The following is a 125,742-nucleotide window of genomic DNA, read 5'->3' on the forward strand; positions in this document are numbered from 1 at the left end:
GTGGCCATTTTTCAGTGACTTGTATTCATGGCATGGAACAATCATGTTTTCAATTCTAGTCTCTGGTGGAAGCGCTCTGTGCTTGACATATCAGAAGTCTTTGTCATGTTCATCAAATGCACGGAAGTTACTTAGAGAAGAAGATGAGCCATATGTTTGTTCATTTTCACTTGTGGAATTGGGTCCCCTTTCACTTGTTTCACTGGTCCTCTCAACTTTGTGTTCTGACTCTTGTGTGGATGCAGCACTGGATTCAACATGTCTGGTATCTCTCTGTGTGCTACTGCCTGCTTTTAGTTTCTGTGGTCTTGGCTTTAATAGATCATTACGATTAGATAGCAGAAGTTCAATTTGGCCACCTTTCATTTCAATTGTGTCACGTAGATATTCTCTTTGCAGCTTCATTCGTGCAGGTCCTGTTACCTCCTCTTTGTACAGTTTCCCAATGTACTTCTCTTTTACTCTAATGGATTTTAACCAGGAGCTCACATGGGATTCTGTCCATTTGCCACATGGCAATTTGTTCCACTCTGTAAAAAAAAGAATACTCCCCATGTAAGACTTCATGGCATATCAATATTTGCACCAAGGTTATAGTGAGTCATATTTAACATTTTGTCATTTAGGGAAGTGAATTGAAATTCAATAAATTAATTGAAAAATATTCAGAAGATAATGAATTTAATTTCAATTCACTGCCTAATGTCTGAATTGAAAATGTACCCCAACCCTGAGCATAAACTAATAACCACTTTCGATTGAGATTTCCCATCAGGCATTCATTTTATCCAAGGAACGTTGTACATATTGTACATGGGTCAATCTAAAAATGTGGTGGCTTTGGACATGGAATTTTGGAAAAAATGAGAAACTTTTCTATAAATGTCTAAACACCTCCCTCTGCAACTGGATCCTGGACTTCCTGACGGGCCGCCCCCAGGTGGTGAGGGTAGGTAGCAACCCATCTGCCACGCTGATCCTCAACACTGGAGCTCCCCAGGGGTGCGTGCACAGTCCCCTCCTGTACTCCCTGTTCACCCACGACTGCATGGCGAGGCACGACTCCAACACCAGCATTAAGTTTGCAGACAACACAACAGTGGTAGGCCTGATCACCGACAACGACGAGACAGCTTATAGGGAGGAAGTCAGAGACCTGGCCAGGAGGTACCAGAATAACAACCTATCCCTCAATGTAACCAACCCCTCTTTTACGCTACTGCTTCTCTCTGTTCATCATATATGCATAGTCACTTTAACCATATCTACATGTACATACTACCTCAATCAGCCTGACTAACCGGTGTCTGTATGTAGCCTCGCTACTTTTATAGCCTCGCTACTGTATGTAGCCTGTCTTTTTACTGTTGTTTTATTTCTTTACCTACCTATTGTTCACCTAATACCTTTTTTGCACTATTGGTTAGAGCCTGTAAGTAAGCATTTCACCTGTTGTATTCGGCGCACATGACAAATAAACTTTGATTTGATTTGATTTAAATGTGATTGGGCACATCTTCCCATTCTAAATCAACTAATATGGCAGCTTGATGACTTTAAATATGTGTTTTACCATTATGATAACATTGTACCACCAGTAGGAGTAGTAATACCAATGAAGGTAACACCAATGGCACATTTTAGGGTAATTGAGGATTTTCTTAAATGGAGGCCAGAGATGCTCAAATCTAAGGTCATTAACTTAATAATTTACTAAAGTGATATGATTAACATGAAACACCAATGACACGTTTTATTCAGACACTAAGTCATTCTCAAATGCATGACATGTTAAAAGGGTGTTATTAGCTAATAATTTTCCTAGGACATTGGATCGTTGGAAATTTGTAATTTGGTCTGGAGTCTAAATTGCAGATTTTTGGTTCCAACTGTCGTGGAATATTGCTTCAAAAATATAACACTCTTACAAGAACTTTTGAATTCAATATAGGCTTTAATACAAAGTAGCAAAGCCGAGATGTTCTGCGGACCACCGGCTTTGCTACTTTGTATTAAAGCCTATGTTGAATTCAAAAGATCTTGTAAGAGTGTTATATTTTTGAAGCAATATTCCACGACATTTTCACTTTTGTAATTGTAGGCATGCATTATATTCAGTATAGCCAATGCTCATAAAATGCAGTATTCCACAGTGCTGCGTATATCCATCATTTACATAGACAAAGAAACCATTGATGGGATCCCAAATGCAATACCTGGAAGGACAAATATTGAATCTTAAATCAATGGCATGGAGGGTATTCCAGGTGTTAGGTTCTAATTTTTCAGAGTAAATAACTCACGGACACTAGAGAAGCTTAATCAAGTTGAATTCTTCACAAAGGGTCGTTACAGCTGTTAGACACTCCTTCTCTCCAATCCTTACATTTTATGGTTTGACAGGAAGAGGGTAATAGGGTAATAAACCCTTATTACTCCCGTCAGGGGATCTGACCTAACCTCCTGACCTCAACCCCTCCTTCGCCTAATCCACAGATGTCCACCCGCTTCCCCTATAGCAGTCCTGGAATCTCCTCCTGTCCACCCAACACATTTCAAAGCCATCTGTCTTTCTACAGAGACCCATTACCTTCTGACATAAAACCCAGTCTCTTTCACTCCTTATACACTATGCGTCTGATCTATCATGTATTTAATATCTCAATGTTCAAAGTTTACCCCGAATCCAACACAGGGAAAGACATAGAGAAGAGAAGAGTGCTTAAACAGAAAACACAAGGTATGATGGTTTTTAATAATTGTGACACGATCATTATCATCCGCAAGCAGGTGTGATTACAGCAGCTGGAATGCTTGCATACAGTTGTGAGGGACTATTAACTAACCATTAACATGAACCACAATTATTCATTCTTCTACCTTATGCAACACATTTTCTGTCAACGATCATTATCTTTTTCTTGACCAGTCTAAGTGGTTGATTGTGCCTTTTAGTTAGTTGTTTGTTAGTTGACAGAGAGTCAGCAGATGAAGCTGAACAACCAGGATAACTCTGGTGAGTATGAGGAGAACAAGGAGCCCGGATCGTCCTTCCTGACGCCAGCTGCCCAGCCCCAGGCTGCAGGCTACATTCCCCCCATGACCCAGCCAGGGATGCCCCCTTTCCCCACAGCACTGGGGATGCTTCCAGGGGAGCTGACACTGGGGTTATTACTAGGACTTATCTAGATGCATCACGTAATTATTTATAAAGCTTATAAAGAGACAATGACTGATAATTGCTGATTGTTGACTGTCCTACCAAATCGTTGTTTTCTAGAATTTATTTTTCCCTTACAGTTTCTCAACTACTTTTGTTCGCTCAATACACCACCTGGTAAGTTTATTTGGACGTTCTTTAGGTCTAATAAACAGTCATGTAATAGTCATTTTACCAGAAACTCTTGTGATTTATGTGTTTTCTCTCTCCATTCGGTCTTTAGTATGACGCCCATAGGTGGGATGATGCCTCTAGGACCAGGGATGCCCCTGATGATGCCTCCAGGACCAGGGACGCCCCTGATGATGCCATGAATGCCACCAGGTAAGGGCTGTCAGGTTAAGACACACCTGTACAAGACTGCAGAAATCCACTCTAGATTCACACACCATAGCTCTGCAATGAAACTTTGAAACCCTCTGGTCCTGTACCACAGATACACAACAAGAGTTGTGTAGCATGTTTAACCATTTATGTCTCACATCGCCACAACATTGACATTACGTCCTTAGTACTTTTCTTCTTCTGGTCACTTTGATCATCACAATCACTCAAAAATGTTATGCTTATATAATCTTAAATGTGAATTATAACCACCTTCAGTCCTTTGCTGGGGAACATTGGTTTGGTTTCATCATGTTACAGATGGGGGCTCCTGCCGGAGTGCACACTCTTGCCTGAACATTTCTCTCCTCATTTTACACTAGGAGATATTGTTTTTCAACTAAAGTTTATAACAGGGTTTTCAAGACAAATGCGATGATTGTGCACTACAGGAAAAAGAGGACCGAGCACGCCCCCATTCTCATTGACAGGGCTGAAAGGGGAGCAGGTTGAGAACTTCAAGTTCCTTGGTGTTGTCACGTTTGTTGTATGAAGGAGCGAACCAAAGCGCAGCGTGTGTATCGTTCCACATTTTATTTAAACTGTGAAACTATGCAAGACATACAAATAAACTACTAAACAAAATAACAAACCGTGTCGAAGAGGTGAAAACATACACTACCTCAAAATAATCTTCCACAAAACCTAGTGGGAAAAACAACAACTTAAATATGATCCTCAATTAGAGACAACGAGGACCAGCTCCCTCTAATTGGAGATCATCCCAAAAAACAACAACATAGAAATACAGAAACTAGAACCCCACATAGAAATACAGAAACTAGACAAAACCCCCAACATAGAAAAAATAAACTAGAACCAACATAGAAATAAATAAACTAGACAAAATCCCCTGTCACGCCCTGACCTACTCTACCATAGAAAATAAAAGCTTTCTATGGTCAGGACGTGACAGGTGTTCACATCAACAACAAACTATCATTGTCCAAATACACCAACACAGTCATGAAGAGGGCACGACAAAGCCTACTCCCCATCAGGAGACTGAAAAGATTTGGCATGGGTCCTCAGATCCTCAAAAAGTTCTACAGCTGCACCATCGATAGCATCCTGATTGGTTGCATCACTGCCTGGTATGAAAGCTGCTCAGACTCCAACCACAAGGCACTAAAGAGGGTTAGCCGGTGGCCAAGCTGGGGCCACTGGGGCCAAGATTCCTGCCATCCAGGACCTCTATATCAGGCGGTGTCAGTGGACGGCCCTAAAAATTGTCAAAGACTCCATCTATCCTAGTCATAGACTGTTCTCTCCGCTACCGCAGGGCAAGCGGTACCCCCTGTATATACAGTTGAAATCGGAAGTTTACATACACCTTAGCCAAATACATTTAAACTCAGTTTTTCACAAATCCTGACATTTAAACCTAGTAAAAATCCCCTGTCTTAGCTCAGTTAGGATCACCACTTTATTTTAAGAATGTGAAATGTCAGAATAATTGTAGAGAGAATGATTTATTTCAGCTTTTATTTCTTTCATCACATTCCCAGTGGGTCAGAAGTTTACATACACTCAATTAGTATTTGGTAGCATTGCCTTTAAATTGTTTAACTTGGGTTAAACCTTTCGGGTAGCCTTCCACAAGCTTCCCACAATAAGTTGGGTGGATTTTGTCCCATTCCTCCTGACAGAGTTGGTGTAACTGAGTTAGGTTTGTAGGCCTCCTTGCTCACATGTGCCTTTTCAGTTCTGCCCACAAATTTTCTATAGGATTGAGGTCAGGGCTTTGTGATGGCCACTCCAATACCTTGACTTTGTTGTCCTTAAGCCATTTTGCCATAACTTTGGAAGTATGCTTGGGGTCATTGTCCATTTGGAAGACCCATTTGCGACCAAGCTTTAACTTCCTGACCAATGTCTTGAGATGTTGCTTCAATATATCCACATAATTTTCCTCCCTCATTATGCCATCTATTTTGTGAAGTGCACCAGTCCCTCCTGCAGCAAAGCACCCCCACAACATGATGCTGCCACCCCATGCTTCACGGTTGGGATGGTGTTCTTCAGCTTGCAAGCATCCTCTTTTTTCCTCCAAATATAACGATGGTCATTATGGCCAACAGTTCTATTTTTGTATCATCAGACCAGAGGACATTTCTCCAAGAAGTACGATCTTTGTCCCCATGTGCAGTTGCAAACCGTAGTCTGGCTTTTTTATGGCGGTTTGGGAGCAGTGGCTTCTTCCTTGCTGAGCGGCCTTTCAGGTTATGTCGATATAGGACTCGTTTTACTGTGGATATAGATACTTTTGTACCTGTTTCCTCCAGCATCTTCACAAGGTCCTTTGCTGTTGTTCTGGGATGATTTGCACTTTCGCACCAAAGTACGTTCATCTCTAGGAGACAGAACGCGTCTCCTTCCTGAGCGGTATGACAGCTGCGTGGTCCCATGGTGTTTATACTTGTGTACTATTGTTTGTACAGATGAACGTGGTACCTTCAGGCATTTGGAATTGCTCCCAAGGATAAACCAGACTTGTGGAGGTCTTGGCTGATTTCTTTTGATTTTCCCATGATGTCAAGCAAAGAGGCACTGAGTTTGAAGGTAGACCTTGAAGTACATCCACAGGTACACCTCCAATTGACTCAAATTATGTCAATTAGCCTATCAGAATCTTCTAAAGCCATGACATCATTTTCTGGAATTTTTCAAGCTGTTTAAAGGCACAGTCAACCTAGTGCATGTAAACTTCTGACCCACTGGAATTGTGATACAGTGAATTATAAGTGAAATAATCTGTCTGTAAACAATTGTTGGAAAAATTATTTGTGTCATGCACAAAGTAGATGTCCTAACCGACTTGCCAAAACTATAGTTTGTTAACAAGACATTTGTGTAGTGGTTGAAAAATGAGTTTTAATGGCTCCAACTGAAGTATATGTAAACCTCTCACTTCAACTGTAGCCTCAGAATTATTTTACTGCTGCTCTTTAGTTATTTGTTACTTTTATTTAAAAAAAATTTACTTATTTTTTATTTAACACTTCTCTTAAAACTGCATTGTTGTTTAAGGGCTTGTAAGTAAGCATTTAACTGTAAGATCTATACCTGTTGTATTTGGCACATGTGACAAATAACATTTGATTTGATTATCTTCATGACGAAGCTGTTGTCAAGAGACCACCAAAGGAGCCACTACGCCCTCAGCAGTACCCTTGAACAGCATTACCGGGAGTGAAAGACTTCAGTGTCTGTTCACATTCAATGGGTAAGCACAGGCTTAATACAATGAATTCAAAAGGACTGGTAAACACATCCATGATAAGCATGAGCTGAAGTCTGGTCAGTGTGGTGCTATTGAAATAACCTGTGCATGGCTTGACAATTCTCATTATTTATTTCAAGCTAAAGCTGACGAAACTTTACTTTTCAGTCCAGTACACTCTTGCTTACAAATATTACTCTATTTATGTTTTAATCTTTATTATATCAATCTAAGACCTTGGTGATTTTGATCTGGTTGTGCAGTAGAACCAGTTGCTTCTGGTAAGAAGAAGCCAATTGTTACACGTATAACAATTTCTACATTTTGCTTAGCGTAAAACTTTATTTAAAATTGGGCATCGGAACACAAAGCTTGTTTGAAATAAACACTGGGTCTAAATAAATTGTTTAAGAGGTTACCATGTACACAGCTCTGATACTCCCACGGTCATGTGAATAGTATTATAATTGTTTCTTTATTCTGTCATTGTTGCTAGCCATAGCGACACTAAAAAGAAACAGGACATCAAATTCACAGTGCAAAATTCAGGCTAGGCAACAGCCAGGTAAAACACAAGCAAGAGCTATTTGAGAGAAAATGAAGTTGATCAGTTCTGTTTGGTCAAGGTCATTCCTTTTGGGGTTCTCTTGATACATGTGTAACGGCTGTCTTCATAAATGGACCAAGGCGCAGCAGGTATGTGAATACTCATCTTTAATTACCCAACAAAAGGAGTAAAGCATCCACAGGAAACAATAACCACAACAGCAATAGTTTGCAGGCTTAAAAACGCAGAGCAAAACAACCACCCACAACCCCAAAGAAAAACACACACACCTATATAGGACTTCCAATCAAAGGCAACTCCACACACCTGCCTTCAATTGGAAGTCCCAATCACCAACCTAACATTTACCAAACACAAACCACCTGCCACATCCTGACCAAGACTAACACAATTACGCCCTCTGCTGGTCAGGACGTGACAGTACCCCCCCTCAAAAAAAGAAAACAAGAAAATCCCCAATACCCCAACAAAGCCAACAAACAATAACCCCTAAACAATAAGGGAGGGAAGGGAGGGTGGCTGCCGTCACCGACGGCACTGTGCTACACCCTCCCTCCCCAACCCACCTATCCTGGAGGTGGCTCAGGTGCAGGACGTGGACCTCGCTCCACCTTCGGCTGCGCCGGGCAGACGGGCCACTCGGGCTGACCCTGGCAGACGGACCACTCAGGCTGGGTCGGAAGGCAGGAGGGCCACTCGGGGCTGGGTCGGAAGGCAGGAGGGCCACTCGGGCTGGGCCGGAGGGCAGTCTGGCCCGGGCCGGAGGGCAGTCTGGCGACTTACGACTGGCGGGCAGCTCTGGCGACTTACGACTGGCGGGCAGCTCTGGCGACTTACGACTGGCGGGCAGCTCTGGCGACTTATGACTGGCGGGCAGCTCTGGCGACTTACGACTGGCGGGCAGCTCTGGCGACTTACGACTGGCGAGGCTGGGCTGACACACTAGACTCCTGATGCGTGGGGCTGGTATTGGACGTGCCAGCCTGGAGACACGCACCTCCATGCTAGTGCGTCTAGCGGGAAACACAGGACCGAAAGGGCGCACTGGCGGTCTTGAGTGCAGGGTTGGCATCACCCCTTCCGGCTCGATGCTCACCTTGCCCTGGCACCTGCGGGGTGCTGGTACTGGGCGAACTGGGCTGTGCGTCCGTATAGGCGAGATGGTGCATACCTCAGCGTAACATGGCGCCCTCCACCTCATACGCACCTCCCTGTAGTCACGGGTAGCTGGCTTACGGCTCTTCCCTGGCCTGGCCAAGCTACCCGTGTGCCCCCCCCCAAAAAAATTATTGGGGGTGCCTCTCGGGTTTCCTACCCAACCGTGTTCCAGCATAACGTTCCCGTTGGTTCCTCTGTCCAGCTGCCTCCACCTGTTCCCATGGGAGGCGATCCCTTCCGGCCAGGATCTCTTCCCAGGTGTAGGCTCCCTTGCCGTCCAGGATGTCCTCCCATGTCAATTCCTCCCCTTTCTTCTCCTGTGGCCTCCTCCTCTTCTGCTGCTTGGTCCTGGTTTGGTGGGTGGTTCTGTAACAGCTGTCTTCAAACACAAACCACCTGCCACATCCTGACCAAGACTAACACAATTATGCCCTCTGCTGGTCAGGACGTGACAACATGGCAATGATCTCCTCTAACTTTTTGCCACATCTCTCATTCTTCTGATCAGAGAGTAGGGAGAGGATGGTTGTGACATTACCACCACCCAGCTGGTAAATGTTCATTTGTCTTTTGAGTGGAGAGACCATTCCAGTATCACTGCAGTCAGACATTGGACTGTCTAAATGTGAAACAACATTACAGAAAAATCCAGCATAACCAGCACTTTTCCTTGTAAGCCATTTTCTTGGATTGCTCACTTGCTCAGGTTCTCTTGTGTCAAGCTCCTCCTCTTCCTCACTTATATCTGTACGATAGTAACTGAGCTCTTCAGAAATACACTCAGGAGCATTGTAAATACTCTTCTGCATTCCTTTTAACTGACCATGGAACTTCATCCAGGGTTCTTTGACAGCGTCTGGTATGTAGTCACTCAGTAAATACCTCATTAGTTCAGACTTTCCTTCTTTTGTTGAGAAAATATTCACTGATGATATGAGTTGAAGCAGCTGACATCCAATGTCTACTTCCCCAAAGGAGGAGTTGTTGAGACTGACTGCCTCCGATTTCTGAGCTTTTTCAGAGGCACGGAAGGCAGCAATTCCTTTCAGAGCTGTACCAATGGCTTCAGAGACCTCTTTGGGCCTTAGTTCAGCTTTCTCCAGAGCATCATGCTGTTCATAAAACCACTTCTTGTACACCTGCCCCTCCATATCAAGGATGAAAGTGTCATGTGGAAGCTGTGCTTTTGCTTCCTCCGCCCAGTGCTGGGCTTCAATGAATCTTCTATTTGTGTAAAGCAGTTGTGTAGCTGCTGGGCTACAAATGCATTATTTCCAAAGTAAGTGTAGGCTACTTCTAAAAGTTTCATTGCTTTTTGAAGGCCATCCTTCTCTGTACAGACATGCTCAATTAGAGGAGAGAACAAACTGTCGTCGGGATCTCCTCTGTTTATTTTGTTTCATCTGATGAGCAGATCTCGGATGAAATTCCAAAATTCATTCCTACCAAACCAATGATCCAGCAGCACCTTATCTAAGAGAATATTCTTTGCGATAGAGCTTTGAGGCTGAATGAGACAGCTGTTCCAGAATTTCCTTTGCTACGAGAGGATGGATTCTAATTGATGAGATTTGTGTTGTACTTTCTCTTAGGTGTATGATAACAAGTTTAGCTTGTTCACTAAGATAATTCACAAATGTATGGTAATGGAACTGATCCATTTGGAGATGTTGGTCAATATCTTCAACAAATGATCAGGTCTATATAATTATCAAACATACATTAGTAATGGAAAGGAAACACAGAGTCTTTGTTCAATTATGAAAATACTCCTTTAGTAATTCAATTGTAGGCAGAAGTTGGTACAGAGTACAGTATATAATAGCTCTCCCCAGGTTCTGCAAAATGTCTAAGACATCCTATAACTCATATAGCCTCTCCCAGTCCTCCTTGCGTGAGTTTCCCTGGCAACAACATTTTAATAAATCTAACCTCCCCCTGACAGCAGTAACCATCTTATTAGCAATTAAAAGCTCAGAAGTGGGTTTGACCGAAACTTGACCTTTCATCACAAGTATAGAGTCATAACAAGGTGAACGAGTCCAAGCATATTCTGACAGGTGGCTGTTTTCATCAGGCCTGCGGTAGCTTGGTGTTCTCAGAAAACCAGTCATATTCTCAGAACTTCAGATAGCCAGGTGGGGCCCAGTCAGGAGGAGTATGAACGTACTGTAAACTGTTTCCGTGTTCTGATAGTGTCTGAAGGGCACAATACTCAAACAGGTTTTAACACACACACAGAGGTCTCCTGAAGAGGAGACCTTACAGTTCATCATAACACAATGTATTAACCCTTTAAAAGGTATGAGACCTTGGTTTCACCCTCTTCAGATACCTAAGCCCAGGGAGACCTCACAGTGTGAGACAGAAATGTAGGAATTCGGAACATAACAGTTCAGCAAGGCCACAAATCGGATAAGGCGAGCGGTGAGAGATGAGGGGTCAATATCCTCCAGTAGGTTCTTCACAAAGTCCTCAATGTAACTCTTTTGGTATTCCTCACTCATGAGTACAAAAGCTAGAATGGACTCTGGTTCAAACATCAGTTCCTGACGTTTCTTTTTGAACAGAATCTTCTCCTGGCTGTGTGTCACTGGTACTGTCTGGGAAGGCATTGTTCTGCTCATCTTTTCTGGGTTGTGGCACCTTTTGCAGACAATAAGGATGAAACATAATACAGAAGGAATGATCTTCATGGTTGCAATTCTGTTACGTAATTCACGTTGGAACTCATCTATTTACTCTGCATTACAGTCATCCAGTAGCAAGAGCACTGGGAGATAGCTATTTTTGTCTTTCTCTTCATATTCTCGCAGGCGTACTAAATGCTGACAAACACACCGGAGTTTGGTTCTACAGTTCCAGAGGATCTGATGTGCGACTGTGCTTCCACCACTGCCAGGTTGGTGATATATGTTGACACTCTGAATGGACCTTTTTGTTTTATCACCCTGTAAAACACCCTCTAAAACCTTGGTTGTTTCTTTGTATGCATCTCTCTGAATGACCTCTTCATACTTCACTTTTTCTGCAAGCCACAGGTGCATCCAGCTGATCTTCCCTCCTTGATAGAAATACTCCTCAATGTTGCTAACTTGGTCATTGCCCATTACATCCAAATGTGTTTCTTCACACTGGTCAGCACTAACTATGTCCAGAGAAAGCATTGTGTCTTCATCTATAGTCTTCAGGAAGCACAGACCTTTGTTGAACACAGGTAAGTGTCGAGTCAGTTGTTTATTGAAAAGCAGAATTGTAGCATCTACATGACTCATTGGCATGCCCACAATACTGATTTGTTCCAATGATTCCAAATCACAAGATGCATGAGCGAGACTTGACCACTTTCTGCAGTTCTCTTTGGACTGAAATGATAGCCAAATCCTCATGACCATTCATTTCTGCATAGAATTCATGAAATGTATTAACAAGTGGCTGTTCGACCTGAGACATGAGCAAGAAAAGCACCACAAATGGGAAGGATTTCATTGCAGATGACAGAGACAGTCCTTTTCAGTTGTTTTTTCTTTATTCTGGTCCAGGTTTTTTCATCACAAGGATCTTCTCCTCCAAGGTAATCATTCCGCTCATTGCAGAATATCCAGCTTGTCCTATCAAATAGCTGTAAGCTCTTCTGAACTCAGTGGTGCTTAGACCAGGATTAATAGCAAAGTGCTCACAATATTGTCCACAAAATCCAGATGTTTTGGAGTCCGGATCAAAGTCAAAAACACAGAAGATTTTCATGTGCACGAAAAGTTGATAGTCTTCAGATGTTCTTCTTGAAACTTATTTGTCCCAATGATGAATGACAAGGTGTCATCCATGTCCTTTTTTCCACAGGTCAAGAGAATTGACCATTTTCTCCCAAGATCCTCTCTAGTGTCTGCAGCTGTTTGATTGGTAGAAGACTGCCTCTTCCCTCTGTAGATATTTCTCTTTCAGTCCTTGAATGAAATGAACTAAGTCTTCATCAGGTATGCGGGGTGTATTGGCCCCTACTCATAGATTACTCTGTTGGTTTTCTCGCTGAACTTTGGAATAGTAACACTGTAAAGTTGGTCTTTCACCGCTCTTGCCTTTGGGACAACATCAAATTCAATGATCCAGTTTCCTCCACTGCTCCCCTTGTCAATTACCTCAATAAACTTTGGATTCCTTATGCATTTCCTGGCATAAGCATGGTGGTTTAAATCCTTGAAGCAGTTTTCAATGTAGTCCAATGCATCCACAAAGTCACCTTGGTTTTCAACTGGTATTCCGATGATTTCACCATGCTTGTAGATGCCTTTAATCTTATCCATGACCCCAAGTGTATTGTGCCATTGGTCTGCATTTTCATGCACCCACAAGCGAATCTGATTACCTCACTTGCGACTCTGACTCTAAGCTTCAGTGGTTCTAATTCGCTGGCAATTTCCAGTGACTTGTATTCATGGCATGGAACAATCATGTTTTCAATTCCAGTCTCTGGTGGAAGTGCTCTGTGCTTGACATATCAGAAGTCTTTGGCATGTTCATCAAATGCATGGAAGTTACTTAGAGAAGAAGATGAGCCATCTGTTTGTTCCTTTTCACTTGTGGAAATGGGTCCCCTTTCACTTGTTTCACTGGTTCCCTCAACTTTGTGTTCTGACTCTTGTGTGGATGCAGCACTGGATTCAACATGTCTGGTATCTCTCTGTGTGCTACTGCCTGCTTTTAGTTTCTGTGGTCTTGGCTTCAATACTTCCTTCCGATTAGATAGCAGAAGTTCAATTTGGCCACCTTTCATTTAAATTGTGTCACGTAGATATTCTCTTTGCAGCCTCATTAGTGCAGGTCCGGTTACCTCCTCTTCGTACAGTTTCACAGTGTACTTATCTTTTATTCCAATGGATTTTAACCAGGAGCTCACATGAAGGAAAAGCAGTGAAGGAAGAGTGAAGTAAAAGCAGCCAACAAGTGTTCAGCATATGTGGGAACTCCTTCAAGACTGTTGGAAAAGCATTCCTCATGAAGCTGGTTGAGAGAATGCCAAGAGTTTACAAATCTGTCATCAAGGCAAAGGGTGGCTACTTTGCAGAATATCAAATATCAAATATATTTTGATTTGTTTAACACTTTTTTGGTTACTACATGATTCCATATGTGTTCTTTCGTAGTTTTGATGTCTTCACTATTATTTTACAATATAGAAAATAGTAAAGATAAAGAAAACCCTTCAATGAGTAGGTGTGTCCAAACTTTAGACTGGTAATGTATATCAAAAATACCCAAAACATGTCACTACAACTCTACTCATCACTGCTAGTTCAATCCAATTTGCTTGCCCTATTGTACTTTAAACAATGCATAAAAATACAATTTTGCAGCTTAAAGGACTTGCATTATATTTTATCACTGATGAACTGTTCAATATAAACAAAAACATGTATGATGTGTATCTATTTGTAATTTTTACATTTTTCATGGTGGCACCTCAATTCACGAATGACCCACATAGCCAGTGTACATATTTGTATTTAAACATTCATCAGATGATGGATAATAGCCATTACTCTCTGATTACATTTCATGACTAGGCTTTAGAATTGTGACACTTTACGTTTTTCTTTTCTTATTTCAGGTCATTATAAAACTTTGGCCAATTATTTAAAATGGATGAAATTTGGAGCTATACATATTTATGCAATCTCTACTTAATGTATAGAATTGATTAGAAACAGAATCCACATTTCTGTCACGGCTGTTCGAATGATCGGACCAAAATGCAGCGTTGGTTTCGTTCCACATATTTATTGGACTGTGAAACTTAATGCGATACATAATAAACTGAAGGAACAAAACAACAAACCGTGACGCAGGAGGAACAAACACACTCACAAAATATAATCACCCACAAAACCCAAGTGGGACAAACAGCAACTTAAATATGACCTCCAATTAGAGACAATGACAACCGGCTGCGTCTAATTGGAGGTCATGCCAAATAAAAACCAACCTAGAAATACAAAACTAGAAACTAAACATAGAAATACAAAAACGGACAAACACCCCCTGTCACGCCCTGACCTCCTCTATAATAGAAAATAACAACTTACTATGGTCAGGACGTGACAATTTCACTGATAGATTTTCATTCATTGTTCTGTAAAACTACACAGTATAAAAGTATCTGATTTACCTCATTTTTCTATGTTTTTGTATTTCTTTGTTTTGGGCCGTGTGTGGCTACCAATCAGGCACAGCTGTAGTTCGTTATTGCTGATTGGGAGTCACACATAAGGAGCCTGTTTTTCCTTTGGGTTTTGTGGTAGATTGTTTCTGTTTAGTATCTTGCACCTGACAGTGCTGTTTGGCTGTTGGTTTTCTTGTTTTGTTGTATCGTGTTCGTTCGTAAATTAAAACTCAAGATGAACACTAACTCCGCTGCACCTTGGTCTACTTCCACAGACAGCCGTTACACTACCCTCATACATGAACTTGATATTCAGCGCAGCATTGTTCAAAGGCAGGTTTGTCAGCTTTTGACAATCACTTCAACCAGGAACCTCAGAACTTCCTCATTAAAATAACATTTTCTATGTGTAACTTTCATTAGTTCGAAGTATATGAACTTAATTTAATAGTTTTAAACAGATGTAATTGCATGTGTTTTCTCACCCTATAATTCCTGCAGGAGTTCAATGACTTCTCTACACACCTTTAATCATTCTCATAACAAATCACTTATGGAACGTGACTACCTGACAGTTAACATTTCTGAGTCCAGATTCCAAAACATAAACAATTCAATTCCAATACCCTTAATTCTGTGCAATCGTAACAAAATATTGTTCACTAAAAGTTCATACAGATGTAATTCTTAATAGCTGAATAAAGTTAAACAGTGAGTCATTAAAAATGTATTCGTTTTATACAGAGATTCTAGAGATGAAACAGCAATGTTTAATGGTAACGTCGTAGATTGTGCCTTTCCTGTGATAATCTTATGCCCTTAGTAATTATACAATTTTGAATCCACAACTAAACATACACACATTGCACTTTTAAAAGCCTTTATGATTATTATGTCATTCAATTAGCTTCTTACAAAATACAAATGTTCCACAATGTTTAAGTACATTTCATACTGCTCACCTTGAAACTGACGACTGAAAAGGTACTCACCATGTGAAGTGACTACCTGACAGACTGGCTGCTTTTTTCCAGGCATAATAACAGGGTGTGTCTTCTGCAAGGACAGTCCACACAGACATGCACTTTGTCCTAATGCCCCCCATGCATTTGAATAATGTCCATTATATTTCACTTTTCAAACACATTTATTCAACAATATTCATAAGGGGTAATCAAAATAGGTCTCTTTTCATTAAAGTACAAAAGGTTATAGACAAATGTGGTAGCAGTGAGCCAGACGGTTGCAGGTGTTACTAATGGGTGGGTTTAAGCCCGGGTCTTCTGCGCAATATAAGACTGTGTTAGCCTTATGAGATAAAGGATACATATTCATTTGTGGAGATAAATTCAAGTATTCAGGTCTCCCTGTAGCTCAGTTGGTAGAGCATGGTGTTTGCAACGCATGGTGTTTGCAACGCCAGGGTTGTGGGTTTGATTCCCACGGGGGGCCAGCACAGCAAAAAAAATAAAAATAAAAAATAAAAAATGTATGAAATGAAATGTATGCATTCACTAGTGTAAGTCGCTCTGGATAAGAGCGTCTGCTAAATGACTAAAATGTAAATGTCTCAGCTAAGATTGCTTACTACCACATTACAATGGCAAAGCATTACTCAGATGCCATCCAGACCTGAGTTCATATAGTACTTGAAATCTTTCAAATACTTTTGAGTGTTTGCTTGAGCCTGCCTGGAGTGCCAGATGGGCAGGTGGGGTTAGGGACTATTTGGCGAGTTTGAGACTATTCCATAGTTTCCATTGTGCCAGGCAAGACCAATCAAGCACAGCAAGCGTATGTATTCGAAAGATACTACACCCAGGGCTGGTGCCATCCCCTACTGCCATTGTGAACTTGAGAAAGACATTTCACCACTAAACTGCTACAAGGTTAATGCTGTAAGGCTGACCCTGTGCTGCCCCCAGCCTGTTTCATGAATAGTGTGAAAGGAGTTGGGGAACTGTGACAGTAAAGATACACATTTCAGTTTTTACAATGGATGAATACTCTATTCGAGAGTTTAATTTTGAAAACTCCCTATGAATGATGTTGAATAAATGTTTTAGGATTAGGAAGGTTGTTATGAATGATATTGCTATGACTGGTTTCATAAAGGTGTTATGACTGGTATCATAAAGGTGTTATGATAGGTATCATAAAGGTGTTGTGACTGGTATCATAAAGGGGTTTATGACTGGTATCATAAAGGTGTTATGACTGGTATCATAAAGGTGTTATGTATACCTCCTTCATGGAAAGTGTTACCCAAATATCAGGCTGGAATTCAATTTACAGATAAGTTATTCCACACTGCACTTTCAGAAGTGCATTTGATCTTGCTGTTTTCAGTTTCCTGCATGTGCTCACAGCCGTTCAACAAATATGGTCCTGTTTCCTCTCAAATGTATTCATCTAGATTGTTGACAGTTGGGGCTTTCAAGTCTTCTTCCTGTGCTGAGCTCATAGGTGGGAGGACTATACATGTACACAATGCATAACTGCAGAGCTTCACAGTTTAGTAGCCTATAGAAACAGTCCTCCTCACATGCTTCAACATTAGAATGATATGCTAGAGCAGGTAATGTGGATCAATACATAAGTAAAACCATGAAGACCAGCTGGTATTTGATTTGGATATTCATTCTCACACTGATGATCAGCACTGGTAAGTGGTGAATTTCTGCTGCAGCACTTCCATTGAGGGGTTTCCTCCAGGGTCTGAGGTTAAAAATGTTTTGTAGGATAAAAGTTGTGCTTGGATTTGTTGGAAAATATATTCATGTTCATTTATCCATTCAATCATATTATATGCAAATACCAAAAAGTTATCATTAATAACACAATGGAGGTTATGAGTAACTTGCATCAGTTTTAATCCATTACCCTCACTAACCCACAACTATCTCTCCAGCCCGTCAGGAGGTGATGTACATAAAGAGGTCAGAGGGGCAGTCAGTGGATCTCTCCTGTACACCTGAGCAGACAGGTGGAGCCCCTGTCAGTCTCTACCTGACCCACAGGTGTGTCCGGCCTGAGAGGGAGGTGCTGTTCATAGCCAAGGACCGGAGTTCCGGGACGGTGAGGGTTAACCGGCTGTACAAAGATCGTCTGAAGGTCACAGGCGGATTGAACTCTGACCTGCTCAACGTGACCATAGCCCACCTACAGCGCACAGACACAGGCCTGTACATCTGTGAGTTTGTCTACACAGCTGACCCCTCTGACCGAACATTCTCCGGCAGTCTGGAATTCTTCCTGTTTGTTGAAGGGACAGGTACGTGATCATGATTTGGTTATAGCACTGAAAAGGAACTATCAGTGGTCACCAACCATGGACCTGGAGAGTTACTGAGGGTGCAGGCTTTAAGCCCTGTTCATCCTGTGTCCACATTCTCATTGGGGGGAATTCCGACCCGAGTTAAACGCAAGTAAATGGAATGTAATTCCCTTTTTATGCACTGTTATCTCCACGTATTCTGACCTTAGATTTAAGCATGAGAAAAGAATGCTATTCACCCCGCTTTTCGTTGGGGTGGAGATCAATGAAATGAAGGTGTGGCGGAGATGTGTCTACAGATACTCCGTATTCTGACCTTGATTTAGGGCTTTATTCAATTTGTAAAGCTGAAGTGTTACAGATTCCGCGATATAAATGTAAAGGTAATTTCCGATTGAGCCGACATATGCAGCGTTTACCGTGAATGCAGTCTCGAATCCCATTAACTACTTTGCAACTACTTAGCATGTTAGCTAACCCTTCCCCTCACCTTAACCCCTAAACCATAGCCTAGATTACATTAGCCACCTAGCTAACGTTAACCACAACAAGTTGTAATTCGTAACATATCATATGAAATGGATAACGGACATCCACAAATGAATACATACCCTACAAAACATATCATACTGATTGGAGTGTCCCAGATTTACGATTACTATGTATTTGGATAAAAGTGTGTGTGTGTTGATTGTGCAGAGAGTGTGTGTCAGTGCTCCAGCTACCCCCCACTGATCTACACCATCTCTGCAGCAGCTGGCCTGCTTCTCCTCATCCTCATCTGGCTGTGTGCAGCGGAGTGTGTAAGTAGCCTAATCCACCTGAACCTTACCACCATACCACAACCAAGCATGTTAATGTCGAAATCTAAAGGAAGGGGCAGTCCTCACTGTCACTCTCGGAATTACTTCAGTTTATTTCCAGACACATGATGAACATTGTTTTCACATCTAGTTTTAGTCAGGTATAAAGTAATGACTACATTTGTCAGTATAAAAGTATGCCTCATATCCGTTTCAGGCTAAGCTGAGAAAACGTCATAAAACACAAGCCCCCAACCCCATCTATGAGGAAATGAACAGTGGGTGTCGAGGAGCTGGAAGTGCCCAAAATAACCATCCTGTGCCTACACACCTGGAGGAAACAGAGTCCCCTGTGTACGCCAACCCCCAGGCCAGACAAGCACAGGAGAACCACTACGCCAGCCCCCGACAGATCACTCTGAAGCCCTGAGCGAACCACGCTGAGGGTGCGTGACATGTCCCCCTAATGTTTTTTAAAAGGGGAGTGGACACTGATGGCAAAAATAAGAGTACAGGAGCTTCAGATGGAAATATAAATGTTCTAACCCACTCTGACAGGTGGTGGGAAAGAGTTTCTAACTCTACCGGATCTGATGTCATTGCTTTTTCAAGTGTGTGCAAGATCGTAAGCAACGGTCAACTATTGGTCCCACCTCACCTTTCTTTTCTACAGTGTCAAGGAGTCACCCAACTATGGTTGCTCAACAAACCCACCTACAGGATGAGAATGGAAGACTTACAGAGCTAGTACATAGGTCACTGTGCCTGTATAGGTGTACTAGTGGTGATGCCCTTAATGCACAGCTGCCCTCAGAACAGGATCTAATAGGGAAAACTCCAATCTGTAAACTAATTGACAAACACCAACATCAAGAACTGACCACAACACCCTTCAACAGCCAAGAAAAAACTGCAATTTTATTAATAGTTTGAAAGAAGCTCCATAGTTCATGAAAACATTGTTTTCGGTGCATGTCATTTAACAATCACATTCTATGAGGAGAAAGAGATACATTGAGAAAATCAATCATTACAAGCCACTGACTTATTCTTTAAATCTCAGTACAGACATTTTTCCTTAATATTTCAAAAACAAAAAAGGCAAAAAGCAGCCCTAACCCCAAATCCCCGTCCCACCCATCATCCCAACAAAAACTAAATAACTGAACGAAATGACAGAATATACAGATAGCCTTGGGGGTGACGGGCACAGTGCTAAAGAGTAAGACGCTCATTGGTTTAGGAATACACAGTATAGCCATGTAGCACAAGGTCAATCTGAATACACAGTATAGCCATGTAGCACAAGGTCAATCTGAATACACAGCATAGCCATGTAGCACAAGGTCAATCTGAATACACAGCATAGCCATGTAGCACAAGGTCAATCTGAATACACAGCATAGCCATGTAGCACAAGGTCAATCTCAATACACAGCGTAGCCATGTAGCGCGAGGTCAATCTGAATACACAGCGTAGCCATGTAGCGGTAGATCAATCTGAATACACAGCATAGCCATGTAGCGGTAGGTCAATCTGAATACACAGCGTAGCCATGTAGCGCGAGGTCAATCTGAATACACAGCGTAGCCATGTAGCGCGAGGTCAATCTGAATACACAGCGTAGCCATGTAGCGCGAGGTCAATCTGAATACACAGCGTAGCCATGTAGCGCGAGGTCAATCTGAATACACAGCATAGCCATGTAGCGGTAGGTCAATCTGAATACACAGCGTAGCCATGTAGCGCGAGGTCAATCTGAATTAAGGAAGCCGGATGTTGGGGTCTTGGGGGGGGGGGGGGGGGGGTAGGTATGATCTGCTCATATGAGCACCTACCCCCAACCAAATAAAAAGAGTGGATCCCGAAACCCCTGCATAAAATGTGCCTTGTACCCATCAAAGTCCCCCCCCCCCCCCCCCCCAAACTTGTGCATAGATCATGATCATCTACAACCAGCTAGTTTTAAAAACATCCTCCAAATAAATGTGATGTCAGTTTTTTCCCTGTTCTTTAATAAGAGAGAATGACAGAGGAAAGACAGAGTAATTAATGCACAATGGTCCTTATTCAGTCAGGACAGGACTTCTAAGAAAATACAATAAAGATTCAAAACATATAGAATTTGCATGTTCTTTCACGGTCATTGTTTTGTAACAATCAAAATGAAATGATAATTTTGTTTTTAAATGTAAAGCAATTTTAATAAAATGTATATAAAGCACTCCATTTCTTTTTTTAAAGTTCATTTAAAGTCCATTATTTGGTTAGTATGTACGGTGCCTTCATAAAGTATTCACACCCCTTGACTTTTTACATATTTTGTTGTTACTTAGTGGGATTAAAATTGATTTAATTGTAATTTGTTTGGCAACGATCTACACAAAGTTCTCCGATCTCAAAGTGTAAGAAAAATGATAATATTTGTACAAAATTCATGAAAAATAAAACAAATATATCTTGATAAGTATTCAACCCCCTGAGTCAATACATGTTAGAATCACATTTGAGTCTGAGTAAGTCTCTTTCCACACCTGGATTGTGCAACATTTGTCCATTATTCTTTTCAGAATCCTTCAAGCTCTGTCGAATTGTTTGTTGATCAATGTTAGACAACCATTTTTAGGTCTTGCCATTCAAGCAGATTTGTCAAAACTAACTCGGCCACTCTGGAACATTCACAGCCTTCTTTGTACGCAACTCCAGCTTAGATTTGGCCTTGTGTTTTAGGTTATTGCCCTGCTGAAAGGTGAATTCCTCTCCCAGTGTCTAGTCTAGTGGAAAGCAGACTGAACAAGGTTTTCCTATAGGATTTTAACAATTACAAGCATACCCATAACAAGACGCAGCCACCACTATGCTTGAAAATATGGAGGGTGGTACTCTCAAACATAACACTTTGTATTCAGGACAAAAGGTTAATTGCTTTGCCACCATTTTTGAATTATTACTTTAGTGCGTTGTTGCAAGCAGGATACATGTTTCAGAATATTTTTATTCTGTACAGGCTTCCTTCTTTTCACCCTGTCAATTAGGTTAGTATTGTGAAGTAACTACAATGATAGTGAACCATCCTCAGTTTTCTCCTGTCATAGCCATTATACGCTGTAACTGTTTTAATGTCTCCATTGGCCTCATGGTGAAATCCCTGAGCAGTTTCCTTCCTCTCCGGCAACGGAGTTAGGAAGGACGCCTGTCCTGTAGTGACTGGGTGCATTGATACACCATCCAAAGTGTAATTAATAACCACCATGCTCAAAGGGATATTCAATGCCTGTTTTTTTTTTACCCATCTACCAATAGGTGGCCTTCTTCGCGAGGAATTGGAAAACCTCCCTGGTCTTTATGGTTGAATCTGTTTGAAATACACTGCTCGACAGAGAGCCCTTACAGATAATTGTATGTGTGGGGTACAAAGATGAGGTAGTCATTCAAAAATCATGTTAAACACTATTACTGCACACAGAGTCCATGCAACTTATGTGACTTGAGCACATTTTTACTCCTGAACATATTAGGCTTGTCATAACAAAAGGGGTTGAATACTTGACTCAAGACATTTCAGCTTTTCATTTTTTGTCAAATTTAGAAAATCATAATTCCACTTTGACATTATGGGGTATTGTGTAGGCCAGTGACCAAAACAATCTAAATTTAATACATTTTAAATTCAGGCTATAACAACAATATTTGGTAAAAGTCAAGGGGTGTGAATACTTTCTGAAGGCACTAAACTGCTACGGATTTAGAAACAAAGGATATTTTCTCTCTTTCTGAAATCCATAAGTTTCAGTGCTTCATTTTTTTAAACATTTTTTTCTTTTCTTCGTACATTAAAATGGAGTGGAGTTGGAACTCTGGCCTTCCTGAGACAAGATCCACTTTATGTGTGCAAGATCGTGAGCAATTATGTTTTTTTTTTGTTTTTTTTACAAAGGAAAAATGTAATCAATAAAAACGCACAGGGTTTAGATAGTCCATGAAATCAACATAGAACAAAGATGTCAAAGGTCAAATATAACATGACAACACTGTTGGATCCCAGAGTTCTGAAAGTAGCACAATATTAAAATCTTCATTCTGTAAAGTGTTTTTGTTATTCTTTTTAAAATGGAAGTATTTGTCCTTTTCTTTTTCATACAGTTAATTCCTTTTCCTCGAACTTCAGAAAAACAAAAATGGTTGTAAACCGTCAGTGGCCTTGCAGAAAACAAGAAAACATAACATGAGATTTTAACAAAAATGAAACTGAACGAAAGCTAACAAACCAAAAAGGTAGGCACCTCTGAAGTGAGCCTTGTAACCAACCCTCCTTCTGATGTCTTGTCCTTCGGTTTCTCCCTGAATAGACAGGGAGAGCTACAAGTCTCTCTACCCAAACTCTATGGCCACAGGTCTTCAAAAATACATTTTTTGTAACTTTTTTTCAATATTTGATTTTTTTGTTACTTTTCTATACTTTTTATGTTTATAATCTGAAAAAATGGTGCAATACTTATAATTAATAATCCATATTTTTTCTTGGATTATTCCACAATGAAAGCCACTACAAGGTAGATAAACACATTACAGATTAAAAACACTTATTTTCTTAAGTCCTTGAGTAAACATTTACACGTGAAGTCGCCGTCTGCCCCCAGTACTTTATCTGGCGTTGTTCGATTAGCTTGAGGGGAGGGCTGACACTCAGTGCAAAGCTAGAGTCTAATAACAATAAACATCAGAATATACTTTTGATAAGCCAAAAAACATAAAACTAATATACTGAATAGAAATAAAATGAAAAAGCGGAGACAATTCCCGCTGTAAATCACAGGCTCACAATCGTTTGAAACCTCATACATACTGTCTGTCAAACAGACACACATCCATCCATCCATGAACCATACAGTACAGGCAACCTTGTGCAAACACTCGGATACAGACGTCATTTAACCTTTTTTTTTTATACCAATCTTTTTTTTAACAATCCTCATTTTTCTAATTTAGTTCACTCGCAACAGATGTCCTCAAATATCTAGGAAGTGTATGAATGAGACAAAATTATTACAAAGTGTTCACATTACAATATTGGCGCTTCTTTTGATTCAAGTATTTGTATTCTTTATTTTTGTATTACTCTGATATGTTAATATTATATTTTTCTTCTGGGAAATATACAGAGAAGGAGAATACATAGGGGTAAGGTTGGACCTGGGGCAGAGAGAGCGGGCTTAGGGTAAAGTGGAAAGAGAAACCTAGCTGTATACATACATACACACTTGGATGTATACATGTATATAAACTAGCATGTGCATATTCAACCCAGGCCCTTGAGAAAGATTTGTTTTTTTTGTTTTCCTCTTGAAATGGGGTCCCTACCCCAGAACCTACTCTGGTCCATGATTGAGAAGCAAACGTTGCTTAAACTCCAGTTGCCTTTGAGTGATTGAAAAAGGGAGATTCTCTTGACTTCCTACACCAGTCATCCATGGTGTATATTGGTGGGTCAATAAGGTGGGGTAGGGGTGGGGGGGGGGGTAGAGTGACAGGTGGTCTCTCAGTGCTGGTGCTGCACAGAGAATCCTGAGACGCCTCTGAGGCTTGACCCCCCCAATCCCTTTTTTGTGACCCCATTCCAGTCTGTAGCCTTGGGAGCCCAGCGTGGAGCAAAACAATTCAGGTTTTTCAGAAACAGGCAATTAGTGATTGTTGCTAATGTCACACGACAACGATGAGTACGAAAAACAACTCTTGGAAGAGGGCCTTTCCCCTTTTAAGACTTGGTACCGAACAACAAATATGTGAGGTGTGTCCTGGCCCTGCTGATGCGGTGGGCCCCACCTGGACCCTAACCCAAAAACCCAGATCTGTGGCAATGTTCTGTTCTGTGGGTGGTACACTCGAGGCTGGAGGTCAGAAATGAACACCAGCGATTCAGCGTTCCAGAAGGTAGCCCCAGTAAGAGTGCCACGGTTGGGGGAAAAAGGCTTACAGACACAGAACGAGGCCTCTCAGCCAAGGAGTGCACAGCAAAAAACATACTTTAGGACTTTTTTTAAACACTTTTTTTGTACTTTAGTTTCTACTTTTTGTCAACCTCCCCCCAAAAAAGATAACATGTTTTTGGTTTTATAAAGTGTACCCGATGTGACCCATCAACAGTACACACAGACTGCCTGTTTTCTTTTGATAGCTGGGACAAGGTACTGCCTCATATGTCCTGGCCCAAATATTACCCCCTCCTCCCAGCCAACATTCCTCCATGACCATGTGCCTTTAAGTCTAGGATTCAGGAGGAAATGTAGGCTCAAAACTACTGAATCATGGAAATTGAAGGCTCATTTGACAGCAGAGACAACTCAATGGTAAATGGCAGGGCTGAAGTATATATTTTAGTCCAGTTGGCACAAGACGCATGAGGAAGGACTCCCAGAAACCCCACCACTCAGCAGGTTATTATTAGTGTTATCTAAAAGCTCTTGAAATCATCACAATGAACAACTGTACTTTACAGATGTACTTTACACAAAGCTACAGCGCCAACAGGGGAAAGCAGAGTCTACTCAGTGGTCCTCCTCCTGAGCTGTGTATGTATGAGGGATATCAGTGAGAGTGAATTACAAAGACACCACAGTGATGGGGCAGTGGGGAGGGTAGTTTGGAGTCTGCCTAGTGCTGGCTGGTATGAAAAAATGCCAGGGGGGTGGAAAGGAGGGGGTTAGACAATTGGCAGATGGTTGGTGGACTGATGGTTGATGGTTCTGAGCGCGAACCTCTGTCTTTGCATAGAAATCGAGTGCTGCGTCAGTTTATATGGTATTCAGGTTGACGGAGAGGGATAGTGGTATAGGGGTCTGTCTTTTCATTCTGCCAGAAAGCTCCTCGACAGCCTATGGAAAATAAAGCACCAGTGTGTGAGGCCTGACTGGAGTGGAGGATGTGTGTGTGGAGAGGACAACATGGGGATGGGAAGGGAGAGAGGGTGGGCTGGGCAGCAGAGGCTGTGAGAGAGGGGGAGCAGGGCTGGCCGGGTAGATAGATACCCTCTGAATCTCACACCTGATCTGACTATACATTAGAACCATCAGGTCCGCTCCTGAACCAAAACACTGACTGTCCAACAACCACACCAAATGAACCACCCCCACTGAGATCTGCAATGTCCGTATCCATAACATTCCTGTGGTGGGCTGCGTTTGCTGAGGTGCGCGTCGAACCAGAAGTATTTTAGTTTCTGCTTACGAGCAGGGGACAGGAGAGCAGCTGAACACTGCATGGAGCCGTCGAAAAAACATCCGTAAAAATCATTGTAATCATCATAAAACAAACAACATCAACAACAGCAAGTTTGACAAAAACTAAAATAACAACTCTTGTGATTGTTCCAGAAATTAAAATAATAAACCAAAAAAATGAAAACTTAACACAATTCAAAAACCTCTCCATCTCTGGTTAAAGTGATCCTTGCATGAGAGGGAGGGATAGAGAGAGGGATAGAGTGGAGGTGATGAACAACAGAAGAGAGAGGGATAGAGAGAGGGATAGAGTGGAGGTGATGAACAACAGAAGAGAGAGGGATAGAGAGAGGGATAGAGTGGAGGTGATGAACAACAGAAGAGAGAGGGATAGAGAGAGGGATAGAGTGGAGGTGATGAACAACAGAAGAGAGAGGGATAGAGAGAGGGATAGAGTGGAGGTGATGAACAACAGAAGAGAGAGGGATAGAGAGAGGGATAGAGTGGAGGTGATGAACAACAGAAGAGAGAGGGATAGAGAGAGGGATAGAGTGGAGGTGATGAACAACAGAAGAGAGAGGGATAGAGAGAGGGATAGAGTGGAGGTGATGAACAACAGAAGAGAGAGGGATAGAGAGAGGGATAGAGTGGAGGTGATGAACAACAGAAGAGAGAGGGATAGAGAGAGGGATAGAGTGGAGTAGTAGTAGTTAATACGAATCGGACAGTTCTGACAGCTGCTCTTGGGCACCAGAGGCCCGAGAGGTCCCTGGGGGAACCAGTCTGTGAGGCTCCCCAGGGAGGGAGAGGGGAAGGTGGGGTGAGAGCTGCTGCAGAGGCCTGGTGCGGAGCTTCTATGAAGTCCACCCCCTCCGCAGCAGGCAGGCACTCAATGGCCACACGATCATACAGGTTGGCAGGGCTTGTGAAAAAGGTTGAGAGATAGAGAGTAAATGACGATCCCCCTGCAGAATCCATCCACAGAACATTGCCGCAGCATCTAGTTGCGTCTCCAGAGAACAAGGCTAAAGATTTTCAGTCATGTAACAGTGATATTTACTTTGATAGAGTGAAAGGGAAAACAGGCGAGTGCTTCGGGGTCTCACACCCGATAGTGCCCAAAGTCTTTCATTCTTTCTTTCTTTCTTTCCTTTCCATTCCTTCATTTTGCTACCATTTCAGAAACTTTCCTGGTAGCACACACAGACCGCGAGAAAGGGAAGGTTTAAAATAAAAAAACAATCTGAAAACTGAAAATAGTTTCACATCTGTGTTACAGTTCATAAAGAGTTACGGAGAAGCCACGTCGTAGTAGATTGCTTTTTTTTTTTTTTTTAGTTTTTTTCTCTCGAGTTTTTCAGTGTCACACGCTTCTCCTCTTCTGATTCGTTGGCATTGAAGTGAAGGAGCTTGACGCTCTTTGCTAAGTGCTATGATAAACCACCTCTTCTTATAAACCAGTTATATATTTGTTCCATACTTTTTTGTACCAAATACAACAATGGAAAGAAAAAAATGCATCGTTTCGTCTTGTTGATAGATAAGGAACAAGTCTCATTTTGGTATAATGCCCCATACACCCCCTTCCTTACCCCTGTACCCCTCTAGTCTGTCACTGTTGTGTGAGGCTGGATTAGAAAAGACCTAGTCCGAGACTGAATAACAAGTGCTTGTTGTATATCCTTGTGTTTCACGGATAAGTGGGTCCAGCCAGCTCACACACCCAGGGGGGTGGATATAGAGAGTCCTTGCTGTTTTTGATTTTGTCTCCGCTCTTGAAAGAGGTTTGTGAGAGAAACCCTTTGAGTACTTGGGGTGGACGGTAGTAGAGAGTAGTCTGTGGCTTATATTGCACGTCACTTGAAATGGTGTGTTGGTGTAAAGGAGAGATTAGTGGACCACGGTAATGACTGAGGTCTTCCGCAGTCACAGAAAGGGGGGAACCAGACCACAAGTTCGTCCTTAAAAGAGTTGAGGTGCATTTCAAAAGAAGTGTTTTCTTACAGTTCCATAGAGCAGTGGTTACTAGACTTCAACAAGACGGTCATACACACATGTAAACACACGCCCCCGGAAATATTGACACACTGGAGTTATATTTCTCTTCGCTTATTTTGCGAATGTTTCGGGGAAACAAAACTCCATGACAAAAATGGCTTTAAAATGAACAAGGCGAAGATTTTTTGCGTTTGCATCATCAATCCCTTTAAGAGTGGTGGAGACTGAATAATATGCTTGTGACCGCCGAGGCTTCCAGTTGAGAGCTGCTGTGGCCTCAGTCTCTTACAAGCACATCCTCTCCCCTCGGGTTTCGCTGGCTCAGAAATGAGTGTGCAATTCTCAGTACGTTTTCTTCAGTAAGTACAGAGTGAGTGAGAATCAGTGAATAAAGGAGGGGAACCAGGCCAGGAGGGAGGTTAAGGCTAGTAATTAGTGCTGAGAAAAAACAAACAAGAGAAATTCCGGACTGGTAGAAAGTTCTGGAACCTTCCCGACAGGAAGGGGATGGGCTTTGGGAATGATGTGTATCTATGGTTTCTCTGAGGTGTGGATTGACTGCTGCCAGGCAGCAAGGGATTATGGGAGTTTTGAAGATGGCAGCTCGTTGTTTGAAGCAGTTAGTCTAAAATACACGTTTCACATGACAAACAGTTCTCAGAGTAAAGTTCAAATGTTTCTCTTCCTTTGTTGGTTGAGTCAAAGGCATACTCGTGCTTTTCCGAAAGTCCAAACATAAAACACTGTAACCCGAGCCTCTCGCCAAACAAATCTAAAATGAAATGTTTTTTTTTTCTTTTTAAACAAACAGAAAAATTGGAAGAGGGTGAGCAGCGTGGACACAGAAGAGTCACCTCGTCCTCCTCAAGTCTGTCCCTCGATCATCCCACCCACACTGATTATCACCACATTGATTTGCTTGGTTTTGCTCTTCTGTCTGTATACATGTATATATGTATCTGTGTAGTATTCCATTCCTCCTTTTTCTAGCATGGAGCTCTGTGACGTGGTCCTACATGGACTCCCCGCTCAGCAGGTCCCCAGGCAGCAGCGTGTTGATTGGAGTAGGACTCCCCATGACCCGCCCCTCCTCTCCACTGGGCGGTCCCCATAGACTGGAGTACTGGGGCACACCCCCCCACAGCAGGTCTCCACCAGTCTTGGCTCCACCTCCTCCCATGCCGCCACTGCTGCCGCCAGAGTTCCAGTGGGGGTGGCCAATGGGGTGCGAGGATCTGGGCCCGGAACTGCCCATCCGCGTCTGATTGACGCCTGGGTCAGCCTGCCAGCTGGTGGTTGAGGCTAGCTGCTGGCCCTGTGCAAAGAAGCGCTGGACCTCTTCCTCCCCAGCAAACTCTGCCAGGATGGTGGTGTTACCCAGAACGCACCTGGACAGGAAGAGAGACAGAGAGGTGTTATTTAGTTAGCCTCGTTGAAGTGGCCATTCTCATACACCACGCTATAGAAACTGTTTTTTTACCCTTTGTGGAAGCAGGCCGGGCACCCACTAAAAGATCTCTCTAAGTTCACATTTTTACAAATTCTAAGTTCTCCCAGTTCTAAGTTCTTTCACACCTGACAGTTGACATGACATAAGTGTTTCTGCCTACGAGCAGTGAGAGGGGCAGGAAAACTGCCAACAACATCTCCGTACATGTGCAGGGACTTCTGGGCCTTGGCGGCCTCCTCCTTGGAGCTGTAGCGCACCAATGCGTTGCCCTGGGTCAGGTTGAGGTGGAATGTGATGAGGGGGCCATGCTGCATGCATAGCGTCCGCAGGGTGGACCCGTCTATCTGGGGAGTGAGGTTCCTCAGGACCAACCAGCTACTGGTCCTGTTGGAGCTGTCTGTACTCCATGTGGTAGCTGCTATGAGGATAGAGGGGGAGGGGGAGGAGAGAGGAGGGGGATAAAGAGGGCAGAAAGAGCTAAATAAATCTAAAATGCAGAATTGCGCTATATCTAACACCATGATGTCACAATGTCAGAAGTGGATTCTCCAAGGAGCTAGGAAAGTCAGTAAGATGGGTGGTGTATTCTAAGCAGTAAGCTCTGTAGTTTAGGTAAACCACAGTGTCAGTTGATCAAGAGAGGTGCGTTCAACCACAACAAGGCATTCTCTGGGCGTTGTCTAGACCGCCTTGGCTGCACCAAAAGGGTACCAAGTCTCTGCCTGCCAGGCTACAACATACACCTCTAGAACCTGGCCTTTAGTCTGTTCACCTCTAGAACCTGGCCTTTAGTCTGTATCACCTCTAGAACCTGGCCTTTAGTCTGTATCACCTCTAGAACCTGGCCTTTAGTCTGTATCACCTCTAGAACCTGGCCTTTAGTCTGTATCACCTCTAGAACCTGGCCTTTAGTCTGTATCACCTCTAGAACCTGGCCTTTAGTCTGTATCACCTCTAGAACCTGGCCTTTAGTCTGTATCACCTCTAGAACCTGGCCTTTAGTCTGTATCACCTCTAGAACCTGGCCTTTAGTCTGTATCACCTCTAGAACCTGGCCTTTAGTCTGTTCACCTCTAGAACCTGGCCTTTAGTCTGTTCACCTCTAGAACCTGGCCTTTAGTCTGTATCACCTCTAGAACCTGGCCTTTAGTCTGTATCACCTCTAGAACCTGGCCTTTAGTCTGTATCACCTCTAGAACCTGGCCTTTAGTCTGTATCACCTCTAGAACCTGGCCTTTAGTCTATCACAACATCTCTAGAACCTGGCCTTTAGTCTGTATCACCTCTAGAACCTGGCCTTTAGTCTGTATCACCTCTAGAACCTGGCCTTTAGTCTGTATCACCTCTAGAACCTGGCCTTTAGTCTGTATCAACTCTAGAACCTGGCCTTTAGTCTGTATCACAACATCTCTAGAACCTGGCCTTTAGTCTGTATCACAACATCTCTAGAACCTGGCCTTTAGTCTGCATCACCTCTAGAACCTGGCCTTTAGTCTGTATCACCTCTAGAACCTGGCCTTTAGTCTGTATCACCTCTAGAACCTGGCCTTCAGTCATCTTCTACTCTAACTGAACATTTATGAGGGCTACAGTTTTTATGGCAAGCACAAGAAATACACTACATTTTTTGGAGAGTAAGACAGATGTTACATGAACTTCATAACTGATCAACTGCAGATGCACTGGTTGGACCAAACCCATTCAGTCAATTCATTTATCATTTATCCAGTCAGTCCCCATCCAGTTACTTAACAGCTAATCAAATAGACACCCAGACTATTTGCATTGACCCCCCCCCCCTACCCCCTTTGTTTTTACACTGCTGCTACTCGCTGTTTATTATCATGCATAGTTACTCTACCCCTACCTACATGTACAAATTACCTTGACTCGGTACCGGTTCCCCCTGTACATAGCCTCATTATTTTTATTTTATTGTGTTACTTTTGAAATATATATATTTTTTTACTTTCGTTCATTTAGTAAATATTTTCTTAACTCCATTTTCTTAAAACTGCATTGTTGGTTAAGCATTTCACAGTAAGGTCAGCTCTATTTGTATACAGCCCTGTTGTATTCGGCGCATTTGACAAATACAATTTTATTTACCTGAGGAGTAGGAGCTGCTCCAGCCTTGGGCCAGGCCCAGGGAGTTGCCTCCCCAGGTGGAGGAGTGCTTGGTGGGGTTGGTGAGGCCCGGAGGGGGCCGTGTGGGGGCGGCTGTGTTACTGCGGGGCCCCTGGGGGACCTTCCACAACTCATGGGACAGAGAGACCTGGGAGGGGTGGGAGATGGGCCCCGGGGACCAGGTGGACTTCATGTCCGACAATTTACCTGAAAGAGAGATAAGAAAAAAACACAATGATTGCTTGGCAACAATTGGAGATACTTGGCATTCTTCTATCAACAACACATAGGGAACTAAACAACCCAAAACACTAGTCAGAATAATACCCTGGTAGAGGGGTTGTTGACGGTAGAGCAGAGCATTCATTCTGCTTTTCCTGTATGTGTTGAACCAAAAACAGACGTAAACACAGCTAGACTTCACACACACACACAGTCCCAGACCGCACAGTAAGCAGTACAGCACAGGGTCAGTCTCAGTCCATGCCTCACAATATGGGACAGATCAGGCCAGGAACACAGATAGACCTCTTACTAGAACTATAGTAAGATATAGTATGATATAGTATATATATACCCTCCTCCCAGTTCCCCCCCTATTCTCTTCTCTCCCCCCATGCTACACACAGGGGTGTGGCTACATCAACACCACCAGAGGGAAGATGTATGAGGGGTGCAACTAAAGCGATGGTAAGGATGGGGTCCTCCTCTGGACCAGATACTGAGCCACCAGAGACAGGGCAGGGAGGAGGTAAGGGTAGGGTTGGGACAAGCAGCAACACTGATGGGGGGCAGGGGGACAAACTAGCTCAAAGCGGAAGTGACCCCTACCCACAGATCTAGGACCAGATTATCATATCACCTGATCCTAAACATAACCACTCGGAATATGGTAGGATATAAGATTTGACCCTGTATCAGTGGTTAGAGGCGACTTCCGCCCACTCCGACAAACCGTGTACCTGGGTCGTCCGTTTCCGGGGACGACAGACTGAACGAGCTAGAGTAGGCACTGACTGGCCAATCGGTGGAGGGGGGCAGGGCCTCGTTCTGAGATGAGGTGGGGGAGGAGCCTATGGGGGCATCGCATCCAGCAAAACAAAAACAGAAGAAGAAGGGAATGGAAGAGAGAGAGAAAATCTAATAAAGAAACAGAATAAATGAAAGTGGATGACTGAATAGCTGTGGTGCTCTGTGGCTGTGTGATATGGGAGAGTTCAAAGTGTTGGGAATAAGATGATCTAGTAGTGTAGATATATGAGTGTCAGATTGTACATGCAGTTAAGTGAAGAAGCAGCAGGACCAGAAGAAAAAAAGCAGGCTCCCTCCAGTGACCTAACTGTTACAGATATTCAGTCTCCCCAACCCACTGGGATACATTGCAGGCACAGTATCTGATTTGGCCTGCAGCAGTTTTCTTTGAATGAGTCAGGTCATCTCAGACCCCCAGCTCTCCTCTCTCAAGACCAAGTCTACCAGAGGGAGAGCGCCGTCATTATGTATGTATAGGACTACTTACAACATGAACACTCCCCTCCCTCCCTCTCACCTGTCCGTCTCCCCTCCCTCCCTCACCACTGTCTCTCACCTCCCCTGTCCCTCTCCACCCCAGTCTCTCACCTCCACTGTTCCTCTCTCCCTTCCTTCTCCCCCCTCATCTCCCTCACCCTCCCTTTCCGCTTCCCTGGTCCTCCTTCCTCACCTCCGCTGCGGTCTCTCTGCAGGTAGCGGTTGACGTCCTGGATGTTGGTGTTGATGGTGGGGCCGCTGGGAACGCTCCCCGGGGTCATGTTGGGGTCGTTCTCCGGGTTGATGTTCTGCAGGCCCTTCCAGGGCACGCCCGGGCAGAACTCTGTAGGAGAAAGTGATGGTACAGGAAGTATTACAATTGTCATTCCTCTCATTCATTTACATGATTACCTGGTTTAGTAATGTACAAAATACAAAAATACAAAATGTGGTGCTTGCAATGAAACTAAACCCTTCTGATAAATTCACTTGAAAACAGAACTAATTTGGCCACATCAGTCCCATGATCATCATATTAGGTGAATTGGTTTTTGGCTGGACAGTAAGCAGTCACTGTAGCTGTCCAGGAGTGTTTTCCACCATCCCAGTCTAACTAGCCATCTAACTGACCTGGAGGCCAGGTGATGTTGGTGCCGTTGACCATCTTGTCGTTGGGGCTCTTGCCCTGGCTCCAGCTGTCTGGGGGCACCAGGGGGTTGGTGGGGGACTCGGAGCCAGGCATCATGCCGTAGGGGCTGTACCCATCCTCCATTTGGGGGGGCTTCCCGGGTGGGCCCAGGTTGGAACCTGCCAGAGACAAGAGGGGAACCGGGAAGTTGGTTAAGTACAATGTAAATTAGAACTAGAGAATGGAATACTTAGTCAGGTTTAATAGAAACCAATACAGGAGGGGTTGGGTTAAATGCGGAAGACACATTTCAGTTGAATGCATTCAGTTGTACAACTGACCAGGTATCCCCCTTTCCTAGAACATATAGTAACATTGAGATGGAAATTACAAGGTTCCACTTGAAAAACCCAAAACTACGTTCTGAAGCTGCCAACTGAGTGTCATACACCATGGTCCTTCCATATTCCCCAGTTCTACTCAGTCCAGCTCAGTAGAGTTCAATACATCTTTATTGAGTGTCATACACCATGGTCCTTCCATATTCCCCAGTTCTACTCAGTCCAGCTCAGTAGAGTTCAATACATCTTTATTGAGTGTCATACACCATGGTCCTTCCATATTCCCCAGTTCTACTCAGTCCAGCTCAGTAGAGTTCAATACATCTTTATTGAGTGTCATACACCATGGTCCTTCCATATTCCCCAGTTCTACTCAGTCCAGCTCAGTAGAGTTCAATACATCTTTATTGAGTGTCATACACCATGGTCCTTCCATATTCCCCAGTTCTACTCAGTCCAGCTCAGTAGAGTTCAATACATCTTTATTGAGTGTCATACACCATAGTCCTTCCATATTCCCCAGTTCTACTCAGTCCAGCTCAGTAGAGTTCAATACATCTTTATTGTCCCAACATTGGACAATGGTGTCAACAGTTTGTACCGTGCTTGTTCAGGTTGGGCTCCAGAGAGGATGAGCCTCCAGAGAGGCTGTCCATGGAGTTGGGGTGTGTCCACTGGGAGAGGCGAGACTGGGGCTGGGGAAGCTCCTTCATGGACAGGCCTCCCACCTCTATGCCGGTTACATTCATGTTAGGATTCAGTCCAGCTGGGAGATGGGGAGGGAGAGGGAGCGAGGGAGACAGCGAGGCAGCGAGGGAGACAGCGAGGCAGCGAGGGAGACAGCGAGGCAGAGAGGGAGACAGCGAGGCAGAGAGGGAGACAGGCAGGGAGGTAACACCAGACAAGTCAATAAAGCATTAAGGATGAAGCACTCGTTTCTTGTTTTGCACTTTGTTGCTATGGTTCTTTATATAAATCCAATCAATCGTAATGCCTTTGCCACAGGATATCTGTTAGACACTGAGCAAGTCCCAACAGCTGTATTTGAACACAGACAGATATTGACCAGAAAGATGATCTGTTTAGCACAGAAAGGGCACACACAGGTCTGGGACCTGTAACAATGATGACATTCCCAGTCCTGCCATCAATCAATCAATCAATCAATCAATCAAATGTATTTATAAAGCCCCTGTGACGTCAACAACTGTCCCAAATTGACAAGAGCCCAAAGAGCAAACAGAAGCACAGTGGAACTACAATGTGTTGTGCACATTGTGGAACAGAGTTCCCACTCACAGAGAGGGTAGGGGCTGTAGGAGTTGGGGGACGACTGCTGCTCTTTGGTCTGCAGGTCGGGTAGGCCCGGAGCCTGGGGGTGGCCTGGGAACAAGTCCAGGGCTGATTTGCCTTGGCCGTGGTGCAGGCCGGAGGAGGAGAGGGAGCCGAGGGTCTGCTGCTGCTTCATCAGCAGGGCCTGGGCCAGCTGTCTCTGGTGCTGTTGGATCTGCTGCTGCATGTTATTGATTGTACGTGCAACCTGCAAGAAGAGGAAGTGACATCAGAGAGACACACAAAGCTGGTGGTCAGTTTCTCTGTGAGCCAGCAGAGACCACAGGAACATTTTCAATGGGACAGTTACTGGAGAGAATGGCAAGTATAGCCCCTTATACATATAACATCTGCTTCTACTAAGGATTAACCACCCAGGTTATCTCACATTCACCAGACTAGGAACCCAGGTATGTCTACAAAGCACATACACCCCCTCTGCTGTAGTAGAATGGTAAAACATTAGGGTTTTACCCCAGTATGAGGCCTGGCCGGGTTCAGGATCAGTAGATATGAAAGGCAGAGATGGGTGAAACTAGTGGGCTGTATTTGAGAGGGAGGGACACAGAGGGGGACTCACGTGCTGCTCTTGCTGTCGGATGGGAGCAGAAACATTACGCTGCGCCTGCAACATCTGCTGCTGAATTTGTAAACGCTGGTATGCCTGCAGAGGAATACATGTTTACACACAAATCCACAGACGCATATGTACATAAATATGCACGTGCACACACACACACACAACTGCACACACAGCACTTTCTAGTTGCTACAGAATGCGATCAGTCAAAACCTAAGGGTTTTTCACATCTCTAAGGCAATGAGGCAGTGGAGAAGTGTATGATATAAGCGTGTACAGAGTGTATCTGCATAGTGTTTTATATGGAGGAGTCCTAAAGTAAACTGAGAGGAGACCAGAAGAGGACTCACCAGTTGCAGCTGGTATAGTTGGTTCAAAAGGGTCATATGTTGAGGGTTTATTGGTGAGGTTAAAAGTGCAGGATTCAGACCAATGTTTTTTGCTGCAAACTGTAAGAGCTGTGCTTGAACCTAGACAAGAGAGAGACCAAAAGATACGGTTTTAGAAACCATAAACTAAAGTACGAGAAAAAAACGGTGGACAGGACTGAGGCGCTTATGCACGTAAACTATGCTGAGGGTCGCTGAAAAATTTGTGTGTGTGTGTGTATGATTCTATATATGAGTGCAAGTGTGTTTGTGTGTGTGTGTGTGAATGAGTGAGGGGAGATACTTGGAGGGGGCTGAGAGGTGTGTGGTATTCCCCAGGTCGTATTCATTAGGCACTAAATACAAGACAATGAATCCAAACAAGGATCCCTCCCTACCTGGACTTGTCTAATAACAACCTCTCACTTTCGCTGTCCGTTGGAAACCGTTTTACACAGTTTTCCCATAATGAATACAACCCTGGTCCATGTTGTGTGTGTGTGTGTGTGTGTGTGTGTGTGTGTACCTGAGGGGAGAGAAACTGAGGCACTTGAGCGCGTAGACTAGGCTGGGAGGAGCCGAGAGGCGGCACTGACGGCTGAGGAGGAGGTTGCTGCATGGCCCGGGCTTGTGCTGCACCGCTACTGCCCAACATTCCACTCTGCATCTGGGAGGGAGGGAGGAGGGAGGGAGGAGAGGGAGGGAGGAGAGGGAGGAGAGGGAGGGAGAGAGAGGGAGGTAGGAGAGGGAGGGAGGAGAGGAGAGGGAGGGAGAGAGAGGGAGGAGAGGGAGGGAGAGAGAGGGAGGTAGAGAGAGGGAGGGAGGAGAGGGAGGGAGGAGAGGGAGGGAGAGAGAGGGAGGGAGGAGAGGGAGGGAGGAGAGGGAGGGAGGAGAGGGAGGGAGGAGAGGGAGGGAGGAGAGGGAGGGAGGAGAGGGAGGGAGGAGAGGGAGAGAGAGGTGGAAACGAGTGTGGAACAGCATGATGATAGGGACCCACTATTCTGCACTGTTGAGGAAGAACTGCAAGTCTGCATATCTCTGAACCGTTTACAGCCATTGCACGTGACGAATAAACTTTGATTTAGATTCATAAAAAGTCCAACAAGATTTAACAGACTAGACAAAACCCCAGTGAAAAATCCAAACCTAAATACAAGCTCCCTCTAGCTCTGTCTGTCCCCTGCCAGTCCGTCCATCCGTCCGTCCATCTCTGCCTATCAGTATGCCAACCAGTCCTTTCTCTTCTCAGACTCCTATCTTTCCTAGCAGTCTGTCATTCAACTCCACATTACCCCCAATTCTGCTTATGGCACCTGTCTGTTGCCTGTCTGCTGTCTAAACCCCACATAGCCGTAGACAGTGTGCTGCCTACCTGTCTGTTGTTCAAGTTTTGCATGGCTAGGCCCTGTGGGCCGCCCAGGCCCTGGCTGGATAGAGGCAGGGCAGTGCTGGGCAGGGAGGGGAGTTTCAGGCCGAGGGGGCCGGGGGAACAAGGCATAAACGGTGAGGAGGTGTGGACGTCCTCCACCAGGCTACCAACACCGTCCTGCGCCCACACAGACAGCCACAGAGGGAGAGCGTCACCATTACACTCTCAATGGGTGGATACATAGAAACTGAACCTTACCCTGTACAGAACAGAACCCGTCCCCTCATAACTAGCGAAGAATGGAACAAACACACTATTGAGTGAGTTACACAACAGTGTAATGTCAGTATTATACTGTTTACAAAAAAATATATATATTTAGGCATTTTTTAAATCTTTTTTTTTGATTCCTTGATAAGGTGGTTCCCCAGAAAATGGTTCCCCAGAACACTACAGTGAGGTAAAATAGTATTTGATCCCCTGCTGATTTTGTACGTTTGCCCACTGACAAAGAAATGATCAGTCTATAATTTTAATGGTAGGTTTATTTGAACAGTGAGAGACAGAATAACAACAAAAAAATCCAGAAAAACGCACGTCAAAAATGTTATTAATTGATTTGCATTTTAATGAGGGAAATAAGTACTTGACCCCCTCTTAATCAGAAAGATTTCTGGCTCCCAGGTGTCTTTTATACAGGTAACGAGCTGAGATTAGGAGCACAGTCTTAAAGGGAGTGCTCCTAATCTCAGCTTGTTACCTGTATAAAAGACACCTGTCCACAGAAGCAATCAATCAGATTCCAAACTCTCCACCATGGCCAAGACCAAAGAACTCTCCAAGGATGTCAGGGACAAGATTGTAGACCTACACAAGGCTGGAATGGGCTACAAGACCATCGCCAAGCAGCTTGGTGACAAGGTGACAACAGTTGGTGCAATTATTCGCAAATGGAAGAAACACAAAATAACTGTCAATCTCCCTCGGCCTGGGGCTCCATGCAAGATCTCACCTCGTGGAGTTGCAATGAACATGAGAACGGTGAGGAATCAGCCCAGAACTACACGGGAGGATCTTGTCAATGATCTCAAGGCAGCTGCGACCATAGTCACCAAGAAAACAATTGGTAACACACTACGCCGTGAAGGACTGAAATCCTGCAGCGCCTGCAAGGTCCCCCTGCTCAAGAAAGCACATATACATGCCCGTCTGAAGTTTGCCAATGAACATCTGAATGATTCAGAGGACAACTGGGTGAAAGTGTTGTGGTCAGATGAGACCAAAATGGAGCTCCTTGGCATCAACTCAACTCGCCGTGTTTGGAGGAGGAGGAATGCTGCCTATGACCCCAAGAACACCATCCCCACCGTCAAACATGGAAGTGGAAACATTATGCTTTGGGGGTGTTTTTCTGCTAAGGGGACAGGACAACTTCACCGCATCAAAGGGACGATGGACGAGGCCATGTACCGTCAAATCTTGGGTGGGAACCTCCTTCCCTCAGCCAGGGCATTGAAAATGGGTCGTGGATGGGTATTCCAGCATGACAATGACCCAAAACACACGGCCAAGGCAACAAAGGAGTTGCTCAAGAAGAAGCACATTAAGGTCCTGGAGTGGCCTAGCCAGTCTCCAGACCTTAATCCCATAGAAAATCTGTGGAGGGAGCTGAAGGTTCGAGTTGCCAAACGTCAGCCTCGAAACCTTAATGACTTGGAGAAGATCTGCAAAGAGGAGTGGGACAAAATCCCTCCTGAGATGTGTGCAAACCTGGTGGCCAACTACAAGAAACGTCTGACCGCTGTGATTGCCAACAAGGGTTTTGCCACCAAGTACTAAATCATGTTTTGCAGAGGGGTCAAATACTTATTCCCTCATTAAAATGCAAATCAATTTATAATATTTTTGACATGCGTTATTCTGTCTCACTGTTCAAATAAACCTACCATTAGAATTATAGACTAATCATTTCTTTGTCAGTGGGCAAACATTCAAAATCAGCAGGGGATCAAATACTTTTTTCCCTCACTGTATGTCTGCCCTGGCTATACAGCATCTTCTCATTGAAGAACCCAAGGACAATATAGGAGTGTGTGATGTTGGGGAGGGGGTCAGGGGTCATTACCTTGTCGAGGAAAGGGGAGCGATCTGAGGAGGACTCTTTGGAGTGGAGGGGAGGCCGGCAGCCCATTGGCCCCTTGTTGATCAGACAGTTGTTGTAGTCGGACATGCCCATCCCCCGCCTGTCCAGCTCTGTCTTCTTCTCCAACAGAGCACCTGAGAGAGACAAAGTAGCGAGAGTAGTGAGAAAAAGAGAGCAGCGAGAGAACACAGGGATATTACCAACACTGATACAGTCAGTGACAGTGCATCAAGAACAAGGAGTTAACAGAGTGTATTGAGGACTGGGAGAAGAGACTTACTCATGGCCTGGTCCAGGTTCATGTTGTTCCTCTTCAGAGCCTCCTCGGCTGGATCTCTCTGGACACACACACACACACACGGCTGTCAGCAGAAATATCTCACAAACATGCATGTGTACGTGTGATCCTGTGTGGCTCAGTTGGTAGGAACATGGAGCTAGCTACACCAGGAAGGCGGGTTTGATTCCCGCGGGGGCTACCAACATGTATGCATTCACTGTTGTATTAAAGTGTCTGCTAAATGGCATGTTATATTATTATCAGATTTCTATGTATAAAGATTACATCAGTGTGGAGTTTGACCCCAGAGGTAGTAGAAGGTAGCAGCACTCACAGGGAAGCCCATGTCTGTCAGCTGCTTGATCAGGCGATTCATGATCCAGGCTTCCTCCTGCTTGCCTGGAATCTTCCCCTTGGGTGGGCCCTTCCTGGGTCTGTTGCCCCAGGAGTTGCTCTCCTGGGAGGCCTGGCTGCTCCACATGTCCCCGTCGTCAGGGTCCCACTGGCCCCCAGACAAACCCATGTCCTCCCCCCCACCGCCACCTCCGCCACCCCAGCAGTCTTGCATAGATTTGGGGGCTGCAGAGGGAGAGAAGGAAGTGTTGTGTTACTATCTTTTCAAATTCATTTTTATCCATCATCCTCCACAAAGTTAAGACACCAGCTGCCACTGATTATGACATAATATATTTGTATTGGTTCAGACAGTGGGGTATATGTATTGGTTCAGACAGTGGGGTATATGTATTGGTTCAGACAGTGGGGTATTTGTATTGGTTCTGACAGTGGGGTATATGTATTGGTTCAGACAGTGGGGTATATGTATTGGTTCAGACAGTGGGGTATATGTATTGGTTCAGACAGTGGGGTATATGTATTGGTTCAGACAGTGGGGTATATGTATTGGTTCAGACAGTGGGGTATATGTATTGGTTCAGACAGTGGGGTATATGTATTGGTTCAGACAGTGGGGTATTTGTATTGGTTCTGACAGTGGGGTATTTGTATTGTCAGTTGATTTAGACTTATTTTAGTATAGCACAGCCATGCACTGGTAAATTACAGAGTTCGGTATAGAAAGACTATTGGAGAATACATTGTGTATTCAGTCTGCCACCAGAGGTCAGGGTAGCTGCATACTAAATAGAGAGTCAATTTGTTTTCAGCAATTATATTTCCATGACTGATCAAAACGTGTTTTCTCATGGCTTTCTTGTCCCTCTGCAGCAGAGATATGTTTGGAACATCGAAACGCAATAAATATCACATATCCTATCAGCACGCAAGGTAGCCTGCAGGTACAGTGAGGGAAAAAAGTATTTGATCCCCTGCTGATTCTGTACGTTTGCCCACTGACAAAGAAATTATCAGTCTATAATTTTAATGGTAGGTTTATTTGAACAGTGAGAGACAGAACAACAACAAAAAAATCCAGAAAAACGCATGTCAAAAATGTTATTAATTGATTTGCATTTTGGGAAATAAGTATTTGACCCCCTCTCAATCAGAAAGATTTCTGGCTCCCAGGTGTCTTTTATACAGGTAACGAGCTGAGATTAGGAGCACAGTCTTAAAGGGAGTGCTCCTAATCTCAGCTTGACACCTGTCCACAGAAGCAATCAATCAGATTCCAAACTCTCCACCATGGCCAAGACCAAAGAGCTCTCCAAGGATGTCAGGGACAAGATTGTAGACCTACACAAGGCTGTAATGGGCTACAAGACCATCGCCAAGCAGCTTGGTGACAAGGTGACAACAGTTGGTGCGATTATTCGCAAATGGAAGAAACACAAAAGAACTGTCAAACTCCCTCGGCCTGGAGCTCCATGCAAGATCTCACCTCGTGGAGTTGCAATGATCATGAGAACGGTGAGGAATCAGCCCAGAACTACACGGGAGGATCTTGTCAATGATCTCAAGGCAGCTGGGACCATAGTCACCAAGAAAACAATTGGTAACACACTACGCCGTGAAGGACTGAAATCCTGCAGCGCCTGCAAGGTCCCCCTGCTCAAGAAAGCACATATACATGCCCGTCTGAAGTTTGCCAATAAACATCTGAATGATTCAGAGGACAACTGGGTGAAAGTGTTGTGGTCAGATGAGACCAAAATGGAGCTCCTTGGCATCAACTCAACTCGCCGTGTTTGGAGGAGGAGGAATGCTGCCTATGACCCCAAGAACACCATCCCCACCGTCAAACATAGAGGTGGAAACATTATGCTTTGGGGGTGTTTTTCTGCTAAGGGGACAGGACAACTTCACCGCATCAAAGGGACGATGGACGAGGCCATGTACCGTCAAATCTTGCACATTAAGTTCCTGGAGTGGCCTAGCCAGTCTCCAGACCTTAATCCCATAGAAAATCTGTGGAGGGAGCTGAAGGTTCGAGTTGCCAAACGTCAGCCTCGAAACCTTAATGACTTGGAGAAGATCTGCAAAGAGGAGTGGGACAAAATCCCTCCTGAGACGTGTGCAAACCTGGTGGCCAACTACAAGAAACGTCTGACCGCTGTGATTGCCAACAAGGGTTTTGCCACCAAGTACTAAGTCATGTTTTGCAGAGGGGTCAAATACTTATGTCCCTCATTAAAATGAAACTAACATTTTTGACATGCGTTTTTCTGGATTTTGTTGTTGTTATTCTGTCTCACTGTTCAAATAAACCTACCATTAAAATTATAGACGGATCATTTCTTTGTCAGTGGGCAAACGTACAAAATCAGCAGGGGATCAAATACTTTTTTCCCCTCACTGTAGCCTAGCGGTTAAGAGGTAAACGAAAGGTCGTTGGTTTGAATCCTTGAGCCGACTAGGTGCAAAATCTGTTGATATGCCCTTGATCAAGGCACTTAAACCTAATTGTTACTGTAAGTTGCTCTGGATAAGAGCGTCTGCTAAATGACTAAAATGTAAAACATTGTAATATCATGAGGTCCCAGCCCTAGTAAAAACATCAGCAATTCCGATTAATCAGGAAAAATCTGATCTAATCTATAAAAAGTACTAGAGTTCTTCTCACCTGGTTTGCAAGGTGCAGATCCAAGGGGTGGGTTGCCCCGTCTGTAGGGTTCGGGGCTGTTGTCACCCACACCCCAGCCCCCATGGCTCCCGGTGGGTTTCCCCCAGGCGGAGGTCCCGTTGTCCACGCTGACCGGAGGGGGAGCAGGCTCCCCCCAGGAGGGCTCTAGTTTGGGGTGGGCACTAGAAGGCTCCCCCCAGCCTAGGAACAGGATGACTTTGATAAGGTCACACATGGATTGGATAACAGTACAGATCAACGGACCCAAAACAAACTCTTGCTCTGGAACCTTAGGTCAATATCAGTTTCTACCCCCAAGCCATAAGACAGCTGAACAATTCATCCCCCTGTTTATTATCTATGCATAGTCACTTTACCCCTACCTACATGTACATATTACCTAAATTACCCCGTACTCCCACACATTGACTCGGTATCGGTACCCGCTGTATATAGCCTTGTTATTGTTACTTTCTTATTTTTCTTAAGAAAATATTTACTAAATTAACTAAACTCTTATTTTCTTAAAACTGCATTGTTGGTTAAGGGCTTGTAAGTAAGCATTTCACAGTAAGGTCTACCTACACATGTGTTCATGTGAAAAATATTTTATCCTACAGGAGAAACCCCTGCACTGCCATTCATACACTCAACAAAATGCATGTATTGTCAATGTCAACATTGTGTGCATCCTTGTTCTAAATCTAAGTTTAAACAGTCACAATGTAACAAAAAAAAAATCGAAGAAAATCATATTGCTAAAATGTACCATTCCTAACCTTTCTTTCCTGGTTTCTACAATGCCCCTTTAAGCAGGACAGGCTAGACCTTGGCCAGGCTAGGACAGAGGCTGCAGTTTAACTCTTGGCCCTCTCTGTAGTAACCAGTTGGCCTGGCTGAGAGTCAGGCAGCCCCATCTCTGCCTGTGCCAGTTTGTCTATCGCTCCAAGAGGTCTACTTCCTGGATCAGATTTCACTCTATCAGTTATGATTATCTCCTCATCTCCTTTCCTTCATGACCACTGACGTTAAAGAAATCAATAGCTTGTCATTTTAAGTATCAGGGTTATGTGGGAAAGGAGTGAAGGAAACTAAAGACATATTTCAGTGTATACTGTATGGACACAAAACTTGTACTGTATTATTTTGTGTTGCATGGTTGATTGTGATGCATAAAAGAGCAGCATATGGGGTCTCTCTCTCTCTCTCTCTCTCTCTCTCTCTCTCTCCTCTCTCTCTCTCTCTCTCTCTCTCTCTCTCTCTCTCTCTCCTCTCTCTCTCTCTCTCTCTCTCTCTCTCTCTCTCTCTCTCTCTCTCTCTCCTCTCTCTCTCTCTCTCTCTCTCTCTCTCTCTCTCTCTCTCTCTCTCTCTCTCTCTCTCTCTCTCTCTCTCTCTCTCTCTCTCTCTCTCTCTCTCTCTCTCTCTCTCTCTCCCTCTCCCTCTCTCTCCCTCTCCCTCTCTCTCCCCCCTCTCCTCCTCTTCCTCCTCCTCCCTCTCCTCCTCTTCCTCCTCCTCCCTCCTCCTCCTTCTCTCTCTCTCTCTCTCTCTAACTACTGACAGATGGTGGTTACTCCTATAATCACACACTTCCTCCACAGCTCAAACGTTTTGTGGCTCCAATCGCTATTTTCACAAGCCGGGTTAGTAAACAGCATTCTTGGGCTTCCTCCGCCACGTGAGCCCACGTGAGGTTGCCACAGTTACGCACACAGATGGGGCGCCCGTGTTGTTGTTGTGAAACCAGAGGAGAGCGAGATTCAGAGAAGTAAAGGGGGTGGGGCCAGGGTGGGCTGGCATCGCTTTCGCCAATTTGGTTCTTCATTTAGATGGAAATCTAAGTGGCGAGGTTTTACCTTTAAACGGATCAACGTTTTGGAGCCAAGCATGTGCTCGCTGTGCGCAACCTAACAAGATTTTGTGATAAGTCATAGGTAGAACACAACTATTTCCATGTTCTTGTGTGTTCACGGTATAATAACAGTTGATTGAACTGCGACAACGGTTTTAAGTTGCCACTTTTTAACAAGACGACTAATCTTTATCAGGCCTGGCACAGTGAATTCATTCTGCCTGTTAGGTTTGAGTAAAACCCACAACACTGTTCTCCTCCCATGACTGCATGTACAAAACGTAAACCCAACACTGTTCTCCTCCCATGACTGCATGTACAAAACGTAAACCCAACACTGTTCTCCTCCCATGACTGCATGTACAAAACGTAAACCCAACATTGCTAGACACTTCACAACTTCATAAGACTCCTGATCTAAAAGCTAGATGGCATTGTCAAAACACAAGATTATCAAGAACACAATCACAGTAACACTATAAGCCATCCATTCATAGAGTATGTCTTCTCACCTGGACCCATGAGGGGTGGTCTGCTGTGTGGTGGAGGCGCAGCCTGGTGAGGCATGGCTGGGTCCATGGGCCCACTGTTCTGGCCTGGGCCCTGGGGGTTGTGGCCCCCATGGCTCTGGAGGGGTGGTGGGGGGCCGTGGTAGGCGTGAGGATGGTGGGGAGGGTGATGTGGTGGGTGGGGGTGGTTGTTGTTGTTTCCAGGGGGGCATGCGGGGGCGTTCCCTGGAGCGTTCCCTGGGGGTCTACCTTGTGGTGGCCCTCCTCCCCCAGGGTTGTTCTTGTCCCAGAGGTTGACCGTCTTGTTGTAGGCGCCCGGGTCGCCCCAAGCCGAGGTGCCGTCGTCAATCTCCATCTTGCGTCGGATGGAGGGTGGGGAAGGCTCCTCCCACCCTGTGGGCTCTCCTCCTGAGGGGTCCTGCTTGCTCCCTCCTCCCCCGTTGCCCTCCCGGCCTGATACACTGGGCTTCACGGGGCCAGGGCCTCCCCAGGATCCCATGCTCCCTTCTCCACCTCCTGCCCCGCCCATGCTCCCTCCTCTAACTCCTCCGCTGTTGCCGTTGGAGCTCTCCTGGGGCTTGCCGCCCCATCCTTGGGCAGGGCCACTTGGGCGCTGTTGGGCCATCGCTGGCTCTCCCCAGCCTCCACCTCCTCCAACATTTCCCCCCATCCCCGGACCAGGTTTTCCCCAGCCTCGGTTGCTCTCTTTCCAGCCTCCTGCACCTTCTCCCTCCCAGGGAGGGTTGGTGGTGGGACTGTTCTTCTTGCCATCTGCAGGCTCTCTCCAGTCTCCTCCTCCTCCATTGCCCCCTCCTCCAGCGCTGTTGCCCCAGCCGCTGTGGGGCGGCTTGGGCCCATCTCCCCAGCCCTGGGGCTTGGGGGCCTTGCCGTGGGGATCATCCCAGCTTGGGGACTTCTCCTCTGGAGCTCCCCAGGACTGGTTCCCAGCTTTGGGCATGTTGGGGCCTGGCCCGGGGCCTCCTGGTGGGGGGTTCCCCCAGCCCCCGGGACCGTTGGGGGGATTCTTGCTGCTCGGTTGCTCACCCCAGCCAGAGCCGGGTTGGCTGGCTGGAGGCATGGAACCACCCCAGCCAGGGGCAGCCTGAGGACCAGGCCCGGGACCCTCGCTCTTAAGGTCAGCCCGATGAAGGGGGCCGTGGCCGGAGGGCCCTTGGGCTGGCTCGGTGGGAGTGTTGGGGCCGGAGCCTCCCCAAGAGTCCGTCCCGGCAGCATCTGCCTTTCGTTGCGTGCGTGCCGCCTCCTCCATGTCCCAGGACGTGTGCTGGCGGACGGGGGTCTGGCCCCAGCCTGTGTTGCACAGCACCCTGGGGTCCAGGTCAGGGGCTGGGAGCAGGGGGGCAGGCTCATCCCTGGACGACCGGTCCTGTCGGCGGGAGTGTCCCGCTCCATCCATGCCCTCACTGCTGCCCTCGCTGGCCGCCGTGGTGCTAGGGGCTCGGGTGCTCCAGGAGCTGGGCTGCTGGGGAGGAGAGCTGGGGGCGTCCCAGCCCCCCTGGCCCTCGCCAGAATGCTGCTTCCCCCAGGCATCTCCGCTGCTCTGGCCTCCCCAGCCTCCAGAGGTTCCACCACCACTGCTTCCATGGCTCCCCCAGCCCCCGGCCCCAGAGTCCCAGCCCGAAGGCTCCGCGGAGGAGGCGACTGACTTGGAGTCTCCATTGTTGCCCCAGACGGAGCTGCCATCCTCTCCATTGACCAGCTGGGAAGATCCAGGAGGAGGCTGGCCCAGGGAGCCCATGCCTCCGGAGGGGCCACTCCAGCCGGACACGCTGTGGATAGGGGGCTCCTGTTGCTTGCTAGTATGATTTGGTCCATCAGTGTTAAGGTTCTGAGGTTCTGAGCTAAAAGACACATTCGTGGACGAGGATGGGTGGGGCTCAGATGATTCTCCCCAGGTGCTGCCTCCCCCTACCGGAAGGTTGCCGTTGGTGCCGCCCACCATGGTTCCTCCTCTGTTGCCGTTCCCCTGGGCGGGAGAGGTGCCTGGCGGGTTGCAGAGGTTTGGAGGGGGTTGAGAAGAAGGGGGTTGATTGGGGTTGGCTCCCCCTGAGCTGCTTCCCCCCGCTCCTCCGCCCCCGTCATGCCCCAGAACGGGCCAGGCCGAGGGGTTGGCATTGGGGTTCAGGTTCAAGTTAAAGTTGGTGGAGGAAGAGGAGCCCCAACCTCTGCCTCCTCCTCCCATTGGGCCATCACTCTTCCCCTCCCCACCCCCGACAGAGGACTGAGGAGGGCCGTGGGGGGAGGGACCGGGACCAGATCCCCAGCCCCGATTGGCTGCTCCTTGGCTGGAGGCCATGCCGACCATGCCAGCCCCGGGGTGATTGGCTGAGCTGCCGTGCCCAGGGCTGGCTCCTTTGCTGCTGGGGTAGTTGGCAGGAAAGTGGCCTGTCTGGCCGTTGGCCCCTGTGGCCGTGCTCATACTGCTGCTGCTGGCCGGACCAACAGGGTCAGTGTCCAAGGGGCATCCTCCTGCAGGGCCCTGGCTCTGGCTCTGGCTGCTGCGGGAAATGGAGGGCCAGGCCTCGGTGTCGCTCTCGTCGATGATCACTGTTTCCCAGCCACTGTGATTGGCCGACGCTGAGGCGGAAGTGGCACTCCGATTGGCTGGCTGGTGTCCCCAGTGGGGATTCTCATAATGGGCTCCCGGGCCACTCTGTGGGGGCAGCTCTATTGGATGAGAGAGGATGGAGATAAAGAGAGGATGGAGGGAGAGAGAGGGAGGGAGAAAGGGAAAAGATTAGTATGTCATCATACCTAGAAGATAACATGACAACAGTTGGCATCTAAACATATGCCAAGAGTGTGCAAAGCTGTCATCAAGGCAAAGGGTGGCTACTTTGAAGAATCTCAAATTTAACATATATTTTGATTTGTTTAACCTGTTGGGGGTAGGGGGCAGTATTGACACGGCCGGATAAAAAAACGTACCCGATTTAATCTGGTTACTACTCCTGCCCAGTAACTAGAATATGCATATAATTATTGGCTTTGGATAGAAAACACCCTAAAGTTTCTGAAACTGTTTGAATGGTGTCTGTGAGTATAACAGAACTCATATGGCAGGCAAAAACCTGAGAGGATTCTGAACAGGAAGTGGCCTGTCTGACAAGTTGTTGTTCATCTTGGCTCTTTTTATTGAAGACTGAGGATCTTTGCTGTAACGTGACACTTCCAACGGCTCCCATAGGCTCTCAGAGCCCGGGAAAAAGCTGAATGATATCGAGGCAGCCCCAGGCTGAAACACATTATCGCTTTTGGCAAGTGGCCGATCAGAGGACAATGGGCATAGGCGCGTGCCCGAGTCGACCCCATGCTTTATTTTCTTTCGTCTGTTTACCTAAATGCAGATTCCCGGTCGGAATATTATCGCTTTTTTACGAGAAAAATGGCATAAAAATTGATTTTAAACAGCGGTTGACATGCTTCGAAGTACGGTAATGGAATATTTAGACATTTTTTGTCACGAAATGCGCCATGCTCGTCACCCTTCTTTACCCTTTCGGATAGTGTCTTGAACGCACGAACAAAACGCCGCTATTTGGATATAACAATGGATTATTTGGGACCAAACCAACATTTGTTATTGAAGTAGAAGTCCTGGGAGTGCATTCTGACGAAGAACACCAAAGGTAATTACATTTTTCTTATAGTAAATCTGACTTTGGTGAGTGCCAAACTTGCTGGGTGTCTAAATAGCTAGCCCTGTGATGCCGGGCTATCTACTTAGAATATTGCAAAATGTGCTTTCACCGAAAAGCTATTTTAAAATCGGACATATCGAGTGCATAGAGGAGTTCTGTATCTATAATTCTTAAAATAATTGTTATGCTTTTTGTGAACGTTTATCGTGAGTAATTTAGTAAATTTTTAGTAAATTCACCGGAAGTTTGCGAGGGGTATGCTAGTTCTGAACATCACATGCTAATGTAAAAAGCTGGTTTTTGATATAAATATGAACTTGATTGAACAAAACATGCATGTATTGTATACCAAGGCCATAGGCGTGTCATCTGATGAAGATTATCAAAGGTTAGTGCTGCATTTAGCTGTCTTCTGGGTTTTTGTGACATTATATGCTAGCTTGAAAAATGGGTGTCTGATTATTTCTGGCTGGGTACTCTGCTGACATAATCTAATGTTTTGCTTTCGTTGTAAAGCCTTTTTGAAATCGGACAGTGTGGTTAGATTAACGAGAGTCTTGTCTTTAAAATGGTGTAAAATAGTCATATGTTTGAGAAATTGAAGTAATAGCATTTCTAAGGTATTTGAATAACGCGCCACAGGATTCCACTGGCTGTTACGTAGGTGGGACGATTTCGTCCCGCCGACCCTAGAGAAGTAAACACTTTTTGGTTACTACATGATTCCTTGTGTTATTTCATAGTTTTGATGTCTTCACTGTTATTTTACAATGTAGAAATTAGTAAAGAAATAAGGAAAAACCATTCAATGAGTAAGTGTTCGAAAACTTTTGACCGGTAGTGTACATGCCAAAATGTTCCCAAACTGGAGATTTAACCGATGACAAAGGATGCTTCAATTCTGGCTTATGGATCCCACCAGTCCCCATCTACACAGTTCCCGGCTGCGCCTCACAAAAGGATTGCTTGAAATCATCCAGTTAAGATTCTAATTTTGATTACAACGTGCGCATAGGCTGTACTTGTTTTCATAGCCTACAATGTTTATTCAGCTCAAATTTACTCACGAGGCGATGGCATACAACTCAGTGTAGGCATAGGCTAGTGTTTTTATTGGTTTTCTGTATTCATTTCAGGTTCACAGTGGTACGAATACGCCACTGCTTATAACTAACTATAAGTTAAGTATAACTATAAGATGTCATTTGGTTTACTAACTTGTTAGCGAAGTGGCTCGATGTTAAGATCAAGCTTCTTGGTTACAGCAGAGATATTCAAACCCCTCCTGGATGAAGAACCCTGCTGCCTAAATGATTTTGTGTATAATTATTTTGATAACTAAATAGCTCCCCCTTGTGTGCACTTCCGGTAATACAGTAAACCCCGGTATGGTACAGTATGACGTATGATAATCTGTCTACTGTCCGACCCTGGTTGAAATGTTGACTGCTGTGGGAGTTTTGTTTATTCTGTATATTACGAAATATCCCGATATACAGTATTAATGGTATATCGCCCAAGCCTAGTAATCGCAACAGCTTTACCCTAGTTGCAGCCATCTTGGAATAAAGTGGAAGCCTAGGTGGAGTCCACTGGCAGATCTGAAGACGCCCATCCTCAGTCCTAACCCTTGACCCCTGACTCCTGCAGTTCAGCCTCAGCATTTGGCTTGACTGAACCACTCTGCCCTGGAGTGTATTCAATTAGGTGAAACACTTCACAATGATGCCGGTACAAATGTAATGTGTACAGCTGACATGACTCACAGTTCTACATGACAAACACAACAAGTACCTAATCTACACAATACAACATTTATATCTGAATGTTTTGTAACGTTGCACCCCTGCTGTACAGAAGATTGCCTCCCAGTCCCCTCAAATCGCTACTGCCTCTACTCCTCAAACCCAAACAGTAGGATTTCTCTCTTCCAATAAAGAAACCCCACTGCTGAGAGAGGCTTGGTTAACAACAGTTCTAGAACTATCCCCTGAAGCAGCTTGGTGCATAAGAAGTGAGTCAGTCCAAAAGCAGCAGCTGCTCTAGATGCGCTGCCGTGGTAATCACTCTGCTGCCGCCGCGGCAGTTTCCTCTCGTTGTTTTTGGTGTGCCTCCACATGCATGTGTGAGCGGGGCGGACCTCTGCACACACACACAGCCTCTGCTTTTGCCTGATCTTTAAATGGGGAGAGATGCCGTGTGTGTGCAAGCTTTGGCTGTCTCTCACACTCTCTCTGCAGAGCTTAGGCTTCTTCCAATGATTATAAAAGAATGGGAGAAACAGAGAGAGAGAGGGGGAGGGAGAAACGGGCAGTGTCTCAGACACAGCGGTGTGGTTTCTGTGGTGTAGTACAGGACGCCATTTTATCAAATCTGAACCAGAGCCAAAAAGGCTCAGAGCTACAGTCTGTATCTGTTTCTCTCTCTCTCTCTCTCTCTCTCTCTCTCTCTCTCTCTCGCTTCCTGCAGCACGCTCGCTCCTCTGAAAAAAACACACTAAAACTATCCTCATGAAGATATTCATCAGAATGCCATCTGTCGCTGCTGGATGTTTTCCGTTGCAAAATCACACATCTTTGTACTTGCATGCATTTAAAAGGCAATCGTGCACTACAATGCACAACGCAGTGAAAGACGCCCAGCGAATAAAGAGAAAGAGGGGGGATCACGGGCGAAAAGCAGGAACAATACCTGAGGAGAGGTACCTTCCGACCATGGTGAGCGAGCGCTACGTTTGGAGCGAAGCGGTGGCGGCGCAGGCAGCCATCCCCGTTTGTCTCTAGTCTCAATATGTCTGCTCGGCTCGCCAGGGCTTTCAGAAGCTCATTTTTGAAATACTGCCAAGAAGCTGCGAGCTCTCGCGGCATGAGAGAGACACACACCCTCCCCCCCTCTGCTCTGTTCCAGCCTGCTTTGGCCTGGCTAGAGCCATCCTGCCCCTCTCTCTTTCTCTCTGGCTTTATTTATAACTCGGCTCTATTCCTATCCATGGAGAGAGGATATTCTCTCTATCAGAGACAGTAGGGGCAGGCGTAAAGGGTTATGGTTAAAGCCGAGAGCATTTCATTGTGCACTAAACAAAAGGGAGATTCCTTTTTGCTCCCTCCCGCTTTCATGCTTTTGGAGTCGTCACTAAATATTTAGCCAGGACCACTCCATTTACATTGAGCACAGCCTGGCCACAACGGGAGACTCTCCAAAAGCAGAACAGCAGCAGGACATGGACAAAAGCAGAGCTTTTGCTGCATCGTTGAGTGTTCAGGAATGACACTCAAATGTGCACACACATACGCACGTATTCATACATGTTCACCCGCACACTCAGACCATAACACGCATCCAGACACATGCAGGTATGCAGACACATTGTGTACATATGCATCCAGAAACATATGCATGTACACATATCATATGCACACACACAACCCTCCCCCTCCTGCTTCAAAATGATTTCCTATAGTATGCTGGCAGTTGACGCAAAAACTGCTGTTGTGTGACGTCCCAAACAGAGACAGACTAGTCTGCAGCGGGACTACACAGCACATACCAGAGCAGCTCCCTGGAACACAAAACAGCCCCAGTTTGGCCAGGAGAAACACCACCACTTCAATGGCTGCATGGAAAACAGCATAAACACATGAAATGAAGCTCACATGGCTGTGGGCAGGAGGCCAAGAAGAGCTAAACGTCTGTCTTTACACAGTGTGGTCTGGAGTGACGGCGTGAGGGAGTGAGGGAGGGAGGGGAGGAAAGCGTGGCAAAGAAAAGGAGAAGAAGAGAGAAAATTAGGTAGAGACAGCAGAGAGGAGGGGTTAGAGAAAAAGAGAGCTAAAGAGGAGGGGCAGGCCGCTATCGGGCGCCAGCTAGGGGCTGGCCGCTATCGGGCGCTAGCTAGAGGCTGGCCGCTATCGGGCGCTAGCTAGAGGCAGGCCGCTATCGGGCGCTAGCTAGAGGCTTGCAAAAGAGAAGCAGTAACAGCAGCAGCTCCTAAGCTAACTGAAGGTGGGTATTGTTTACAAACGAGTCTCTACTGCTCCAACACACAATACATCAAAATCCCACCAGAAGAACAGTGGTTCCTTATGTGGAAACCCAGGCCCCAGCCTTTTCCACCATGTGTGTGTGTGGTGTGTGTGTCAACGTGCAGTGAGGTCATCAAAGCCCCTCTGATTGGTGCTTTGTTTATAAATAATGCCCTTCATACAAACTGTCTGGATGGCGCTTACCCAAACCTCCAATCCAATACGTCGTTGCTGTTTTCCAGAAACGCGGACGGATGGTGAATTGCAATCTCAGCCTAGACATTGCTGTTGTGGTTGTTAAGGTTTTTGTTTAGTAACTTTTCCTTTCGTTTTGTTTCAACAAGTTGGGTTTGTAGGGTGAGAGAGTGTGAAAGTGAGGTAAATGAGGAGAGGGAGATGAGGAGAGGAAGAGAGTGTGAAAGTGAGGGAGATGAGGAGAGGAAGAGAGTGTGAAAGTGAGGGAGATGAGGAGAGGGAGATGAGGAGAGGAAGAGAGTGTGAAAGTGAGGGAGATGAGGAGAGGAAGAAAGTGTGAAAGTGAGGGAGATGAGGAGAGGAAGAAAGTGTGAAAGTGAGGGAGATGAGGAGAGGAAGAAAGTGTGAAAGTGAGGGAGATGAGGAGAGGAAGAGAGTGTGAAAGAGTGAGGGAGATGAGGAGAGGAAGAGAGTGTGAAAGAGTGAGAGCAGGAGGAGCGATGGCTAGTCCCAGTCAGCACAGAGAATGAGAAAAAGTGAAGGAGAGAAAGAGTGGAAGAGAGTGAAGAAGAGATGGATGTGTTTGTCAGGTCTCAGCTGGGTTGGTCCAGGCATAATGAAGTCCCCCGGGGGCAGGAGAGGAGAGGCTTGTAGAGAGAAAGCCCCGCTGCTCTTTCAATCCTTCCAACCAGACAAACGACACGCACTATTACTTACCATACACACACTGCTGCACCCCCACCATCAAACCTCCTCTACCATTCCCATGATTAGTCTAGCCTACAGTCTCATGACTATTGGCCCATAGAGAAACAATATTAGATGAAAACATGCTCAACTCAATTGTGTGCTGTCCTGTCGACACACTCCCCCTGAGTAAGGCACAAGCCCAGTATGCTACGAGGAGATGATGCCCAGAAAAGCTGCAACTTCGAGTGTCAGACTTTATTCAACATCATCTTGATTATAGAAGAGCAACAAACATTGGGTCTGAGACGAAAACAAAGCAAAGCAGGCCATGCAAACACGGAGATTACCATAACAACAAACTGTAATTTGGGTAAACAACTGATTGCAGAAAAAGGCAGCATTACATACAGCAGGGACGTCCTTGTATTGCTTTGACTACTATGAAGTAGAGATAGCTGGATGTTTGTCTCAGCTTGTTCAAGGCCACCGAGTCTTGCATTATTGACCATACCTGTTCTAATAGATTCAGTGGAGTGCAATTTATAGATAGAAATCTGAAGAAGTGCTGAGACAAATGACTATTGACTAAAGCCCCAGGTGGCACAGGTCGTCTAATAATACAGTACCCAAGTAGTGTGTGTGTGTGTGTGTGTGTGTGGAGCCCATCACTGTACGGTTACAAAAAGTTTAGACGGGCAGAGGGGAGGGGGCAGTGTGAGGGAAGACAGAGAAGGTCTTACACAACAACCTCCTCTGTGTCCCTGTTCTACTGTTGTGTGTGACGACGTGACGTAAATGCGACAGGACACAATCTGGCGACACCACTGGCGGGCATTGGGCCACAGAGAAGACAGGCTGGGTCCTCAGCTCAATGAGAGAGGGAGACACCAACAGACAGACACTAGAATGGCAGCCTATTGCTGGGGTCCTACAGCTTCCAGTGTTATGCAGTGGTTTCAGCTTGCTAAGAAACTGGTAGATGACTCCTACACTGTAGAATTGTATCTAGTATCATTGGGATAGAGCTTACTGCAGAGGCGTTAATGCACAACAACCCTACTGCTAAAATATGTAAAGGTAACACTTCTATGAGTGCTGTTATGAGGACACAGCCATACTTTAAAAAGCAAAGCAAAACACCCTCATAAAAGCCAACTACAGATGTAGGCTCTTAATTTGATCACCCTGTTGCAGGACAACTTCCCTGCAATGCAGGACATTTCAAATGTGTATCGTTTTTGAGGTTTAACCTCTTACATCTAGACGTTCCGCTAGCGGAACACCTGCTCCAATATCCAATGATAGGCGTGGCGCGAATTACAAATTCCTCAAAAATACAAACACTTTTTCAAACATATGACTATTTCACAGCATTTTAAAGACAAGACTCTCCTTTATCTAACCACACTGTCCGATTTCAAAAAGGCTTTACAGCGAAAGCAAAACATTAGATTATGTCAGCAGAGTACCCAGCCAGAAATAATCAGACACCCATTTTTCAAGCTAGCATATAATGTCACAAAAACCCAGAAGACAGCTAAATGCAGCACTAACCTTTGATGATCTTCATCAGATGACACACCTAGGACATTATGTTATACAATACATGCATGTTTTGTTCAATCAAGTTCATATTTATATCAAAAACCAGCTTTTTACATTAGCATGTGACTAGCATGTGACTAGCATTCCCACCGAACACTGCCGGTGAATTTACTAAATTACTCACGATAAACGTTCACAAAAAGCATAACAATTATTTTAAGAATTATAGATATAGAACTCCTCTATGCACTCGATATGTCCGATTTTAAAATAGCTTTTTGGTGAAAGCACATTTTGCAATATTCTAAGTACATAGCCCAGCCATCACGGGCTAGCTATTTAGACACCCGGCAAGTTTAGCCTTCACCAAAATCAGATTTACTATAACAAAAATGTTATTACCTTTGTTGTCTTCGTCAGAATGCACTCCCAGGACTGCTACTTCAATAACAAATGTTGGTTTGGTCCCAAATAATCCATCGTTATATCCGAATAGCGGCGTTTTGTTCGTGCGTTCCAGAAACTATCCGAAATGGTGCAATTCGAAATGGTGCATGGCGCAATTCGTGACAAAAAAAATCTAAATATTCCATTACCGTACTTCGAAGCATGTCAACCGCTGTTTAAAATCAATTTTTATGCAATTTATCTCGTAAAAAAGCGATAATATTCCGACCGGGAATCTCCTTTTCGGCAAACAGAGGAAAAATCACAAAGACGGGGGCAGCCAGGGCACGCGCCTTAGCCCACAGTCCCTTGATCGGCCACTTGACAAAGGCGATAATGTGTTTCAGCCTGGGGCTGGGATGACGACATTCTGTTTTTTCCCGGGCTCTGAGAGCCTATGGAAGACGTAGGAAGTGTCACGTTAGAGCAGAGATCCTTTGTAATTGAATGAGATGGCAAAGAAGTTCAAGAAATGGTCAGACAGGCCACTTCCTGTAAAGGAATCTCTCAGGTTTTGACCTGCCATTTGAGTTCTGTTATACTCACAGACACCATTCAAACAGTTTTAGAAACTTTGGAGTGTTTTCTATCCAAAGCCAATATTTATATGCATATTCTAGTTACTGGGCAGGAGTAGTAACCAGATTAAATCGGGTATGTTTTTTATCCAGCCGTGAAAATACTGCCCCCTAGCCATAACAGGTTAAAGAAGCAATACAACTGGCCTTCTTTAGACTAGTTGAGAATCTGGAGCATCAGAATATGTGGGTTCGATTACAGGCTCAAAATGGCTAGAAAAAAGTCCTTCTGAAACTCGTCCGTCTATTCTCGTTCTGAGAAATGAAGGCTATTCCATATGAGAAATTGCCAAGAAACTGAAGATCTCGTACAACGCTGTGTACTACTCCCTTCACAGAACAGCGCAAACTGGCTCTAACCAGAATAGAAAGAGGAGTGGGAGGCCCTGGTGCACAACTGAGCAAGAGGACAAGTGCATTAGAGTGTCTAGTTTGAGAAACAGGTCCTCAACTGGCAGCTTCATTAAATAGTACCCGCAAAACACCAGTCTCAACGTCAACAGTGAAGAGGCGACTCGAGGATTCTGGCCTTCCAGGCAGAATTGAAAAGAAAAAGCCATAAAAAGAAAAGATTAAGATGTGCAAAAGAACACAGACACTGGACAGAGGAAGATTGGGAAAAAGTGTTATTGACAGACAAATCCGAGTTTGAGGTGTTCGGATCACAAAGAAGAACATTCGTGAGAGGAGGAAAAAATGAAAAGATGCTGGAGGAGTGCTTGACGCCATCCGTCAAGCATGGTGGAGGCAATGTGATGGTCTGGGGGTGCTTTGGTGGTGATAAAGTGGGAGATTTGTAAAATGGATCTTGAAGGAGGAAGGCTATAACTCCATTTTGCAATGCCATGCCATACCCTGTGAACGGTGCTTAATTGGAGACAATTTCCTCCCACGACAGGACAATGACCCAAAGCACAGCTCCAAACTATGCAAGAACTATTTAGGGAAGAAGCACTCAGCTGGTATTCTGTCTGTAATGGAGTGGCCAGCAGTCACTTGATCTCAACCCTATTGAGCTGTTGTGGGAGCAGCTTGACCGTATGGTATGTAGAAGTGCCCATCAAGCCAATCCAACTTCTGGGAGGAGCTTCAGGAAGCATGGGGTGAAATCTCTTCAGAATACCTCAACAAATTTACAACTAGAATGCCAAAGGTCTGCAAGGCTGTAATTGCTGCAAATGGAGGATTCTTTGACGAAAGCAAAGTTTGAAGGACACAATTATTATTTCAATTAAAAATCATTATTTATAACCTTGTCAACGGCTTGACTATATTTCCTATTCATGTATGTATGTATTCATGGAAAACAAGGACATTTCTAAGTGACCCCAAACTTTTGAACGGTAGTGTAAGTATTCAGACCCTTCACTCAGTACTTTGTTGAAACACCTTTGGCAGCGATTACAGCCTTGAGTCTTCTTGGGTGTGACGCTACAAGCTTGGCACACAAGTATTTGGTGAGTTTCTCCCATTCTTCTCTGCAGATCCTCTCAAGCTCTGTCAGGTTGGATGGGGAGTGTTGCTGCACAGCTATTTTTAGGTCTCTCCAGAGACGTTCGATCAGGTTCAAGTCTGGACTGTGGCTGGGCCACTCAAGGACATTCAGAGACTTGTCCCGAAGCCACTCCTGCATTGTCTTAGTTGTGTGCTTAGGGTTGTTGTCCTGTTGGAAGGTGAACCATCGCCGCAGTCTGAGGTCCTGAGTGCTCTGGAGCAGGTCTTTAATTCAGACCAAAGAGTTCAATCTTGGTTTCATCAGACCAGAGAATCTAGTTTCTCATGGTCTGAGAGTCCTTTAGGCGCATTTTGGCAAAATTCAAGCGGGCTGTCATGTGCCTTTTACTGAGTGGCTTCTGTCTGGCCCTTCTATCATAAAGGTCTGATTGGTGGAGTGCTGCAGAGATGGGAGAACCATCCAGAAGGACAACCATCTCCACAGAGGAGCTCTGTCAGAGTGACCATCTGGTTCTTGGTTACTTCCCTGACAAAGGCCCTTCTCCCCCGATTGCGCAGTTTGGCCGGGCGGCCAGCTCTAGGAAGAGTCTTGATGGTTCCAAACTTCTTCCATTTAAGAATGATGGAGGCCACTGTGTTCTTGGGGAACTTCAAATGCTACAGAAATGTTTTGGTACCCTTCCCCAGATATGTGCCTCGACACATTCTGTCTCGGAGCTCTACAGACAATTCCTTCAACCTTGTTTTTTTTCTCTGATATGCACTGTACTTATGTAAATAAGGTATCTATTTATTTTTAATACATTTTCAAACATTTATTTGAAACCTGTTTTCGTTTTGTCATTATGGGGTAGTGTGTGTAAATTGATGATTTTTTTTTTATTTAATAAATTTTAGAATAAGGCTGTAACGTAACAAAATGTGGGAAAAGTCAAGTATGAATACTTTCCGAATGCACTGTAGGTAGAGTGAAAGAGCGGTAGGTAGAGAGAGTGTGAGAGCGAGAAACAGAAGCGGGATGGGATCTGGTTACGGGACCGCGTAGCACTCCGTATGGGCCGTTAAGTAACATCCTGCACACCCACAGCCTGGCGCATGTGCTGCCCTATAGGGTGAGGGGTAATACTTTCAAATCAATACATCGAGTGGGTGACACACTGCTTCAAGAGGGGATCTTTAACCCTGTACATACACTTGTGGAAATTGGCCTGTATGGATAGGGCTAAATTTAAAATGTTTCTTACAGAAGAAATATGGAAAGCAAATGCATAACCATGGTAGCAATCAAAAGAAAACCATTTGGAGATTATGGGAAAATGATTAGTCTAAAAGTGAGGACAACTGTTCACCTGACAAGACGGAATCCAAATATTACACCGTTGATTTTGTTTAGGGCTGTGACGGTGTTGGAAGTTGAGGTTAGGGTGATTTGCCAAGCCACTCAAAAGAAACGTGTGTGTCTTTTCTCTGCAACTTCACTATTACCATTACACTTTATCATCAATAGCATTTCATTTATTATTATTATTCAAGTTATTATTACCTCTAAATATAAGTCTAGTATTCCAATTAAGAAATGTCAATACCAAAATGTGACAATTTAACACACAGGCTATCAGACTCAAAAGAAAGGTGCAATTTCAGTGTTTCGATACACCACGTTACTGGTTTGTGTGTCCATTTTGTTTCAATGTTACTGTTGTCTTAGGCCTTAAAAGCCCTATGTACAAAGGGGAGGTCACAATTCTGTTTGTACATGGACATGCTTCTTAATTAATAAACATATTTGGAACAAGCCAATACACTTCATTATTATCATGGCGTTTCATTATTATTATTTAGGTTATTACTTATAAATATTAAGAGAAGACTCCCACAATGAGAGAAATAATGTAGCCTAAGCTACTGACAATAGGCCTTTTACAAGAGTAAATCATGACAGGAGCATTTGATTCTTATTAGATAGATTCCAGACAGGCTACTTCAGCAAACTTTCTGAATGGACATATAGGCCAGCAGAGAGAATCAGCGAACTCACACACACACCCTGTAAAAGGACCCGTCAATCAAAGCCACCAGTATGTCAGTCAAGAGCAAATATTTCTCCCTTCCTTAAAACATTAAAAACCTAGGCCTACCATAGGCTTTCTGAAAGTAGGCTATAAGATAATGAATTGGCAAGGAAAGTATGAATTGGAGAAAGAGCTGTGATTGACAATGTCATACTATCATTAAAATAGAAACAAATACACACAACATGTCCATAGCCTATTTATCAGCGTTGATTAGTCTAGAAAATGAAGAAACGATTCCGTATCAAATTATACCATGCCAGGTTGGAGAGGACTGGCACATTGTCCATTTGACACAACACTGGCGCATTATAGGCCTCAGAGCCAGAACAACCTTGTCGACTGCTGTTGAATAATGAATTAAGTCAGACACACCCAACCTTTTTAAAAAGAAAACAGATTTATTTATCTACTAGCAAGGAATGAAAACGTGCAGTGTAGGCTAGAAGAACACTAGCGCTCTACACCCCTGTGCATCTAGAGGTTTAGCTGCTGGAGCTAAAAACAACTGTTGGAAAGAGGAGACCTAGACAGTTTAATAGACTAAGTTAGCAAAACAATGGCTTATAGTTATTAGTAAATACTCCAGCTATTAAGCCAAGTTGATCTACCTTAAAGTTAATCTGAAATATTTTTCCCAACCTGATTGTAGGCCTATTTAAAATGGTTCTGATGGTTAATTAATTTTCATGACGGGCTTCATCCATAACGGTCAGTTACAGGGTTAATCAATTACCGTCACAGCCCTATTTATGTGTACTTTACATTGACTGTTCTTTTTGCGGCATTTGTTGAAAATGTAAATTTAAATGTAATAATTTGGGGTAGGTGCAACATAAGACAAAAAAATGACAAGGTTTGAGTGAGAGGTCAAACTAGTGTCTCCAAGAGCCCACACATCTCCAAGGTCTGCACAGTAAGTCATTTCAATGCACTTTTATGACTGAAAGAAGAGTCTTCAACAAAAAGGTGCATTTGTTTTAGCTCTCCTAACTGTGCTGTTGAGGAACTAGGACAAGCACACTTGGTGTTTTGTTTGGAATACAGGCCTGCATCCCCGCCATCACACAATTACAGTTGTTGTTTACGTAATCCAAGGCAGTTCAGAGAAGCAGATCGTAATGTTGGTGAACATAAGTGCATTCAGATGCGTGGTCTGTGGCAAATGTTCTCCACAATACAACAAACACAGGCTCATTGTGTTCAGGACAACCCAGGGTACAACGCCATGTCATCTTGTAACTAACTGTACATCAAATACAGCGATCATAAATGTTGACACTGTATATTCCATTCCTTTTATGATATGGAAATGTGAAGTGCACATTTGGACTCCCGGGTGTTTGGCTTGCTTGTATGACATCAAAGCTGTATTTATTATAATCCTTAATGTCTCATCTTTCAAAAATACTGTACATCGAGTCCTCTTAATTTACTCAGACAATAAAAAATGCGGGAGGGATGGGGGAAACTTCTTGTCGTGCGCGGTGCTCAAGTTCAGAACGGCTGTCAGTCAAAACCCCTACAGAGCTGTGAAGTGGAGACCCTGAGGTCTGAAGTCATGTATAGCATGTTACTGTACATGCCACTGCATTCCAATGTCTATGAGTGTAAAGGGCTACGGCAGACAGAGAGACATGGGAAATAGAGGACCTCTCTCTAGAACCTGTAGTGGGGGCTCAGGACTGCACTAACGGAGCCTGATGTGTCTGTAGAAGGCCAGTAGCCAGTGGTCATCCTCAGTACCATCATAAACACATGCAACAGGTGACAATATGCATGGCTATATGTATGTATGTGTTAAAGAGAGAGCGGGTGGGAGGGAGCATGCATATGAGCTGTACGACTCTGTATGCTACGTGTCTGTACTGTAGTGTAGCGTGTCAGAGGAGATAGAGCTGTATGCTGGTCCAGCACCATCTTGCGGCCTACAGTGTCTCCCTGGCCTATCCCAGCAGCCCTGAGAAAGAGAGACAGAGAGCGCGCGAGTGAGCAGAGAAGTCTGCCAAAGGAGTGAAGTGAATCATGAGCTTTTACCGTAAGTCATGAGTCACACAGCCCACAGACCTGGGCCTCTCGCCCTCTCATTTCACTCAGATTTCCTTGCTCTCCACGCCCCCCCCCCACTTCGCTCTCTTCAACTCTCTATTACTTCTTTATTTAACCAGATAAGTCAATTGAGAAACAATTGTCATTTACAATAACGACCTGACCAAGAGGTATAACATTGCAAGAGTTTACAGGACAACACACAATACCACTAAAAATAAATAAAAACCCCTCTCTGACCTGCACTCTCTCCCTCTATTCTTCCCTCTCACCAATTATTTCCCCTTCTCTCCCTCTTTCCTTCTCTACCCTGCTCCCCCTCTTTATCTGTGCCAGATCAGTCCCACTCAGGCCCTGCCAGGTCTTCATAGCTCCACCATTACAGGAAATAGCTCTGGTCAGCACAACTCAAAGCTCTTCAGACAGTACTAACACACAACAGAACTCTTTCAGAGACTCCCTCTAACCAGCAAACAAGAAAAACAAGTGCCAAAAATGTTACATTTTCAGAAAAAGGAAATGAAGGACAAACATGAAATCTTAACAGGAAATGTATCTAGACTACAAACTATCAAATATCTGACCTGCTGAATCACTGAATGTTTGAAACACTACACACAGACCAGTTTTTTCCGGATCAAAATGGGGCTTAGGTGGTGGGCGTGGCCAAAGAAAACATTTAGAGGCCCTCCTGTTGGCCGCAGTGACAAAATGTAACCGTTTTAATGCCAATTTCCTGCAATTCTAAACATTTAGCCAGGTGTCGGAGATAAGATTTAGCAGTTAACGCTAATCTCCTGCAATTCTATACATTCAGCCAGGTGTCAGAGATAAGATTTAGCAGTTAACGCAAATCTCCTGCAATTCTACACATTTAGCCATAACACAGAGACAAATGTGCAATTTTAAAGCACATTTCCTGCAATTCTACACATTTTGCCATGGTTTACGCTAATCGGAGAGACTCAACATTATAACAAAATCAATGGGGGCCTCATGCCATAACAAAAATACTCCTCAAGGCATCATTTTTACATTTTAGATTCTCCCTGACTGTCTAGCTTTTATTTTGTTCCATAGGTCCAATATCTTTTGGGTTTACCTTCGATTTTGTTTTAGTTTACACTGAAAAGTTTTTTCCATTCCGAACATTATTTGCATGTTAGCCAAAGTCCCAGAATGACACTTGATCCAGACAGATAATCTCAGCTACTGCTCTGTTGGGCATCTTTTGAGTTCAATATTTTTCAGAGACAGCCATGTACGCATAATCCAGCGTTTCCCAAACTCGGTCCTTGGTACCCCAAGGGGTGCAAGTTTTAATTTTTGTATCTCTATTGATAATCTGGGTAAATCATGATGTGGCCTAGGCCTATTCACAATAAAAGGGAATGCATATTCAATAGGAGTGTTTGCATGCATTATTTAGCATGTTGGCTGATTTTCATGGGGCTACAGAAGACAACTGATCAGTTTCCCTTTTATTTGGGCCTTATTTTCTTGTACTGATCAACACAATTTGCTTAGAATAAGTTATTTTATAAAAGTGTGCGCTCTCTTTTTAACCAGTAATGACGTCATTCATGAGGCAAAGGGGGGGGGGGGGGGGGGGCAGCCAGTCGAAGCCATATTCACATACACAGTCAGTTCGCAGAGGCAACAGAATCTTTTGGAGAGACCGATTAACTTCTAATGGATGGTGGCAGTATTGAGTATCTTGGATGACTGACGTGCCCAGAGTAAACTGCCTGCTACTCACTCCCAGAAACTAAGATATGCATATTATTAGTAGATTTGGATAGAAAACACACTGAAGTTTCTAAAACTGTTTGAATAATGTCTGTGAGTATAACAGAACTCATATGGCAGGCAAAAACCTGAGAAAAAATCCAAACAGGAAGTGGTCTGTAGGAGTTCAATTAACTCCCTATTCAAACTACAGTGTATGTGGGGTCATGTTGCACTTCCTAAGGCTTCCACTAGATGTCAACAGTCTTTAGAACCTTGTTTGAGGCTTCTACTGTAAAGTGATGATGAATAAGAGCTACTGGAGTCAGAACACTGCCAGCAGGGCATGAGCCTCAGGCATGCGCGCTCACGTGAGAGGTACCTCAGTTCCATAGCATTTTTTGAAGACAAAGGATTTCTCCGGTTGAAACTTTATTGCGGATTTACGATAAAAACATCCTAAAGATTGATTCTATACATCGTTTGACATGTTTCTACGAACTGTAATGTATATTTTTGAGTTTTCGTCTGACCTGCGCGTCCTGAATTTGGATTTGTGAACTGAAGGCGCGAACAAAAAGGAGGTTTTTGGACATAAAGGATGGACTTTATCGAACAAATCAAACATTTATTGTGGACCTGGGATTCCTGGGAGTGCATTCTGATGAAGATCGTCAAAGGTAAGTGAATATTTATAATGCCATTTCTGACTATTGTTGACTCCAACATGGCAGATATATTGCTTGGCATGTTTTTGTGTCTGAGCGCCGTACTCAGATTATTGCTTTTTTGGTAAAGATTTTTTTTAAATCTGACACAGCGGTTGCATTAAGGAGAAGTTTATCTAAAGTTCCATGCATAACACTTGTATTTTCATGAACATTTATGATGAGTATTTCTGTAAATTGATGTGGCTCTCACCGGCGGTTTTGGAGGCAAAACATTACTGAACATAATGCGCCAATGTAAACTGAGATTTTTGGATATAAATATGAACTTTATCAAACAAAACATACATGTATTGTGTAACAAGAAGTCATAGGAGTGTCATCTGATGAAGATCATCAAAGGTTAGTGATTCCATTTCTGCTTTTTGTGACTCCTCTCTTTGGCTGGAAAATGGCTGTGTTTTTGTGTGTGTAGGCGCTGACCTAACATAATCATATGTTTTGCTTTTGCCATAAAGCCTTTTTGAAATCAGACACTGTGGCTGGATTAACAAGATGTAAAGCTTTAAAATGGTGTATAATACTTGTATGTTTGAGGAATTTTAATTATGAGATTTTTGTTGTTTTGAATTTGCCGCCCTGCACTTTCACTGGCTGTCTTCATATCGATCCCGCTAATGGGATTCAAGCCATAAGAAGTTTAAGTGAATTCAAGTTTTGTTGGCAATCATCTTCGCAATCAGCATATTTTGCGTTATAGTTTGCATATTATCACAAACAAAGAATTAGGGTAGTGAATAGATGTTACAGTAGTTGCTCCACTAAAAGTTTTGCGATTATGCTGCGGGACTTAGAGGTTATTTGTGGTTTAGTACGGTACCCTGCATCACTACTTCATTTCTCCAGACCAGCGCAAGGTGACGTTAGAGCACTGATTACGCGTTTGGGTCCCAAGGCGCTACTGTGTCTCTGTAGTACTGTAGCTTACTCCCGACCAGTCATGTTGTACAAGACACTGCATCGCAGTGCAAGCTGTGTTGCTACGGCTGCTGGTTCAATACCCGTGCCAGCCTCGACTGGGAGATCCTTGAGGTGACTGTAGGTTTTTGGTTTCTCTCCCTCTAAAAGCATAAATAAACAATTCTAAATAACAAACTGGCTTTATTTACAAATTAGTAACACTGTCTCACCCCATGTTCAAGAACGGCCTTCCCCCCCGCTCATTTTACGTTATTTGAAAACAAAATATTTTATTTAAAACAAAGTGATTATGATTAATTTAGAATGATATAAAAGCGCCTTGGATATTCTCACAGATATATCATTAACCCTGTTATTAGCAGGACAATATAAACTCAGCAGAAAAAGAAACGTCCCTTTTTCAGGACCCTGTCTTTCAAAGATAATTTGTAAAAATCCAAATAACTTCACAGATCTTCATTGTAAAAGGTTTAACCTGTTATGGCTAGGGGGCAGTATTTTCACGGCCGGATAAAAAACGTACCCGATTTAATCTGATTATTACTCCTGCCCAGAAACTAGAATATGCATATAATTATTAGCTTTGGATAGAAAACACTCCAAAGTTTCTAAAACTGTTTGAATGGTGTCTGAGTATAACAGAACTCATTTGGCAGGCCAAAACCTGAGAAGATTCCATGCAGGAAGTGCCCTGTCTGACAATTTCTTGCCCTTCTTGATTATCTCTATCCATTACAGGGGATCTCTGCTGTTACGTGACACTTCCTACGGCTCCCATGGGCTCTCAGAAGGAGGCAAAAAGCTGTATCGTGGCTTTGCAGGCTCTGGCTGAAAAAAAGTAGCGCGTTTGGATAGTGGCTGGTTACAGTACTGTGAGACTCAGGCTCTCGTCTGTTTACCTAAACGCAGATTCCCGGTCGGAATATTATCGCTTTTTTACGAGAAAAATGGCATAAAAATTGATTTTAAACAGCGGTTGACATGCTTCGAAGTACGGTAATGGAATATTTAGAAATCTTTTGTCACGAAATGTGCCATGCTCGTGACCCTTATTTACACTTCGGATAGTGTCTTGAACGCACGAACAAAACGCCGTTATTTGGATATAACAATGGATTATTTTGAACCAAACCAACATTTGTTATTGAAGTAGCAGTCCTGGGAGTGCATTCTGACGAAGAACACCAAAGGTAATCAAACTTTTCTAATAGTAAATCGGAGTTTGGTCAGGGCTAAACTTGGTGGGTGTCTAAATAGCTAGCCGTGATGGCTGGGCTATCTACTCAGAATATTGTAAAATGTGCTTTCACCGAAAAGCTATTTTAAAATCGGACACCTCGATTGCACAAAGGAGTTCTGTATCTATAATTCTTAAAATAATTATGTTTTTTGTGAACGTTTATCGTGAGTAATTTAGTAAATTCACCGGAGGTTTGCGGGGGGTATGCTAGTTCTGAACGTTACATGCTAATGTAAAAAGCTGGTTTTTGATATAAATATGAACTTGATTGAACAAAACATGCATGTATTGTATAACATAATGTCCTAGGTGTGTCATCTGATGAAGATCATCAAAGGTTAGTGCTGCATTTAGCTGTGGTTTTGTTTTTTGTGACATTATATGCTAGCTTGAAAAATGGGTGTCTGATTATTTCTGGCTGGGTACTCTGCTGACATAATCTAATGTTTTGCTTTCGCTGTAAAGCCTTTTTGAAATCGGACAGTGTGGTTAGATAAAGGAGAGTCTTGTCTTTAAAATGCTGGTAAATAGTCATATGTTTGAAAAATGGAAGTTTTTGTATTTTTGAGGAATTTGTAATTCGCGCCACGCCTATCATTGGATATTGGAGCAGGTGTTCCGCTAGCGGAACGTCTAGATGTAAGAGGTTAAACACTGTTTCCCATGTTTGTTCAATGAACCATAAACAATTAATGAACATGCACTTGTGGAACGGTAGTTAACTTCTTTGGGCTAGGGGGCGGTATTTTCACGTCCTGATGAAAAGTGTGCCCAAAGTAAACTGCCTGCTACTCAGGCCCAGAAGATAGGATATGCATATTATTAGTAGATTTGGATAGAAAACACTCTGAAGTTTCTAAAACTGTTTGAATGATGTCTGAGTATAACAGAACTTATTTGGCGGGCGAAACCCCGAGGACAAACCATCCAGGAATTTTGTTGTTGTTGAGGTCACTCTTTTCAATGGGTTTTCAATGGGAATCTAGATTTCTAAGGCACTTGCTTGCAGTTCCTATCGCTTCCACTGGATGTCAACAGTCTTTAGAAATTGGTTGATGTTTTTCTTTTGAGAAATGAAGAAGCCCTGTTCAGATCGAGGGTCGAGTGAAGTGTACTGTTTGTTAGAGGCGCATGACCTGAAAGCTCGCTCCACTTTGTTTCCGTCCTGTATTGAACACAGTTTATCCCGTCTTAAATTTGATCAATTATTTACATTAAAAAATACCTAAAGTTATATTAGGAAAGTTGTTTGAAATGTTTGGAGAAAGATTACAGGTATCTTGATATTTTGTAGTCATGTTGCGCTAGTTGGAACCGGTGTTTTTCTGGATCAAACGCGCCAAATAAATTGACATTTTGAATATATAACGATGGAATTAATCGAACAAAAGGACCATTTGTGATGTTTATGGGACATATTGGAGTGCCAACGGAAGAAGCTCGTCAAAGGTAAGGCATGAAAGGTTAGTGCTGCATTTAGCTGTGGTTTTGTTTTTTGTGACATTATATGCTAGCTTGAAAAATGGGTGTCTGATTATTTCTGGCTGGGTACTCTGCTGACATAATCTAATGTTTTGCTTTCGTTGTAAAGCCTTTTTGAAATCGGACAGTGTGGTTAGATTAACGAGAGTCTTATCTTTAAAATGGTGTAAAATAGTCATATGTTCGAAAAATTGAAGGTTTTGCATTTCTAAGGTATTTGAATAACGCGCCACGGGATTACACTGGCTGTTGAGTAGGTGGGACGCAAGCGTCCCACCTAGCCCATAGAGGTTAAGGGGCATTGCACTAATAATGGCGCTGACTAGGGAAACAATCCCACTGTTCTTAGTGCCAGTCTGCACATTCAAACTAAAACAATGTAACTAATAATGGCGTGAAAAATTCAGAGGGCCTTTATTCAGATAACAAATCACTCACTTTCGTTTGGGCCTACCGAGTGGCGCAGCTGTCTAAGACACTGCAAAATGTGTTGCTACAGATGCAGTTTTGATACCCGTGCCAGCCGCCACCAAGAGATCCATGGGGCGGCTTTTGGTTTTAATTCATTAATTAATTTAGAATCCCCCCAATATGTAATTATTGGCGGAGAGTCACGTCATATTTGCCTATATACTGTAGGCCTACCGTAGGCGACATGAGTCTCACTAGTGTTGAGTAATGTGCTGTTAAAAGTGGTGTAGGTCTTATTTATTTAAAGAGCATATTGAAGTTAGAAGCAATAGGATTTGAAGCAATAGCCTCCAACTATTTTAGCACCATTGGGACTGGTCTTGATAAATTTAGTTTCGGTACTGGTTAGAAGACTACAATTATACAATTAGGGTGTAGAAATGTTGTGCTTTTAGTGTAACCTTTATTTAACTAGGCAAGTCAGTTAACCTGTTAGGGCTAGGGGGCAGCATTGACACGGCTGGATAAAAAACATACCCGATTTAATCTGGTTACCACTCCTACTCAGTAACTAGAATATGCATATACTTATTACATATGGATAGAAAACACCCAAAATTTTCTAAAACTGTTTGAATGGTGTCTGTGAGTATAACAGAACTCAAATGGCAGGTCAAAACCTGAGAGATTCCTTTACAGGAAGTGGCCTGTCTGACCATTTCTTGAACTTCTTTTCCATCTCTATCATTTACTAAGGATCTCTGCTCTAACGTGACACTTCCCACGTCTTCCATAGGCTCTCAGAGCCCGGGAAAAAACAGAATGTCGTCATTCCAGCCCCAGGCTGAAACACATTATCGCCTTTCTCAAGTGGCCCATCAAGAGACACTAGCTTATGCGCGTGACCCCGACCGCCCCCGCCTTTGGGATTTTTTCCTCTGTTTGCCGAAAAGGAGATTCCCTGTCGGAATATTATCGCTTTTCTACGAGAAAAATGTCGTAAAAATTGATTTTAAACAGCGGTTGACATGCTTCGACGTACGGTAATGGAATACTTAGAATTTTATTGTCACGAATTGCGCCAAGCGCGTGACACTTCTTTACTATTTCGGATAGTGTCTGGAACGCACGAACAAAACGCCGCTATTCGGATATAACGATGGATTATTTTGGACCAAACCAACATTTGTTATTGAAGTAGCTGTCCTGGGTGTGTATTCTGACGAAGACAACAAAAGGTAATGACATTTTTATAATAGTAAATATGATTATGGTGAGTGCTAAACTTGCCGGGTGTCTAAATAGCGAGCCCGTGATGCCTGGGCTATGTACTTAGAATATTGCAAAATGTGCTTTCACCAAAAAGCTATTTTAAAATCGGACATATCGAGTGCATAGAGGAGGTCTGTATCTATAATTCTTAAAATAATTGTTATGCTTTTTGTGAACGTTTATCGTGAGTAATTTAGTAAAATGTTAGCGAATTCCCCGGAAGTTTGCGGGGGGTATGCTAGTTCTGAACGTCACATGCTAATGTAAAAAGCTGGTTTTTGATATAAATATGAACTTGATTGAACAAAACATGCATGTATTGTATAACATAATGTCCTAGGGTTGTCATCTGATGAAGATCATCAAAGGTGAGTGCTGCATTTAGCTGTCTTCTGGGTTTTGGTGACATTATATGCTGGCTTGAAAAATGGGTGTCTGATTATTTCTGGCTTGGTACTCTGCTGACATAATCTAATGTTTTGCTTTCGTTGTAAAGCCTTTTTGAAATCGGACAGTGTGGTTAGATTAACGAGAGTCTTATCTTTAAATGGCTGTAAAATAGTCATATGTTTGAGAAATTGAAGTAATAGGATTTTTAAGGTTTTGAAAATCGCGCCACAGGATAGCCGTGGCTGTTACGTAGGTGGGACGAATTCGTCCCGCCTAGCCTAGAGAGGTTAAGAACAAATTCTTATTTACAAGGACAGCTCCTTCCTCCCCGTCAAGGAATTGAACCCCGGACTCCCGCGTGCCAGCACGACACGGGGATTCTTTAGCTGAATAGCCCAGTACTGTAGCCTACTCCCGACCGTCACGTTGTACAGCGCCATATTTTCCGTTCCATCCTTATTTAAAAAGCATATTGAAGTTAGAAGCAATATGATTTGAAACAGTAGCTATTTCAGCATCCTTTCGTGCTGCTATGAAACAACATGGGGACTGGTCTTGACAAATCAATTAGATTTTTTATTTTCACTGAATCTCCGTTTGGGTATTGGTTACACTACAATTAGGGTGTGGAAATGTTATGCCCCTTAGATATTAATTTAGAATCCTCCAATCCTCTTACGCTCTTAGTACTGTAGCCTACTCCCGACTGTCACGTTGTACAGCGCCATATTTTCCGTTACATCCTAACAGAAACCCTGGGGGTTTCATTTTTCTTGGAATAGAAACACCATAATATTAATCACGTTAAATTTCTTAAAATCAATCCCATATACTATGCTCTTACAGAAAAGGTTTTAAATTCTCTAGTAATGCCAATATTGAAGACTATGCTTCTCAAAGATGCCCTCTGGTGGTCAAACTAGCTGACAATTAAATGACGTACCATAGAATTCTGCATCAGCCTGCAAGGTATGCTGCAACTTTTAAAGGAGGAACCACTGTAGCGTCAGCTGTAAGCTAGCAAGAAACGTTAGCCTACAAAGCTGGAAGCGACTGGTATCTTCTTGCATTGTAAAGTGCTGCACCATTCAAGTGTGTTAACTTCTGTGCAGCATGAGTGGGGCGCTAACATGATGTGGCCCAGACTCCCAGTACAGCATGAGTATGGAGCTAACATGATGCAGCCCAGACTCCCAGTGCAGCATGAGTGGGGAGCTAACATGATGCAGCCCAGACACCCAGTACAGGCTAAGTGGAGCAGGCACGGTGCACTCGCACTATAAGGTGGACATTGGCTGCGCTGGTAGACAGACTTGATCAATGAGACACATTTGACAGAAGTACCGGAAGTAAAATAAATTCCAGTACCAAACCATTTTTCATGTTCTAGTATTGAAAAAATACAGAAGGGTCGGTATACCATGCAACACTATTAGGCAGCCCGCCCAATACTTTTCTATGCAGAAAAAAACCCTGCAGACACAAATTTAACTTATAGAAACTAATAATGACTGAGTTGAAATCTTTAGACTGGTCTTCAGGTTGTTTAAATCAGATCAAATCTCTCTCTCACACACATGCCAGATGTGTTTACTCTCCGCCCCTCCACAGTGGCTGCCTGCTGTAATTTACTCTCTCTATTTAGAATCCCAGGCCAGGTCGAGCACATTCAAAACAAACAAGGAACACAACAACAGATCCTCCCACACAGCGGTGCACACAGCCCTGCAGGTAAACTAGACTGCAGTCTGAAGCACAGTGTGGTACACAGCAGACCCAAGGAAACAGGCAAGGTGACAATGGCATACACTAAACATACCTAAAAGGAGAATGCAAAGTGGCAAACTAAACAAAATATGGGGAAAACACTTGAACTATCATCAATATAAGACAGGAATCCCGGAAAAGCTCCACTAAATAAATGTACAACACATAATCACAGAGAAAACAAGTTGGACTGTCGACTGTAGTCAAGTTCAGGATTGTGGAACATTCCCAGAGGTCAAAAGGTCACAAAGGAAAAAGCTCAAAGTGAAGTGCTAACCTGTGTGCGATGCACCAGAGGATTTCTGACTCGAGTCAGGTTCGGGTCGTCCTGGTACAGTTGGAAGGGTCCCAGGGGGCAGCGGCTGACCCCTCTTCAGCAGCTGCTTGTGCTCCTGCTGGCGGAAGCGCGGAGGGATCTCTCTTGGCGGGTAACGCTGTTGGGCGGGCGAGGGCTGGGACTGCTGCTGGGCACTGGAAGGGGCGCGCTTGCCATTACTGCCACTGGTGGGGGGCACAGACGGGGTGGCACTGGGGTTGGCGGGGGGAGGAGGAGGGGTGGGGCCGGGCTTGGCTGAGTCTGGCACTGTGGAGGGAAGAGAGAGGCGGCAGGAGGTTAGGGGACCAGGCAGAAGCTGATTTATTCAACACACACACATTCATATACTTAGCAGTCTATTGATGATACCGAGGCATCATCAGCTCATCATCCCTCGATCTTAAGCATTAGTAGGCTTAAGGCAAAGCCCACTAACTGATCTTAGATTAGTGTTTATAAGGACAATCACATCCTAACCCTGGAAAAATAGGCAAGTTTTAGAGCTACTCTTCCCTCTGTAACCCCCCCACCCATCCTACTGACCTAGCCGTGACTTCTTCTCACATTTACATTCCACCCTGACCGTCTATTATGTCTACGCTTCCAGCCCCTATGACAAACTCCACTCACCCACTTCCTCAGTCTAGCATTTACATTTTACATTTTAGTCATTTAGCAGACGCTCTTATCCAGAGCGACTTACAGTAGTGAATACATGTCATACATTTTTTTCCCCCCGTAGCATTAGCATAAGCCAGCTAGCACTGTTTAGCATGGTATGCTAGCTAATTACTCAACTCATTAATTTCCTCAGCTCAGTAATAGCTAGCAAGCACCATTAAGCATGCTAGCTAAGTACTATATTCATGTATTGCCTCAACTGTTTTAGCATGCTAGGCTGCTAAGAAGCTAAGTACTGTACTCATTAATTTCCAGGCTCAACATTAGCAGTTTTGTAGGCTAGCATCTTAAGTATTAGCAACAGAGGGGAAGTGCTCAAAAAGGTCAGGGCTCAATCCGTATGAAGAGAGGCCAAGTAGCAAGAGGATCAGATTTGCAACGACAGGCATCAGGTGCATTATGGAAAAGAGATGTATTCTGGTCATAATCTCTGTACTGGTGCTTACATAATAAACGTGATAGTCAGCAAAGAGCCTACTGCCGCTCTGCCACTTAATTCATTAAATGCATGATCATTTTTACCATGCTAGTAAATTATCATTTTATTTATTTTCGGGCACTACAAAAGGTCCACCTGAAATGGACACAAGCTAACCTATTATACCAAGTAAAAGAGGCTTGTAAGTCGCTCTGGATAACAGCATCTGCTCAATTACCAATATGTTAATGTATGTGTAAGTGTAGAAAACATGGTGAGGGTAAAACATATATATATATTTTTTAAATACATTTTTTAAAAAAACGACCTACTAAAAGACAAAGGCTTAAAAACACAGCAAAATAAGCTGACTATACCGCTCTCTGACAAATTCCTTAGAAACAGATTCATACATTTTTGTTCCACTGTTTTGTTATGCTTCCGCAAAAAATAATTCAACAAAATTCTGATTTAAATAACTTGGGAAAAGAGGAATGCTCACAGACACAGACAGTAGTGGGATGCAGTCTAAACAAAGACATGCCTGCTAAATCACACAGCCAGAGGGAGCAAGAGAGAAAGATCTGGCATGGCAACACTAGTAAAAACATCAGCAGGATCCAGCAACACAGACCAGAAGCCAAACAAACCAGCGTGAGATTGTGATGCGTTTTACAGTACGAGAGAATCAATGTGTGAGACGGGCAACAATCCTGTTGCTTAATAATCTCACATAGTAAAAAGCTCATTATAAACTGGGTGGTTTGGGCCCTGAATGCTGATTGGCTGACAGCTGTGGTATATCAGACCGTATGCAGTACGACGGGTATAACACATTATTATTTATTTTTTTACTGCTCTAATTACATTGGTAACCAGTTTATAATAGCAATAAGGCACCTCGGGGGGTTGTGGTATTGCGTCGTGCACAAGAACAGTCCTTAGCCGGGGTATATTGGCCATATACCACACACCCCCTCAGGCCTTATTAAGTAACCCACAGAAAATCATGTGTGGGTTCTGCGTACGATGCTGTATGGGAACAGTGCTGCTCCATTGACCGCAGCCCAATGTTTGTGCAGTGAACAGTGAACAGCTCACACACACTGTTATGTAACCGGGAGGCCCACAGTAAGGGGGAAGAGGACAGAATGGTGTCATACAAAAACATTTATTTAACCTTTATTTTAGCAGGGAGTCATACTAAGACCAAGATCTCTTATAAAGAAGAGGCCTGTAATTACAAAAATATACACATTAATACAACATGAAAAGCAGAGATACAAAACAGTCATAGAAAACAAACATTATACATTTTTTCACAAGTAAGGTGCAAAAAAACTAAAAGCAGATTCACCTAACTCTGTAAAGACAAAAGGAATTTCCAGAGTTAGCCATCCCTGAGACCGGGGTAACCCCATTTTGTTGGCCAGAATTTCTGGCAACCCCACCCCACCCCAAATCGAAACAACCTTAAAATAAATAAGTACATTTAGATTCACATCCACAAATAACCTTCAATTCAAATATCTTATCAAAGCACCAATAAATACATTTACTCAATGATATTGTATTTTTCTAATAATCTTTCTCAAATATGTTTGCATTAGGGATGTTACCGGTTAATCAGTTAGCCCCCAAAAACACATTTCACCGGTCTTGCTTATCGGTCTATAGAGTAAATTTGTGGAATTAAAAATTGGCTCGTGTGTATTTGTTAGTCGTCATGCATTTTAATTTATCACACGCGCACAGCATACACAGCCTAGTTTGAGGAGCGGAATAGCCTACCATCTGTCAGACAGCACAAGAGTAGCTTCTCAAAAAGCCTGTGTAGGCTACTGGAGTGAATTCAGCTGCATAGGCCATCTACCGTTGACTACATTTTTACATTTTAGTCATTTAGCAGACGCTCTTATCCAGAGCGACTTACAGTAGTGAATACATACATTTCATTTTATGCATTTATTATTTTTTTATTTTCTTTGTACTGGCCCCCCGTGGGAATCGAACCCACAACCCTGGCGTTGCACACACCATGCTGGCTTTGCAAACACCATGCTCTACCAACTGAGCCACAGGGAAGGCAGCACATCACCCACCACTTTGCAATGTGAGCTTGAAACCTGAATGTTTTCACTTTACCTCAAATAAATCAGGCATGTCTTACCTTGTGTCAAAGTAGCCTTGAGAAAATCCATCCATAGAAACGTGGAGGCAATTATTTTATTGGTTTTCATATCAACTTTCTTTTGTTGTCCAGAAGCCAAATGCATTATCCTAGTCATATTAGCAACCCATCATAGTAGCTGCTATTAGATTCCCCCTCTTTCTACGTTTCTAAAAGAGATGTTCATCTCTGTCACATATGGAACTGCTCACATTAGGTGCTCTGTTGAGAACGGTGTTTCCCGCTAATTGCATTTGGGTAAATGTTTGAAAATGACGTTTTATTAGCTGCTTCATTATAGGAGTTGCATGTTTAATAACAGGCTATAGCTTTTTGACTGAAAGACGATAGGCTTGCTATTGTTGCATGTTTCCATTAAGCTCTTAATGAAAAATGTCCGGTCCTTGTATGCATGCATAGTATCAGAGAGGAAGAGGCAAAGCGAGATGTTTCACTCTCGCCAAAATAAGTCCACTGCATTTCTATGGGCTTGTTTTGTGCCTAAACTTGTCGCCTGCCTTTCTGCCTTGGGACGACTCCCATTGTTAGGGTGGAAACATAAGCATTTCCCACGTGACAGCACTAGCGACTCCGAATACCACTGATCTAGGAGGGCTAAACTAGGCCTAATTTCTGATTAAGAATGCAGTGATGTGTACTGAACCTGTCGCCGTGTAATAAAGTGTAGTGCACGGCGATACTATTAGGCATGACCTAATTTCAGTAGAAGCCCGTTTTTATTCTCAACTTCTTAACTCAGTGTGTTTACTTTTAAAAATATTTTACCCCCTTTTTCTCCCCAATTGCGATCTTATTATGATCTTGTCTCATCGCTCGGTAGAGGCGAAGGTCGAGTCATGCATCCTCCAAAACATGACCCGCCAAACTACACTAATTGACATCCGCCTCCTGGAAGCCAGCTTCATCAGTGTCGGAGGAAACACTGTTCAACTGACGACTGAAGTCAGCCTGCAGGCACCCAGCCCGCCACAAGGAGTCACTAGAGTGCGATGAGCCAAGTAAAGCCCCCCCCGCCCAAACCCTCCCCTAACCCAGACAACACTGGGCCAATTGTGCGCAGCCCTATGGGACTCCAGGTTGCAGCCGGTTGTGACAGCCTGGGATCGAACCCGGGTCTGTAGTGACGACACAAGCACTGCGATGCAGTGCCTTAGACCACTGCGCCACTCGGGGGGCCTTCTGTGTGTTTTTTAAAGACAGCTATCCAGATACTTATAAACATGGACACGATCAATGTGGGCACCATCCAAGGTACAGATGCTTAAATGTATCAACATTCAGCTGGCTGGTTATATGCTGTAATGGCAGGATAGAAAGATAATTTGTTAAAATCCAAATAACTTCACAGATCTTCATTGTAAAGGGTTTAAACATGGTTTCCCATGTTTGTTCAATGAACCATAAACAATTAAATGACCATGCACCTGAGGAACAGTCCTTAAGACACTAACAGCTTACAGACGGTAGGCAATTAAGGTCACAGTTATGAAAACGTAGGACACTAAAGAAGCCTTTCTACTGGCTCTGAAAAACACCAAAAGAAAGATGCCCAGGGTCCCTGCTCATCTGCGTGAACGTGCCTTAGGCATGCTGCAACGAAGCATGAGGACTGCAGATGTGGCCAGGACTGGCATAAAGTTCTCTTCACTGACGAGTCACCGTTTTGTCTCACCAGGGGTGATGGTCGGATTCGTGTTTATCGTTGAAGGAATGAGCATTACACTGAGGCCTGTACTCTGGAGCGGGATCGTTTTGGAGGGTCTGTCATGGTCTGGGGTGGTGTGTCACAGCATCATTGGACTGAGCTTGTTGTCATTGCAGGCAATCTCAACGCTATGCGTTACAGGGAAGACATCCTCCTCCCTCATGCGGTACCCTTCCTGCAGGCTCATCCTGACATGACCCTCCAGCATGACAATGCCACCAGCCATACTACTCATTCTCTGTGTGATTTCCTGAAAGACAGGAATGTCAGTGTTCAGCCATGGTCAGCAAAGAGCCCGGATCTCAATCCCATTGAGCACGTCTGGGAACCTGTTGGATCGGAGGGTGAGGGCCAGGGCCATTCCCCCCAGAAATGTCCGGGAACTTGCAGGTGCATTGGTGGAAGAGTGGGGTAACATCTCACAGTAAGAACTGGCAAATCTGGTGCAGTCCAAGAGGAGGAGATGCACTGCAGTACTTAATGCAGCTGGTGGCCACACCAGATACTGACTGTTACTTTTGATTTTGACCCACCCTTTGTTTAGGGACACATTATTCAATTTCTGTTAGTCACATGTCTGTGGAACTTGTTCAGTTTATGACTCCGTTGTTGAATCTTGTTGTGTAAATATTTGTATGAACATATGTTAAGTTTGCTGAAAATAAACAGTTGACAGTGAGAGAGCATTACTTTTTTTGCTGAGTTTATTTTTCTAAATAACAGCTGGTGCACGATATCTAAGGAAGTCTTGAGGTTTTGCTCGCCTGAGGTAGAGTATCTCATGATAAGCTGTAGAGCACACCATCTATCTAGAGAGTTTTCATCTGTATTTTTCATAGCTATCTACATACCACCACAGACTGAGGCTGGCACTAAGACCGCACTCAATGAGGTGTATTCCGCCAAAAGCAAACAGGAAAACGCTCACCCAGAGAAGGCGCTCCTAGTGGCCGTGGACTTTAATGCAGGGAAACTTAAATAAGTTACCTCATTTCTATCAGCATGTTAAAATGTGCAACCAGAGGAAAAAAATAAATAAAAAAATTCAATAAAATACATACTCTCTGGACCACCTTTACTCCACACACAGAGACGCATACAAAGCTCTCCCTCGCCCTCCATTTGGAAAATCTGACCATAATTCTATCCTCTTGAATCCAGCTTACAAGCAGAAATTAAAGCAGGGAGCACCAGCGACTCGATCAATAAAAAAATAAAAAAGTGGTCAGACAAAGCAGATCCTAAGCTACAGGACTGTTTTGCTAGCACAGACTGGAATATGTTCCTGGATTCCTCCGATGGCATTGAGGAGTACACCACATCAGTCATTGGCTTCATCAATAAGTGCATCGATGACGTCGTCCCCACAGTGACCGTACGTACATACCCCAACCAGAAGCCATGGATTACAGGCAACATCCTCCCTGAGCTAAAGGCTAGAGCTGCCGCTTTCAAGGAGCGGGACCCTAACCACGGAGGCTTATAAGAAATCGAAGCACAGCTGAGCGCTGCCCATTTAGACAAGCCTACCAGATGAGCCAAATTACTTCTATGCTTGCTTCGAGGCAAATAACACTGAAACATGGATGAGAGCACCAGCTGTTCCGGAAGACTGTGTGATCCCGCTCTCCGCAGTCGATGTGAGTAAGACCTTTAAACAGGTCAACATTCACAAGGCCGCTTAGCCAAACGGATTACCAGGATGTTTACTGCGAGCATGCACTGACCAACTGGCAAGTGTCTTCAATTACATTTTCAATGTCTCCCTGTCTGAGTCTGTAATATCAACATGTTTCAAGCAGACCACCATAGTGTTCTTGGGCACAGGGACTAAGGTAACCTGCCTAAAGGACTACCAACCCGTAGCACTCATGTCTGTAGCCATGAAGTGCTTCGAAAGGCTGGACATGGCTCACATCAACACCAGTATCCCAGAAACCCTAGAACGACGCCAATTCGCATACCACCCTAACAGATCCACAGAAGATGCAATCTCTATTGCACTCAACACTGCCCTTTCCCCCCCTGGACAAAAGGAACACCTATGTGAGAATGCTGTTCATTGACTACAGCTCAGCGTTCAACACCATAGTGCCCTCAAAGCTCATCAATAAGCTAAGGACCCGGGGACTAAACACATCCCTCTGCAACTGGATCCTGGACTTGCTGACGGGCCGCCCCCAGGTGGTAAGGGCAGGTAGCAACACATCCGCCATGCTGATACTCAACACAGGGGCCCCTCAGGGGTGCGTGCTCAGTCCACTCCTGTACTCCCTGTTCACTCATGACTGCACGGCCAGGCACGACTCCAACACCATCATTAAGTTTTCCGATGACAACAGTGGTAGGCCTGATCACCAACAACGATGAGACAGCCTATAGGGAGAAGGTCAGAGACCTGGCCATGTGTGGCCAGGACAACAACCTCTCCCTCAACATGATCAAGACAAAAGGAGATGATTGTGGACTAAAGGAAAAAGAGGACCGAGCATGCCCCCATTCTCATTGACGGGGCTGTAATGGAGCAGGTTGAGAGCTTCAAGTTCCTTGGTGTACACTTTACCAACAAACTAACATGGTCCAAGCACACCAAGACAGTCGTGACAAAACCTATTCCCCTTCAGGAGACTGAAAAGATTTGGCATGGGTCCTCAGATCCGCAAAAGGTTCTACATCTGCACCATCCTGACTGGTTGCATCACTGCCTGGTATGGCAACTGCTCGGCCTCCTACAGCAAGACACTACAGAGGGTAGTGTGTACGGCCCAGTACATCACTGGGACCAAGCTTCCTGCCATCCAGGCTGTGTCAGAGGAAGGCCCTAAAAATTGTCAAAGACTCCAGCCACCCTAGGCATAGACTGTTCTCTCTGCTACCGCACGGCAAGCGGTAACGGAGCGCCAAGTCTCGGTCCAAGAGGCTTCTACCCCCAAGCCATAAGACTCCTGAACATCTAATCAAATGGCTTCACAAACTATTTGCATTGCTCCTCCCCTCTTTGTACCGTTGCTACTCTCTGTAGTTATCTATGCATTGTTACTTTAATAACTCTACCTACATGTACATATTACCTCAACTAACCGGTGCCCCCGCACATTGACTCTGTACCGGTACCCCCGTATATAGTCATGCTATTATTATTTTACTGCTGCTCTTTCATTACTTTTTACTTTTATTTCTTATTCATATTTGTGCTGCATTGTTGGTTCGAGGCTCGTAAGAGAGCATTTCACTGTAAGGTCTACACCTGTTGTATTCGACGCATGTGACTAATAACATTTGATTTGATTTATTTATTTGATTTCCCCCCTGGTTCTCCCTCTGCCCCAGCAGCAGAGCCTCATTGTGGGCTACAGCTGTTGCCACCAGCCCCCTGACCAGCTCCAGCTCTACCTCAGCCTGCCTGCAGCATAGGAACTAGGCAGGAAAGCTCGAGCTGGAGCTCGCCTCGCATCAGACTTCTCGCTCTCTACCTCTCCTCCCTACCCCTCCCTCCTCATTCATCCATTCCTCATTGTTTATAGCCAAAGATGGCTACATTAGGCCAAGCAGATGGAAGGCATATAAATTACGCTGGCTAATTCTCCCTGCTGCTGATTCAGAGGGGATTTTCCTGTTAAAACGGAGTATTCTACATCCCGCCTTTAAATAGAACAGTATTAGAGTGATGGCGGTCTCTCTGACGTAGAGGCTTCTAGAAGTACTGGGGACGGATGGAGGGAGCGAAGAGGTGGGGCTAGCGGACTGTTCTCTGGCTACACCAATCACAACATGGTGCAGAGAATAGTGTGCGTCACAGTCCCACCACCCCCGTGTCTGTCTGTGTCTCTCTGAATCCAGCCCTCCCTCTAATCCACTTACAATTAGAGCACTACTCTTCCTCTAAAAACAGAATCCATGAGGTGTGATGAATACAGTGAAAGAAAGAGATGGAAAAAAGTTTGAGCCAGTTTGGATACACAGTCCTCAGCTGGAGAGCGTTGTGTGGATTCCCAGTTCATCAAAGATTCACATCAAACTACGGCCCTGAGATCGTACAGCCTCACGCAAAGGACTTGAAAAGAGCCCTTAATTTTCTGACGATCCCACACACACACACCAGGGGTCACGTTAGAGTTCAAAAATCTGCATTTTCAAAACACAATCAAAAAAATATAAATAAACATTCTGTGTTTCAAACCATTTCACCTGCGTTTTATTTTGAAAGTCAGTGTTTTTTGCTTCAATAGTGATCGGGGGTGCAACTATAGTTTTCCTTCACAGAAAAGACAGTGCAACACATTCAGCAGAAAGTAGCTTCACCTTCATCAGATGACAGAAGTGCAAAGCTATTTGGCTCGTAGCCACACAAGTAAAAAAAGGAGGCCAAATGTCTGAAGTTTGAGGTGCCCTTAATCTGTCTGTCTCAGTGTCTGTGTGTGTTCGCACCATGCAGACTGCTCCCCACTCATCAAATCGGGCCACACACACAATTATAGGCTTTTCCATAGCTTACGTCTTTAAATCGGCCAGAGAGAGGAACTGAATGGAGAGCTTTCATACCCGGGGCCTCGACAACAGCTCACACTGCTCTAAACAGGCTACTATTGCCCAATGTTTGGGGGGAAACAAGAGTCGATCGGAGAGATTAATTACTAGGTCTTCTCTGTTATAAATGGGCTGCGTTCAGGAGGAAAAGTGTTCAGCTCCATTTCACAGCAGTGGCGGGTCTTGGAAAGCAAGTCACTACAAGTGTTGACTTTAATACTGTGGTATATTGGGTTCAGGGAAGCTATGGATGTAAAAATAGAACGCAGTCATGAAAAGGATGGGATGTGTCATGGCCTTACCAAGATGGCGGCGTGCAATAGAGCTGAATACATTATTGAATAGCTTCACAATGCAGACCAATGAATGACAGTCAATGTTGGCAACAAAAAAAACATCTGTTGCTTACAGGTAACTTCAGTCATATAGATACCAGGCCTAACAGATCAGCTAGTCGATTAATCACAGAAGAATACTGTATATAGATACTGATCTGAAAATAAGATCAGATGAGACTGAGGTTAATGTAACAATCATATAAGAACGAGATTGTGTGTGTATTTACATGCATGTATCCATCCATGTTTGTGTGTGGACTGTGTCTCTCTGAGGGGCTCGTCTGTCTCCCCCTCAGCTTGTTGAGCTGAGCTGCCATACTGAGCAGAGGGTCTCAGAGGGGAGGTGGAGATGATAGGGCTTAATTAATCCTGATTAAATATGGGGCTGTAATTTCAAGGAACAGCTCTCTCCCAGGTCTCCTGATCCCTCAGAGGTCTGAGAGGCAGGAGGACTGTAGTTTAGAGGAACAGCTCTCTCCCAGGTCTCCTGATCCCTCAGAGGTCTGAGAGGCAGGAGGACTGTAGTTTAGAGGAACAGCTCTCTCCCAGGTCTCCTGATCCCTCAGAGGTCTGAGAGGCAGGAGGACTGTAGTTTAGAGGAACAGCTCTCTCCCAGGTCTCCTGATCCCTCAGAGGTCTGAGAGGCAGGAGGACTGTAGTTTAGAGGAACAGCTCTCTCCCAGGTCTCCTGATAACTTATAGAGGTCTGAAAGGCAGGAGGACTCAACTGTGTTTAACACTTTGGTCTGGCTACTGTATATTGAAATGGCAATATACTTTACTCAACAATATACTCAACAATTTAAAACATTTTAAAGATGCACTATGCAGATATCACCCCACCATTTCCTGGTTGCTAAAATTCTAATAGTTTGCCTAATTTCAGTTTGTGACAAAACAAGCAAGTATAATGTAGAGAATCATTGTACCATTTCAACCGCTATGAAATATATTTTCCATAACCCAAAATTGTATTTTCAGCTGGTGTACAGAACCAAAAGTAAAATATGCAAAAATGAAACTTAAGAACGGGAACCATAGAAATAGCACACATAGAACAGATACAGTATACCGCTTCTTAGACTTGATTTAAATGAGAATGACTGATCTATAACACACATTTCTATGTAAATTTGGTCGGGTCGCCCAAAACGTTACATATTGCAGCTTTAAGGATTTGAGTGTTAGTGTGCACCCAAGATGGAGGCCAGACAGACAGGATGAGGGCACAAGGACTGGAGCTGGTTCAGGTTAGCAGGACAGGATACTTTTTTCACACACACCATTTCCCTATCATAAAACATTGGTGGAATGTACTGGGGAGTAGCTGCAGCTGGTGGCTGGGAGAGAGACCTGTTCAGAGGTGGAACTCTCAGTCACACACACACACACACACACGTAGGAGTGTGTGTGAGATAAAGTGTCAATGTTATGCAACTGACCTAAGGAGAGAGAGCCAACTGGCCCACTGCGTCCCCTATTGCAGTAACCCATTAAGTCCAACTCCTCTACCTGACTGCCCAGTTTCCTACACTCCACTGCTACTTTACCTGCCCACTCAACCCTGCCTGTCCACCCCATACATCATCCCACCACAACTCCCTCAGCAGCCAGCGCAAGCCTTACACCCAGCCTGCTCACCTCAACGTACACCGCTATAGATTCATGTCTTCCTGAAGGTAGTGTGGGTTATGGAGTGGTCGCTGGAAGTGTCGGCTTTGACAACCCAGGAGTAGGTATTAACATGAATAACTGGATCCCGGGACTGTCACATTTCCCCCCAAAATAAAATGACAAGACCCGGGAAATTAGCCTACAACATTTCCCCCCCAACGTTGCATTAATGCAATTCCCCAAAATACACAACATGCGCAGCAGCAGGTTAGCACAACATATAACAGCACATTATCCAAACAGGTTGTCGCCTGAAAGCCACTAGCCTAGTGGATTTACTTCACACACAGTCACCATGAATTCAAAGCACACACTGCCCGCACACAGTTAATAAACCCTACAGGAAACCTCTACAGCAGGCTACAGTAGGCCTACAAAATAACATGGGCCTCTTTGCGCTGTCATTTCGACAGTCACACATTTCACAGGCCTATGCACAATTCACTAAATAGGTATCTATGTCACAGAAATTAAGTCTGTTACCAATTCAGAGAGGCATGAGAGAAAATGATATCTTCTCCTGTCCTAGAGCCTAGCCTATTTTCCTATCCAGTCCCAATCCCACTGAAACCTAAAATCCTAACTCCTGTCTAGCATGAAAATTCCTAACTTCATTCTGTAATCCATTAGGTTACAGGATCAAATCTCGTCTCTGGCCGATGCATGTGAAGATGTGCTGCGCAGCATTTCCTCTGTGCTGTCTCGTACTTGCTGCCCATATGAGAGCGTCTGTAGAGAATCAACAAACGTAGATACGGATATGTTTTAAACAGAGTTGGTCCCCGTTAAAATAGATTAAATATCAAGTTATTTCCACTCTTCATCTCCCAGTTACTGATGAGCTGATCTGCTGTCTGTATAATCAGCAACTCCAATTAGCCAAATATAGGAGATATTCTGTCATTCGTTGAAGGAAGTTATCTAGCAAGCTTAGCAACGTTGGTAATTTTACTTGTTTGACTGCCGTTACAATGTCTGTATGATTGGACCGCTATTCTCCAGGTGTGCTGTGTGTCAAGATGTGCTGAAATGCGCTGAAATAACTGAGGAGCATGATAATGGTCAGAATTTATGAACAACTTGTTCCGCAATTCACAACAATGTCACGGCGATCAAAGATCGAGTAACTATCATTAATAAATCAGTTTCATTTGCGCTGAATTCTTTACATAGTGGCGCAGCCAAGCCGGCAAGGTGGCACAGCGCCCCTCTTTTTGGGGGAGAACCCTGGCATTGTGACCATATCTTGGTTTTAAACGCTTTAAAGTGGGCACTGGAATTATTCCTGGTATTGAAACTTGGTATATTTTTAGGAAAATATAAATCCCTACCCTGGAGTGTGTGTGTGTGTGTGACACTGTCCTATCTCAGTCATTTGTATAATTCACATCACATATGTGATTTGCGAGCCATTCTGCTCCACTGTTGGGGCTAGTAACATAAGCATTTAGCTGCGCCTGCTAATCTTGGTACGCGACCAATAAACTTTGGTCTGATACAGCTACATACCAGAGGAGGCTGGTGGGAGGAGCTATAGGAGGACGGGCTTATTGTAATGGTTGGAATGGAATAAATGGAATGAGTCAAACACGTGGTTTCCATGTTTGATACCGTTCCATTATTCCATTCCAGCCATTACAATGAGCCCGTCCTCCTACAGCTCCTCCCACCAGCCTCCTCTGCTATATACAATCCCAACAAGACATATCAGCTCTAACCTTAACATACTCCTAGACAATACAGCATAAACTGAATGAATGCCTCCCTTGCCTCTGTTCAGTGATTGGCTAATATCCACCTCCACTGTATTCATTCTCATAGCGTTTAGCCGCTAAAGAGACAACATCACAGCGACAGCAGCGCGAGGAATAAATAAATTCCCTCCAGAATACACTGCAATTTATGGCTCTGCTACGACACAAAGCGCTGTGTGTAATTAAGTCAATGTGAAACGGCAAATTAATCTTATGAAATGACAGCGTTGTGTCGCCGCAGATTTGGAATAACAATGTGATCTTATGGCGCTATGTAAATGTGGTGGCTGCAGCTCCGTCTGGAATGGATGCTGTGTGTATGCTCCCTCCTACTCCTCCTTAATCCATCCATCCTTCAAGGACTACCGCAGACCTCTCCATGCTAACAGAGTTACCGGATATGTATCCCTATGTTACAATATCCCCTCATCGTGCAGCGCCAGGGAGAACATGCCTCCACATGGGTGATGGTCCAGTAGACAGGGAGGACTGGTGTCTGATGGGGTGGGGCATGCTACCTGCCATAGACAGGAGAGATTTAGGCACGGCTGTGTTTTAACACTAGATGGTAGTGGTGGTAGAAACTAAGGCACGGCTGTGTTGTAAATAGTAGTGGTGGTAGAAACTAAGGCACGGCTGTGTTGTAAATAGTAGTGGTGGTAGAAACTAAGGCACGGCTGTGTTGTAAATGGTAGTGGTGGTAGAAACTAACCATTCCAACCATTACAATAAGCCCGTCCTCCTATAGCTCCTCCCACCAGCCTCCTCTGGTATGTAGCTGTATCAGATCAACGTTTATTGGTCGCGTACCAAGATTAGCAGGTGCAGCTAAATGCTTATGTTACTTGCCCCAACAGTGGAGCAGAATAGCTCGCAAATCACATATGTGATGTGAATTATACAAATGACAGAGATAGGACAGTGGCTGTATATGAGAGCTATCATTAGGCATCACATAGTGATAGATGCCTGTTTACTTTAGTCTCTCTCTCTCTCACACACACACTCCAGGGTAGGGATTCCTATTTTCCCGAAAATATGCCAAGTTTCAAAACCAGGAATAATTCCAATGCCCACTTTAAAGCGTTTAAACCCAAGATATGGTCACAATGCCAGGGTTCTCCCCCAAAAAGAGCTATGCATTGATATAATTGTGTTTGTATGAGTGCCTATACTACATACAGTCCCAGTGGAGGTTGGTGAGGCAGAGGGAACTTATTTATATGAATGTACCTGTATGCCTTAGCCGTGTGTGCACACATGTGCCTTTTATGTTGATCTAGATGCGCACTGCTTACTGTATGTGTAAACTGTAGACAGGAAACGAGTGTGTTCTCGCTCACTTTCTCACACTACTCTTTCTGTTTCTTTCATGTACTTTGTTCCTGCAGTCTGTTTCCTTCAGACCCTTTCTTTCACTTTTGTCATTCCTGAGAAGGAAATATGTTTGTGACAAGCCAGGTGAATTTCCTTCTGCCTTTTTCACCCCAATCTCTCTATTCCTCCATCCACCCCCATATATATTCGCCTCCTCCCTCCATCAGACCCAGGTTGGGCCTCCCCATTTCAACCACAGTAGAAAAGTGCAGTATTACACTGGTGGCCTCTCCCTGCCTGTTGTTACCCCTATCATGCACCTTCACACTAACCCTGCTCTCCTCAACAGTCAACACCAGCCAGCTTTCAGGGGACTTTTCAGCCATACAAAATGGCTTGGTGGAAACATGCTAACCAAGAAAACTAACCCAGATTACTGCTAACTGGATGGAAACAGGCTAACAAAGCTAACTGGATGGAAACAGACTAACAAAGCTAACTAACCCAGATTACTGCTCATTATTGCAGCTCAGCAGCACAGACAGGCTCCAGTAGATACAGTCCAGCAGCCTACTATACCCTGTAGGGTTATTACACTAAGATGTCCCTTCCTCATCTTGACCTTTAAACCCCCCACTTCCCCAACCTCCTGTTAAGTGCTAGATGGCCGTTACAGGACCACTAACAGATGCCCTAATGAGCTTTCCTAGCGACTATCCCTCAAAACATAAGCCCCTCCCGGCCCCATCTGGCCAGTCACACCACATAACAGGTCCTCTCCCTCTCTCCAGTCCTCCTCTCTCGCTCATTAAGAGCTTTGGCACAGAGGGAAGTGAGAGGATGTGTTCTATCTACAGTGCTCTGGGTTCAATTCACTTCAAAACCCTGCCAGCTAAGCACACACTGTGCATACTCTCACTTTCTCTGTTGCTCCGACTGTCGTTCTCCCTCCATCCCCCTCTCTTTTCAATCAGTAAGTCAGTCTAAGGTAATAGGAGGTAGGAGTGGTTGCAGAATGTTGGAAAAGATGAAAACAACGCACCTTTGGTTTTCTGTTCAGTGACCTGGAAAGAAAGAGGAAGAACATATTAGAAACAGATTTTTTATTTTTTTTTAAAGAGTTCACGCAAAAAACACAAGTACAAGGGACTACAGATGAAAATGAGCTGGCTGGATAAAACTGCCACATTTATTGAAATGTTGATATGTAGGCCTATTGTCCCTGTCAAATACACATAATAAAGAAAGGAGTCCTAACTGAAGTATGTGTTTTATGTCAATCTTTAAAGCAACACACAATCAATAGGTCTCCTCTCTCGGAATTAGCCTGCTAGCGTTAGCATGCTACTGGGTTGGCTGCCTGCACTTCAGCCTTGCTCTGACTGAAGCCAGCCCATTCCATTGGCACAGAATGTTCAGGGGAATGTTCTTATTAGCCTATTATAATGCTACATGTTTTATGTTCATCCCTCCACCGGCTGAGCTTAGGGGCTATTGCCTGGTGGGTCATGTGGTTTAGTTAGCCAGAAAGTGAAATAAGAGGCAGACAACACCCACACACACACAAACACAGGTACAGTGGCGTGTATGCAGGAACACACACACACGCTAGCCAGCTCCCCCCTTCAGCTCTGCTTTCCTCAGCCTCACAGGAGGCTGCATGTGATAAAGAGAAGCAGCATGACACGTTAGCCTGTTTAGCCAACGGAGTGGAAAGGGATCACTTACTGACACGGTTCAGAGCAGAGGGAGAGAGGGAGCGAGGGAGGGTGAAAGAGGAGAGGAAGAGAGCAGGGCACAGGGTAGAGGCTGATATCATCATCTTGCTTTGTGTAAAGCTACACCATTAAAAACAGGGGTTGGTGCTTGTATGAGGTAGTACAATAAAAAAAAAACAGGGGTTGGTGCTAGAGGTCGACCGATTATGGTTTTCAACGCCGATACCGATAACGATTATTGGAGGACCAAAAAAAGTCGGTACCGATTAAAATCGCCCGATTTTTAAATATAAATATATAAATATATATATATATATATATATATATATATAAATATATATAAATATATATATATATGTAATAATGACAATTACAACAATACTGAATGAACACTTATTTTAACTTAATATAATACAATACATTTAGTCTCAAATAAATAATGAAATATGTTTAAATAATGCAAAAACAAAGTGTTGAAGAAGAAAGTAAAAGTGCAATATGTGCCATGTAAAAAAGCTAACGTTTAAGTTCCTTGCTCAGAACATATGAAAGCTGGTGGTTCCTTTTAACATGAGTCTTCAATATTCCTAGGTAAGAAGTTTTAGGTTGTAGTTATTAGGGCCTATTTCTCTCTATACCATTTGTATTTCATATACCTTTGACTATTTGACGTTCTAATAGGTACTTTAGTATTGCCAGCCTAATCTCGGGAGTTGATAGACTTGAAGTCAAACAGCGCAATGCTTGAAGCACAGCGAAGAGCTACTGGCAAATGCAGGAAAGTACTGTTTGAATGAATGTTTACGAGCCTGCTGCTGCATACCACCGCTCAGACAGACTGCTCTATCAAATTATAGACTTAATTATAATATAATAACACATAGAAATACGAGCCTTAGGTCATTAATATGGTCAAATCCGGAAACTATAATTTAGAGAAAAAAAAACGTTTATTCTTTCAGTGAAATAAGGAACCGTTCCGTATTTTATCTAACGGGTGGCAACCCTAAGTCTAAATATTGCTGTTACATTGCACAACCTTCAATGTTATCTCATAATTATGTACAATTCTGGCAAATTAATTACGGTCTTTGTTAGGAAGAAATGGTCTTCACACAGTTCACAACGAGCCAGGCGGCCCAAACTGCTGCATATACCCTGACTCTGCTTGCACAGAACACAAGAGAAGTGACACAATTTCCCCAGTTAAAATAAATTCATGTTAGCAGGCAATATTAACTAAATATGTAGGTTTAAAAATATATACTTGTATTGATTTTAACTTCACTAGGGTAGGGGGCAGCATTCGGAATTTTGGATGAAAAGCGTGCCCATAGTAAACAGCCTGCTACTCAGGCCCAGAAGCTAGGATATACATATAATTGGTAGATTTGGATAGAAAACACTCTAAAGTTTCCAAAACTGTTAAAATAATGTCTGAGTATAACAGAACTGATATGGCAGGCAAAAACCTCAGGAAAATCCATCCAGGAAGTACTATTATTTTGAAAGCCTGTTTTTCCATTGAAAGCCTATCCAGCATACAAAGACTTAGGACCCAGTTCACGATCTCTATGGCTTCTTCTACATGTGGCCAGTCTTGAGGCATTGTTTCAGGCTTTTACTCAAAAAAATGAAGAAGATATAGCACTTTCAATGAGTGGACAGTTGAAATTTCCAGACATGAGTCCAGCGTGTGATCGGGAGCGTGCCTTTCTTGCTTCTCCTTTTCTATTGACGAAGCTTTTTTCCAGTTGAAATATCGATTATTTATGACAAAAACAACCTGAGGATTGATTTTAAACATCGTTTGATATGTTTCTATGAACTTTTATTGTACTTTTTAGATTTTGTCTGTCTGTTGTGACCGCGCTTTGTTCCAATGGATTGCTGAACAAAACGCACCAACAAAACTGAGGTTTTTGGACATAAAGAGGGACATTATCAAACTAAAACATTTGTGTAACATGGAGTCTTCGGAGTGCAACCATATGAAGATCAAAGATAAGTGATACATTTTATCGCTATTTCTGACTTTTGTTACTCCTCTTCTTGGCTACTAACTGTTCGTAATGATTTGTCTGCTGAGCGCTGTTCTCAGATAATTGCATGGTTTGCTTTCGCCGTAAAGCCTTTTTGAAATCTGACACAGCAGTTGGATTAACAAGACGTTTATCTTTAAGCTGGTGTATAACATTTGTATCTTTTATGCATGTTTATTATGAGAATTTCTGTTTTGTTGAGTTTCACGCTCTGCAATGTCACCGGATGTTGTTTGAGACAGTGGATTATTGAACAAAAAAAACTGAGGTTTTAGAATATAAACATGGACTTTATCGAACAAAACGAACATTTATTGAGTAAATGGGAGTCTTGTGAGTGCAAACATGAAGATCAAAGGTAAGTGATTAATTTTATCACTATTTCTGACTTGTGTAACTCCTCTACTTGGCTTGTTACTGTTTGTAATGATTTGTCTGCTGGGTGCTGTTCTCAGATAATCGCATGGTTTGCTTTCGCCGTAAAGCCTTTTTGAAATCTGACACCGTGGTTGGATTAACAAGAAGTTTATCTTTAACTTATTATGGCTGGGTGGCAGTATTGAGTAGCTTGGATGAATAAGGTGCCCAGAGTAAACTGCCTGCTACTCAGGCCCAGAAGCTAAGATATGCATATTATTAGTAGATTTGGATAGAAAACACTGAAGTTTCTAAAACTGTTTGAATGATGTCTGTGAGTATAACAGAACTCATATGGCAGGCAAAAACCAGAGAAAAAATCCAAACAGGAAGTGGGAAATCTGAGGTTTGTAGTTTTTCAAGTTTTGGCCTATCCAATATACAGTCTCTGTGGGGTCATATTGCATTTCCTAAGGCTTCCACTAGATGTCAACAGTTTTTAGAACCTTGTTTGAGGCTCCTACTGTGAAGTGGGGGAGAATAAGAGCCGATTGAGTGAGAGGTCTGCCAGATGGACATGAGCTTCAGCCATGCGCGCACCCGTGAGAGGTAGCTGAGTTCCATTGCATTTCTAAAGACAAAGGAATTCTCCGGTTGAAATCTTTCTGAAGATTTATGATAAAAACATCCTAAAGATTGGTTCTATACATCGTTTGACATGTTTCTACGAACTGTAATGGAATTTGAGTTTTCGTCCGGCCTGCGTGTCGTGAATTTGGATTTGTGAACTGAAGGCGCGAACAAAAAGGAGGTATTTGGACATAAAGAATGGACTTTACCTTACAAAACAAACATTTATTGTGGAACTGGGATTCCTGGGAGTGCATTCTGATGAAGATCAACGGTAAGTGAATATTTATAATGCTATTTCTGACTTCTGTTGACTCCAACATGGCGGATATATGTATGGCTTGTTTTTGTGTCTGAGCGCCGTACTCAGATTGCTTTTTCGGTAAAGCTTTTTTGAAATCTGACACAGCGGTTGCATTAAGGAGAAGTTTATCTAAAGTTCCATGCATAACACTTGTATTTTCATGAACATTTATGATGAGTATTTCTGTAAATTGATGTGGCTCTCACCGGCGGTTTTGGAAGCAAAACATTACTGAATATAACGCGCCAATGTAAACTGAGATTTTGGAAATAAATATGAACTTTATCAAACAAAACATACATGTATTGTGTAACATGAAGTCCTATGAGTGTCATCTGATGAAGATCAAAGGTAGGTGATTAATTTTCTCAATTTCTGCTTTTTGTGACTCCTCTTTGGCTGGAAAAATGGCTGTGTTTTTCTGTGACTAGGCGCTGACCTAACATAATCGTTTGGTGTGCTTTCGCTGTAAAGCCTTTTTGAAATCGGACACTGTGGTGGGATTAACAACAAATGTATCTTTAAAATGGTGTAAAATACTTGTATGTTTGAGGAATTTTAATTATGAGATTTCTGTTGTTTGAATTTGGCACTCTGCACGCTAGCGTCCCACACCCCCTGGTGAGGTTAAGAAAAAGGCATTGATGTTTATGGTTAGGTACACATTGGTGCAATGACAGTGCTTCTTTCGCAAATGCGCTTGTTAAATCATCACCTGTTTGGCAAAGTAGGCTGTCTCAATGATAAATTAACAGGAACCGCATTGATTATATGCAATGCAGGACAAGCTAGATAAACTTGTAATATCATCAACCATGTGTAGTTAACATAATCACTAGTTAAGATTGATTGTTTTTATAAGATAACTTTAATGCTAGCTAGCACCTTACCTTGGCTCTGTGCTGCACTCGCATAACAGGTAGTCGGCCTGCCACACAGTCTCCTCGTGGAGTGCAATGTAATCGGCCATAATCGGTGTCCAAAAATGCAGATTACCGATTGTTATGAAAACTTGAAATCGGCCATTCCGATTAATCGGTCGACCTCTAGTTGGTGCTTGTATGAGGTAGTACGATAAAAACAGGGGTTGGTGCTTGTATGAGGTAGTATGATAGAAGTGTGTCCAAACAACAAAAACCATATGATGTCACACCTTTTTCTGAGCAGCTTCCTTCTTTTTCTTTTCTTCTTGCCTCCTCTTTTTCTTTTCTTCCATCAAATGGTTCTGGTCTCGTGTTCCCTGCTTCTTCTCTCGGCTGTAACAGAGGATCAAAAGACAGACATGTTTTACAACGCGGTCGCTAGCGAGGTGAGGACTGTCTGCATGTGAACACCTGGAATCTCCCCATCCCATGAATTCCATTCTGAAGTAGAGAGTTATGTACAGACAATAGAAACACCATTAACAGATTGACATGCGTGTGTGTGTGGCTTGGGTTGTATTGGCTCAGGCTGGCTTGTGTGGATGACTTGTGTGGTCTGGAAACTATTTGGAGGCATTGTGGTGCTGGTGGAGGCCAGAGCTGTGGTCCTCTTAGTGTTACTGAAACCCTTGATATGAGGCCCCATTCTTCAATCACCAGACATCCAGCCAGTACCTACCACCACCTCCAAGACAACCCAGATTTTTTTTTTATATGACCTGACATTTCCACATCCTTTTACGAGCAGCAAGCTGTTCCAGAGGAGAGTTGGGTATTCAGCGTCCCAAATGGCACCCTATTCTCAACATTGTCCACTACTTTTGACCAGAGCACTATATTAGGGAATAGGGTACCATTTGGGATGCATCCCGATCCTATATTTAGCCTTAATAAGCCTAGGTCTTTCTATTTTGACTTAAAAAGCTCTGGCATTTAAGGACAGAGAATTATAACTGCATGGAAAAATACATAAATTGGAATCCGGTTTCCTTGAACCGGAGATGAGAAATTGCACCTAAAAATACAAGCCAAGCATGTGCTGCAATGCCGTGCCATCGCCTGGCAACAAGAGCTCCCGAGGCCTGATGAGTGTGCAGCCAGGTGGAGAGGTGGTGGTGGATGTTGGCCCTTAATAAGCACTGATCCAGAGTCAGTTAGGTTTTTAGACCACTGCACAGTGCACTGCATATTAGTCACCGGTCTTCGGGGCATCAGGGTTGACAGTGTCTCTAGAAATACCAAAATTTGATTAGTTTAATTTTTTATTTAAACTAGGCAAGTAAATGAAGAACAAATTCTTATTTACAATGACGGCCTACCCCGGATGACGCTGGGCCAATTGTGCGCCGCCCTATGGGACTCCCACTCACGGCCAGTTGTGATACAGCCTGGAATCGAACCAGGGTCTGTAGTGACACGTCTAGCACTGAGATGCAGTGCCTTAGACCACCGCCCCACTCGGGAGCCCAAATCAGGTGTGTTTTTGTTGGAATTCAACATGTCTGGGGGAAAAGGTTTGAGAAACATGACTAACCTATAAAAACACAACTACCATAACCAACAGTCTGCTCCCCTTCTTCCATTAGGATACAATATAAACAGAAGGCAAAGAAGCAGGCTGAAGCACAATAAGGAAAGTCTACCACAGACTTCAATACAACAGAAGGAGGCTCAGTTGCTCACGCAGACAATTAACAACTAAGCTAAAACAACTGACCTGATAATAGTAATGTGTGTAGGCTGGCGAATGTCTCAAAGAAATCACACACAAAACACGCCGTATCTCACATATCCACGTAGCCATACACTGATTGGCCAGCCGACAGGCTAATCAGGCAATCTCGGGGGCTAATCTTGGTTTTGGTCCTCTTAACACTTCACCGGGAATTACCTCACAGTATGGGCCACAGACTAGCTTGGAACAGAGCTGAGTGCTCCATGTGTTAAGTGAAACTGTTGACTAGCCATAAGCCGCTGCAGCGTTCTCCATGTTGGCCTCTATTTGGTTCCAAAGAGCAGCAGTAGGAAAGAACAGAGCTATTAATAGGCAACTCCTATCGTCTGGCTGTTTTTAAGGTTGAAGACCTGAGATTATGTGGATGGAAATTTGCCTCAGAACTCCGATGTGCTTCCATACCACGGCTAACCCATTACATCCATAAATATTTATTTTTGTGGGGTCCACAGCCCAGCTATAAAGCCTAGCTACAGCTGCTGGCTAAATATAGCCACGGTCTCCATTCAACATTGATGCACTGTGCTAGTGTCACACAGTATCAGAGGAATGGAGTGATGGCCCAGCTGATCTAAACTGCTGTCTGTCTAGGCACAGGCTGAACCGGAGAACATAGACCTAGGCTACACATACTGGAAACTGTCCAGAATCATTTCTGTTCGGGATCAGTTGGTCCTTGTGTAAGAAGACGACTCTGGTAAAAGGACTGTGAAACAAGGACTTTCGTTTTTTTAACCAAATATTACGATTGCAATTTGACGTGGAACAAAGATCAAATCACTTGGATGAACTGTTGGAATCATCGAAAGAGAATGACTTATATTAAGAAGGAAAGTTGAAAGCAGCATCATTCTTGTTTGGAACAATCGGTTGACTGCATTTGACCCAACAGAACAGCATGCAAACATATAGTAACTACCAGCGAGGAGGAGGAACGGTGCTGCTTGCGTGACGGGGCAGTGCGTGGTGTGTGGGGGAAGCCGCTGCAAGAGGAAAACTAACTTTAAAAACGTCCGTTACACTGGGCTGAGATGCCTTTCAAAATATCACGTGACATGGATCTTACCAATATTGCGATTTCAATGTGAATCTGATTAATTGTGCAGCCCCAGTGTGTGTGTGTGTGTGTGTGTGTGTGTGTGTGTGTGTGTGTGTGAGAGAGAGAGAGGGTGGTCTAGGGAGATGGATCCCCAAGCAATGCCAAAATAAGGTATCTAAATGAGAGTCATTGAACAAATGAGTTGTTTTGAGGGTTGAATGACTGACATGGACATTGAGGCAGTGCCAGCCAGCAGTCAGTTTGGAGCAGGAAGACAGTGATTGATAAGCTAAACGTACAGCCTTGAGCTGGATGCTGCTGGTGAGGTAAACCCCTTACAACAATGGTGCTGGAGGAGAGAACCACTAAAACACAACAAGAGGATTAGAGAGGTGATGTCTATTAAACCAGACTGCTTCTGGGAACAAAGGCGGACAATAGGCAATCAGAGAGAGGGTAGAGGAAGGACCGTACAATAAGGAGGGTAATGGTATGATAGGGTGGGGAGGTGCAGGTTACTTTTGATATGCAGACACTCTGGTGTATGTGAGAACACATACAAGGAAGGGGGGAGGTGGTGTGTGTGTGTGTGTGCACGCGCGCACGTGCCCTCAATGAGACCGAGGGGCTGTGTGTGAGTGGTGGGGGAAGGGGGCTTGCGAGATGATAGTCACTGGGCACAGAGCCAGGAATGCCAGCACTGCAAGACAAATAAGAGCGAGGCTGCTGAGCCCCCGGGAGAAGGATTGCTTGCTCGCTAGCAACCGCAAAGGCGGAATCAGACTGCAGCCCCTCTGCTCGGCACAATCATACATTAGGAAGACAGACCGCACTTCCCAAAGCGCTCTGGAAAACGAGATCTGATGTGCCACATTGGAGCCCTTAGGGAATCCCAAAACACTGCTTAAAATTCTCCATCCATCCGCCAAAACAAAGACAGTTAAATTTTAAAATATCTGGGAAACCAGGCCTGGTATTCACAGCGGAATTTGAAAAAGGCTTTTGATAAAGTACGACTGGAATTTATACATAAATGCCTGGAATATTTCAATTTTGGAGAATCTCTTATACAAATGGGTTAATTATATTTTATTTGGAATGGCAAGCCAGACAAAATTATAATGAATATTAATTTGGAGGGCATAAACGATTCAATAATAAATAATCTCACTAAAGGCTTCAATCATACAACAACTACACTTAAATTCAAACGGGTTCTCTAGCAGCTTAGTAGGAATGGCTCACCCCATGTTCAAGAATGGCCTTTTTCCCCCCGATGACAACAGATTACAAAATATCGCTATTTTTAAAATAAGCCATAGAAAGTTGGTTGCAATTGGTTTAATCCACCAGAAAAGACAGAACAAATATTACAACAAATACTATGGTTAAACTCAAATATATATACTAATTGATCAAAAAAAAATATATAATTTGAAAATAAATTATAATTTACAGGACTGGTTGACTTGTCACACATGCAGCTAACACATGTCTGCTCAATCTAAAATTAAAACCAACTAATTGCAGCATTACCGCAAAAATGGAAGAAGCACTTGGAAGGGGAGAAAGTAAGGAACATGTCTGTCGGCCCTGCATTAAAGACCAAAATTGGTTTAAAAAATTGTGATAAAAAGTATACCAGTTTCATTTCAGGACAAAAAAAAAAAAAGTGACAGCTGTGCCATATAGATTGCAAGATAGTTGAGAAGAGATTTTCGATGTACCGATTCCACAGCACATGGTTTATGAACTGATACGCAAAACGACGCCAGATTCAAAACTTTGTTTTTCAATTTAAATTATACAAAATTCTTGCAACCAATTAAATGTTATATTAATGGGTGATACAACCATCCCAGCACTGCAGATTTTGCTGCGAAGAGAGAGAATCATTAGATCACTTGTTTTGGTACTGTCAAATATGTAGCTTGTTTTTGGTCGAAGGTTCAGGAATGGCTGAAGAATTTACCTGGAGCCAACTCTGCAAATAGCACTGCTGGGTGATTTGAAAAGTCATAGTCAATTCACAAATAATATAATACTCTGAACAAAAATGTTTCTTTAATTTACAATCTGTAGAAACTATGAGAATAGAAAGGTTCAGAACTTTTGTGAAACATCACAGCTGAAAAATATATGGCAAATAGAAATCAAAACTGGATGATGTTCAGAGATAGATGGTAGGGGTTGATGGTAGCTGAAGGGTGGGACTAAAAATTACTAAATGTGGCTGTTCTCAGACGATCCCACAGATGAAGACGCCTGGTGTGGAGGTCCTGGGCTGTTACACGTGGTCTGCGGTTTTGAGGCCGGTTGGACATACTGACAAATTCTCTAAAACGACTTTGGAGGCAACAACTCTGGTGGACATTTCTGCAGTCAGCATGCCAATTGCACGCTCCCTGAACTTGAGACATCTGTGGCATTGTTGTGTGACAAAATTGCACTTTTTAGAGGGGCCTTATTGGACCCAGCACAAGGTGCACCTGGGTAATTTTTTTATTTTATTTTATTTAACCAGGTAGGCAAGTTGAGAACAAGTTCTCATTTACAATTGCGACCTGGCCAAGATAAAGCAAGCAGTTTGACACATACAACAACACAGAGTTACACATGGAATAAAAAAAACATACAGTCAATAATACAGTAGAAAAATAAGTCTATATATGTAACAGTGTAGGTTCCGTCCCTCTTTTTTTTTAAGTGTTTCCAGTTTCAGAGATTTTTGTAGTTCGTTCCAGTCATTGGCAGCAGAGAACTGAAAGGAGAGACGGCCAAAGGAAGAATTGGCTTTGGGGGTGATCATGCTGTTTAATCAGTTTCTTGATATGCCACACATGTCAAGTGGATGGATTATCATGGCAAAGGAGAAATGCTCACTAACAGGGATGTAAACAAATTTGTCCACAAAATTTAAGAGAAACACGCTTTTTGTGCGTATGGAACATTTCCGGGATCTTTAATTTTAGTTCATGAAACAAACACGTGTGTGTGTGTGTGTGTGTGTGTGTGAGATATCTACACACACACACACACACACTACCAGTCAAAAGTCTGGACACACCTACTCATTCAAGGGTTTTTCTTTATTTTTACTATTTTCTACATTGTAGAATAATCGTGAAGACATCAAAACTATGAAATAACACATATGGAATCATGTAGTAACCAAAAAAAAAAAGTGTTAAACCAATTAAAATATATTTCATATTTGAGATTCTTCAAAGTAGCCACTCTTTGCCTTGATAACAGCATTTGAGTAGGTGTGTCCAAACTTTTGAGTGGTACTGTATAAGGAAAGAGAAAAAACAACAACTGGGTAATAGTTGATGATATTCCTCTAACATAGCGAAGAGGATCTTCCTCTTCCAACAACTGCAAGCTATTCTCTATGAAGTCATGCTAATGCTCTGGCCAGGGCTGATCCACAAGGACAGGAGATTTGTCAGATGCTCCACTCCTCCTGGCACTCTTAGCAGGCCTCCAGAAATAAAATCTATGGATCGGCTCCAGCAGTTGAAGTTCCCGATGACTTTCATCCTCTCCGTCAGTAACCGGAGCAGCCGTTTCACGAGCCCGGTCAAACTATTTATTGCTCCAATAGATCACAGAACGTCGCCAACAAAATAACTTATTAGACTCCAATCACGTAGCACTTGCTCCGTTTCCACATTCATCTTCATAAAAAGCCATTATCCAGCAGGTCTGAAGAGTGAAAGGGCTGTATGTGAAGGGAAACTCACGTAGCAAGAAGACAAAATTAAGACCGATCAATGTAATAAATGCTGTCTTTGTGCAGTGCTGGGGAGTCAGGAACAATTTTTACTGAAGCAGGTGAAGAAGAACTCCAGAACTTTGTGTAAATGCAATAAAACAACTTGCTAGACTTGCTGAATGTTCAACTGATGAGCTAACTCCCATTAACCTTTTGGGGCTAGGGGGCAGTATTTTCACGGCTGGATAAAAAAACGTACCCGATTTAATCTGGTTACTAATCCTACCCAGTAACTAGAATATGCATATACTTATTATATATGGATAGAAAACACCCTAAAGTTTCTAAAACTGTTTGAATGGTGTCTGTGAGTATAACAGAACTCATTTGGCAGGCAAAACCCTGAGACATTTTCTGACAGGAAGTGGATACCTGATGTGTTGAATTACCTTTAAGCCAATGCCATTGAAACACACAGGGGCTGATTAATGTTTGCTTCTATTGCTTCCACTAGATGTCACCAGCCTTTACAAAGTGTTTTGAATCTTCTACTGTGAGATCTGACCGAACAAGAGCCTTGGAACGGTGATGGCCGATTAGACTCTGGCGCGCGAGGTCATGTTGGGTACCCTCGTTCCAAAACGTTTTAAAAGAGAATGCATTCGTCCACCTTGAATATTATTCATGTTCTGGTTAAAAAAGGCACTAATGATTTATGCTATACAACGTTTGACATGTTTGAACGAAAGTAAATATATTTTTTCCCCTCGTTCATGAAGTGAAGTCCGGCGGGCTTAGATCATGTGCTAACAACACGGAGCTTTTTGGACATAAATTATGAGCTTTTTTGAACAAAACTACATTCGTTATGGACCTGGGATTCCTGGAAGTGACATCTGATGAAGAGAATCAAAGGTAATGGATTATTTACATAGTATTTTCGATTTTAGATCTCTCCAACATGGCCGTTTGTCTGTATCGCAAAGCGTATTTTTCTGGGCGCAGTGCTCAGATTATTGCAAAGTGTGATTTCCCAGTAAGGTTATTTTTAAATCTGGCAAGTCGATTGCGTTCAAGAGATGTAAATCTATAATTCTTTAAATGACAATATAATATTTTACCAATGTTTTCTAATTTTAATTATTTAATTTGTGGTGCTGACTTGACTGCCGGTTATTGAAGGGAAACGATTTCCTGAACATCAACGCCATAGTGAAACGCTGTTTTTGGATATAAATATGAACTTGATAGAACTAAAAATGCATGCATTGTCTAACATAATGTCCTAGGAGTGTCATCTGATGGAGATTGTAAAAGGTTAGTGCATCATTTTAGCTGGTTTTATGGTTTTGGTGACGCCTGTCTTTGAATTGACAAAACATTACACACAGCTATTGTCAATGTACTCTCCTAACATAATCTAACTTTATGCTTTCGCCGTAAAACCTTTTTGAAATCGGACAACGTGGTTAGATTAAGGAGATGTTTATCTTTCAAAGGGTGTAAGATAGTTGTATGTTTGAAAAATTTGAATTTTGACATTTATTTGGTTTCAAATTTGCCGCTCTTGAAATGCACCTGCTGTTGATAGGGTGCACCACGGGTGGCACGCTAGCGTCCCACATAGCCCCAAGAGGTTAACATGTTCAATGGCCCACTTTGGCCAAGTAGCCTAGTCTGCATTTCTTAGTGTAATTAAAAATAAAAAAAATAAAAAATTTAAAAAAAAATATATATATAAAAGAAATATTTTTACATACAAGGCTAAAGGATATAAAGTCTATTGAAGTACTGACACTGGGCTTGAGAGGCTGTTAGATAGAGAGTGGAATCAGTGGATGACTCACAAATTGGTCACCTCAAGTGGGCCTCTCTTCAGAAGTCTACGAAAAAAAAGCCAAGCCTTCAGTCAGACCTCACGGGGACAAACCCTACTGTTCACTTCAAGGGCCTTTCAATAATCTCCCTTTTGCTTCATTTAGGTCTACTTGGAGAATGACAAGTGTTCTGCCCCAGAGCTCGGCCCCTCTGGGAGTGAACATGCGTTAGCAGGGAGAAAAGCCCCAGCGCCAGCTTCATGGCTCGTTAAACCTGGCCTAACGTTTACCAACATGGTGCCATTGAATGAGTGCTGCCCGTAATAGGGAAAAGTTAATGATGACATAAGGGGAATGAGTTGTTTATAAGGAAACAGAAGGATTGCGCTTCAGAGGTATGCTAGGTCTGGTCTACATCTTATCAGAAGAGATGGCGTCCATTCCGTTTCAAGTCTGGTAGCCTAGTTAGGGGGATGGCCGTCCATATCCATTTATGAATTCACTAGGATATCTTGGACAATATCTCAAAGTGGGGTTTGCAGACTGTGATATTTCCATTGCCAGCTTGTACAACTCTTTGAATTTGCAGTTATAAAATCACTAGGATTAATCCCACTGAGATCGATGTTTAATCTAGAACAGAGAGATTCTAATAGTGGGTAGTGGGGAGAATATCTTCAAGTGTGGTTCCTTCCCAAACTGTGATATTTCCCTTGCAAGTCTGCACAACTTTTTGAATTTGCAGTTCACTGTGTGAGCTGAATGCAAACAACATAATCTAGTGCAAGAATATCTGTCAAATCAAACAGACTGGCTGTTGAGTGCTTAGTTACACTAGCATATGAAACCACGTGACAAAGAATGAAAAGGTGCACTCTTTAGATCATCAACAAAAAGATGTTTAACCTGTTAGGGCTAGGGGGCAGTATTGACACGGCTGGATAAAAAACATACCCGATTTAATCTGGTTACCACTCCTACCCAGTAACTAGAATATGCATATACTTATTACATATGGATAGAAAACACCCTAAAGTTTCTAAAACTGTTTGAATGGTGTCTGTGAGTATAACAGAACTCAAATGGCAGGTCAAAACCTGAGAGATTCCTTTACAGGAAGTGGCCTGTCTGACCATTTCTTGAATTTCTTTTCCATCTCTATCTTTTACTAAGGATCTCTGCTCTAACGTGACACTTCCCACGTCTTCCATAGGCTCTCAGAGCCCGGGAAAAAACAGAATGTCGTCATTCCAGCCCCAGGCTGAAACACATTATCGCCTTTCTCAAGTGGCCGATCTAGGGACTCTGGGCTTATGCGCGTGACCCGACCGCCCCCGCCTTTGTGATTTTTTCCTCTGTTTGCCGAAAAGGAGATTCCCTGTCGGAATATTATCGCTTTTCTACGAGAAAAATGGCGTAAAAATTGATTTTAAACAGCGGTTGACATGCTTCGAAGTACGGTAATGGAATATTTAGAATTTTATTGTCACGAATTGCGCCATGCGCGCGACACTTCTTTACCATTTCGGATAGTGTCTGGAACGCACGAACAAAACGCCGCTATTCGGATATAACGATGGATTATTTTGGACCAAACCAACATTTGTTATTGAAGTAGCAGTCCTGGGTGTGCATTCTGACGAAGACAACAAAAGGTAATCAAACTTTTATAATAGTAAATATGATTATGGTGAGTGCTAAACTTGCCGGGTGTCTAAATAGCGAGCCCGTGATGCCTGGGCTATGTACTTAGAATATTGCAAAATGTGCTTTCACCAAAAGGCTATTTTAAAATCGGACATATCGAGTGCATAGAGGAGGTCTGTATCTATAATTCTTAAAATAATTGTTATGCTTTTTGTGAACGTTTATCGTGAGTAATTTAGTAAAATGTTAGCGAATTCCCCGGAAGTTTGCGGGGGGTATGCTAGTTCTGAACGTCACATGCTAATGTAAAAAGCTGGTTTTTGATATAAATATGAACTTGATTGAACAAAACATGCATGTATTGTATAACATAATGTCCTAGGGTTGTCATCTGATGAAGATCATCAAAGGTGAGTGCTGCATTTAGCTGTCTTCTGGGTTTTGGTGACATATGCTGGCTTGAAAAATGGGTGTCTGATTATTTCTGGCTTGGTACTCTGCTGACATAATCTAATGTTTTGCTTTCGTTGTAAAGCCTTTTTGAAATCGGACAGTGTGGTTAGATTAACGAGAGTCTTGTCTTTAAATAGCTGTAAAATAGTCATATGTTTGAGAAATTGAAGTAATAGGATTTTTAAGGTTTTGAAAATCGCGCCACAGGCTGCAAGTGGCTGTTACGTAGGTGGGACGAATTCGTCCCGCCTAGCCCAGAGAGGTTAATAGAATTGGTATTCAGAATCAGATTAAATTATTCATGTGAAGATGCTGTGGATCAAGGCTTTTCCTCACTTGGGCGTACACTATACTTCATATTCAGCCTACTACATCCACTTGTATGGCACTCAATTATCAAGAATGAATTTGCCTTTCTGGCTGCTTGGAGAACGCCTGAGGACCAAAATGCCTGAGTCGGGACTAGGAGAGCGATACGCTTTAGTTATGCTGATCTGTGCTTCGATCGCTTTGTACTTATTCAGACCTGATTAATAACAACCTTGGATTCTTCTGACAGGTCGAGTTGTTGATATTCATGTGTTCTTCTAGGCCTTGCCTGAAATCTCTGAGGGGCAGATCAGGGAATAACTTGGGACTATCAACAATGCTAACTTGTAAGAAATAGAGCCAATCAAAACCATTACCTCAGAGATCCTGTCCTGGTTAGCCAATAGTGTGGCATGCAAAGTCAAAACATGCAAACCTATCTCTAAGAAACAGTTTGACATCAGAGCATTTCACAAAGAGCAAGGTTAGTCATTTCAAAGGCAAAAAACTACCCTGTAAGCCAAACTGCCAGAGCTGCCACAGAAACCTAACCTAGCTATCAAGCCACTGTGTCTATGCCCAGCTGAGGAGAGTAACTGAATGCAGGCCTAAGACCTGATCTGTATAGTAATCAGAGCATTAAGAGTGTGTGTGGGGTGGTCGATGTCAAGTGACCGTGAAGACAGTGTAATGACAGATGTCACAAGGATAAGGGGATACAGGAAGAGAAAATGTGTTTCAATTAAAAGAGATTATGACATCTTGAAAGTTCAAAGGATTCCAACTGTAGAAGAACAGCTCATTGTGCCATGGAGTCCCTCTCGCTGAAATAATGGTACGGGACCGCTTCCTATAAACACATCTAGGGACGGGTGTTGACTAGCAAAAGCTAAACTGTTGCAACATCTGATGGGTCTATCCATTTTCTCAAATAACCCTGTGGTTGAATGTCTCTATTCAAATAAACAGGCCAAATAAACAAAGCCTTGTGAACAATAAAGCAACCTTCCTCTGGAGCACATCCAACTCCGGCAACATGGCCCATCTTCCAGCCAGGCAAGCCCCATCCTCTCTGGGAGACAGACAGACTCATGCCAGGGCAGCCCAGCACTGCCATTATGACTGCATGCCCAGAGCAGGAGGCAGTTACCACCAACAATAAATGTGTATTCATGTCAGAGGAAGCAAGAGGTGGAAAACGCTTGCTAGTCACTACCTTTTAAAAATCAGCAACCAACAGAAACCTGGCAGGCTGAAGCAGAGAACCAAGCTTGGAAGTGTGGACCCAGCTTCAGCCATGTCTGTTTGGTTAGACTAGAGAGATTTGATTGGCTGTATTCCGACCACACAAGGGCCAAAGGTTATGTCTAGATGGGATGCATCTTGTCAAATTTGACACCAAAAGTTGTTTTCCTAACCTAATTCTCCTAACCTGCAACGAAGTCAATTTGGACAAAAACTGTATCCCTTCTAGACAAGATCAGGGCCAAAGCAGTTAACCAGAAGTGCCATGAGAATGGGAAAGGATCCAAGATGGACTTCCAAACCACTCTAATCTCAAATGTGTAGAACCTCACAGATAGAGCCCGCAATTGCTTGGCTAATTTGTTTAACCACCCCCATTACTGTACCAGTCACTGGATAGTAGTCCTGCTTGTGACCCCAACCAGCTAATTTTGTTTAGGTATTTGACTACATTGTCTATTTTATCACCACAGCAGTACCCAATGCCTACCTGCTTACTCTAGAATAGATCTATGTGCTTAGCATTTCAAACACATATGCCAGTCGGCATGTGCATGTGGGATGTTGTTGAAGCCCATTATGAATTTCATTGGTCAATGCAAATGTCACGGTCAAAGTTACATCTTTCTAACTATACTGATAATTTTCCTCCCAGTGTGCATTATATGTTTGCATTTCAGATCAGTTCTTTCATTTTATGAATACATTTTAAAAATGGTTATTACAATGAAGTTATTTAATAAAAACAAGACCTTGGTAGTCAAATTTAGAAAATTGCCAACAATGTTGCAATGCTCAAACATGAAGGCATTAGGCACTGTTTTCATAAATGGATGCTGTTTATCAATCGGAAGCTGCAGCCGCATATCAGGGGCGCGTTGCTTGGATGCGAATCCCCGCCCCTCTAAATATTTCTCTAAATAAATCATGTTAAAAGATTAGAAAATACAATACGTCTTACCTTATTTCCTACTGTGGGCTTTAGTGAATTTGAATTCAATTTGAGGTGTAATTTGCATGACAATAATCGATGTTCTGTCCTTGATACCCGTATTACAGACCAAGAATTCGGTCGCAGCAAGAAGCTACAGTAGCAAAGCAACACAGTTAACGTTAGCTCTCTGTAGTCCTAACCATTTGTCAAAGTTTTAGGTTCAAAACGTGTTTTCTAGTCTCGAATTTAATTGCAAACAACCAAAGCAAATGTTGATTATCTCGGAAACAACTTGAAATAGAGCAAGTGTCAGAGAGAGGAAGAAATAGCAGCAAAGTGCGATATTTAAGCAAACAAGCTAGCTAATGTCAAGCAAGATAAAGTATATCGTTGCAACTTGTGTAACTTTTCAGCTAACTATAAAAATTAACACCATATGCAATTTCAGTAACTTACCTTGTCTTTGATAAGCTGACATTTTTAAAGTGCAAAAAAATATGTTTTACAGCACGCGACTGTGAAATACTCGCAAATAGAGGAATCCAAGAGAGCAAATTCTTGCAAAATCCAATATTTGGAGAGGGTGTATTTCCAAGATATCCATTAAAACATCGTCGATGATAATTCCTACCGTTCAGTGGGCTTTCGTTAGTGGTGCCTCTGCAGCCATTTTGTTCAAACTAGCGATAGCAGCAGCTCGCGACTCTTCAATCCGAGGTACAGGACGTGCCTCTGTCCCTAGCGACTGGCCACGTGACCTCCAATAACAAACTGGTCCCACTCAAAAAGACTCCCCATGCTCCGCCTCGCCGTTTCCATGACAACTACAGTGGCCAACCTCTCTCTACCTCCTTGTTTCCTTGCCTTCCTTCCTCTCCCTTTCTAACTTTCTTATTGAGAAAGCAATGCAATAGCTATACAGTGTTTGAGCTCACAGTTCTGTAGCTTTTGAAGATTTAGAACGTTTAGTTCCTAATGTGTTATGTGAGCAAGTGCAATGTTTATGCTTCGCTGGATATGTACTTTTCACCTACAGAGGGCACAGTTTCAGCACATCTTATGTTGGTCATACACCAGCACTTACAAACATGTTCCTGCTCTCTGTGCCAGCCCAGCATTCCATTCCTATTTGCATAACATACACACCAGCAGTACCCCACACCATGCCTTATTTTTCTATATTATTTGTTGTTGTTGTTGCAAACAAAGAATGAAATAGATTTTTAAGTGGACTCCACAGGGTTCTCTAGCAGCTCAAGGTGATGATTCCAACTGGGCCAATTCAAATTTACAAAATGAGACTCAGCATGGAAGATTGGAGGCTACAATGGGCTTGTATGCTATCTACTATCTGGTCGGGTAGGAAAACACAATTACCTCCACCAGTCAATATTTTAGTCATGCTGGAATGATAACGATAAACTTCTCCATCCCCCACTTCCAGTTTATCTCTGTCATCCTTCTCTCGCTCTCTCAAGAGACAAACAAATACGATCAGAGTGCCGGACAAATATTTCACTGTGCAACGAGCCAAATCTGGATCTCACTAAGGACCCTTATCTCTCTCTCATTAGCTCTGATCTACTATTCACACCCAGGCTAAGCAAACCCCATCTGATACTGTTGCTTAGAGGCTTAGATGAATATGTGTCTATCAGAAGACATCATATACATGACCATAAAACTATGACTCTGATAATAAAATGGGATGACAGCCCCCCATGAGTACACACAATGAAATAACCATCTGGACTCATGTCACCCACATGGATTATGGCAGAGGTATGCATTACGGCGACAGTAACAAAGCACAATGACTCAGCCTACATCATGATGAAGTACATGGTGAGGCGTGGAGGAAGAGAGGGAGGGGGAGAGAGAGACTAATCATGGCTAATGGAAAATACTCCTGGGGGTGTCATGGCCTCTACAGACGTTCATAATTCAATGTCCCCTGGTAGCTACCAGGCTCTGTGTGTGTGTGTGTGTGTGTGTGTGTGTGTGTGTGTGTGTGTGTGTGTGTGTGTGTGTGTGTGTGTGTGTGTGTGTGTGTGCCCAGTGCCCAGTGCCCAGTGCCCAGTGCCCAGTGCCCAGTAGGATCCTATAAAGGGTTAAGGTTCATCTTAGGCAGACTCAGGGGACCAGACAGGGGTTGTTGAACTTGATGTCACCAGAGTGGACGTTAGTATCGATCGCGGTCACAGGGAGTCAACGTACGCCGTGGAGCCGGTTAGAGATTCAATTAGGACCCCTGCCGACCCCGCGACATCTGTCTGCCAGAGATAAAAGGTCAGGCTGTTAACGTGTAACAACTTGGCCCCGTGGCAAACACAGGAGGTAAATTAAAGGAGGAATTGTCACTGGGGAGACGAGGGGTGGAGGAGACAACAGTCTCGGATAGGAGGACTGCTTTATAGATTCAGTTAAGGTATTATCTGTTTAATATACAGATACAGACTAACACAGACAGTGATAAACACAGGGACAGCCATAAACACAGAGACAGCCATAAACACAGAGACAGCCATAAACACAGAAAGACAGAGACAGCCTTTAACACAGGGGCAGACGGATTCACACAGATGCACGCACACTGGAATCCACAGACTCACAAAATAGTTTTTAAAAAGTAAATAAAATACAAATATTTTTTATTGTCACATACACCAGATAGGTGCAGTGAAATGTGTTGTTTTACAGGGTAAGCCATAGTAGTATAGTACATTGACCTTGATAATTAGATAATTTCGCTAAGGTTACCTGAACGTTGTTACAAATGATCTTTTCCATATATTTAAGGTAGAGTCAGCAAAATTATGTTGCACTAGCAACATTGCGATGAGCAAGAAGCAAGACTTCATTCTTACACAGTCACACAGAGAATCTGCGCATGGGCACAGGTTTGCTTCACGCTCTTACAACGTGGTAGCCACGTCTAATTCTTTCACCCATTCAATCCCCCATTCACCCCCTCTGTTACTTGTTCATGGGACCAGCTGACATTCACTCACCTATTTACACTTGTTCACTCACTCACTCCCTCTGTCTTTTCCTCTCTCCCTCTTTTTCCCCTCACTAACAGGGATGGAAAAGGTCCTGGAATATCCTACTCAAGTAGAAGTACTGTTACTTTGATGACATTTTACTCAAGTAGAAGTACTGTTACTTTGATGACATTTTAGCCAGGTATCATATACTGTTACTTTGATGACATTTTACTCAAGTAGAAGTACTGTTACTTTGATGATATTTCACTCAAGTAAAAGTACTGTTACTTTGATGACATTTTACTCAAGTAAAAGTACTGTTACTTTGATGACATTTTACTCAAGTAGAAGTACTGTTACTTTGATGATATTTTAGTCAAGTAGCATATACTGTTACTTTGATGATATTTCACTCAAGTAAACGTATTGTTACTTTAATTACATTTTACTCAAGTAAAAGTACTGTTACTTTAATGACATTTTACTCAAGTAAAAGTACTGTTACTTTAATGACATTTCCCTCAAGTAGAAACATGCTACTGATGCTAGCCTCGTGGGCATTAGATAGTCTATTGTGGCTCAATTGTAAGATAGAGAGTCACAACCACACTGTTTATCAGGTTTATTACACACAAACATAATTGGCTACCTTTATGGGATTCAAATGAACAATGAACTACCGGCAAACATTGGCTTGTGATTGCTCTCTTTCTCTATCGCTCCATTTCTGTGTCCCTCTCGCTCGCTCCCCCCCTGCCCCCTATCTTTGTCTCCCCCTCCCCATCAACTGGGAGACACTGCAGCCAGGTTTAGACAAGACAAGATAGAAAGACCAGTAACACTCTCACTGTATCGTTTCTCAGGAGATGACCTCTGCTCTCCAGACATGTTGACATTTTTTAAAGAATTGTTTTAAAAGTCAGTGTCCAAATTTCAGTTTCCATTTAACCCATCTAAACAGTACACGGAATTATACATTTATGGATTTTTTTAAGGTATTGTTTTCTCTTTAATTGATCAATAAAGAGAAAACAATACCTTAAAAAATCTATAAATGTATAACAGGAGTGGAGAAATTGTATTGATTTCTTTCAGCATCTGGAGAGAATGCAATGTTCAGTTAGATCTGTAGAGGCGCTGTCTTCATCATAAAAGCTGATAGTAGGCTATTTCAACCACAGAAAATATGCATCGAAGCCAAACTGAAACCTTATCAGAAAAACATTGGGTCGTTTTCACAGCGTTATTTTTCCTTACAACCGGTCTAACTGATGTCATCAAAAAGAAAGGAGGACCAAGGCACTCTTCATATAATTCATTAAAATGCCTTCATTTGTATGGCATGTTCAATTGAAACAAAGTGTAATAACTCTGACACGTTTCGGCTGCATGGCCTTCGTCAGGGAGGCCATGCAGCCTCCCTTTACACAGAAAATCGTTTCATTTTTTTTGTGATATTGCATTTTCTCGCCAGTCCTTAAAGGTCTTTTCTTCCGCGAACGAAAATGACAAAGAAAACTTTACCGACGTCAACTAGATTGAAGCATTCATTCTATCGATCTATTACATTATTCTGTTGAGCAAGTGTTTATTTAGTCTTCTGGGGAAACATATAATGACAAGAGAGAAGCGACATGCAGGCCTATCTAATTATAGACAAATAGCCTACCAAAACAAATCCTGCACCCCCTGTCAAAAATAATTCTGCGGTCTTTGACTGTAGCCTATAGCGTATTTTCTATATTTTTCGGGTTAGGGTTAGCATCAGATTTTCACTTTATCACATATAGTTGGGCGGTTGTGGATGGGTTATTTGCAAGGGCGCATGAAGAAACAGCTGACCTGCACACCACTAACACCACACACACACACACACACACACACACACACACACACACACACACACACACACACACACACACACACACACACACACACACACACACACCACACACACACACACACACACACACACCACACACACACACACACACACACACACACACACACACTCTCTGTTTATCTACACTTGTGATGAGCATGTCTTTCTGAGGGGCTGGAAGTGAAGAGCAGCGCAGCCATCAAAGCCTCTTCATACTGTTATCCTTCAAAACCTGCTGGCACCTCAGCAGCCCCACGCACCTGACATGTTCACTCATCGTTGTTTCGGAGGAGGTGCGCTAGCAGCGCTAAATGCTAACGTCTGCTAGCGTAGCACCAGATTGTTTTGTGGGCTTGAGATGAGATTGAAGATTGTGGGGGGATGGGAGGGACAGGTGAGATATATCAGTCATGAATAACATAGTGATCTGTTTCTATAGGGCAAATACCCACTTGATCACTGTCTCTGCTGATATGTGTCAGGCATTGTCATTAGAAAGAGAGAACATCTCTTTATATATATGTGTGTGCAGGGGCCCAGCTGAGGACGGGAGGGGGGGCATGTACCCCCTGCATTTTGAAATTGCATTTTTGTCCACCCCAGTTTTATCATTGGAATGTGATACAAAATGAGGCAACGGTGTGCTTTAGGACCATGCGGACACCTCCTAGCGTCGGGTAGGCTGTTTGACGTGTTTATTTGACTGGATAAAAAATAAATATAGCAAAATACTTATGCACCCCCACTTCTAAAAACCAAAGTTTCACCACTGTGTGTGTGTGTGTGTGTGTGTGTGTGTGTGTGTGTGTGTGTGTGTGTGTGTGTGTGTGTGTGTGTGTGTGTGTGTGTGTGTGTGTGTGTGTGTGTGTGTGTGTGTGTGTGTGTGAGACACTACACCTGGGGTAGGCAACTAGATTCAGCAGCAGGCCAATTTTTGTTGTCATGGGGGGCCAGAACATAATTATAATATTTTGCACACTGCAAATTGACCACAACTAAGCCCCAAAAAGAGATTGCTGTTTTCAAATACTATCATTTCATACCTTGATAATATTGTCTATGTTATTTGTGGTAATACTCGGTGAACAGACTTCCTAAATGAAACTTATTTTTAGCTGAATTCCTAGTGATTTGGGGGGCAAAAAAATCACTTGCAGGACGGTTTTGGCCCGCGGGCCGAATGTTACCGACCCATCATTACACTGTCTGGGCTGGGGAGTCAGACAGAATAGAGGCTGATCTTGACTTCACTCTGATCAATACTCTTATCCCCTGAGACACGGTGTGTATGTGTATGTGTGTATGTGTGTGTGTGTGTGTGTGTGTGTGTGTGTGTGTGTGTGTGTGTGTGTGTGTGATATTGATGAGCAGGACCGGAGTGCAGTTGGAGCCATGGACCAACAGGAGATGTGGATGAGTTAATGAATGTGATTAGGAACTGGAGGTTGACTAGGAAGACAAACAGCTAAACTTGATTCCCATTTCCAGTTGTTATCCTTTAACCTAGTATGCATATTAAAAATACTAAAGACAAAGCAAGAAGAAGAGGTCACGGCATCCAGTGAATATTCTATTATGCATATTCTAAGCTATTATGAGGCAAACAAAAGTATTACCATAACATAAAGTAAACTATTCATTTAGTGTTATAGAGGGGGGAAATGAGGCTATGTTTTCAACCTGCAATCTGAGGTATAACACTGGGTTTTCTCAAAGGGTTGCTGGAGAGTGTTGTGCTGGTGGTGGGGATAACAGCCTCTCTCTCCTCCCCTTCTCCTTTCCTCCTCTCGCCCCTCTCTCTCCCTCCTCTCTCTCCCCCTCCTCTCTAACCCAGCATATATGTGTCACAGTGATGAATGCGTCCTTCCTCCAAATGACCTCCAAGGTCACGAGAAGCAGGGAGAATGCAGCCAGCCTCATTTCCCAAGAAGCCTTAGCAGGTAACAGCCACTTGGCCTAATCTGAAATGTAATGAAACGGGCTCTCACGCAATGGGCTCTCCACTGGGCTGGAGGGTTGAGTGTGTGTGTATTTTCTCTCTCTCTCACACACACATACACTGGATTTATATCGGTTGGTGACCATTATTTTATTATTGTGGCACCAGACTCACTCTGCATCACTGGTGTCTTTCTCATCCACATATCAAACCCAACCCCACCACTCTACATGACACACTGCAGACACCCCACGCGTGCACACACACACACACACACACACACACACACACACACACACACACACACACACACACACACACACACACACACACACACACACACCACACACACACACACACACACACACACACACACACACACCAACAACAACAACAACAACAAGATCTCTCTCCACAAAGGCCAAGTTGGAATAGAAGAAGAACAGTAAGTGAGTGAGGTGTTATGGGCCAGAACCAGGCGGTATGAACCTGGTCTTGAAATCAAAACACACAGTCATTCAGAAATCAGACAATCAACCAACCAAACAACCAATCAACCAATCAACCAACCAACCAACCAACCAAACCAACCAACCAACCAATCAGCCAACCAACCAACCAACCAAACCAACCAACCAAACAACCAATCAACCAACCAACCAACCAACCAACCAATCAGCCAATAAACCAACCAACCAACCAACCAACCAATCAGCCAATCAACCAATGAATACATCTGAAAATCCCATAGATTTACACAAAGCTGGATACAGCAGCCAGGCCAAGCCACATTGGCCCTCACATTTACCACATTTCTGCAGTGGGATTAGCTTGGTAAATAATACATGAGTGTGTAACTACAGTGGTGAGATGATGGTACCAGGATGAGTATAGCCAGTGCAAGGCAACAGCAGTGTCTTCCTCGCAGTGGAGAAGGTCTTATCTAGGCTATACTATCAATCTCAATGCCACGTCCCGAGATCCTATATCCACACATTATTAATTTAGTATTCTTGAATTAACATTATTGTTCACTTAATTATTTAGTATGTCTTAATTATCTCTTAGATAATCTATGCACGCTAGGTCATGGGGAACGTAAATTAGAAATGATGATGTTTCTGTGGACTACATGAGGAATGTAGGGTATTTTCTGCATATGAATCACCATTGAGTTGTAATAATAGATGTCCCTGGTGCATTGTGGGGATTGTAGTGTCTGTGTTGCTGTCTGTTGTTGTATCTCTCTTTCTCCTCCTCCTCTCCTTTCCGTTTCCCAGTCAGGGCACACACTCTACAGAGCAAAATAAATCATTCATACATCTGTGTATAATCCCGTAGGCCTGCTCCCCAGACAAACAGAGAGCGACCGACAGAGACAGAGAATAGGAGTTAAGATAAAAGAGACTAGGAGTTAAGTCCTCAGTCACCTTCATCACTCCCAGTCCTCAGTCCTCTTCATCACTCCCTACCTGCCTGGTGTTATTGACCACCCCAGCCTGTGGTGCTGTAGCTCAGTAGGTCTCCACCACTGTTTACTGCCTCCTCCATGGTTCTGGGAGGCCTCTGTCTCCATCACTAATTTACTGCCTCCATGGTTCTGGGAGGCCTCTGTCTCCACCGCTGTTTACTTCCTCCTCCATGGTTCTGGGAGGCCTCTGTCTCCATCACTAATTTACTGCCTCCATGGTTCTGGGAGGCCTCTGTCTCCACCACTGTTTATTGCCTCCTCTGTGGGCCTGGGAGGCCTCTGTCTCCATCACTAATTTACTGCCTCCATGGTTCTGGGAGGCCTCTGTCTCCACCACTGTTTACTGCCTCCATGGTTCTGGGAGGCCTCTGTCTCTACCACTGTTTACTTCCTCTGTGGGCCTGGGAGGCTAGTAGGGTGAGTTATGGTCCAAGCAGAGGAGGATATGGAAGGCAGCCACACACACACACACACACACACACACACACACACACACACACACACAGGATATATTACATACGTATACTATTTCATTCATTCATTGGTTCATACAAGTGGATTGGCCCCTCAGTAGAGAGGAGAAGCACGGTGCTTTCCTACTCCGGCCTTACCCTGCCCTCTTCTACCTGATTAATCCTCTGATTAAATGAGCTGCCTTTCTCTGGAGTATCAATAACCCTCCTGTACAGCCGCTAGCAGTGATCACTCCCTCTGTCCTGTAATGGGATACAAACAGGCTTACTGCTCCCCAACCCACTGTCTCTGTGTGTGCGTGTGTGTGTATAAAATCTAATCAAATTTGATTTGTATCATGCGCCGAATACAACAGGTGAAGACCTTATCTTGAAATGCGTACTTACAAGCCCTTAACCAACAATGCAGTTTTAAGAAAATAAGAGTTAAGAAAATATTTACTAAATTAACTAAAGTAAAAAATAACAATAATGAGGCTATATATAGGGGTACCGGTACCGAGTCAATGTGGGGGGGTACAGGTTAGTCGAGGTAATTTGTACATGTAGGTAGGGGTGAAGTGAATATGCATAGATAATAAACAGCGAGTAGCAGCAGTGTAAAGACAAAGGGGGGGTCAATTCAAATAGTCTAGGTGGCCATTTGATTAGTTGTTCAGCAGTCTTATGGCTTGGGGGTAGAAGCTGTTTAGAAGCCTCTTGGAGCTAGACTTGGTGCTCCGGTACTGCTTGCCGTGCGGTAGCAGAGAGAACAGTCTATGACTTGGACTGTGGTGGTCTGCTTGAAACATGTAGGTATTACAGATTCGGTCAGGGAAGTGAAGACACTTGCCAGTTGGTCAGTGCATGCTGTCTGTGTGTGTGTGTGTGTGTGTGTGTGTGTGTGTGTGTGTGTGTGTGTGTGTGTGTGTGTGTGTGTGTGTGTGTGTGTGTGTGTGTGTGTGTGTGTGTGTGTGTGTGTGTGTGTGTGTGTGTGTGGGATGCAGTGTGTTCATGTGGAGCTGCTGGTTAAAGGGGCTAGCACAGGGTTTTCTTGGAAGTGTTTTTGTTCTTGGGGTCTAAAGAGCTCCCAAGCCTTAAGAGCCAAAGGGACAGCCTCTGGGTGTGTTCCAAATGGCACACTATGCACAATGTAGAGCACTACTTTAGGGAATAGGGTGCCATTTAGGAGGCATCCTCTGTGTCTGTGTTCTCTGCCTACAATGCAGAGTTCAACGAGAGAGAAAGATCGGAAACCTGAAACACACCAGAAAATTGTTTTGACCCATATATGGAATACAGCCATAGCCTCTTCCAAATTATTCACATCTCAACATGAAATGAATGATTCCCTCCATCTTCATTCCGTGTGATTGTTATGTTATCAAAGAGGAGATGACAGTTGATTCAGAAGCCAAACTGAAAGATCAGGGGAATGGGTGGAGGAATTGTCGGCTGCAGGAGATTCACACATACGTGATAAACAGCTAAACTATCTCCATCAGGAACACGATAAACAGTTAGACTACCTCGATCAGGAACACTATAAACAGTTAAACTATCTCCATCAGGAACACACATCAAACAACTAAACCATCTCCCTCAGGAACACGATAAACAGTTAGATTACCTCGATCAGGAACACTATAAACAGTTAAACTATATCGATCAGGTACACTATAAACCGTTAAACTATCTCCATCAGGAACATGATAAACAGTTAAACTATCTCCATCAGGAACATGATAAACAGTTAGACTATCTCCATCAAATATAATATGTGGACAACTACAAATACCTAGGTGTCTGGTTAGACTGTAAACTCTCCTTCCAGACTCACATCAAACATCTCCAAACCAAAGTTAAATCAATAATTGGCTTCCTATTTCGCAACAAAGCATCCTTCACGCATGCTGCCAAACATACCCTTGTAAAACTGACCATCCTACCGATCCTCGACTTTGGCGATGTCATTTACAAAATAGCCTCCGATACCCCACTCAACAAACGATGCAGTCTATCACAGTGCCATCCGTTTTGTCACCAAAGCCCCATATACTACCCACCACTGCGACCTGTACGCTCTCGTTGGCTGGCCTTCGCTTCATAGTCGTCACCAAACCCACTGGCTCCAGGTCATCTACAAGACCCTGCTAGGTAAAGTCCCCCCTTATCTCCGCTCACTGGTCACCATAGCAGCACCCACCTGTAGCACGTGCTCCAGCAGGTATATCTCTCTGGTCACCCCCAAAGCCAATTCCTCCTTTGGCCGTCTCTCTTTCCAGTTCTCTGCTGCCAATGACTGGAACGAACTACAAAAATCTCTGAAACTGGAAACACTTATCTCCCTCACTAGCTTTAAGCACCAGCTGTCAGATCAGCTCACAGATCACTGCACCTGTACATAGCCCATCTATAATGTAGCCCAAACAACTACCTCTTCCCCTACTGTATTATTTATTTTATTTATTTTATTTTGCTCCTTTGCACCCCATTAACTCTATTTCTACTTTGCACTTTCTTTTACTACAAATCTACCATTGCAGTGTTTTACTTGCTATATTGTATTTACTTTGCCACCATGGACTTTTTTTTGCCTTTACCTCCTTTATCTCACTTCATTTGCTCACATTGTACATAGACTTATTTTTCTACTGTATTATTGACTGTATATTTGTTTTACTCCATGTGTAACTCTGTGTTGTTGTATGTTGTTGAACTGCTTTGCTTTATCTTGGCCAGGTCGCAATTGTAAATGAGAACTTGTTCTCAACTTGCCTACCTGGTTAAATAAAGGTGAAATAAAAAAATAAATAAAAAAAAGAACACTATAAACAGTTAGACTATCTCCATCAGGAACACACATCAAACAACTAAACTATCTCCCTCAGGAACACGATAAACAGTTAGATTACCTCGATCAGGAACACTATAAACAGTTAAACTATATCGATCAGGTACACTATAAACCGTTAAACTATCTCCATCAGGAACATGATAAACAGTTAAACTATCTCCATCAGGAACATGATAAACAGTTAGACTATCTCCATCAGGAACACTATTAACAGTTATTCTGTCTCCATCAGGAACACAATAAACAGTTAATCTCCATCAAGAACACAATAAACAGTTGAACTATCTCCATCAGGAACACACAATAAACTATCTCCATCAGGAACACTATAAACAGTTATTCTGTCTCCATCAGGAACACAATAAACAGTTGAACTATCTCCATCAGGAACACACAATAAACTATCTCCATCAGGAACACTATAAACAGTTATTCTGTCTCCATCAGGAACACAATAAACAGTTAATCTCCATCAAGAGATTACTTTATCCTGGGATAGGATAAAGTAATCCTTCTAACCCCCCCCTTAAAAGATTTAGATGCACTATTGTAAAGTGGTTGTTCCACTGGATATTATAGGTGAATGCACCAATTTGTAAGTCGCTCTGGATAAGAGCGTCTGCTAAATGACTAAAATGTAAATGTAAATGTAAGAACACAATAAACAGTTGAACTATCTCCATCAGGAACACACAATAAACTATCTCCATCAGGAACATGATAAACAGTTAAACTATCTTGATCAGGTACACTATAAACCGTTGAACTATCTCCATCAGGAACACTATAAACAGTTATACTGTCTCCATCAGGAACACAATAAACAGTTTAACTATCTCCATCAGGAACACTATAAACAGTTATACTGTCTCCATCAGGAACACTATAAACAGTTAAACTGTCTCAATCAGAAACACTATAAACAGTTAAACTGTCTCCATCAGGAACACGATAAACAGTTAAAATGTCTCCATCAGGAACATAAACAGTTAAAATGTCTCCATCAGGAACATAAACAGTTAAACTGTCTCCATCAGGAACATAAACAGTTAAAATGTCTCCATCAGGAACATGATAAACAGTTAAACTATCTCCATCAGGAACATGATAAACAGTTAAAATGTCTCCATCAGGAACACAATAAACAGTTGAACTATCTCCATCAGGAACATGATAAACAGTTAAACTATCTCCATCAGGAACACTATAAACCGTTAAACTATCTCCATCAGGAACATAAACCGTTAAAATGTCTCCATCAGGAATATAAACAGTTAAACTGTCTCCATCAGGAACATAAACAGTTAAAATGTCTCCATCAGGAACATAAACAGTTAAACTGTCTCCGTCAGGAACACGATAAACAGTTGAATTAACTCGATCAGGAACTCTATAAAAAGTTATTCTATCTCCATCAGGAACACAATAAACAGTTAAACTATCTCCATCAGGAACACAATAAACAGTTGAACTATCTCCATCAGGAACACAATAAACAGTTGAACTATCTCCATCAGGAACACAATAAACAGTTATTCTATCTCCATCAGGAACATGATAAACAGTTAAAATGTCTCCATCAGGAACATAAACAGTTAAAATGTCTCCATCAGGAACATAAACAGTTAAAATGTCTCCATCAGGAACATGATAAACAGTTGAATTAACTCGATCAGGAACTCTATAAACAGTTATTCTATCTCCATCAGGAACACAATAAACAGTTGAACTATCTCCATCAGGAACACAATAAACAGTTAAACTATCTCCATCAGGAACACAATTAACAGTAAAGCTATCTCCATCAGGAACACACAATAAACCATCTCCATCAGGAACACTATAAACAGTTATTCTGTCTCCATCAGGAACACAATAAACAGTTAATCTCCATCAAGAACACAATAAACAGTTGAACTATCTCCATCAGGAACATGATAAACAGTTAAACTATCTTGATCAGGTACACTATAAACCGTTAAACTATCTCCATCAGGAACACTATAAACAGTTATACTGTCTCCATCAGGAACACAATAAACAGTTTAACTATCTCCATCAGGAACACTATAAACAGTTATACTGTCTCCATCAGGAACACTATAAACAGTTAAACTGTCTCCATCAGAAACACTATAAACAGTTAAACTGTCTCCGTCAGGAACACTATAAACACTTAAACTATCTCCATCAGGAACACGATAAACAGTTAAAATGTCTCCATCAGGAACATAAACAGTTAAAATGTCTCCATCAGGAACATAAACAGTTAAACTGTCTCCATCAGGAACATAAACAGTTAAACTGTCTCCATCAGGAACATAAACAGTTAAAATGTCTCCATCAGGAACATGATAAACAGTTAAACTGTCTCCATCAGGAACATGATAAACAGTTAAAATGTCTCCATCAGGAACACAATAAACAGTTGAACTATCTCCATCAGGAACATGATAAACAGTTAAACTATCTCCATCAGGAACACTATAAACCGTTAAACTATCTCCATCAGGAACATAAACAGTTAAACTGTCTCCATCAGGAACATAAACAGTTAAACTGTCTCCATCAGGAACATAAACAGTTAAAATGTCTCCATCAGGAACATAAACAGTTAAACTGTCTCCGTCAGGAACACGATAAACAGTTGAATTAACTCGATCAGGAACTCTATTAAAAGTTATTCTATCTCCATCAGGAACACAATAAACAGTTATTCTATCTCCATCAGGAACATGATAAACAGTTAGACTATCTCCATCAGGAACACTATTAACAGTTATTCTGTCTCCATCAGGAACACAATAAACAGTTAATCTCCATCAAGAACACAATAAACAGTTGAACTATCTCCATCAGGAACACACAATAAACAATCTCCATCAGGAACACTATAAACAGTTATTCTGTCTCCATCAGGAACAAAATAAACAGTTAATCTCCATCAAGAACACAATAAACAGTTGAACTATCTCCATCAGGAACACACAATAAACTATCTCCATCAGGAACATGATAAACAGTTAAACTATCTCCATCAGGAACACGATAAACAGTTGAACTATATCGATCAGGTACACTATAAACCGTTAAACTATCTCCATCAGGAACATGATAAACAGTTAAACTATCTCCATCAGGAACATGATAAACAGTTAGACAATCTCCATCAGGAACATGATAAACAGTTAGACTATCTCCATCAGGAACACTATAAACAGTTAAACTATATCGATCAGGTACACTATAAACCGTTAAACTATCTCCATCAGGAACATGATAAACAGTTAAACTATCTCCATCAGGAACATGATAAACAGTTAGACTATCTCCATCAGGAACACTATTAACAGTTATTCTGTCTCCATCAGGAACACAATAAACAGTTAATCTCCATCAAGAACACAATAAACAGTTGAACTATCTCCATCAGGAACACACAATAAACTATCTCCATCAGGAACACTATAAACAGTTATTCTGTCTCCATCAGGAACACAATAAACAGTTAATCTCCATCAAGAACACAATAAACAGTTGAACTATCTCCATCAGGAACACACAATAAACTATCTCCATCAGGAACACTATAAACAGTTATTCTGTCTCCATCAGGAACACAATAAACAGTTGAACTATCTCCATCAGGAACACACAATAAACTATCTCCATCAGGAACACTATAAACAGTTATTCTGTCTCCATCAGGAACACAATAAACAGTTAATCTCCATCAAGAGATTACTTTATCCTGGGATAGGATAAAGTAATCCTTCTAACCCCCCCCTTAAAAGATTTAGATGCACTATTGTAAAGTGGTTGTTCCACTGGATATTATAGGTGAATGCACCAATTTGTAAGTCGCTCTGGATAAGAGCGTCTGCTAAATGACTAAAATGTAAATGTAAATGTAAGAACACAATAAACAGTTGAACTATCTCCATCAGGAACACACAATAAACTATCTTCATCAGGAACATGATAAACAGTTAAACTATCTTGATCAGGTACACTATAAACCGTTGAACTATCTCCATCAGGAACACTATAAACAGTTATACTGTCTCCATCAGGAACACAATAAACAGTTTAACTATCTCCATCAGGAACACTATAAACAGTTATACTGTCTCCATCAGGAACACTATAAACAGTTAAACTGTCTCAATCAGAAACACTATAAACAGTTAAACTGTCTCCATCAGGAACACGATAAACAGTTAAAATGTCTCCATCAGGAACATAAACAGTTAAAATGTCTCCATCAGGAACATAAACAGTTAAACTGTCTCCATCAGGAACATAAACAGTTAAACTGTCTCCATCAGGAACATAAACAGTTAAAATGTCTCCATCAGGAACATGATAAACAGTTAAACTATCTCCATCAGGAACATGATAAACAGTTAAAATGTCTCCATCAGGAACACAATAAACAGTTGAACTATCTCCATCAGGAACATGATAAACAGTTAAACTATCTCCATCAGGAACACTATAAACCGTTAAACTATCTCCATCAGGAACATAAACCGTTAAAATGTCTCCATCAGGAATATAAACAGTTAAACTGTCTCCATCAGGAACATAAACAGTTAAAATGTCTCCATCAGGAACATAAACAGTTAAACTGTCTCCGTCAGGAACACGATAAACAGTTGAATTAACTCGATCAGGAACTCTATAAAAAGTTATTCTATCTCCATCAGGAACACAATAAACAGTTAAACTATCTCCATCAGGAACACAATAAACAGTTGAACTATCTCCATCAGGAACACAATAAACAGTTGAACTATCTCCATCAGGAACACAATAAACAGTTATTCTATCTCCATCAGGAACATGATAAACAGTTAAAATGTCTCCATCAGGAACATAAACAGTTAAAATGTCTCCATCAGGAACATAAACAGTTAAAATGTCTCCATCAGGAACATGATAAACAGTTGAATTAACTCGATCAGGAACTCTATAAACAGTTATTCTATCTCCATCAGGAACACAATAAACAGTTGAACTATCTCCATCAGGAACACAATAAACAGTTAAACTATCTCCATCAGGAACACAATTAACAGTAAAGCTATCTCCATCAGGAACACACAATAAACCATCTCCATCAGGAACACTATAAACAGTTATTCTGTCTCCATCAGGAACACAATAAACAGTTAATCTCCATCAAGAACACAATAAACAGTTGAACTATCTCCATCAGGAACATGATAAACAGTTAAACTATCTTGATCAGGTACACTATAAACCGTTAAACTATCTCCATCAGGAACACTATAAACAGTTATACTGTCTCCATCAGGAACACAATAAACAGTTTAACTATCTCCATCAGGAACACTATAAACAGTTATACTGTCTCCATCAGGAACACTATAAACAGTTAAACTGTCTCCATCAGAAACACTATAAACAGTTAAACTGTCTCCGTCAGGAACACTATAAACACTTAAACTATCTCCATCAGGAACACGATAAACAGTTAAAATGTCTCCATCAGGAACATAAACAGTTAAAATGTCTCCATCAGGAACATAAACAGTTAAACTGTCTCCATCAGGAACATAAACAGTTAAACTGTCTCCATCAGGAACATAAACAGTTAAAATGTCTCCATCAGGAACATGATAAACAGTTAAACTGTCTCCATCAGGAACATGATAAACAGTTAAAATGTCTCCATCAGGAACACAATAAACAGTTGAACTATCTCCATCAGGAACATGATAAACAGTTAAACTATCTCCATCAGGAACACTATAAACCGTTAAACTATCTCCATCAGGAACATAAACAGTTAAACTGTCTCCATCAGGAACATAAACAGTTAAACTGTCTCCATCAGGAACATAAACAGTTAAAATGTCTCCATCAGGAACATAAACAGTTAAACTGTCTCCGTCAGGAACACGATAAACAGTTGAATTAACTCGATCAGGAACTCTATTAAAAGTTATTCTATCTCCATCAGGAACACAATAAACAGTCGAACTATCTCCATCAGGAACACACAATAAACAATCTCCATCAGGAACACTATAAACAGTTATTCTGTCTCCATCAGGAACACAATAAACAGTTAATCTCCATCAAGAACACAATAAACAGTTGAACTATCTCCATCAGGAACACACAATAAACAATCTCCATCAGGAACACTATAAACAGTTATTCTGTCTCCATCAGGAACAAAATAAACAGTTAATCTCCATCAAGAACACAATAAACAGTTGAACTATCTCCATCAGGAACACACAATAAACTATCTCCATCAGGAACATGATAAACAGTTAAACTATCTCCATCAGGAACACGATAAACAGTTGAACTATCTCCATCAGGAACATGATAAACAGTTAAACTATCTCCATCAGGAACACGATAAACAGTTGAACTATCTCCATCAGGAACATGATAAACAGTTAAAATGTCTCCATCAGGAACATAAACAGTTAAACTGTCTCCATCAGGAACATAAACAGTTAAACTGTCTCCATCAGGAACATAAACAGTTAAACTGTCTCCGTCAGGAACACGATAAACAGTTGAATTAACTCGATCAGGAACTCTATAAAAAGTTATTCTATCTCCATCAGGAACACAATAAACAGTTAAACTATCTCCATCAGGAACACAATAAACAGTTGAACTATCTCCATCAGGAACACAATAAACAGTTGAACTATCTCCATCAGGAACACAATAAACAGTTATTCTATCTCCATCAGGAACATGATAAACAGTTAAAATGTCTCCATCAGGACCATAAACAGTTAAAATGTCTCCATCAGGAACATAAACAGTTAAAATGTCTCCATCAGGAACATGATAAACAGTTGAATTAACTCGATCAGGAACTCTATAAACAGTTATTCTATCTCCATCAGGAACACAATAAACAGTTGAACTATCTCCATCAGGAACACAATTAACAGTAAAGCTATCTCCATCAGGAACACACAATAAACCATCTCCATCAGGAACACTATAAACAGTTATTCTGTCTCCATCAAGAACACAATAAACAGTTAATCTCCATCAAGAACACAATAAACAGTTGAACTATCTCCATCAGGAACATGATAAACAGTTAAACTATCTTGATCAGGTACACTATAAACCGTTAAACTATCTCCATCAGGAACACTATAAACAGTTATACTGTCTCCATCAGGAACATGATAAACAGTTAAACTATCTCCATCAGGAACACGATAAACAGTTGAACTATCTCCATCAGGAACATGATAAACAGTTAAAATGTCTCCATCAGGAACATAAACAGTTAAACTGTCTCCATCAGGAACATAAACAGTTAAAATGTCTCCATCAGGAACATAAACAGTTAAACTGTTTCCATCAGGAACATAAACAGTTAAAATGTCTCCATCAGGAACATAAACAGTTAAACTGTCTCCATCAGGAACATAAACAGTTAAAATGTCTCCATCAGGAACATGATAAACAGTTAAACTATCTCCATCAGGAACATGATAAACAGTTAAAATGTCTCCATCAGGAACACAATATACAGTTGAACTATCTCCATCAGGAACATGATAAACAGTTAAACTATCTCCATCAGGAACACTATAAACCGTTAAACTATCTCCATCAGGAACACTATAAACAGTTATACTGTCTCCATCAGGAACATGATAAACAGTTAAACTATCTCCATCAGGAACACGATAAACAGTTGAACTATCTCCATCAGGAACATGATAAACAGTTAAAATGTCTCCACCAGGAACACTATAAACAGTTGAATTAACTCGATCAGGAATACTATAAACAGTAAAACTATCTCCATCAGGAACATGATAAACAGTTAAACTATCTCCATCAAGAACACTATAAACAGTTAAACTATCTTGATCAGGTACACCATAAACCGTTAAACTATCTCCATCAGGTACACAATAAACAGTTAAACTATCTCCATCAGGAACACACAATAAACAATCTCCATCAGGAACACTATAAACAGTTATTCTGTCTCCATCAAGAACACAATAAACAGTTGAACTATTTCCATCAGGAACATAAACAGTTAAACTGTCTCCGTCAGGAACACAATAAACACTTAAACTGTCTCCGTCAGGAACACAATAAACACTTAAACTGTCTCCGTCAGGAACACAATAAACACTTAAACTGTCTCCATCAGGAACACA

The 125,742-nt window shown here is 43.1% G+C and overlaps 2 protein-coding genes across 9 annotated transcripts; one reads left to right on the plus strand and one right to left on the minus strand.

Moving 5' to 3' along the window:
• Window positions 1–17,187: 17,187 nt before the first annotated feature.
• Window positions 17,188–21,018, plus strand: cd7al (cd7 antigen-like). The gene is made up of 4 exons (XM_014202866.3): window positions 17,188–17,378; window positions 17,625–17,987; window positions 18,690–18,793; window positions 19,011–21,018. The coding sequence occupies exons 1-4, from the start codon at window positions 17,321–17,323 to the stop codon at window positions 19,221–19,223; spliced, it is 738 nt and encodes a 245-aa protein (XP_014058341.3). The 5' UTR covers window positions 17,188–17,320; the 3' UTR covers window positions 19,224–21,018.
• Window positions 19,685–106,707, minus strand: LOC106601827 (trinucleotide repeat-containing gene 6C protein). 8 transcript variants are annotated; one of them, XM_045719937.2, is made up of 21 exons: window positions 106,591–106,707; window positions 93,293–93,395; window positions 88,131–88,152; window positions 72,445–72,750; window positions 45,520–48,201; window positions 43,159–43,359; window positions 40,471–40,715; window positions 40,137–40,194; window positions 39,839–39,990; window positions 37,717–37,890; window positions 36,871–37,011; window positions 36,327–36,446; window positions 35,977–36,060; window positions 35,364–35,604; window positions 34,666–34,830; window positions 33,726–33,902; window positions 33,289–33,438; window positions 32,549–32,659; window positions 31,569–31,793; window positions 29,664–29,877; window positions 19,685–29,397 (listed from the first exon to the last, which is right to left on the minus strand). In XM_045719937.2, the coding sequence occupies exons 2-21, from the start codon at window positions 93,353–93,355 to the stop codon at window positions 29,022–29,024; spliced, it is 5,907 nt and encodes a 1,968-aa protein (XP_045575893.2). In that variant the 5' UTR covers window positions 93,356–93,395; window positions 106,591–106,707; the 3' UTR covers window positions 19,685–29,021. The 8 variants fall into 8 exon arrangements, with proteins under 8 accessions (XP_045575893.2, XP_045575895.2, XP_045575892.2 ...); XM_045719939.2 differs by having other exon boundaries at window positions 29,664–29,874; window positions 106,416–106,707; XM_045719936.2 differs by having other exon boundaries at window positions 106,416–106,707.
• Between the last annotated feature and the right edge of the window lie 19,035 nt (window positions 106,708–125,742).

The sequence above is a fragment of the Salmo salar genome, chromosome 06, assembly GCF_965601325.2.
Source record: "Salmo salar chromosome 06, fSalSal1, whole genome shotgun sequence".
Lineage (NCBI taxonomy): Eukaryota > Metazoa > Chordata > Actinopteri > Salmoniformes > Salmonidae > Salmo > Salmo salar.

Coding starts and splice junctions, on each gene's coding strand:
- cd7al (XM_014202866.3), top strand. CDS start 17,321: ATGAAGACCAGCTGGTATTTGATTTGGATATTCATTCTCACACTGATG. Junction 17,379..17,624: donor CACACTGATGATCAGCACTG/GTAAGTGGTGAA, acceptor CTATCTCTCCAG/CCCGTCAGGAGGTGATGTAC. Junction 18,794..19,010: donor GGCTGTGTGCAGCGGAGTGT/GTAAGTAGCCTA, acceptor TATCCGTTTCAG/GCTAAGCTGAGAAAACGTCA.
- LOC106601827 (XM_045719937.2), bottom strand. CDS start 93,355: ATGGAAGAAAAGAAAAAGAGGAGGCAAGAAGAAAAGAAAAAGAAGGAA. Junction 37,891..39,838: donor GCTCCCCTTTCCTCGACAAG/GTAATGACCCCT, acceptor GTGTGGGCGCAG/GACGGTGTTGGTAGCCTGGT. Junction 29,878..31,568: donor GAGCAGCTCCTACTCCTCAG/GTAAATAAAATT, acceptor CTATCCTCATAG/CAGCTACCACATGGAGTACA.